Source organism: Dipteris shenzhenensis, chromosome 2 (genome assembly GCF_047967505.1).
Source record: "Dipteris shenzhenensis isolate YYH24624 ecotype China chromosome 2, Dip_SZ_1.0, whole genome shotgun sequence".
Lineage (NCBI taxonomy): Eukaryota > Viridiplantae > Streptophyta > Polypodiopsida > Gleicheniales > Dipteridaceae > Dipteris > Dipteris shenzhenensis.
Window position 1 is genome coordinate 29,086,387 of NC_141597.1, and position 144,179 is coordinate 29,230,565.

General features: G+C 42.9%; 2 protein-coding genes across 4 annotated transcripts; both read left to right on the forward strand.

Moving 5' to 3' along the window:
• The first annotated feature begins 17,409 nt into the window (after positions 1-17,409).
• On the forward strand, positions 17,410-21,897 carry LOC147904590 (uncharacterized). Of its 2 annotated transcripts, XM_087387478.1 has the most exons (3): positions 17,410-19,086; positions 19,180-19,580; positions 20,932-21,897. In XM_087387478.1, exons 1-3 carry the CDS (start codon positions 17,751-17,753, stop codon positions 21,703-21,705), a joined length of 2,511 nt encoding a protein of 836 aa, XP_087243604.1. In that variant the 5' UTR covers positions 17,410-17,750; the 3' UTR covers positions 21,706-21,897. The 2 variants fall into 2 exon arrangements, with proteins under 2 accessions (XP_087243604.1, XP_087243595.1); XM_087387469.1 differs by having other exon boundaries at positions 17,410-19,580.
• A 40,253-nt stretch (positions 21,898-62,150) lies between these two features.
• LOC147904591 (uncharacterized) lies at positions 62,151-115,051 on the forward strand. Of its 2 annotated transcripts, XR_015543240.1 has the most exons (6): positions 62,151-62,594; positions 62,748-63,029; positions 74,152-74,591; positions 96,419-96,578; positions 97,022-97,111; positions 97,301-97,387. XR_015543240.1 is itself a non-coding variant. In XM_087394893.1 (5 exons), the coding sequence occupies exons 1-5, from the start codon at positions 62,277-62,279 to the stop codon at positions 114,938-114,940; spliced, it is 1,311 nt and encodes a 436-aa protein (XP_087251019.1). In that variant the 5' UTR covers positions 62,151-62,276; the 3' UTR covers positions 114,941-115,051. The 2 variants fall into 2 exon arrangements, 1 of the variants encoding a protein (XP_087251019.1); XM_087394893.1 differs by lacking the exons at positions 97,022-97,111; positions 97,301-97,387 and adding an exon at positions 114,830-115,051.
• Positions 115,052-144,179: the final 29,128 nt, after the last annotated feature.

Genomic DNA, 144,179 nt, shown 5'->3' on the forward strand with positions numbered 1-144,179 from the left:
TCCACCTTTGGAACATCTATTACACCACTTCTGATTATTACCTGCCTTACCTTGAATGCCCAATCTTTTTAAGGCCTTCTTCAGCTCATTTTTCCACTTATCTTTCTTTGTTGGTGTTTCCTCAATATCACTGTCAACATCTTCTTCTTTACGCACATATTCTCCCTTGTTTTGCTTTAGTTCACTTAGCTTTGTCCTCACATCCTCCTCGTTAATCTCTTATTGAAAAAAGGTGCGGAACCTTCATAAGAAAGTTCGGACATGGCATACCAATCAGGAAAATAACCAATCAAAAACTAATTGAACAACCTTTGAGCATTTTTAATTAAGGGACATGGGAAATAGTCCATATATCCCCGTCATCCATTGTTGCACCATTGATGTGGTAGATGTGCAAAAAACTCTACAAGTGGTTGTAAGGATCTTCTTCATCCATGCCTTTGAAAATTTGAAACTTTACCTTGATGTTGGAGCTGGACTTAAATTTTTCGCTCCAAAACCTGAGTAGATAGTCTTCCACTCGAAAAAACCATTTTACTAGCTCCCCACCTATCATGAATGCTATCATGGTTGAGGTTGCTATGGATTCCTCCTGACTCAGTTGGTACTATCTTCAAGCCTTCAAGGTACATCTTGATGTATTCGTGTTGGTCGAGTAGTATCTCTGTGTGTTGTGAGAGGAACTCGTGCGAACTGCCTTAGTTGCTCCTCATTCACCTCAAATCTTTGGTGGTGCCTCTCCCCATCAAAAGCATGCCTGTCATCACAATTATGGATCCTTTGTCCATCATCCATGGCCGGTCTTCTCTCTTGAGTCTTCATACCTTTCTCGACACAATCCTTTTGGAATGATAGCTGAGTATCATCAAAGACGTTCTTTTCACTCTCTAAGTTGGTCTTCTCATTCATTCTAATGCTCTACTGAGAGGATGGCCAAACTCTTTGTAGATGAGTGCTCGGATTCCATTTGCCATGATGGACCTTCACGCACCAATCTTCTGGGACACCTCGGCCCTACACCATCTTTCCAACCTTTTGGCTCTGCATAATAGTCAACTTCCACCCTTGGAGTAGCGTAGTTGAGTCTCTCTTCTCATGCTCGTTGCTCTTGTTGGATAGTTGCTTCTACCAGCCTCCTTTGGGCATTGAACTTTGGTTCCGAGACTGCTCCACTTCGCATGGTCAGATGTAACCATTGCCTTTGGCTCAGTTACTCTTCATGTCTGGTTGCATATCTTCTTCATCTTTCTTAGCATGTGTTAGCCATTGCTTAAGTCAGAAAGTAGTCGAAGAGCAATCTGAGTACTTTTTGTGTTTCACACACTCATCTGGAGTTACTTGAATAAATGTTATGTAGTAGCCCATGAGTCCCAACAACTATTTCACCTCGTCACGGGCTAATATGAACACTTTTCTTGTTCTACTCTAACTCTAAGCTTACCAACTCGCTTCTTTAAATATCCTACCCCAATAGCTTGTCAACTCAAAATTCACGTGGCCCTTCCCAGCAGGATCACCAAAATGTTGACGATTCTTGTTCTCACCTGGTGAACTCAGAAGTGCTCGATTTATGTTCCAACCCTATGTTGTGCTTGGTGTAGATTCTTGCTCTTGCAGTCTTAAGGAGAGTGTGCTTGGAGGTGCCAACATATAAAGCAATCAGAGGTCAGGGTTAGCTATTAGAGGAGAACCGTGTGATGATGGGACAAAACTGAGTTATAAACACACTTAAGCAATGGAGTAAACACAATGGTATTGAATAGAATAGAGAATCACTGCTCATTCACTTCTATTGATCAAACTCTCTTGATACAACCAAGCCGCCTTGGCTTGTAGTGAACATTCCCTATCCTAGCAACTCAAGGCAAGGGAAGAGAACTTAGCACACTACTATCTCGTTCAAATTAGGGGAGAAATGGGGTCTCAAAAGGGCCTCCAATTAGTATTTCCTATTTCCTAATTTCAAGGGATTACAGAGGGATTTGAGGTGTACTAATGAGAGTTCTCCTTTGTGTGGAGCAATGGTATGTTGAGGTGGAGGGATGGCAGGCATGTAGAGATCCCCGATTGGCTATTCCTCTTACATTGGGGACCACCCACCATCCTCCCCTCGCTTAACCCATGCTTGACCACCCTCCCATGTGCACCCACCCGAGATCAACCCCAAATCTCATTTAAGTCTTTGTGGGCCCTTGTAGGCAAATTTCTCTTCTCCTTGGGTGTATCGTAGGTCTGCCCCCTCTTTCTCTGCTCCTCTACTCTGGTCCAACTGCCCTCTCCCTCCATTGTGGGACCTTTTGGATGAATTTATTTTGTCCTCTAGCCTATTGCAAGCTTGCCCCCTTTCTCTACTCCTCTGCTCTGGTCCAACTGCCCTCTCCCTCCATTGTGGAACCTTTTGGACGAATTTATTCTAGCCTACTACAAGCCTGCCCCCTCTCTCTCTTCTCCTCTGCTCTGGTCCAACTGCTCTCTCCCTCCATTTTTCAAAATTTGGGTTGTAGCACCTCCTATAACTGGTCTTCTCTCTCGTGCTCTTCTCATTGTTTCTGTGCCTCCTCTTGCTCTACCTCCGCCTTCTATTTCCTCTCTTGATCTACCCTCTCTTGCTCTATGGACTCTTGCTTGACCCTCTGCTGTAGGTGCTCTTTCCCTTCTACAGGCGCTTTTCCTTTTGGTACAAGTGCTCTTTGCCCTCCTACAAGTTCTTTTCCTTCTGCTACAGCAACTCTTTGCCCTCCTACATGTGCTTTTTCCCTCTCATATAGGATACAGTTGCTCTTTCCCCTCCTACAGCTATTTTTTTCCCAATGGGCTTGACCCTCTGCTGTAGGTGCTCTTTCCCTTCTGCAGGCGCTTTTCCTTTTGGTACAAGTGCTCTTTGCCCTCCTACAAGTTCTTTTCCTTCTGCTATAGCAACTCTTTGCCCTCCTACATGTGCTTTTTCCCTCTCATATAGGATACAGTTGCTCTTTCCCCTCCTACAGCTATTTTTTTCCCAATGGGCATTATCTGGAATACAGTGACACAAGATGGCAATGTTGTGAGCTCTAGTGTGTTCTGGAGGCATGGTCAGGAAGAAAGTGACACAAGCTGGAAATATTGTGAGCTCCAGTGTTTTGTAGAGGCAATGTTGGGAACAAAGTGACCAAAGCTGGCAATATTATGAGCTCTAGTGTGTTCTAGAGGCATGATCAAGAAGAAAGTGATAGAAGTTGACAATATTGTGAGCTCTAGTGTGTTCTAGAACACGAAAAATGTATTGTATGACTTGAACTTATAGTTTGACTAACGAGATAGTCATGGAAGGTTCTGCCAAGGGTCCACATAAGTTTCCCAAGAGGAAGGATGATTTCTATGTACCTTCCTTGCCTATCTTCTTTACAAGTGTGGGTGTCAAGAGCCTATTTTAACATAGGAGTGGGAAGTAGTGGAATCTTTGATAGAACTAACAATGGACTATCTCTAAGACCAAGGAGCCCTCATTTTGACGGAGTTATGATTTGCTGAGTGTGCCATGCTGAGGACTTGAAGAGGACTGACCGCCTATTTTCACCTAGGACTTCCACATGTGAGTAAAGAGGTAGGCCTTCCACATTTTATAATTTTATTGCTCTTTGTAGACACAACTAGACCTAGCACTTGGAACTGAGTTACTATTCACCTAAATGGCCTTAGTACTTATGAGTACATCAGAAGGTGAGTGCAGTGACATTTTGACCAATTGTGACCTAGACCTATCAAGACCATCATTTTGTAGACCACCAAAAGAATATGAATTGTATAGCTATTTGGGACCTCATGTAAGTCTGATAATTACTTCTAAGGAGAGTCATTAAAATATCACTTCTAAAGAGAGTTTGATAATCATAATAAAGTGATATATGTTATATGTATCAAATGTGAGTAGGATTGCTCTATCTCAAAGATCTTTTGCTTTTGATGAGCCCATGTTTTAGTAGAGAAAGTAGGGATGAAGATAGTTCGATGTTCACATTGGAAGGTTCTTGTGGGACTTCCGTTGTGATGGGCATTACTTGTGTGGCCGATTCTTACGTAGCTACCCTGATGATAGATGCCAAATTTCTCACTAAGGAAGGTTCTTGTGTGGCTCCCAACATGGATTCAGCTTTTGTCTTGGTAGGTTCTTGTATTACTATCTCTTTTTTCAAGATGGTTCTTGTGTTACTACCAGTTACCTTAAAGATGATGCAATCAATTGACATGCCTTTTGATAGACTTGTGGTCAAGCAGGTTCTTGTGTTACTGTCTCCCTTTTTGAGATAGGTTCTTGTGTAACTACTGGAGAGAAAGCAGCTGAATTCGTTTGTTCTGATCCTCTTGCATTGGTGCTTTTCACTTATCCTTGCAAATAGGTTCTCATTGTTTTTGGCATCTTTGCAAAGGAGGTTCTTGTGTGACTACTAATGGTGCATTTGCACATTGATGCTTTTGTATTGATAGAGTTGGGGATTCGCTCCTACTTTTGCGATAGTGTATAATTAGGATTAGGGAAAGCATGGATGGGTTGTTGATTGTTTTGGCTAGGCTTGGGTACCCATATATAAGACTTGCCAAGGTAATATCCCTGGGCCTCAAGCAGTCTTATGGGAACCCATTGGTAATGTACCTTCCTTGTTGGATGGCGTCATCTTCTTCTTTGATGTTGAGGTTTGTTGTTTATATGAGGGGGTGGTTGGCAATGGTGAGGCTCGATGTTTAGAGGAGGGGGTGGCTTTATATGTTGAGGTTTCTTTGGAATTCAAAAATATAATTCACCCTTAAAGTATCCTTGAGTAGATCCTTTCGGACCCATATTTTCTTGGTTGCCTTTTGTCTTTGTCTTCTTCCTTGGTGGCTTCCTTGTCAAGGTGGGGAGGTGGAAGTAGTTGCTGATGTTAATCCTTGGCTAGTGATTGGTGCATCTTGATGAGATGATTTATCACCAAAAAACCCTTTGTAAGTGTCATGCATCCAGCTTTTACCAAGAATGGCGACTTCTATTAAGGTACCTGTAGGAGCTACAAAAAACTTACAAGGCACAATGTAATTGTCCAAGGAAACATTTAACATTAAAGAACCAATAACCTTAATAGAGGTGCCCTCCATGGATTGAATTTCAGAATCACTTACTTCAAGGTGTACCTAGTCAAGATGCTTTAATGTCTCCCTAGAGATGATGTTTTTGCTTGCTTGCCATTCTACCATGGCTTGTATTCGGTATGTTGCCCTTGCTGATGTCAACTCTACCCAAAGTTGAGATGGAGTGGTATCTATCTCATTAGGACTGATAACATTATCAACTGCAGGTCCAACTTGATCAGGTAGTACTGCCTTTATGGTGTAAAAAGGTGTAATGGCAGTAGGTTTATCATTACCAAGGTGGATACATTGAGTTCCTTTCATACTTGGCAAATCGATTGTGGCCAGTGTATGCATTCAATTTAGTGACTTTTTGAACTTAGTATAGGACCACACCAAGATTCTTCAGATCAAAGTATTGGCTTAGTTTGTTGATTGGCACCCTTGGAAGGTCTTGAGCTTGATTGGGAGATTCAACGTTCTAAGGATTAGTGGATTGGGTTGTCATTATTTGCCCATTCGTCAAATCACAAAGGTCTCTCTCAGAGCAATGTCACAATAGGCATCTCCGCCTCTATGGATAAAAATGAGGCAAATCCTATGATGTCTTAAGGACCAGTGATAGGTGCCCTGCCTATGGATTTCGACTCTACTAAGCCATATAAGGACATGTTGTTGCAAGGAGGGGTCTTCTTCAATCATTCGCTGCATTAGGGTGGATCCTTCTATTGAAGGGCATGACACATCTTCTTCTTCTACCCTTTCAGGTATTTGCAAGGCTTTTAAGGCTAGAGTGGTTATCTCATATATTGGATGAATTGTATCAACACTCTTGCTTGCCTTGGGCCTGTGCTCACATTCCTCTTGGTACTTGCATGCCAATTTATGTGCCTCGGTGTGATATTGTTTCCCCACCCATGGGTTGGGATATTCACCATGACCCTTAGGTGTTGTGGCAGGCTGAAACCCTTATTTTTCCTTCATTTGGCTCATGCAGGTAGTTGTTGCTAGTACCGTTAGGGAAAGTATCACCAAAGGAAGATGATGTTACTAGGGAGGCTGTGTCTTTATCCGACCCATCTTGAATGATGACCTTATTGTGTCCCTTCCCAATCTTTATTGCACCCTTGGTGCTTACTCGTGCTAATTCAGTTGCCTCTCTAGGCTGTGACGTGCTAGCTTTATCCCTTTTGGCTTGTTTGTGGAGCTCTTTATTAAGGGCTTTAGCTTGCAACCTCATGATTACATTCAAGGATACTAATGACACTTGGCCTCTCTCAACGCTTAACAAGTTAAGGCTTGTGGACTTAGATGGCCTTCTTGTGGGGGTTAAAGGTCACTGTGCCTTTACCCCGGTTATGTACAATACTCAAATGCATATATAAATGAATGAAAAAGTAGATTAGGGTGTTTTGCACCCACCAAAATTTGTGTGGCTCTCTGTCTCTGTCTCTCTCTCTTCTGTTCCGCTTCCGTTGAGAGCACTCTCAACTGGTATCAGAGCCCAGGTGATCTAGCCGAGCATGTGTGAATGCCTGGAAGCTCAGCAGCTCTGTGGGAGGAAGGAGAAGCTCTGTGGGAAGCTTTGTGGGTGACTTTACTTGCATCCGAGTGTATAGAGACCTTGGAAGAACCTTTGGAAAAGTCACTTTGGTTTTGCGAAGTGGTTTTGAGAGCCTGTTAAGTGTTTTTTTTTAAAAAGTCGTTTTTTAAGCTTTTCCTTGTTCCATTCGACGACAGAGACTCCGTATTGACTTATAGAGGCAACTATTGCTTGCTTTTGGTGTCCACTTCACTTCAGGAGCTTGGAAACACCTTCATTCTTGAATTTGGGATCATTTCATTGGATTTCTAACTCACTGTGTTAGTTCCTACGTTTTTCTACCCGGGTGTTGGAACTCAAGTTTAGAGCAACCATTTGCAGATATGTAAGTTCTGGTGGACTCAAGAGGTCCTAAAACTTCTATGTTGCTCATCATTTGCACTCTGGTGGAGTTTATAAACATTCCAAAAACGTTTTTCAATCTGTATGTTGGACCCTGTGATTGAGACCATGGTTTCCAAAACCGTCTATCCCATTGCGTTCCAGATGCCCAAAAACCCCTATCATGCTTGAGGCATTTGGCACTTATTGGCATTTTGGATTGCCATTATAGTTGGCATTTTCTTTTGGGCCAGATTTGCTCATATGGATGCATAGTACATGCACATGAGTTAGTTGCATATTTTGATGCTTTGAGCTTTGAGTTTTGGTGATATTTCAGTCTATTGTGGCATACACATTTGGGTGCACCTGGTATTTGTTGTGATTCTCTCTTATAGGCACTAGCATTTGGGATTTTGCTTTATTTGCATCATGGCATCCTCTTCCATGTCTGAAAAGGAGTTTTTTAACATAAAAAAGTTTGATGGGACAAACTTTTCTTTGTGGAAAGGATAGATAAGGGATGTGCTTATTCAAAAGAAGCAGATTAAACCCTTGGCAAGGATTGAAGCTAAGCCTGCAAATATGTTTGAGGATGATTGGAATGAGTTGGATGCATTAGCAAAGTCTACTATTAGACTTCATCTTGCAGAGTTAATTTATTTCACAGTAGTAAATGAGCAGACTACAGAAGATTTGTTAAAGAAACTGTGTGCCACTTATGAGAAGGAAACTGCCTCTAATAAAGTTTACCTCATGAAGAGGTTGTTTGAGCTGCAGATGAAGGAAGGGGTCTCCCTTGCTTCTCACTTGAATGAATTCAATATTATTTTAAGCCAACTTCAGGCTCAGAAGATGAATTTTGATGCGGAGACTAAGGCAATATTTCTCTTATGGTCATTGCCATCCTCATGGGATACCTGTAAGAAAATAGTACGCAGCGGAAGATAACAACAAAACGCAAGTACACGATGGAAAGCTGGAGAGAATACAAAAATTCTGATATACCAAACTGCTGATACAACTGATGGTTGGCTGTCCACCCGTGCGCTCTACAGACAGAGCTTCGATGGTGATCTAGACAGATGCTGGACGGAGGACTATGAGCGTGAAGAACTGGTGATCTGATGATAGGGGGTGGCCACTTATATAGTGTAAGTGGTTGACGGTCGGCCCTGTAATAGGCAGTCGGCCTAATAGACAGTCGGCTTGGAAGACCAGCCGACCCTTCAGAAAACATGCCGGCGGGCAGATGAAGGATCACGCATAGGTCATACCGTCGATACCGACAGCCCCCGGACCCTACCGCTGGGGGCTTTGCCCCCAGACCCCCACCGGGGGCCTGCGCCCCCCGGACCCCCTGCTATCGGGGGGGCTATCGCCCCCCCGAACCCCCCCTTTTTGCAGACGGGTATCTACTCTTGGCTCCTAAGCCGTCTCATAACCATCTGGTCTACTCTAAGACCCCTTCCAGTGTCTAAACTGGGGATCCCTCCCAATATCCGATACCCATCATGGCTTCTCCTCATATGGGTGCCTTACAACATTGGGTACACAGAATATTGGTGGGTTACATGAGAGGTGGACATTTGAGCTAACTCTAACAATACCTTCCATATAGCTATCAGTAACTCTACACCTGGTGGAGTACTCAAAATTTGATGATGTTGTGGGTAGCTTGTTGGTCGAGGAGATTAGACGGAAGTCTATGGATGGCAACAAGTAGGATGCAGCCTTAAATGTGCAAAGAGGTAGATCACAGTTCACGGGGAAGTCCCAAGAAAGAGGGAAGTCTCGTAGCAAATCTAGGGCACAGAACATTGAGTGTTACCACTGTAGCAAGAAGGGCCATATGAAAAAGGACTACCACAAGCTGAAAAGAGAGCAAAAGGATAAGAAAAATAATGCCGATTGGGGTGCAAATCAGAAGGAAGGGAGTCCAAGGGAGGACAAAGGAAAAGTGAAGATCGAGGAGATTAATGCAATCACACATGATAGTGACAATGATGTTCTCTTCATGTCTAATTTATCTACAGAGTTGCTTACCACTTCACATGATGCATATTCCCAGGATTGGATTTTGGATTCTGGTGCTTCATTCCATGTTACTCCCCATAGGGAATGGTTCTCCACTTATGACGATGGAAAGACAAGTTGTGTGCATCTTGGAAATGACTATGCATGTGACATAGTGGGATTAGGTGACATAAAGTTTTCTTTTGCAAATGGGTCTGCATTTATTTTAAAACATGTGAGACATGTGCCTAAGTTGACCAAGAGTCTTATTTCAGTGGGTTAGCTAGATGATGCTGGTTTTCACACCACTTTTGGCTTTCAAAGTTGGAAAATTCAGAAGGGCTCTATGCTTTTGGCCAGGGGTGCCAAGTGTGGGACTTTGTATCCCTTACATGTATCAGGGGTATTTGATCATGTTGTTGCAATAACCGAGCAGCCAAGCACTTCTTTATGGCATTGTAGGCTGGGGCACATGAGCTGGAATGGAATGAAACTCTTATGCCGTTTGGGTTATGTACCGCATTTGAGAAGAAAGACTTTGAAAAGCTTGATTTGGTGCATCCAGAGATATGTGGTCCCATGCCTACACAGTCATTAGGCGGGGCTGAATACTATGTGACATTCATTGATGATGCAACTAGGAAAGTGTGGGCTTATGCTATAGCTCGGAAGAGTGATGTGTTCCAGGTATTTCAGAAATGGCTGGCCTTGGTTGAGAATCAGTCAAGTAGAACGCTTAAATGCCTACGGACTGACAATGGTGGAGAGTATCTCTCTCATGACTTTCAACATTTCTATGATACACGTGGGATAAAGAGGGAGCTCACATCCCCTCGTACTCTAGAGCAAAATCCAGTTGCAGAAAAGATGAACCGTACCATTCAAGAAAGGTTGCAATGCATGCTTTCCAATGCAAGTCTTTCTGGTGGTTTTTGGGCTGAGGCAATCAAGATTGTAGTGCAAGTGATCAATAGATTGTTAGATATCAATGCTCCATTCTTGTGTAACTACACGGGAACCAACTAACTCTACTTGTAAGCCCCCCATATGAGGAGAAGGCATTTGAGTAGCTCAGTTATCTGGTAGGTCCTTGTTTGGACACCAGATGGGGGCCATGTGTGGCTTGATGGCTGGACAGCTTCAGATAGAGTTGGCACACCACCAACTAGGCTACATGCAAGTGTGGGAAGGCATCCCATGATTGACCACACTGAGGGTAGATGGAGCATTTCCCGAGGCAGCCCACTCTTGGATTGCAGGGCCCGTTTGGAGCCTCAGATGATCTCGGATGGCTCTGGGCCCCGAACGGGGACCGTAGGTTAGTTGCTCTATTTTGTGCATCGGTTCTATCATTTGGTCGGTGGCCTATTTTAAGACCAACCCCCAGTTGACCGTTTTGGGCAGACTGGGTTGGTCACCCAATTGGCTCTAATCGACTACTTGTGGTGGCTATATAAGAGCAAGACCGTGAAGCCCATTTCATCATTGGCTATAGCAACCCTGATTCCTTAGCATCCAGCTTCCGTCTTCTACTGTTTCTAGCTTGCCATCGAAGCTTCTTTCACAGGAGTGCACGGCTAGGAGGCAGTGCCATCTATTGTATTAGTTTTATAGTAATCAAATTTTTGATTCTCCATACTATCTATTTTCTCTCTTGCGTATGAGATCCTGTTATCTGTTGAGCACAGACGTTGTATTGTTTTCTTACATGGTATCAGAGCCTGGACTCTAGCAAGAAGATTTGGTAGTGTGTTTCTATTTGTGAGCAGATTGTGAAAGATGGCCCAACACGCAAGACTACGAATCCCACCGTTCGGCGAAAGCAAAAGTTGGATGGCACTAACTATCCACTTTGAAAGTTCAAGATGATGTGAAGCTCTCAAATGAGGTTTCATCACCACTGGTGGACGAAGCGAAGTACAGAAGACTTGTGGGCAGTTTGGTTTACTTATGCAACACGTGGCCGGACATTAGCTTTGCGACTGGTGTACTAAGCAGGTTTTCCAATAAGCCCTGGGAGAACCATTGGAGGGCAGGGATGCGGGTGCTGATGAAATACATCAAAGGCACAGTTGATTATGGTATCACCTATACCAAGGGTAACATCTTGACCAGATTCTGTGACTCGGATTGGGTAGGAGACATGGACAACAGGAGATCAGTGACAGGTTACTGTTTCTCACTTGGATCTAAAGCTGTGTCATGGGTCAGCAAGAAGCAACCCATGGTTGCTCTTTCTTCTACTGAGGCTAAGTACAAATCAACATGCTTTTGCTTCTTGCAAAGCAGTGTGGTTGAGGAGGACTTTAGGGGATATGGGTGCAGTGCAGAACAAGCCTACGCAATTATCATGTGACAATCAGAGTTGCATGGCGATTGCAAAGAACCCTGTGTTCCACGCTCACACAAAACACATTGAGACTCAATATCACTTTGTACATGAGCTCATCATGGATGGAGAGGTCGACTTGGTGTACTATTCGACTACAGAGAATGCTGGAGACATCTTCACGAAGGCTCTTGGAAGAGACTTGCTAGAGAGGCATCTTCATCGACTTGGCATTGGGCCAAAAAAGTAAGTTCACTTGCGAGTGGACATTGAGGGGGGGTGTTAGATATCAATGCTCCACTCTCATGTAACTATGCGGGAACCAGCTAACTCTACTTGTAAGCCCCCCATATGAGGAGAAGGCATTGAGTAGCTCGGTTATCCGGTAGGTCCTAGTTTGGACACCAGATGGGGGCCATGTGTGGCCTAATGGCTGGACGGCTTCAGATAGAGTTGGCACACCACCAACTAGGCTACATGCAAGTGCGGGAAGGCATCCCATGGCTGACTGCATTGAGGGTAGATGGAGCATTTGTCGAGGCAGCCCACTCTTGGGTTACAGGGCCCATTTGCAGCCTCAGATGATCCCGGATGGCTCTGGGTGGTTCTATTATGTGGTCGATGGCCTATTTTGGGACCGACCCCTAGTCGGCCGTTTTGGGTGGATTGGGTTGGTCACCCAATTGTCTCTAACCGACTACTTGTGGTGGCTATATAAGAGCAAGCCCATGAAGCCCATTTCATCACTGGCTACAGCAACCCTGATTCCTTAGCATCCAACCTCCATCTTCTACTGTTTCTAGCTTGCCATCGAAGCTTCTTTCACAGGAGCACACGATTGGGAGGCAGCGCCATCTATTGTATCAGTTTTATACTAATCAAATTTTTTATTCTCCATACTATCTGTTTTCTCTCTTGCGTACGAGATCCTGTTATCTGTTGAGCACAGATGTTGTATTGTTTTCATACATAGATCACCTAGTAAGAGTTTGGATGGCGGTATTCCTGAAGAGGCATGGAGTGGCAAGAAGCCCTCTTACTCTCATTTGCATATATTTGGGTGTGAGGCATATGCACATGTGCCAAAAGAGCTTCGAAAGAAGCTAGATCCTAAGTCTAGGAAATGCATCTTTCTAGGTGATGGTGAAAGTGGAGAGATGAGCTATCGTCTCTGGGATCCAGAAGCAAAGAATATCATACACAGCCATGATATAGTCTTCAATGAGAAGAAGATGCATAAGGCACCCATGAGGGATGTTGAAATGAGGAGAATCACTTTCCAGGATGTGAATCCACCTGCATATGTTCATAGACAGCAAGCTGTCCATGCACCAAATGTGCAAGAAATGGTACCACCAAATACTCCCACAGGTATACAATCAAGGGTAGATGATGGATCATCTATTGGTGGAAATGATGAGCCAAATGTGGCTAATATGTAGGTGGGACAGGAAGCTAAAATGCCCTTGAGAAGATGATCTAGAGTGTCTAGACCGCCTGATAGGTTTGTTCCAGGGGTAGACTATGTGACGCTTACTGATTGTGGGGAGCCTTCTTGCTACAGAGAGGCTATGATGCGCAAGGATCAATGCAAGTGGGAGTAAGCTATGCAATCAGAGATGAGTTCACTTATGAAGAATAAGACTTGGGACTTGGTTTCTTTGCCACATGGAAAGAAAGCATTGCCATGTAAATGGGTCTATAAGATGAAGGTCATAGGTGATGATGTGCCTAGGTACAAGGCCCGTTTGGTCGCTAAAGGGTTCAAGCAAGAGAAGGGTGTGGACTTTGATGAGATATTCTCTCCGGTTGTGAAGATGACCACACTTAGATACATGCCTGGACTAGTGGCATCAGAGGATATGGAGCTTATGGAGATGGATGTCAAGACAGCTTTCTTGCATGGGGATTTGCATGAGGAAATTTACATGGTGCAGCCGAAATGCTTTGAAGAAAAGGGCAAAGAGCATTTAGTTTGGAAGCTAAAGAAGAGTCTCTATGGTCTTAAGCAAGCACCTAGAGAATGGTATCAAAAGTTTGATGCTTTCATTCGGTCCCAGGGTTTTAGAAGGAGTGAAATTGATCACTGCCTCTACACTAAAAGGGCTAAGGATAATAGCCTGATAATCTTGGTACTATATGTGGATGATATGCTATTGGCTAGCAAGAATACTTATGAGCTAGATGCATTAAAGGCCAAGTTGCATGAGGCCTTTGATATGAAGGATTTGGGACTTGCAGCTCATATTCTTGGTATGCGCATCACGCGTGATCAGAGTAGGAATCTCCTTTGGCTTTCACAGAAGGAGTATGTTACAAAAATATTGCAGCATTTCAATATGGAGGGGGGGAAGGCAGTGAGTACTCCATTGCCTCCATATGTGAAACTGAGTCATACAGATAGTCCCAAATCAGATGAGGAGAGGGCCATGATGGCTAAGGTTCCTTATGCATCAGCGGTTGGGAGTCTTATGTATGCTATGATAGCTACTAGACCAGACATTGCATTTGTAGGGAGTTGTTAGCCAGTATATGGCTAATCCAGGAAAGAGGCATTGGGAGGCAGTTAAGTGCATCACAAGGTACATGAAGGGTACCAAGGAGATGTGCATCTGCTTTGGTAAAGAAGACATGCGTGTACTTGGGTACATAGATTCAGACTATGCAGGGCATGTGGATAGTAGGAGATCCACTTCTGGTTATGTGTTCACCTTTGCAGGTGGTGCAGTGTCGTGGATGTCTCGCGCACAGAAGTGTGTTGCTTTGTCTACCACCTAGGGATTCATGCAGGTGTACCAACATTGCATAGTGATTCCATGAGTGCTATTCAGCTAGCATGGAATCCGGTCTTTCATGCAAAGACCAAACACATTGAGGTCAGGTACCATTTCATCAGGGAGGTACTTGAGGACAAGTGCATAGAGCTTGTCAAGGTTCATACAGATGATAACCCTGCAGATATGCTGATGAAGAGTCTACCTAGTCAACGGTTTGAGTATTGTCGTGTATTGATGGGCATTGGATAGTATGCTCACTGGTTGTTCTCCCTTAAAGGCACATTGTCCTTTAAGTGGGAGGTTGTGGGGGTTAAAGGTCAGTGTGCCTTTACCCCGGTTATGTATGATACTCAAATGCATATATAAATGAATGAAAAAGATTAGGGTGTTCTGCACCCACCAAAACTTGTGTGGCTCTCTGTCTCTCTCTCTCCCTCTTCTGTTCCACTTTTGTTGAGAGCACTCTCACTTTTCATCGAGCAATCCTTAAAAAGATGGTCTACACCACACCCAGTGCACAATGGCGGTGGTGTATTAGACGTTGGTGCACATGTGATTGGCTGATTAGATTGCCCCTTATCTGGACACTCATTGACTAGGTGTGGCCCTTGACATATATGGCATTCCACCTTTGTGGTGTCTTGTCCAGGTTGTTCATATATCCCATTTTTTGAGGAATCGATGCCGTCTAGTAGACCAGAATGTATTGGTCATCTTGTATAATGTAGTGACTTATAATGCTACACCAATTTGCATTGTCACCATTTTGGGGATAGTTGTTTCCCACTGAAGTTAGGTTTGGGGTCTCCCCAAGGGTCTCCCCAATCACTAGGTAGCTCTTCCACCAATACTTGATTCAAGGGAGTAATTTGTGGTGGTGGTGGTTGAGGTCCTAGTACTGGCGAGGGTAATGGAATATTTTGAGCCCTAAATTGCCCTTAATTGGTCGATGTGGCTCCTTGTATTGCCAATTGTGCCTGATTGGATGGATTGGACAGTGCAAGAAATGGTAGATGTGTCCTTTGTTGATACAGTCTCTTAAGGACTCAGTGTCCTGCTTCACCTCATAAAGCTTGTTGATTGGGCTCCACTTGGGACCATTAGGGGCAAACCCCACAATGAAAGATATATGCAATGTGTCCCAATTTATTTTCTCCTTAGGGTTTAAGGCTCTAAACCATTGTCCAAGCTTGCCATCAAGACTCAAGATAAAAGCATTGACCTTGTCTAGATCCCCAATATCACTAAAGGTCTCATAGATTTGTTCAAATCTCTCAACATGGGAGACTGGGTCTCCTTCTCCTACGAACTTGGTGATTAGATTGCAGATTGTGATAGGCTTGCTCCTTGAGGGGTTGGTATCCCTTTCTGGAATCATTAGTAGTGGAGCGGAGGTCCCCCTTCCTAGCGCTTGCACTAGGATTCTCATAGCTTCGTCCATAAGGATCGTTTGCGATACAGGAGGAGGTTTTGGAATGGTGGGCCATGTTGTCCTGTACATTGGTGGTCCTGATGAAGGGTTCCATGGATTTGATGGCACAAGGTTGGGATGGGAGGATCCAAGCCCACTAGGCATTTGCATTGTGACTTGGGTTGGGTTAGGCCTAACAAGTTGGACTGGAGGTCCTCTAGGGAGCGGTATCTTCCCTACAGGCATTACAGGCATAGGCCTATAAGGAGCACTTGTTGGGTAGGGAACATCTCCCATGTTTTATTGCTAGGGAGGCATCATAGGGGCTTCTAAGGTGGAGGGTCTTAATTGTGGGCCTTCATAGGGGCTTTAAGGTGGAGGTTCAAGATCGACGAGATAGAGCTCAGGCGATGGGTCGTGGGGACAGAGCTATGGCAATGACCCGTGGGGATACAACTAAGGTGATGACCAATGGGGATATTTCTTTCGTGTCGCATATACAAGTTTGTTGAGATGCTGTCTTGTTTCACTCAATGGATCTCCCACAGTCGTCCATAAAATATGTATCTTGTTGATACATGTTTTCAGTGCAGTGTAGGCTTCTTTGCCAATCAATAATGATCCCTACTCGCAACCTTATAGTGCATCCTGCTCACATGTTCCAATAGATTGAAGCTTGTAGCCATGGAAAAGCCAAAATCCACGTGAAAAGAGGCCATTAAATGAGATTGGCATGTGATAATCATCCATGTGAGGCCCCTCCTGCTATTGCTGTAGGTGGTCAACATGGTGGAGTCACACTAGTTTTGTGTGACTCACATCTTAGGCCACGTTCCGCCCTAGTTGGCCCAATAGGAAGGAAGACCTTTACATGTCGAATGTATATGAAGACTAAAAAATTATTGTGTTTAGCCCACTCCATGGCCAATTGAAAAAACTTCCTGTGAAGTGCGTTGAGTGGTGATTGAACCCACACATACTGACCCATAGCTGCTGTTGCGCCAACCAAACATTGGTCAATTGAATGGGAGCTTGCTATATAAAACATGACTGTTGGGTTGTGTGAACCACCACACCCAAAGGCCATCCTCCTATTTTATATCCTCCTTTATGGCCACCAGGTGGTGGGAACTTGGCCTTAAGCACCAAGGGGTAGGTAGGGGAGGGCCATGGGGAGGCCATTCCGTGGAGGAAGCCAACTGGATTCTGACGATCGGTCGGTAGGCCGGGAGCCAAAATCCGATGGTTTTCGATCGAGATGGTTGACACGTGGCCATTCTTGACCGTCAAGGCTAGCGAGGAGGGTGTCGTTTTTTGGGAGGGGTGCCAATTTTTGGGGGTTTTAGAAGGATGGGATCGGACGATAGAGATTTGTCTCCACCGACCCGCAACCTTAATGGTGCCGAGTTTGGGCACTAGTGCGAGTTGAGTGTGGCTTTTTGTCTTTGCTAGATCACTCGAAAGATAGTGTGGAAGGGGCGCCCCGCCGACCTGCGGGCGTAAGTGTTGCCTCAGCAGGTGTGAGACCCCATAGGAGGAAGAGACTTCCGAAGAAGCAAGAGCCAAAGGAGAGCAGTAGAGAAGGGTAAAAGGGGGGGGGGGGGGAGGTTTGAATTTGAAATGTATAATCTATTTAATTGCAAAAAAATGAAAAAGGCAAGGACCACTGATTATTAAAGAGTGACACATCATCATCATCATCATGAAGATGCATCACAAACAGGTGAACTTGTGCAAATGTTTAGTTTGACTGTGAGTCTTGAGAGAGCTTTTGGCTATGGCGATCACAGCCTCTTCTGTACACTCATGAGAGCTTCGGCTATGGAGTTTATAGACCCCTTTCATCCCTCTCTCTCTCTCGCATCTCCAACCTTCCCTTTCGCTTCCATCTGTTCCCACCCACCCTTCAGCACGCCCAGATTCGCCTTCCGTAATTTTCACCTCCTTCTCCTCTTCTGCAGCTTCCTTGCCTGCATTCCTAGCTCGTCGGTGTACTTCTAACGAGTTAACTCAGTAAGCGGCGACAGACGGAAAAAGGCGTGAGCGATTCTTCTTCTGCCGGCTGTTCGAAGGCTTAGGTTCCGCGCTCCGTTGCACCACAACACAGGGATAAGGACGTGGTCGATTCTCTTTCAATCCACTGTTCAAATCTTGACAGCCCTTTGTCATTGCCTTGGAGCCAAACAATACCCGCGGTTTGCGAATCCCAGAATGGCCCTCGACGGCGGACGCGCTGTTGTGAAGCAAGATATTACAGATTCGGACACGGATCCTGATTCTCGACGGACTGCAGTGGATGCACTGAAGGGTCACGTTGAGCAATTGGACATGAAGACTATGGCGCATTTCCTCGATCAGGTTTCGGATACGAAAGAGAGCGAGACTTCCCGTCAATTTGCAATCTCTCTGTATAGCGAGGTAGCCAGGGTGCACAAGCAAGAGGTGATACCTTTCATTCCTCGCATCATGTCCTCTATCTTACGCACTCTCCCTTCCACTGGGGGCTCACAGCAGCTCCAGCAGGCTTGCGCCAAGGTAGTGACATCTGTGGCCAGGTACACAATGGATCCCACAAAATCGCCCGCATCAAATGAGGAGATTCTTCGGAACCTGTTTTCCCCATTGCTACAGGCGTTGTCCAGCAAGCCAGAGCCTCTTGCCGTTGGTGCTGCAGTCTGTTTACAGGCCCTTGTGGAGTCTGAAAAGTGGAAGTGCGCCCCTTTGGACCTTCAGGAGCTTATTTGTGCTAAGGTAACGGCTGCTCTTAGTGAGAAAAGCACTCAGACTGTTGCTCACATGCACTTAATGCGATCTTTGACCAAGTTCAACAGCAGTGTTGTTCAAGGCTATGTAGGCCATGTACTTAGAGCAGGAGTAGAGATTCTCCATGCAGCTTCCCTCGTGCCTGAGTCATGGAAGGAGCGGTTAGCTGCTGCACAGCTCTTAGGTAGCGTTCTTAAGATAGCGGACACAGAGGCCCTTGACCTGGATCTGAGTCAAATCATCGGAGTTTTGGAGGGTTTCCGGCGTGACAAAGTACCTGGAGTGCGAACAGCAGCAGTGGACGCTTTGCAAACTGCAAAAACTATCGCTTTGGAGAAGGATTTGCTGCATGAAAGAAGCTCTGAGGATGCTGTTACACAGGAGGCTAGGATACCGCAGTCAAAAAAGCATTTCCGAAGGAAGAGCTCCAAGATGGAGGACTCGTGTGTGCAAGAACTTGAGGTTCTGTCAGATGGCCTTTCTCCTGATTCTAGCACAACATCCCACGGAAGCCTATCCAAGACAACTTCATCCACTGCAAACTCTGGCATGTGGCCAACACGTTCACCTCTCTTCCCTGTGAAGCAGTGCGCTGGCAAGCCTCCTTTGACTCGTCGAGAGAGTTCAAATTTGCTTAGGTCATCATCCACATTGAAAGAAAATGCACCTGCAACAAGACCAAGAAGATTTTTATCAGATCTGCCCACTTCATGCAGCCTCCTAAGTAATTTGAGGGATTTACCGCTTGTCCAGATGTCAAAGGAACTGTCTCCTACCCATCAAGGTGGTTGGGATTCTGGTGGCTTAAGTAATTCTAAACCATTGAGGGCTTCTTTTTCTGATGCTAAAATTGAGGATGATGATATTTTTGTCCAAGGTTTGGGTGGCAAAGTCTCTGGAAACAACAATGATGGAATTGAACATCAGTTCTGCCTTGCTACAACGAGAAGTGTGCTGGGTGTTAAGGGCTGCCAAAATTCCGTGGACAACAAAGGTAGCACATGTGATCGTGATCTTGGAAAAAGATTGGAGGGAGAAATGAAAAATGGCCCCTCCAACATGATGGATACTGAGGAGATTAGTGATAAAGGAGAGCATTCCAAAGATGCAAAACTTTCTGGAGAATTCCAAAGCTGCAAGGATAGAAGCAGATGCACTATCAGGTCAATCAGATTGGCAGAGGATGTGTTATGCAACGGGTGCAGGGAACTCCTCTTAACTCCAGATAAGGGGAACAGTGAAAGCTTGGTCATCTCGGAAAATGGGGCTCACATGCAGGTATGGCCAGCTTTTTGGTAGGAGGGGTTGCTGGTTTGGCTTTGATCATCTTCTTTTTGGCAATGCCTATAAAATACTGGAACAAAAAGCAACCCCCCCCCCCTAACACTCCCTCACGTTTTCTGCCTATGTCTTTATGCATACCGGACCATGAGAAAGGGATGGCTCCTATCGTACTGACATGCTGCTCACCTAGATAGCCTTCTCTTTTAGTGCTAGCCTTCGTCATGGCTGAGTCTGCCCTTCACCTCCGGAGTGACAGAAACTCAGTACGAAGACTTTGTATAAATGGATGCTCAAGTATGCGTGGGTGTGTGGATTTGTACGTGTGAGATCATATTTTGATACGATGGTCTACACCCACTGTTGGGTGCTGATGACGTCAGTGGGGATGTCATAGTAGCTAGTCCTCGCTATGCGTGATGGATTTTATGGTTTTCAATCTTATGAGTGACTATCGTGAGATTGAAACTGCACTATGTTGTGTTTTTAGAGGATGAGTTTGGGAATGTTCCTGGATTCATCTAGGTATATGCTGCTCACCTAGCATCTCTCTGAGTGCTGTTTGTTTCTTTTCTTACCTTGTGTTATTTGCCATGCACCAGTGCCAACTGTGTATTCAAGTGCCTCGGTGCATGAGCTCTACTGAGATCAGGGACTCTGCCATCTGCTAACCTTAGGCTTCTTTGGAGTGTCCCACTGCATAGAGATTGAGAGACTGGAGCTAGGTAGCGTTGACCTGTAAGCCACCTTCCCTATTCGCTCTATCATGCGGTAGGTGCCATTTTAGCGTCTTGCTAGCCGGTCCATAATCTCTGTTGGAAAGGAGAAGTGACCTGAATCGATCTGCATATAAGCATATCACCCTCAGCATTGCTTGGCTAATATGCATATTTCTTTATCTGATGCTGTGCCTTTGCTAGGCGTGCATGGGCTGCTGCTAAGTTATCCTTCCATTCCTTGAAGAATGCTTTACTGGTAAAATGTTGCTGTTTGGTTGGCGTTTGTAGCAGCCAACTCGCCTAGTGTGAGTGGCTTATAACTGCAGGAAAGCTCAAGGAGTGAGAAGCCTGTATCTGAATGCTTCTTGGAGTTCTAGACTGTGCAACATCCAAGATTCTATCCTTTTACTAAGTGATCTACTAAACTCTTTTTAGAGCTCTGGCAAGTAGAGCAGTTTGTGTGTGTTGTGGTATCTTCATCTGGTCTAATCTTTAAGATGCTACTCCTGTGTTTTGCATGATTTAAAATTTCTCAATGTGTCCTTTGATATTAGATACACTTTTAGGATCTTTTCTGATAGGATTAGGGGTGTGGTTTTTTTGCTTAAAAGGAGAAAAACCTTTTGCAGATGGTAAAGAATCAAATTATTACTACAGACCTAAATCAAATTGCAGTGCCGAGACAGCCAGCACAGGCTTTCCAATCTGATAGCATATCTCCAAAGTCAAAGGGGACATCCATAGAGAATGCAATGCATTGCCTGGATGTTAATGTTGAGACAATGAGTGAGACAAGCTGGAGTATGAGGGATAATCCAATTTCAGCTGAAAGTGAGGATGATATTGGTTTGCTCGTCTCTCGAAGACACACTGTCACTGCCAGCTCAAGTTGCTGTTCATTGGAAGAATTGGACTTGAATACTCGGAGGGATGCTCAAGCAGGCATGCAACGGGAAGAGCGAAGCATCTGCAGAAGTGAAAAGGATGGTAAATGCCCACCGGTGCTGTTTGATACTATGAATATGCAAGCTGTGAGGAAGTGTTGGTTGTCTTCTGGGGATAATGATTTATCATCCTGTGCTATGGATGAAAGAATAGGAGGGATGCAGGTTATCTGTAGGAATGATGGTCTTGCTGAGGGATGTGGATCACCCAGCGTATCTGGTGGTCAGTTTGAAGGGTGTACTAATTTATCTACGGAACTGGATGGAAAAAGTAGGACTCTGGACTGCCCTGGAGAGACTACACGGTCTGTTATTTTGAATTTGTTGCAGAAGGGTGGAAGCTTGGCTGGGTCATCTTCAGGCCGTGTAGTGTCTTCAATTGTGATCCTTTTGGTAGCAGTTACTGTCATTAGATACCTGAGTAAGCCTCAGGAATTGCATGTTCTGTTACCTACCTGAAACATCCTGGAATTTCAGGTGCATTTGTAGCTGTTGTGTTGCTTTGTAGAATTATGTAAGTTTACACCAGATTTGATCAGGCTACTGAAATATATTTTGCACAAGCATTAAAAAATGCAATCTGAATTTGTTCTGAACTGTATGTGCACAGAATTCCATTGTTTAATTGCCATTGTGTGGCAGCTTATAAAGGGGCAGGTTGAAGTGATACTTTTTCAATTGCTATTGCTCATGGCATTTTGGCCTGTTTACTGCTTGAACAGGTTTGTGAATATTAAAACAGACAGGCTTGGTCCATGTTAACTGAACAATCTTTTTTTAGGATTGCTTTGTCCTTTTTCTTTTTCAGTTCCATCTTTCAAAAGCTCCAATAACAAAGGAAGGCTATTAGACAAATCATAGCCTTAGATTGAGATACTAGCCTTAGATTGAAATCATTCGTGGTTTTAACTTCTGTGGAAATGGAGTCGAGGCCATGTGTGTCTCATCTGTGGTTTTAGCTTCTTGCCTTGCAGCTTGAGCTAAGCTATCAGCTGCTTTATACCAAGCTATTTTTCCTATTGGGCGTGTGGTTATCTTGTGTTTGTGTGTTTTTGGTGTGTGCATTATTCGACAGTGGTTGTATAGTGTTTTGATATGTTCAAAGGCATTGTTTGTTGTGAGTGCTTTCATCCTGTCCTATGCGGAAGAATCCTTGACATGAAAACAGCAAGAGGTGGGCATGTGTGATTGTCGTACGGTTCCTGAGAGTGCACAAATCATTCAAGTCACAGTCAGCTTGAACTCAGAAGTTGGGATTAGGCAGAAAGCATAAAATTCATAATTTATTCTTAGCGTGTAAACACGAAAGGTACATATAATGTGCAAAATATTTGCGGGTAAGACCTGCTGCCTACCAGAAGAAACTGACTTCAAGTTTTCAAAGAAAACCTTCAAATGGACCCAAACAGCTTATACTCCACAAAAGGACTCCATGTATTCCGGACTCTAGTCCTCCATATTTCTGGAATTCACACGTCCAACCTTAATAATGTCTACTAACTTTATTCAATTGACTAAGAGATTCTAAACCAAAAGAAACATTGTGCAGCTCCTAGTATTATAATATTGGAGAGAAACACTTTGAACCACATTGCTTTACATGCAACATATATTGGTCCTTAAGGAGAATGAAAATGATATACGTTATGGTATCTAAAAAAGGTGATGCTGAGTTACTATAAAGCTCATAGTAATTGACCATGCTTGAACTAGGTAGCTTGGTGATTGGATATAACAATTGTATAAAACGAAAGTGCACTATGTACCCTCCATCACTAAATTGGATCGTAATAACCAAAAGGGAAGCAATAGTTGCTAATGGTTTGAATTTCTATTTACTCCCCCTTTCAACACCCACTACTTTGTATTTGTGGCCACATCTTGATTGGTTTAAGCCAATTGTAGTGTCAGCTCTTCATCAATGATTACAGTCTCTCTTGGACAACATTCATCCCCTTGGCCATGTATCTCATGTGTTGATGAGCAATGCATACACCTTTTTGTTTTGTTTTGAGAGTTGGTTTTGCAATGTGAGGCACTTACACCCACTAGACATCTCATGGAGAACTCTTTTCCCTCACCTTACATTGTAGCTTATTTGTTCACAATGTAGCATAGGACCGCATGCTGTATTTCATTGAGAGGTACGCTAAAGCGTGGAAAGCGTTCTCGTATTTGCTCGTGTGTAGAAGAATTGATTGATCCAAATTGGTGAAGGCTTTTACCTCCATTGGGGTCGTAAAGGTTTAGAAAAGGTTTTAGGACCTAGAAAATGTTGTAGGGTTCAAAAAAAAGTAATATGGTTGAGAGACTCAAGAGTTGCATCCCTTTCCCATTGGGGAGGATAATAAATTGTTTAATCTAGGAGTTTGAGCGTTGCAAGAGTAGATCAGAAGTGGGAGAGAAGGAGTATGAAAATAAAATGGGGTTTGGAGAAAAGGGGGGGAATATATATGAGAAGCGAAGAGTATTGAGTTAGGGAGAGAGAGTGGGAGATTGCAAGGGATGGACAGGAGGAGAGTAGGATTTGGTTACAGCATGCTATCACACATGATATGTTAAGCAATCATGGACATAAATTGAGAGTGCACAAGAACACAAGAGTGGATTAAACACACTATCCAAAGAGTATGGCATAATGAAGTATTATAGGAGCTTTAACACTCTCTTTGGAACTATTTTCTCTCTCTAGGAAGGAATATGTCCCTAGTCTTTGTCTCTCTAATCTTAAAGTACATTTGACGTTACAAGATCTTGATGTACAATAGGTCCTTGATCAAGTGGGGGTGAAGATGGAGTTGGGTTAGAGAGCCCTATTCCTTTTGTCACTGAGCCCATAGTGAAAAACATTCTCTCACTAGATTAGAATTCTCTTTGTAGAACATGATTTTGTTGCATATTAGATCTTTCAAATATTCTTTCAAGCTTAATTTGTTACAAGTGTAGCTATATCACTATGCAATAGACACATGAAGTTTGATAATTTCACGTTCACTGCATTTGAGTTGTGAATTACTGCATCGTTGGACCTTCACTACATTTGACTTGTGAATCAATGCATCACTAAACCATATGAGTTGGTGCATTTGGGGTCGACAATTGCTTTGGCCCAATTTTGTTACTTGTCCTGGAGTCTCAAGGATGGTTAATGACACACTACTGTTCTCTTCACTTGGGAGATGTGGAATTCATGTCGTTTTAACTTGGTTTGTGCTATTGTACTTGGAGTACTGGGACCTTAAGGGCTTTGCTCCATAGCTTCTTTTCCATCACCAAGAATTCACGATTGACCATCCTTTTGAATTGACACACATAGTGACTTTCAAAAATACTGACTCTATGGAAGAGATGGCTAGTGGTTTCTATGTCTATCCTTATACTGGAATCTAAGCATGGTACATGCATGTGCTCATCTAGTGAGACTACATTGAGAATCAAAGCAAATATCTCACTAAATATGGCACTATTTGGATTTGACTGTAAGACATCAAAGCTTGTGCTCATCTAGTGAGACTACATTGAGAATCAAAGCAAATATCTCACTAAATATGGCACTATCTCGATTTGACTGTAAGACATCATTTTTATTTTTTCTTGAGCGCTTTAATCATAGTTACTTGAATTGTTCACTCAAATTTGGATATTGTTTACTGCTTGGCCAATTTATTTTTTCTTCAGGATCCTAGAGGTTGAGACTATATGAAACTTTGGGTGTATTTTGTGACATGGAACGGCTATTAAGTAGTTTGTAGGTATTCTCCTTTGGGCAACCTTTTTCTCCTCCATTTTGATTATGGTCCCATTTGTTGACTAGGACATCATGGCATCTCTCTCTCTCTCTCTCACACACACACACACACACACACACACACGCACGCATGCATGCACGAATGCACACACAATAATTTCGATTAGTAAATGTATCTCTCTCTCTCTCTCTCACACACACACACACACACATGTACACTTCCCTAGTGTACCCCCTGGCCCCTCATGAAATCTCCCCTTTATACTCTCATTTTAACCACCCCACTCACCAAGCACACTAATCCTCCCATACCTCCTCTAAGCCCTTCTCAACCCATGCACTCATTTGCTCCTTACTCCACTCGTGACTTAAACTTTGTTAAAATTATCTAAGAATCCATACGGTTGTCTATATTCCTAGGTAAAGCAATAACAAGCCGGGGGAAACATGCATTACCTGTCTACCCATACATAAATATGATGTTCTAACATGTAGTTTGTTTGGATGGTGGTAGGTAAGTGGACCTTGACCTCAGAACCTGGATTGCCTGAGGATTCGACATCTTTTTCCAATATTGTGTTTGTCAAACTCAATATTATTAAAAGTTCTTAATTTTGGTGGAAATTTTTGCAAACTCTAGTTGATGCATTTTTCAACTTAGATGTCTCCTTATATGTTCCCCTTTTTTTACTTTTTATCCAATTGATGGAATTAATTGTATGGCTTAATTATTGATGGGACCTTTCATTCTAAACACACACTTTGATTTCCCAACTAGCCTTTGGTTGGGCTAGTGCCATACAACTCATTCACATCCATTGGATAATTCTATAGCATGGATAATCTCTAGTCATTTTGTGATCCGCCTTATTTTTTACTACCTTTTATATCTATTTTGCAGAAGTGGTTTACGCATTTACTATTGGCATCATTTTTTCATTTTGACATTTATCGTACAGATCCACTTTTGTTCACTTATTATCAATAGGTGGGGAGTAAGCTCAGATGGTGGGCTTACTCCCCACCATGTAGTCTCACCCTCTGGGGCCACACACACACACACAATAATCTCGATTAGTAAATGTATCTCACACACAGACACTTATTTCTACACACACACACACACACACACCCGTGCGCACGTGTGCACACACACACACACACATGTATACTTCCCCAACTATGAATTATTCCCATGAAATCTCCCCTTTACACTCGCTTTTTAGCCACCTCACACACGAAGTACACCCCTATTTCTTATCTTTTGGTTTTGCTCCGCTCTTATTTAATAATGACCTATTTAGATCGTTTATTATTTTTGCTATAGGCCTTAATTCCTAAAATTTCCTTAACATTCAACCCTAATTTTTTCTTAAACTTCATATAGGGGTTTTACGCTCCCCTTTCTTTTATTTTAATTACACACTCATAGACAATTTTTCCTTCCCCCTCCCCCCCCCCCTTTTTTTTCTATTGGGAATTATCAACATCAATTTATGTCCAAAGGCATTATCATCATGGTTTTTCTTATGTGACAGGGCATTATTTTCATGTATTTTTTATCATTATAGACTTAAGATTCTCTTAGGTTTATGATCATTCTTATATTTATGGACATTTAACCTGTCCGTACTTTCACATAGAATGCACACACTCAACCTTAAATACCCCTCATTAAATGTTATACTTATTCACCCTCTTGGAATCTACTTTAAAAGTTCCTTCCTTTTTTTAATATAGACTAATGAATTAGAATTTGCTCTAATTTTTATCCCCTTGTAATGAACATTAAGACACCTCTTCCTAATTATTGGCACTATAGTTATATTTATATAAATAACTCCCCCTAATTATCTTACGGCACTTTATTTATACTTATTTCTAGGCATAATTACATATTGGAACACTTTTTATACCTTTTTGGCCATAGTCTTGGATTCGATTGCATTGGTAGACGTGGTTGCAAAGTACACTTGGGGCCACCTTGGCTAGCATGATATTCCTTGCCATCCGGGCCATGTCGACATCCAAACTTGGTGGGGTCCACCAAATACTTCGACCCCAAAGATTGTATTTGTTCCAATGTTGCCACTTACTCCTAGAGACAAGTGTTTTCTACTAGTAGCCTCTCAAATTCCATGATGGTAGAGGCATACGATATAGCTTGGGCTATAGATCAAAGTTGTGATATGTTTTTTGTTGCACTTTGATGCATTCTCATGCCTCAGTGAGTTTGGCTCTTGGGCCTCTTGAAGTTGAAGTGCCAAGGCCTGGTGTTTTTTTGCAACTTTTCATGTGTATCAAATAAGGGTTAAAAGTATCTAGCTCTACTTGTAGCTAATTGATCTTGGCATCCATGAAAGTAGTCTCAACTACGTAGTGGTCAGTGAGTTCTGTTCATAGGCTTGATATTGCCACTTGTTGAATCTCATATCTTGGGGAGGAACCCACTCCCTAACAATGTAATGAAGGGTGCAAAGACTTGTGCAACCCTCATCTCTTAGCATCCACTAAATTTCTCAAAGGCATTTGTATAGTACATTGTCTCAAAGGCATTTGTATAGTACATTGTCATCAAAGAAGAATAGCTCATCATCCTTTCATGGAATGGGATATTCGGCTTGGTAAGGGAACGAGATGATTACCCACAAAATGGGAGGGCTCTCCTTGTTCTTTTTGCTCGAATGTCCATGCTGGATGCTTGGTGTCTTCCTAATCTTCAAATTGCTCAAAAACAAGTTCCTCATCATAAGGTTGCTTGGAGGCAACCTTCTCATCATCTTTGTGCTACTCAAAGGCACCCTCTGCTTCATTGAGCTTGTTGTTGCCTTGTTCATCATCATGCCCTTCATGGAGCGATTCAATGAGTGTGTGTGACTACTCCATCTTGGTCGGTGATGCATTACCTATAGGCTTGAGAGTAGAAGCATGTGTTAGTAGATGAGGCTTGGTTATAGCCAAGAAACCGAGTCTATCAACCAAAGGGGGGGGGGGGGGGGGGCAAGCTACCTAGCCAATGGCTAGTCGTATCATAACATCCAAAGATGGGGCCCAAGCTTACAATGTGCTTGGCCATTATGCTCTTCTTAGAGTTGAGAATCAAAATTATTTTTAAAGATTCTAAGCTAGTTTAATACTTATTTGTCTTTAAACCTGGCTCAAAACTGCAACGAATGTTACTAGCACTTTTCTAGAGCCCTATGAATATGGACAAGAGTCAAAAGAAAGGCTAGATCTTTGCAGCAACCATAGTCTTGTTGATCAAATAGCCTTGCAAAGTTGAGTAGCTCCTGTCTTGGAAATAAGTGTTACAATGTGTATTGCTAGGCATAGGAGTCAACTTTGGCCCAAGGGGAAACAAAAACACATGCTACATCAGCGACTTACTGATCTTAATGTATTGGTTGTTGATGATGAGGTTGTGGTTGACTATTTCATAGGACTTGTGAGTAACTCTTTAAATAAAGTCTCTCTCTCTCTCTCTCTCTCTCTCTCTCTCTCTCTCTCTCTCTCATGTCCTCAAACTATTGAGGTAACATAGTCCTTGTAGCTTACCTTCACATAGTTCTATCACTACCCTTCAAATTTGAAGCTTGCAAAACCACTCACTTTCTATCATCCTTACATTGGTTTGGTGTCACATATCTCCCTGTAAAAGGTGAAAGCTCACCCACTTTCAAAATTCAAAAGGAAAATAATGGTTTCTCATATTTTGCTCTCTTTGCCTTCCGCCTCTCTATTCTCCACTCATGAAGAATATGTTCTTTCCCAACACAGAAACTCATCTTAGTAGCCTATGTATGAACTTAAAACCTTGAAATCCTCCCTCACAAATGTAGCATGGATACATAACACAAGACCATGCTCATAAGACCTATGAGGTAACTTGAGACTTCTTTCTTTGTCTTTTATTTGCTTTATTCTTTGTTTAATGCCACACTCTTGGTTTATGATAAGATCCAACTGTACTTTAGCTAGCTATAGAATGAATTGGAATCCTCCTCATTTTACCCAAAAGTATTATTTGGTTTGATCTTTGTGCTCCTTATGCTTGTGGCACAAGAGCCTCCAAGGATAGGGAGGGAGAAAGAGAGAGACAGGGGACAAAGACAGGTCTTAATTCATCTTTACCCAATAGAATCAAAGGCTAGGGAGGGAACTAAAATAAGGTTACAGCAAAAAGGAAACCCAAGTCTTGGTTTTCATGAAGAATATTTGATTGTACATGGTTTGAGAGCTATATTTTCTTACTGTACCCAAAGTTATCACATTGCAAATACATTTTTTTTCATTAAAAGATCACCACAATGATTCCTTTTAATATTTCAAGGTTAATTATTTTTGGGTAACATTCAAAACTTGTGTGTATGTATCATACAAGGCTCATGCACTAGAACCTACAACAACTGGTGCTCATGATTATGCTCCTCCTCTTGTTGTTAGATGTGTTGCCCCTCATGATTGTGTTGTCCCTCTTGTTCATAAATTTTGCTCCTATTTTTGTTCCTCCTCTAGCTTATACTCTTGCACAATGCCTTTGCTACTCTTGCTATACACCTCTACTACATTTGCGCTAAGCATTTGCTTCCCTTGCATTGCATCCTTGCTCCAATGCTCCTGCTCGAGTCTTGCCAATTGTATATAGTGCTACTAGGTACCTACATGCTTGCAAACCATGCAATGTTTCTATTTCTTATACACCTCACTTCTCTTATGAATTTGCAAACTGAGATGCAATACAAGAATAGCAGTAGGAGGTGTAATGTAGTATAAGCACCAAGAGCAAAAATGAGAAATACAAGAGGAATAGTTGTAGATGGCTACACATGTAATGCAAGAGTAGAAATAGGTATAGAAAGATGGATTGATCAGGAGCAAACAATCAAAGTTGAGGTGTCATGGAATAGGGTTAGTAATTGAATAAACATTAAGCAAGAGCAATAGGTTAGTAATTGAAACATTGAGAAAATAAATAAGTGCATAACACCCTATTGCTTGACTTCACCTAGCCCCCATCTCAAACTAGTGTTTTCCTCCCTTCCATCCTAGTACTCCTATATAATATCCTCACCCCCCCCCCCCCTCCTCCAATTTTCCCCCTTCACAAATATGGAGAGAGGAGAGGAGAAGAGTGGAGATGAGGAGAGAGGGCACAGCTAGAGAGCACACCACAACTGACTAATTATACACTAGATTTAGTTGAAAGTAATGAGTATACAAACCCCTTTAGTATTAGGGTTAGGGTTTCCAACCCTTGTGCTTTTTAGCACTCTATGTGTTTGTGCTATGCACGTATGATAACACATGATGTTGAGATGAATTCTCAACACCTTACCTCAAGATTAACATCATGAATTGGGCCTTCCCTCAAGATGATGATTATGGGGAATGGAAGAAGGACTGAGCATTACATTCTATCACAACTCTTTATTGGGAATGCTTTCCTTTGAGTCAAACCAAGATCTTGTCGCTGCTTCTCGAAAGCTCTTTCCCTAATGGTTCGGTAAAGATGTTTGTGACATTCTCTTTGCTATCACAATGTTGCAATGTTATGTCAACATGTAATACTCTTTCTCTGATGAAGTGCCCTTCTGACATTAATTCGCGTTGTCTTGGATTGATATATTGGATTCTTGGCTAATGCTTGAGTTGTTTAATGATCACAATATATTTGGAATGTGTACTAGCTAGATGTGGACATCTAGCTGATACACATTCCATCTATTGCGTGTTGCTAGTGATATCACGAATCTTGTGGAGTCCATATTTGCTACTGGAGCATAAGTCTCATCATAATCTTGATGATATTCTTGTGCAAAGGATTTTGCAACTAGTCTAGGTTTGTATCTTTCAATGCTTCCATCTAGATTGTACTTCGCTTTGTAAACCCATTTTTTTGCAATGGCCTTCTTTTCTGATGGAAGGTCGCATAAATTCCAAGTATTATTTTTGTAAAAAGCTTCTATCTCTTCATTCATAGTAGTTTGCAATTCTAGCTTATCAATTGCATCCTCAAATTACACTGGCTCTTTTGTTTGCATGATGTAGTCATAAGAGCATAATTGGTGGCTTCTAAACTACTTTTCTTTTTTGAGCATATGTCAACCTTGCTAGTGGTCTGCTTTCTGTGGTAGACTATCTAAATTGTTGCTCTTCCAGAGGATTCTTGGTAATTCTTGCTCTTCATCATTAACCTTTTCTATTGGTGACTAGGTAATCAGCGCAACCATCTCCTGTGCAGTTGATGTTTTTTATTATGATTCTTCATCATCAAAGATTACATCTCTAGAGATTATGATCTTTTAGTTGATGGGATTATACAACTTCTATGCTTTGCTTTCTTCATTGTAGCCAACCATGATGCATTTACATGACTTCACATCCAACTTTCTAGTATGATCGTCATGTATGTGGGTATATGATATGCAACCAAAAATTTGAAGATGCCCAATGCATGGCTTCTATCTAGTGAATGCCTCATAAGGTGTCATACCCTAAATAGGTTCAATCAGAAGACGATTAAGCAAGTAGTTTGCAGTGGCGATTGTTTCTACCCAATACTAACTCAGAAGATGCTTCTCACTGAGCATTGCTCTAGACCTGTCTACTAAATTCCCATTCTTTGTTTCAACTATTGCATTCTACTGAGGAGTATCTGCACATGTGAATTGTCTTTGAATGTCATGAATAATGAAGACATGTATTCACCTCCTCTATCTGATCTCATGACTCTGATCTTTTTGCCTGTCTCTACCATGGCTTTGAATTCTTGAAATTTGGAAAAGACTTCAGATTTCTTCTTCAAAAAGTAGACCCTAACAATATCTGATGTAGTTTGTCAATGAAAGTGTAAGGTGAACCATTAGTGCTACAGGTCTGTGCATAGCCCCATATGTCTATATGTATCAAATCAAGGCGCCTCTTGCTCGAGAGGTGATTCTACCAAAATTGGTTCTCTTTTATTTATCAAAGCAACATGCTTTGCAAAATTTTCCAAGAAATTAAAGTTTTAGAATTCCAATTGCCATATTTTGATTTCTTAACTACATGAAGCTTTTGAAATTGACATGTCCATATCTCTTTTGCCCTACAATGGAAAGTGGTGTTGGTTGCTACTGTGGCATGCAAGTCTGATCTACTGAAGCTAGCAAGCTAAAAAAGCATCCTTCCTTGACTGCTATTCCTACTAGTTGATATCCTTTGGTTTGATCTCTAATTGTGCATTCATCTCCATTGAAGATGACTCAATAGTTGTGTTCTATCAATTGACAAGAGGTTCTTGCTAATCTTTGGAACATAAATGCCTTTCCCTTAAACTAGATTTGGTGTGTTATCTATCGAGTAGATAACATTATTTGGTCCTTTTGATGGTTTCATCTTTGTGAACCATTCCTAATGCTTTATCATGTGTGATGATGCACTGCTATTGATATACCAAGTATCTTGATCTGCTTGATCAACTTAATGGCTGCATTCCCCTTTTGAATTACAATCAATGTTAATGTACACTATTTTAGTCTTCTACATATTCCTGCTTGCAAGATACATGGTGTTAGGCTCATTGGCATACTGACTGTGACTTGAATGTCCACCACAGTGATGGTGATTTCCTCTTCCATGAAAATTCCCTTGATTGCTCCTAGATTGACCTCCTTGGTCATACTGCTTCTTGCAACAATCTCTTTTATAGTGTCCAAACTTATGACAGTAGTTGCATACAATGTTTGACACATTGGTGGATGCATTCCCTCTTCCTTGAAATCTCCCTCAATTGGAATTATTTTCTCTAGGATGCTAATGCTGATGCTACTGTAGATGCTAATTTTGATGATGACCACTTCTATGAGATGCTCTACCTCTGCCCTTGCATTTACCCCTATTTGAGGCTATGAATGCTCATCATTGGAATGAACTTTGTGTGCTTGAATGGAATGAGTCCTAAGTTCTTCACCAAGTAACACTGTCTTTAACTCTTCCAATGTTGGAATCTGCCTTTGAATGGAAATACTATGGACTAGATTCTTGTATCCCTCTCCTAGTCCATTCAAGATTACTTGAATTATCTCTGTGGGGTTCATAGTCTCTCTTGTTGTTGCAAGTTGATTGTTGTAATCCTTGACTGAGTACATAAGCATGACCAGTTTCATTGCTATTGCAAAAACTTTGGTTGATCTCCTGGATTGTTTAACTTTGTGTCTTTGAATGATATTGTAAATCTTTACCCTCAAGGCCAATTAATGAAAGATATTTTGATGTTCTATTAATGTTTCCATGTTATTATACATGTTCTACGATGCTTTCCAACACTTAATGCAAAGTTAGTGTGAATTTGAGTGGTGAAATGAAGTTTTTTTATCGTGGTGTAGAAGGCAAAAGTGCTCAGCATCGGGTGGGAAGCCCAAAAACATAGAAACCCGCCATGGCACATATGGGGCCAGTTTGATTTGGAGGCCCCATATGTGCTATGGTGGGTTTCTATGTTTTTGGGCTTCCTGCATGATGCCGAGTACTTTTGCCTTCTATGCCATAGTGCAAAAAGTTATCTAATAGCATGGTTTTGAATAGAATACTGAATGAAAATATGAATACCAACAACAATTAATGTTATATAATACAATGACAACATGAAATAAATTTTGTAAAAGAAGGAAAATTGGGACACTGTATAAAAAGTATATGTGTATTGATATAAAATAAGAGTTCTGTTACAATTAGGATTCACAACCAATCTTTTTTTTTGCTGCATCTAAAACATTGAAAATATTGGGCTTTGAATTCCCAAATAGGCTCCTAGCTCTAAACCTAGTCGATAGAGCATCGAGGCTCTCGTTGTTGCTAGCCAGGGACATGGTTGCTGCTGCCATCAGTGCCATACCTGTAGCTCCAAATGCATTGAGGGCAGCCCAACGATTCACCAAAATGACATTGTTAGCATTTTAATTGATGTTTGTGTGACCAATCATCCATGACAAGGCCTTACGCTTTAGAAGGTCCTCAATGCCTTGTGGCAATTTTTTTGTGTGGATAACCACAAAGCACCCTAGTGATTGGTCGAGGTAATGTGCCAGTGAGTGATCTTGGCTGAAATAGGTCGACCTGAAATGCCTCCTTCAATAATCCAACATTATGTTAGAAGGATAATAAAAGCAAAATTATACCAAAAGACAAGAAATTCAAAGCTCGTAGTTTCTTACTGCGATGGTGTCGTCATGCTCAATCCCTTCCTCTTTGTCAATGAGGATGGATCCAAGAAGTTCCTACTGTTCGGAATGAGATGTGGAGGCTTCCTCTAGCACATCAGGTAGGTTAAAGTGATTGATTTGTTCGCATCTTTTATTATGGCCAGTTTCAAAGCAAGAACCTCTTCTGTTGAATCATTTGCTCCCAAAAAATCTGGTTCTTGCATAGTAATGTCAACCTTGTATCCACGTAGGACACCAAGGGATTCATCCTCCTAGAGACCAAACATAGCTTGGATGTATTGGAGAAAGAGTTATTGTTCTCCATCGACAAGAAGGGGAGAAAGAACCATATCTTTGTTGTCAGATCAATAGAGGCGGTGCTTGAGGTTGACAGAATTTTAGAATTGGAAGGGGATTCAGGAGGTCTCTAAAGCACTTCTAGGGCCAACGCATCTTCCCGCCCCTTAGCTTCTTTATCAATGGGCTCTTCATTATAGATGTTGGGCTCATCTACAGATACAAGAGGATTAGCAAGGTCAAGGGTAGGCTTGAGGTCGAGGCCTCCTCTTCCATTTGTCCATCCTAGAGAAGGAAAATCCATTTGTCCATTTCCCAAGATAGGAAGCTATTTCTTGTGTTTTCGATGACTCCACATGCTAAGAGATCATAGATGTCCACCTCCCTAAACCCATGGGGTGTAAGCTGGGTTTGAAAGTGATCTAAATGCTTCACAAACCTAGGTTCTTGATCAAATAGATAACCATGTTTTTGTAGACTCATCAAGTTGATATGCAAAACTTGTGATATGGTCTTGCATACACTTGAAGAGGTCTTCAAAATCATCTTGAGCTCCCAAGTAGGTGCCTAGGACATCTACGCTCTTATCAGAGACTAAACATAACTCCTCCTCCCTATCAACCAATGGAGTATAGGAGACGAAATCGTGGAGGGTAGACCTAGCAAAATCCATGGTAGTTTGGTAGCTAGGAGAACTATGGCTATGATAGTGAAACTTTGAAACTAAAGTAACTTTATAACCTATATATACCCAAATGTTCTAAACCTAATTAATAAAGTAATTCTATTTTTTTGGAAAAATTGGACATGAACCCAAACCATTTGAAACATCAAACAAAATTGCACCATTATGAATTGGAAATTGTCAAAATCCACAATTGTTCTACCCCACATGTTTACCATCTTTCATATTGCAAGATGGATAAAAGTGGCATTATGCATGCGCTTCTCTACACGCTTACCTAAATTTTCACCATTTAAAGTAAAATGGAAGGACTTAGATAGTGCTATGCACATATGATAACACATGATGTTGAGATGAATCCTCAAGACTCCCCCCCCTTCACTCAAGGAAAATGGACAACACTCTCACACATAATGGAAGTGAATGAAATAAACTCAAGATCACTCTCTCAATCACACAATCTCTCACACTCTCACAAAGATGTCAATGCCTCAACAAAAGTTAAGGAAGATCGGATACCATGAACAAATATTGAGAGAGAAGAGAAGAAGAGTAGAGATGAGGAGAGAGGTAATAGCTAGAGAGCATTCCACAAATGACTAACTGTACACTAGATTTAGTTGAAAATAATGAATATATACAAACCCTTTTAGGGCTAGGGTTAGGGTTTTCAACCTTTGTTCCTTTTCGCACGCTATGTGTTAGTGCTATGAACATATGATAACACATGATGTTGAGATGAATCCACAAGGATTGGAAACCCTAACCCCAATCCTAAAGGGGTTTGTATATATTCATTATTTTCAACTAAATCTAGTGTACAGTTAGTCATTTGTGGTGTGCTCTCTAGCTATGCCCTCTCTCCTCATCTCCACTCTTCTCCTCTCCTCTTTGCATATTTGTGCATGGTATTGGAGCTTCCTTACCTTTTGATGAAGTGGGGTGAGAGAGAGAGAGAGAGAGAGAGAGAGAGAGAGAGAGAGAGAGAGAGAGAGAGAGAGAGAGAGTGCACATGATATAGCTACCTGTACACTATGTTGTATTGAACATAATCATGAATATATACATGAGAATCCGTTAGGGTCAGGGTTAGGGCTTGTCCTATGAACCCTATCTAGATAGTGCAATTTACACTATCCTCAACATCCCCTCTTAAATTACACTAGGTAAGTAGAGGGTGCATGTACAAGATCTTTTTGTGGATTTTGTTTGGTACATATGAACTAAAAAATAAAATGGAAAGGAATCAGAGTAGCATGTGCATGTGTGAGCATAGTGACTACATAGGGGAAGCCTGTACAATGAGTACAACTTACTAGATCCTATACATAACATGTATTTCCCCCTCTTAAGTTGTAGGTCATCCTTTGCCTTTGGAATAAAACTCAAAAGATAGGCAAAATGGATGAGGAAGGAAATATGTAGAAAGCAGCATCCACCAAGACCAAATACTTGTCAATCAAAAGATGTTTGCATAAAGAACTGCATGTATGGCTCATGCTGAACATGTCAAGGCTAAATATGTCATGTGTCATCATGGATTGTGTAGCTACTCTGTAGAAGAGGCATCTGAATGTGAAACTAGTAAATGTAGCTATGAAGATGTGATCCGATAGGTTGTGACAAACAAGGGTGTCACCAACACAAATATGTCAAAGGTATGGTGCAACAGAGTAATCTCTGTCAAATGATGCTTAGTCAAAGAAGACCGCATAGTCGGTGTGGACAAAGTGATCCAAGGGCTAAAAATTTGGGGCTAAAGGTGCAAGTATGATACATTGCTCTACTGATGAAGAGGCCCTTAAAACTAACAAGGTATGGCAACCTGTCAAACTTATATGCTCAATTGTCATGAGTTGGTGATCGTCTGTTGTGTGCATGGCTAAACATCTGTCGACATGGGATGTCGCATGCATGGATGTGCATAGTTTTTGAGCAAAAACCTACGAGCAGAAAAGTCCGAGCGATAATTTTTGATACCAACCATGCTTGTATATTTCTCAAAGGAATATATAATTCTTTCTTAATTTCTCATTTATGGAACCATATACTTACTTATTTTTCATTATAACCCTCATTTTAGAGAACATCATCTATATATGAACAAATAGTGAACACTTTAGAAACTCCTATAAATACCTCCCTACCATACTCTCTTTTGAGGATTTTGGTAATTCAATCAATTTAAAAGAGTTTCCCTAATCTTTAACAATCCCATATTTGAAGCTCTCATGTTATAATGTATACCATATTCCTTGGATAAGTAGGAAAAAGATATTGGAAACCTCATACTTGAAGCCATTATAATCAATCATAAATTAATCTCTAATGCATTATCAAATATGGGAAGGCAAGGTAGGGATTTTAAAAATATTCCCAATTCTCTAAACCTAAGTACTTTTAAGGAAAGTGGTCTCTATTGAACTCCTTCCTACCATAATATGAATTAGGGAGAAGTTGTAACTCTCATATACATCTTGAAATTTTTAATTTTTCTCTTTTATAACTATAAAAAGTATAGTTTCAAGCCTACCATTGCATAGATCATGAAATTTTGAACATTTTTCCTTTTTATAGCTCCTCAATCTAAGCTAAGGAGCAAAAGTTATGACGCCTTCTGCGTAGGCTCTCCAAGGGTATTTCGCCGGTGGAATAGGGTTGGGACAAGCTCTTCAAACCATATTCCTCTAGAAAAATACACTTAGAGGGTCTATTAAAAAGGTACTATTTATTTTTCCTAGGTCATCCTCAGGAACTGTAAAGAGGATATTTGCTCAAAATTTTATGATCCAAGCAATGGTGAAAGCAAAAGAAAGGATTTTTGAAAGTCATAAAATAAGTCACCACTTGGACATTATATATGTATATTATATAAAGGTATATTTATATCTATATCTATTTATCAATGTTTCATATTTACTTACATATTCCTTGAAATAATTTGGAATTTTTGCTCCCCAAAAATGACTTGAGCCTATATATTTTGACCCCTCCCACCTTTTGTCTGCTTGTCGCTCGAGGGTTTTTGCTCAGAAAATGGAAACCCCCTCGCATCTATCATAGGCTCTTCAAGCACAAACCAAGGTGTGGGTAGGGGTACTATAGACTTCTTATACTTTCCCAAAATAGTAGACTTGAGAATTTTGAAAACAGATGTGTAAGCTTCACGACTTACACTGGCAGTATCACAAGCTGCAAGCATCTCCTTTGCATCTACAATATCCTTGAAGTCCTTCATCATCTCTTCAGCAACTTGCACACGTAGGCGCTTATTTCTTGGATCCCTTAGTATCCCAATGACATCGCTTGACTTCAATAAACTAGCTAGAGCATATGAAAAATCAATATCATCCCCGTCTGTTCTTCCCATCACATCTTCCATGAAGTTCCTAAAGAAGAACACAATAAAAACTTAGTCACAAATAGTGTAATTTCATTGGAACATTTGATAACCAACCTTCTAGCCCGGAGTCTCCTCTTTCTAGCACCACTAGTGGGACCATCTTTTCCTCTCCTTCAATCCCAAAGGTGTTTCTTGCCTTCTCTCATTCCTGATTGTATATAGATCTTTCCAAGCCTTTTTTGGACTCAACTAGCTTACAGAGTGACTCTTCTAATTTATGTCGCTCCAAGTCCAATGCTTTGGCTTTATCATGAAGATCATGGTTCTTCCTTTGAAGATCCTGCATAGAGTTATGCGTTACAACAATGGTGCTATTTCCTAAAAGTGCTAGCATCTCTGCTTGGGCTCTATGCATCTTGCTTGCTTGCATAGCCATTGACTGAGTATTATTTAACCGATTGCAATAACCAAGCAACCTTGCATGTCCATTTCCAACAAATCGAACTAGCTCATGCATTGTATGGAAAGAAGGGCTCTTTTGGTTAGCAGGATCTAAAGGATGCAAGGATCCTTCTACCCAAAGGTCAAGATGCTTCTTTCCTTGCGAACAAAGACTATGGATTTTGGAAGCTCCCCTCAATCCCAGACTACGTGTGCTTGCATATTCAGCCTCTAACTCTAAGTGAACTTGGTACTTGTTGCAGACATCCTCGAATGGTGCCATGAGCAAAGGAGTGTAGAGAAGGAGAAGGTGTGGAGATGCAGGCTTGAAGGAGCAACACGCAGGAAGAGGGAGGGCAAGGAGGAGGAGGGATGGGGAAGGGAGGACTAGTAGTTAAAGAGGAGGAAAGAGGGGCAGACCAGCAGGTGTGGAGGGTGAGGAGGAGTAGGTGAAGGATCGCTTGAGAGAGAGAGAGTGTAGGTAGCAAAGAGTCGATAGAGTCTGTCACGTCAAACTTAGATAATGAAAAATAGGAGTACAAGGTACTTGTACCTAGACCTAGGACTAAGTGTCCTAGGTGTCACATAGGACTAAGTGTCCTATGTGGCCTAAAAGGCACTAACACTACAAGTGCCTACATTTATGCCTACAAGGCACATACCATGGCCTATAGGGTATCACTAGAACCACTAGAAGATGGCCTACAAACCCCCCTCCATGGCATGGGCTGAAGTACTCTCGAAATGTCTCAGAATACCTAGTATTTTCTAGTCATGGTGGCACATGTTCATCCAAAAGGATATAGCCACCTATGAATGTACAAGGGATGTCAGATCATGTAACAAAGGGAACCAAGTGTAAAGCCTGTCAGAAGACTTCAAACTTGGGACAAGGAAGTGCCTTTGTAAACATATCTGCTAGAGTCCGTCACGTCAAACTTAGATAATGAAAAATAGGAGTACAAGGTACTTGTACCTAGACCTAGGACTAAGTGTCCTAGGTGTCACATAGGACTAAGTGTCCTATGTGGCCTAAAAGGCACTAACACTACAAGTGCCTACATTTATGCCTACAAGGCACATACCATGGCCTATAGGGCATCACTAGAACCACCAGAAGATGGCCTACAAAGGCTAGTGCTTGAGAGAGTGCTTGAGAGAGACAGAGAGAGTGCAGGTAGCAAAGAGTCGATAGAGTCTGTCACGTCAAACTTAGATAATGAAAAATAGAAGTACAAGGTACTTGTACCTAGACCTAGGACTAAGTGTCCTAGGTGTCACATAGGACTAAGTGTCCTGTGTGGCCTAAAAGGCACTAACACTACAAGTGCCTACATTTATGCCTAGAAGGCACATACCATGGCCTATAGGGCATCACTAGAACCACCAGAAGATGGCCTACAAACCCCCCTCCATGGCATGGGCTGAAGTACTCTGGAAATGTCTCAGAATACCTGGTATTTTCTAGTCATGGTGGCACATGTTCATCCAAAAGGATATAGCCACCTATGAATGTACAAGGGATGTCAGATCATGTAACAAAGGGAACCAAGTGTAAAGCCTGTCGGAAGACTTCGAACTTGGGACGAGGAAGTGCCTTTGTAAACATATCTGCTATGTTATCCTCTGTGGGAAGATAGGACAACTCTATGTCTCCTGCTGACAACCGCTCTCGAACATAATGATAGTGAACTTCAATATGCTTGGTACGCGCATGAAACACTAGGTTATGCGTAATGGCCAAAGCACTTTGGCTGTTAGTGTAGACAATAGTGGAGGCAAATACCAACATCTGTAAGTAACTGTCGAAGCCAAACACACTCTACTATAGCGATGAAAGCTACCCTATACTCAGGCTCACAGCTAGATGTGGCAACTGTTGGTTGCTTCTTGCTGAGCCAAGAGATACATGAATTGCCAAGCAAAAGACAATTGCCAGTATGTGACACTCTGGTGTCGGAACATCCTGCCCAATCACTATTCGTGTAAGCATGCATGGTAAGTGAACCTTGATCACCATAGAAGAGGGCTAAATCTTGAGTGCCTCTGAGATATCTGAAGACTCTCTTCACTGCCTACCAATGCTGTGAACTAGGCATGTGCATGAATCTGCTGAGCTGAGATACTGCATATTGCAAGTCAGGTCTAGTGTGAGATAAATAAATAAGGCATCCAACAGCCTGCTAATAAAGAGTGATATCACATGGTGGGCTCCCATCATGAGCTGAGAATTTCAAACTAGGGTCCACTGGAGTAGAGATTGGCTTGCAATCCTCAAACTGATAACGATCAAGGAGCTGACCAATATACTTGGACTGAGACATCATGATACCCCCCTTAACATGAGCAAACTGAATGCCCAAATAATAATGGAGCCGTCCCATGTCTGACATGTCAAAAATCTGCTGCAAATTAGCCTTGAAAGCTGCAATTTGTTGAGTATCTGGGCCTGTGATGAGCATATCATCCACATATAAAATTAGCACTAAAATCCCACGGACATAAAGAGTGGGTTCTGTGGGACTATTCCGAAAACCAAGGGATAGTAATTGTGCATGAATTTTGGCATACCATGCCCTGGGTGCCTATTTCAAACCATAAAGGGCTTTTCTAAGCCGGCATACCTTAATTTTAGAATTAACAACCTCAAAGCCAGGAGGTTATGTGACATAGACTTCTTCCTGCAGATCCCCATGAAGAAAAGCGGTCTTGATGTCAAGTTGGTGCACTTGCCAATGATGATAGGCTGCAATGGCAATGACACATCTAATGGTAGTAATCCTGGATGTGGGAGCAAATGTCTCCTCAAAGTCAATGCCTTGTTGTTGGGCATACCCTTTTGCAACAAGACGGCGAGCTTTATATCGATCTATGCTGCCATCAAATTTCCTTTTTAATTTGTAGACCCACCACGTTCCAATGGCATGCTTGCCGGGAGGGAGATCTACTAATTCCCATGTGTCATTTTTGGCAATAGATTGTAACTCAGCTCTCATTGCATCCATCCACTCTTTGCTATCAAAAGCATCTTTATGGCACAGAGGCTCTTCATTGCAAGCTGTAGCAAGGAGTGCAAACTCAAGAAAGTGACCATGCTGTCTATTTCCTGATCTTATTTGGGCAGCAAAAGGCTGATCTTGTTTGCTGTCCCTCAATGTATCAAGAAGCCATCTAGGAACTTACCTTTGCTGTCTATTGACAGCTCTTTCTTCAATGACTGCATCATGAGTAGTGGGATCATTTTGTGCCGGAAGAGAAACCTACAAATCAGCATGAGGTTGTGGCTGATTATTGCTTAGTGGAGGGCCTACAGGAGGCTTATGTTGCTGGTCAAAATCCTCTTCTGATGATGGTAGAGGTAACCAAGATTCAAAGGCATCAAACATGTCAACATCTGGCTTTGCTTTGCAGTCCACAAGAGGAGAAGATGAATGTTCAGCAAAGATTACATCTCTACTGACAATAATCTTCCCAGTATTTGGTTGATATAACCGATACCCTCTGCTCTCCTGGCTGTAACCAATAAATATGCATTTGATTGCCTTGTCATCAAGCTTATGTCTCAGCTGAGATGGTACAATCAAATAAGCAATGGACAACCCATGCCCAATCATCCTGAAGAGCATGTGCATGTGAAGCATCTTCTGGCTCATGGGATTCACTAGCATGGCCTGCAAATATGTCTGAGGATGATTGGAATGAGTTGGATGCATTAGCAAAGTCTACTATTAGACTTCATCTTGCAGAGTCAGTTTATTTCACAGTAGTAAATGAGCAGACTACGGAAGATTTGTTGAAGAAACTATGTGCTACTAATGAGAAGGAAACTACCTCTAATAAAGTTTACCTCATGAAGAGGTTGTTTGAGCTGCAGATGAAGGAAGTGGTCTCCATTGCTTCTCACTTGAATGAATTCAATATTATTTTCAGCCAGCTTCAGGCTCAGAAGATGAATTTTGATGCGGAGACTAAGGCAATATTTCTCTTATGTTCATTGCCATCCTCATGGGATACCTTCCGTACAGCTGTTAGTAACTCTGCACCTGGTGGAGTACTGAAATTTAATGATGTTGTGGGTAGCTTGTTGGCCGAGGAGATTAGACGGAAGTCTATGGATGGCAACAAGCAGGATGCAGCCTTAAATCTGCAAAGGGGTAGATCATAGTTCAGGGGGAAGTCCCAAGAGAGAGGGAAGTCTCGTAGCAAATCCAGGGCACAGAACATTGGGTGTTACCACTGTGGCAAGAACGGCCATATGAAAAAGGATTGCTACAAGCTGAAAAGAGAGCAAAAGGATAAGAAAAAGAATGCAAATTGGGGTGCAAATCAGAAGGAAGAGAGTCATGGGGAGGACAAAGAAAAAGTGAAGATTGAGGAGATCAATGCAGTCACACATGATAGTGACAATGACGTTCTCTTTATGTCTACTTTATCTGCAGAGTTGCTTACCACTTCAGATGATGCATATTCCCAAGATTGGATTTTGGATTCTGGTGCTTCATTCCATGTTACTCCCCATAGGAATGGTTCTCCACTTATGACAGTGGAAAGACAGGTTGTGTGCATCTTGGAAATGACTATGCATTTGATATAGTGGGAGGTGACATAAAGTTTTCTTTTGCAAATGGGTCTGCATTTATTTTGAAACATGTGAGACATGTGCCTAAGCTAACCAAGAGTCTTATTTCAGTGGGTCAGCTAGATGATGCTGGTTTTCACACCACTTTTGGCTTTAAGAGTTGGCAAATTCAAAAGGGCTCTATGCTTTTGGCCAGGGGTGCCAAGTGTGGGACTTTGTATCCCTTACATGTATCAAGGGTATTTGATCATGTTGTTGCAATAACCGAGCAGCCAAGCACTTCTTTGTAGCATTGCAGGTTGGGGCACATGAGCCAAAATGGAATGAAACTCTTATGTCGTTTGGGTTATGTACCACAATTGAGTTTCTCTGATTTTGAATTTTGTGAGCACTATCTCTATGGGAAGCAGATTAAATCAGCCCATAAAAGAAGGGAAAAGAAAGAGTTTGAAAAGCTTGATTTGGTGCATTCAGATGTATGTGGTCCCATGCCTACACGGTCATTAGACGGGGCTCAATACTATGTAACATTCATTGATGATGCAACTAGGAAAGTGTAGGCTTATGCTATAGCTCGGAAGAGTGATGTATTCCAGGTATTTCAGAAATGGCTAGCCTTGGTTGAGAATCAGTCAGGTAGAATGCTTAAATGCCTACGGACTGACAATGGTGGAGAGTATCTCTCTCATGACTTTTAGAAGATTAACCGTATCATTCAAGAAAGGTTGCAATGCATGCTTTCCAATGCAAGTCTTTCTGGTGGTTTTTGGGCTGAGGCAATGAAGATTGCAATGCATGTGATCAATAGATCACCTAGAAGGAGTTTGGATGGTGGTATTCCTGAAAAGGCATGGAGTGGCAAGAAGCCCTCTTACTCTCATTTGCGTATATTTGGGTCTGAGGCATATGCACATGTGCCAAAAGAGCTTCAAAAGAAGCTAGATCCTAAGTCTAGGACATGCATCTTTCTAGGTTATGGTGAAAGTGGAGAGATGGGCTATCGTATCTGGGATCCAGAAGCAAAGAAGATCATACGCAGCCATGATGTAGTCTTCAATGAGAAGAAGATGCATAAGGCACCCATGAGGGATGTTGAAATGAGGAGAATCACTTTCCAGGATGTGAATCCACTTGCATATGTTGATAGACAGCAAGCTGTCCATGCACCAAATGTGCAAGAAATGGTACCAGCAAGTACTCCCACAGGTATACAATCAAGGGTAGATGATGGATCATCTATTGATGGAAATGATGAGCCAAATGTGGCTGATATGCAGGTGGGACAGCAAGCTGAAATGCCCTTGAGAAGATCATCTAGAGTGTCTAGACCGCCAGATAGGTTTGTTCCAGGGGTAGACTATGTGGTGCTTACTGATTGCAGGGAGCCTTCTTGCTACAGAGAGGCTATGATGCACGAGGATCAACGCAAGTGGGAGTATGCTATGCAATCAGAGATGAGTTCACTTATGAAGAATAAGACTTGGGACTTGGTTTCTTTGCCACATGGAAAGAAAGCATTGCCATGTAAATGGGTCTACAAGATGAAGGTCACAGGTGATGATGTGCCTAGGTACAAGGCCCATTTGGTCACTAAAGGGTTCAAGCAAGAGAAGGGTGTGGACTTTGATGAGATATTCTCTTTGGTTGTGAAGATGACCACACTTAGATGCATGCTCGGACTAGTGGCAGTAGAGGATATGGAGCTTATGCAGATGGATGTCAAGACAGCTTTCTTGCATGGGGATTTGCATGAGGAAATTTACATGGTGTAGTCGGAAGGCTTTGAAGAAAAGGGCAAAGAGCATTTAGTTTGCAAGCTGAAGAAGAGTCTCTATGGTCTTAAGCAAGTGCCTAGAGAATGGTATCAGAAGTTTGATGCTTTCATTCGATCCCAGGGTTTTAGAAGGAGTGAAATTGATCACTGCCTCTACACTAAAAGGGCTAAGGATAATAGCCTGATAATCCTTGCACTATATGTGGATGATATGCTATTGGCTAGCAAGAATACTTATGAGCTAGATGCATTAAAGGCCAAGTTGTATGAGGCCTTTGATATGAAGGATTTGGGACTTGCAGGTCATATTCTTGGTATGCGCATCACGTGTGATCGGAGTAGGAAACTCCTTTGGCTTTCACAGAAGGAGTATGTTACAAAAGTATTGCAGCGTTTCAATATGGAGGGGGGGAAGACAGTGAGTACTCCATTGCCTCCATATGTGAAACTGAGTCATACAAATAGTCCCAAATCATATGAGGAGAGAGCCATGATGGCAAAGGTTCCTTATGCATCAGCGGTTGGGAGTCTTATGTATGCTATGATAGCTACTAGACCAGACATTGCATTTGCAATGGGAGTTGTTAGCCGGTATATGGCTAATCTAGGAAAGAGGCATTGGGAGGCAGTTAAGTGCATCATGAGGTACATGAAGGGTACCAAGGAGATGTGCATCTGCTTTGGTAAAGGAGACATGCGTGTACTTGGGTACACAGATTCAGACTATGCAGGGCATGTGGATAGTAGGAGATCCACTTCTGGTTATGTGTTCACCTTTGCAGTGGTGCAGTGTCATGGATGTCTCGCACACAAAAGTGCATTGCTTTGTCTACCACAGAGGATAAGTACGTTGTAGCCACAGAGGGTTGCAAGGAGGCTATATGGCTTGATTGGCTAGTGGGAGATTTGGGGAGTCATACAGGTGTACCGACATTGCATAGTGATTCCATGAGTGCTATTCAGCTAGCACGGAATTCGGTCTTTCATGCAAAGACCAAACACATTGAGGTTAGGTACCATTTCATCAGGGAGGTACTTGAGAACAAGTGCATAGAGCTTGTCAAGGTTCATACAGATGATAACCCTGTAGATATGCTGACGAAGAGTCTACCTAGTCGGTGGTTTGAGTATTGTTGTGTATTGATGGGCATTGGATAGTATGCTCACTCGTTGTTCTCCCTTAAAGGCACATTGTCATTTAAGTGGGAGGTTGTGGGGGTTAAAGGTCACTGTGCCTTTACCTCGGTTATGTAAAATACTCAAACACATATATAAATGAATGAAAAAGAAGATTAGGGTTCTGCACCTACCAAAACTTGTGTGGCTCTCTGTCTCTGTCTCTCCCTCTTCCGTTCTTGCTTCCGTTGAGAGCACTCTCAGGAGGGAGGGAAAGGAGGAGAAGGAGGGAGTGAGGAGGGGGAGTGAGGGAGGGGGAGTGAGGAGGGGGAGGGAGGAGAGAGAAGGAGGGAGGGAATTCAAAATTCAAATTTTGAATTTTGAATTTTTTGGTTCACACCTAGGAGTAAGAGTTGTGTAAGAGGTGTAAGAAGTGGGGTCACTTTTGGGCTTAACGCATATAGGTGGGGGGGGTTAGAACTTTTTGGGACCTACCTTGGCCTTTTCATTAGGACTAATCCATTTCTTAATCCATTCCTTATGAGGCCCTTTTGAGACCCCAATTCTCCCCTAAAGGGCTTTACATCATAAGAACTAGTCTATGCTAATATGGGACAACCTCGTGCTGAGGGCCGCGAATTGGGCCTCATGCTAAGGGCTTACGAGAAATATGCATGATTGAAAAGTGAAGGCTGATCCATGCTAACATGTGGAACATCTTCATCTAATCTCTCAAGACCAATGATTGAATCGACATCATAAACCTGTACGTACCCTGTGGTAATGGATGGTTGAAGTAGGTTCTCTTTCTACTCACGAATTTCATCCGGAGCCATGACTAGTGTATCATCAACTGTGTGATGTGGATATCTCCATGCTGGAGGTGATCTATTGCTCCATGCTAGAGGCTTACCCATGTACCTACAAGAGTGTCTACACATGAGAACACTGTAAGTGAGCTACCACTGTGGTCTTATGCTCGAGCTGCTACTTGCTAGGGGCTTACACTAAGCTTGTAGATCTGAACCAAGTCATGTGATGGAAGAACAACTGTGTGCCAAGGATCAAGTCTATAAGATGAACATGACAACAGGGTGTCGAGAGTAGCCAGGAGGTTGTACAAGGTTGATGGATATGTAAGGATGTAATCATGAATATATCCATGAGAACCCCTTAGGATTAGGGTTAGGGTTTGTCCTATGAGCCCTATCGAGATAGTGCAATTTAAACTATCCTCAACACCTTCCATTGAGGCATGGGCATCTTTGTGAGAGTGTGAGAGATTGAGAGTTCTTGAGTGATCTTGAGTTTATTCCATTCACTTCCATTATGTGAAGGATTTTTGTCCATTTTCCTCGAGAGAAGTTCCATCGGTCATTGAGAGTTCTTCTTATAGTTCTTCTTATAGAGCCTCTTCTTCTCTCAGCTTTGCTTTAGAAAGCTCATCATTTTGAGCTATGGAGAGAGAGATATGCTCACTTTAGTACTTTTTTTTCTTGAGTATTCTTTTGTGAAAGGTCCTGATGTGTAAGGAGGCTCAATGGGAGAGAGATTAAGAGAGATTGCTTCTACCAAGAGCTAAAATAACTTCTAAAGCCAACTGGATTCAAGACAGCAACACGAAAGCCAAGGCTACTCCTTCAACAGCCACTCCAAACGACGTCCAGGCCAAAGAGTCGAGACACATTGCGCAAGCACATTGCAACAATCTTAGCAAAAAAAAGCTGGCAACTACTAACGAGCCAGCTTCTACGTCACACGGACTATGCTACATAGCTCACTCATAAGCTCCTTCCAATGAGCCGCCACGCACAGGCAATGACCAAGGCTACGAGCAAATGACTCCAGCAAGCAATGAGCCAACAGAAGGCAAGGTGACACAACGACTCTGCAAGCATCAAAAAACCAAGCGCCGGCGACCAGCTAGCCTTCAACAACGGTGCAGGACATAGAAGACTCTCTACAGTAGCATAGAGAAATGATGCTTCAATGGCAGCTACCAATGCAACTAGTGACACACACACCCGCGCAACTATAGTGCCGTCATGAGCTCCAGCATCAACCTTCTGGCAAAGCACCAAAGATCCACAACGCCCAGCACATGACAGAGACGACTTCTGGCCTCACAAGCTCAACACAGCAAGCAATTGTTGTATGCAAGTGTTGTAAGCAATTGTTGTCCGGATTCATCAACCACCTATGACAGCCGCCTCCAATGACTCATGCCACACAGACTACGCCATATCCTAGCGCGACGCTGCAACCAAATGGATTCAAACCAAATCTTCTTGCTAGAATCTCTAGATTCTATCGAATCTTATCACTCCATAGTCAAACACATGGCATAATTCGAGCCAACGCTAAAGGGATAGGGTTAACCACACCTTAGTGTTGACACATGGCAACGCCAATCTTTTCTTATCTACCACACCACCAGGTGGCATATTTGCCACATCATCATAGCCAACCATATCTACCACGTCATTAGTGGCCACGCTTGTGCCACATCAGCAACCACCTCACATCACCATCCACATGTCACTACCACTTTTTTTTTTTGAGAAAAAAGTTTTATATTATAAGCATTTCGTAAGATATACATTTATGCTCACAAAATTACAATTATAAACAGCAGATCTGCACAGCTTGAAACATCCGAATGATACTCCATATCCAGATCACAGTCTCATAGTAGATGGGTAAAGTGTCCTCTCCAGGGGTTTTGTCGTCTTTCATGACCAGCATCGCTTCCTTGAGTTCTCCAAGAGTAAGAGGGGCCCAACTGTCAGATTGAGCCCAATTATTTGTGCTAACTTCAAGGAACAGAATTTCCTCTAAAGCTCTCTTCCTGCGAATGAGCTTGAACGTTTCTTTGGTGGGCTTGTCAAGTTTGCCTGCCCACCATCTTCTGGTGTATAATCTAGCTGAGGAATACCTTATGCTTTCGAGTTTAGCTAGTTCACTCTTGGCAAAACGAAGGTCGATCTGCACTTGAGTATCTCCGCTGCGCGCCGGGGCTTCAAAAGTATCAAGACTCTTCTAGACAGCATCTAGTCTCTGATGGCAGACTTTGCCCCTGAGCTTTCTGGCCTGCTTTAGAACTTCCTATGTTTTAAGGACATTCTGAATCCAAAAGTCAGCCAAGCTGATTCATCACTGTGTCTGGGAGCAGTCCACAACTCCTTCACTTTGGCTTGTACAGTACCTAGCTAAAAGAGGCTGGGATCAGCCTTAATCCAGGATGAGAGGCTCTAGTTCCTGAACCAAAGTCGCATTGAAGAAACAACAGTTTGTGATTAGAAATTGCAAATGTGGAGTAGACGGTACTTTTGTAACTAGAAGTAGCTTGGAGGAGAGTCTGAGAAAGATAAGCTTTGTCAAGTCGTGCTCTGTCAAGTCGTGCTTCTCTCCTTGTCAAGTTGTGCTTCTCTCCTTTTAAATATAAGCTCTATCAAGTCATGCTTCTCTCCTTGTCTCCCCAATCTGCCTGTTGGACCAAGTGAAGTCCCCTGCACAAATCGTGTTAACCAACTAAAGAGACTCTTTGAGGTCGCTCCATGAATGAAGTTCAGAACCTCTTAAAGGGTTACCTTTACCCAGCCATCTGTCCGAGCTTCTCTCAACCATATTAAAGTCTCCTATCAACAGCACAACCTCGTCCCCTGGATCGGATAAGGACTCCCATGTAGTACATCTCTCACGACAACTTGTAGGTGCATAGACTGACACTAACGAGAACTTGTTTCCTTTGAGAAGGCATTTCAACAGAATCCATCTGTTGTCAGTGTCAACAACAACATCTAGGACGCTTTGAGAATAGTGTGACAAAATACCAATTGCACACCCACCTCTACCTTCCTCATGGGAGGTAGCAAACCAAGTCCTCCTCTTATCAATACACTTGAGTCGTGCATCTAGAGCTTCTCCTGTCATTTTAACCTCTTGTAGAGACAAAAAAGTTGAAAGAGAATTATCTCTTGGCCAAGTGGCCAGTATACTTACCCTATTGGGGTTAGTGAGACCACGAACGTTCAACGATAGGAGAGAAACCGGTTTACTTACCATGCTTTTTCTGCCCCTTTTTGGCCATAGGGTTTGGACTACTTGCATGCGCAATCGAACCTTTGGCTATAGATAGTCTCCTCTTGTTGTGAGCAGTGGATGTTGGTTTACCTTTAACCATTATATCTTTATCTGGTTGAGGGGGAAGAGGAAGATCTTCCTCCGAGTCATCAAGATCCTTTGTCAGCATATCATCGCTATTAATGACTTCATCCCCAAAGTCTTTGGCCCATTCATCACCATGTTCTAGCTTGGGAATGAGTTGGAGGCTGGGTTCAAGGACCGCCTTTAATAGTGCATTGAAAGCGTTTTTCATCAGGATGTCGAGAGTAGTTCTAGATTCAAACAGCGGAGAGCCATCCTTCAGTTTAATCGGATTGGCGGGATGCACAAGAGCTTCCGACTATTTGGGAGCCTCAAGCAGAAGGGAGTCGTACTCAGTCTGAGAGGAAGGAGAGGGAGCCTAGATTGCGAAGGACACAGGTCACCATCGCCGTCCTCCATCCTTCTCCTCAGGACTAGTCTCTACTACCACATCATTAGGTCCATGTTAGCTACTGCATCATCATGACACATCAACACAACCACTTCATCATGCCCCATCATCACGCCATTTCTCCTTTTTTTCCCCATCCACATAGATCAAGCCATATCTCTTGATTCAAGAAAGATTTGAGGGTGCTCCAAAAGGAAAATTGCTTGATTTTTCATGCTCTACATGTCCGTCACATCACACACACATTTTGGCACTTTTACCACACACTTTTTAGCCTTTGCTTCAAATCCAGTTCTTGCACTCATATAAGCTTCTACATTGGCACATCTGATCCAACACCAAAAAGGAACAAAAGGAAAAGAAGCTATTGCTTCTTTTATCGCTCGATGGTTGTTCTAACTCTAGATTAGTACAAATTAGTTTATCCATAGAGGAGACAACTCAAAAGTAGCCAATCGAAGCCATGCCTAAAAATTCTTGATTAGTTCCTACTTGAAGTCAGTCCCTATGCTCAGATGCAGTTTCAAATCATAACATGTTCTGAAGCATGATCTCCTTTAGATTAGTGAGCAGATTTCAGAGTTTTTAGAGGCATTGACACATGGTTCAGTGGGCAGGTTGCATATCATTTCATTTTGCACTCATGTGCCACCATTGTAAAGCCTTATTGTCTACTTTTTGACATTTTTGCACATCATTTAAGCCTTATAAAGCCTCTCAGCTATTCTTGGCATAATTTGCAACATAACCTTGTAATAGGTTGATATGAATTACAGTTCTATCTTCACCACCAATAGTTCATATTGGACTTGGTATAGACAGTATTTTGTAGTTGATTCAGACTATGTTTTTCATCGGCACTTTGAGTACATTTCTTGCATCACTGGAGGCATATGCTAAGTTAGACGACTCCAACTATCGCACATGGAAATACCAAATGGAGACCATTCTTGTACTTCAAGACAAATGGGACTATGTAGATGGGTCTACACCTAGACCGTTGAGTGTACCAGTAGCAACTTTCACCATTACCGTATCACAACCGGAAGGGTCTACACCTACACAAATAGTGTCCACACCTACAAAAGATCCTACCATTGCCCAAGCATTAAGGAAAAACATCTATGGCCCAAGGGAGGGATCGGCGGAGCACATGCGCTTGGCAAGTGTAAGGTACTTGTCCATCACTTTTACTCTTTTGGCATGGATCGTGCATAAATTCACATCTTTAAAAAGACCTACTACTATATGCTCCATCACCTCTTGAATCACTCCCATAGCGCTTGAAGTGAAATTCACATCAAACTTGTATTTATGTGCTATTTCACATACAACATTCTGGAAGGTTGCACGGGGAATGAGATTGTTAATAGCAGTCTAGAACTTGGGGATCTATTGAAGTGCCTTCACTCCTAACTTCTTGTGCCTCTTAATCTTTGGGGGACCCTGCATCAGTGGCCTCTAGACATGGCTTCACGGCCGATTGTCTACTTTGAACTTCTTTCGCCTCTCCATCCTCGCAACCTCCTCTTTAGTCTCCTCTTCCTGTGTCTGGTGGGTCTATGCAGCTATGGACTTTGGTGTCTCAAGGTCTTCTTTGTCCTTGTATTCCTTCCCTTTAGATGAGGCTCTGAGTCAGGCTCAGGCTCTTGCTCAGCTCGTACTACTAGAGACTCCTCATATGTGATAATTTTGAGGCATAGAGGGTTGATGACACTCTTTCATACGCTCTACTTGGTTGCAAGATTGGGGCCAAGGGTCATAATATCTCCGAGCCCATTAAAATATCCTCTTGATGTGGCTCCTGTTGTTTCTCCATCTAGTCACTTCACCCTTCTTGCTCCACTTGGGTCCATGCCAGGACCCCACGGAGGAGGGAGGGGCCTAGGAGGGGTTTGCAATGGATCACGCGACTGTTGGCACTATTTTGAACCTCTTGGGAGACCTCTCTGGAATTAGGTGTGGAAGGTCTGAGAGGACCCCTAATCATGCTGAGATTCCCTATGAGAGTTGAAGTATGGGGACTCGCGTTGTTGGGATTCCTGCTGATGAGAATCACCTTGGGGACTTTGAGTGTGTTCGGAGGCCATGGAGTTGTAAGGAGAAGAATAGGTAGTGTCTAAACGACGTCCAGTGGGGGTTTAGCAGTCTATTTAACTTGTGCCATAGAAAAGTGGGATTTAAGTGTTTTGAAAAGCTTTATATAGTCTTTTTAAAGCACTTTATGATTTTTATTCATAGGCCCTTTCAAGTTAGGGTTTGTTGAGTGCCCCCCCGCATCGCCCGTTCGCTAATGCTAGCTCTTCGCCCCTCCCGCCCTTCCATGTTACACATGCAGGTGAAACTCCCCAATTTTCAAACAAATTTACAAATTTTGGAATATGCGATTGTTAGCTTTATTCATCAAAAAATTTATATTTGGGATTCTCTTAGGACCCAATGCCTTCCTTATCTGACTCTATGTTGCAACTAAAGCGCAACCGCTTGACCTTCTATGGAGAAATTCCAAGCAGCACATCTCCTTGTCTTCTAGACATGTTGAACCGCTTTTGCAAGGCTTGAGACCTCTACTTTGTTGCACTTGAGAGTCCTAGCCTCTAAACATCTATAAAACTAATTGAATTTTTCATGTAGTGCATTGCTTGGTGCAATTATCCATGCCTTGAGTATCATAAATGGACAGATGCCCCCATTTCTCCACAAACCACTATGCATGTGCATAAAGAATATGCTATAAAGAACAACATCATATTAGCGACATAAACTGACTCAAGGTTAATTCACAAATTTGCAACCCAAGGAGGATTACCATGTGATGTGTAATATGTGACTCCCCCCATGCTTTTACCATCAATGATATGAATTGTCCCAATGTTGTCCTGAATCTATCATAATGAAGCTCATCCATTTGACTTTGTCTTATCAACTTTATAAATGCATCAATCTTTGCATTGTGTACAGACTTGCTACGACCTCAAATTCCAAGCATAAACTAGATGGAGATAGAGTAACTTGTCAAGGATGTGCAATTCATCATGCAAAGTACAGATGTATACCCTCTCTAATGGAATTGGCAAAATGCGATCCCACTTAGGATCCTTTTTGTGACGATCAGGGGCTGCACTTTGGTTGCAAGAAAGGATGTTGTTTCTTTACTGTAGGCTTCCCTTTTGCATCTTTTGAGAGTGGGTGCAATACAAGTATGTCCATTTTGCATATGCACCTGTATCACAACCATACAAGCACTTGAGGGTCTTCAAATCATCAACTAGATGCCATTCAACTTGAAACGTCCCATGCCCATTCAATATCAATGTTTGCCCTGCCTCTTGTCTTTGAATAATCGATGGGATACCAGTTCTCTCCAACACCCACTTAAATGTCTTGTGGCACTCCTTTGGGGTCTCAAATGCTACACGCCACCATATGTCCTTCTCAGCTTGGACTGAGAAACCCTGCTCAGCTTCCTCATCCCCTAGAGTAAAATGAAAGGCATAGTTCATAATACAAATGCTCACCCTCTTTAGCTTGTGCTCTTTCATCAACTAAGCTTCATCCATTTTGATAACAAATACCAGCTTTCCATCTGTACAATGAAAGAGAAATATAGTAAGGATATAGAAAATGAGAAGAAGTAAAGCTGAATGCAAAGAGGGAATTTCTCCTACCTTCTTCTCTCATCCCATAGAATTTGACCGTGGCTCTCTACGGATTCTCTACATCCACGTAAACATTATTGAAAGCATTCATCTCAAACATTTGCTATATTTCTTTTTACTCTTCCCAAGTCATTGTGCCACTTACACAATGGTATCCTCCCAGCTTTTCTCTAGCACATTGGTTTGTTTCTTGACGTGCAAGCCTTACAAACCAAGGTGTTGACAATGGCACTGTAGATATCTTATAATTTTCCTCTATAGCAGACTTGAAAATTTTAAAAATAGAGTTGTAAGGTTAATCTAGCAACATGATAAGCTCCAAGCACCTCCTTTGCTTGCACAAGGCCCTTGAAGTTCTTCATCACCTCTCTAGCAACTAGCCCTTTTTGTCTAGGGTCCTTCAACACTTCAATGACATCACTTGGCTTTATAAGTTTTTCAGAACATATGAAGAGTCAACATCATCCATTTCCATCATTCCCATCACATCTTCCATGACATTCCTAAAGTAGAGTACAAGTGAGTCTTAGCGGAAACAATGCAACATGATGAATATTGCAGAATAAGAAATTTCATCGAAACATTGGGGAACTAACCTTGCACCCCGTACCTCCTTCTTCAAGCACCACTATTGTCTACCAATGTATCCATAGTTGGCAAGTTCTTTTCCTCTCCTTCAATCTCTAATATGTTCCCTTGAACTTTTGTACTCATTTAGTCGCCTTCTCCCATTCCTTCTCCACAACATGTTGAACTTGGCCATAGATAGACCTTTCCAAAGCTTGTTTGCTTTCAGTGAGCTTATGGATTGATTCTTCCAATTCTTATCATTCCAAGTCCACTGCATGGGCTTTGTCACTAAGTTCCTTATTTTCTATTTGAAGATCCTACATACTACTATGCATTTCCACAACACTAATATTTCCCAAATGTGCTAGTTCTTTTGTTTCAGCCCTCTACACCCCGCTTGCTTGAATAGTTGTTGTCTAAGCGTGGTTCAATTGATTGCAATAACCAAGAAATCCAGCATTCATGTTGCCAACAAACCAAACAAGATCATGGACTATATGAACAGGAGGACTCTTTTGGGTGGTAGGGTCTAAAGGATCCATCCACCCAAAGGTCAAGATCCTTTCTCTCTTGCAAGTGAAGAATATGGAGCACATTTTGAGGAGTTCCCCTAAATCCCAAAAGGCATCTGCTTGCATATTCAGACTCGGTTGTAAGTTCACATGGTACTTGTTGGATCTGTCCTAGAATGGTGCCACAATAGAGGTATTAGTGCTGCATGCTGAAATGTAGGAGAGAGCAGGCAAAGGAGAAGTTAGCAAAGAGGGAGCATTGAGAGGGAGGGAGTAGCAAGGAAGAGGGAGGAAGAGAATTAGGTCAAGGCAAGAGGAAGAGGAGGAGGAGAGTAGGGCGGCTGGTGCAGAAGGGATGGAAGGAGCTACTGCAGAAGGGAGGAGGAGGGGAGAGGAAGGAGGGAGGGGGAGCAAGGCAGCTGGAGAAGGAGGGAAGAGGGAGGAGGAGCAGCAAGAAGGAGCAAGGCAGTTGGAGGAGGAGGGGAGAGGAAGGAGGAGGAGGAGGAGGAGCAAGAAGGAGCGGGGCGGTTGGAGGAGGGGGAGGGGGAGGGGGAGGGGGAGGGAGGTAGCAAGGAAGAGGGAGCATTGAGAGGGAGGGAGTAGCAAGGAAGAGGGAGGAAGAGAATCAGGTCAAGGCAAGAGGAAGAGGAGGAGAGTAGGGCGGCTGGTGCAGAAGGGATGGAAGGAGCTACTGCAGAAGGGAGGAGGAGGGGAGAGGAAGGAGGAAGGGGGAGTAGGGCAGAGAGGGAGCAGGGTGGCTTGAGAAGGAGGGAAGAGGGAGGAGGAGTAGCAAGAAGGAGCAAGGCAGTTGAAGGAGGACGGGAGAGGAAGGAGGAGGAGGGGGAGCAAGAAGGAGCAGGGCGACTGGAGGAGCGGGGCGGCTGGAGGAGGGGAGAGGAGGGGGAGGGAGAGGGAGGGGGAGGGGGAGGGAGGTAAGGAGAGAGAGAGAGGAGGGAGGGGGAGGGGGAGGGGGAGGGAGAGGGAAAGGGAGGGAGGCATAGAGATTCAAAATTTGAAATTTCCAAAAGTGGCCCACTCTCCCCATTGATGGGGGGCTCAACTATGGGCATAACCCACCTAGGTTGGGCTGGTTAGGCCTAGGACCCTCAAGCCCATTGCATTAACCCAATAAGCATTCCCTAATCCATTCCTTATGAGGCCCTTTTGAGACCCAAATTCTCCCCTAATGGCAAGAAGCTGAGGCTGCGACTAGATGCCTATCCACACCATCATTTGCAATCAAAAAATCATATTTGAGGAACACATAGTCTTCATAATTGCATAGGTTATACCTTTGCCAAGCTACACTCATAGTCCTACCTACAACATAATCTCAATATGGATTAGACCATGGCAGGGTGCACATAATCTCAATATGGAGCAGACCATGGTAGGGTGCACATGTGAAATAAAGGACATAATGAAATAAACACTTTCAACTATGCAACGCAGTTGCCAATATGGTTGCAATGTAGAAGTGGAGTATTAAGCTCCAAGTGCCAGAGCACAATGTCAATCCCAAGAGAACCCATGATTGGTTCTAACAAAACGCAATGTCTATATTAAGCAAACAAAAATTGGCTTCTAACAAAATGCAATGTCTATACTAAGCAAACGTGGTCCAACAATATGCACCTATCTCTGAAGGAGACAACCATATTTGTGTTCGAATGGAGCCCTAGCATTTTCCTGACCATGTTCTATGTGCCAATCAAGCTAGACCTTCATTGTGTGCACCCACCCACATCATCCATGTACACCTTTTGTCCATTAGTAGACGACTACAATGAATGTTTGGAATGCAACACAAGATTGCACATGGGTGCCGTCGAGAGTCGAGACCCAAAAACTATTATTAAAAAAATTGCATGAGTAGCCAAGGTATGAATGGCAAAGCACCCTAGGCTGTTGCCCAGGTGAGCAACGTTTTTTTGTTTTTGAAAGAGTCTCTCATAAGGAAACTACCAACCGCACTCCACTACTCCATTAGATGCGATAATGCTCTTCAAACTTTTTCATTGTACAGCTCTAAAGTCGATACTCTTCGAATAGCAAGCATGGGAGGGCAAGTAGTAGGAGAAAGGGAAGAAATGACCAAGAGAGAGGAAACTCTGAGGCATGAACTACATTGAGAATTGCTTGCGGGACTCAAAACCTATAGGAAAAATAGTTGCACGACGCTAACCCTATGGTTCCTGGAAAAGTGTGCTCTTTGATGAATTAATATTTTGAGACATTTGGAGTGAAAACTCGTGTGCCAAAATCTTTCACGAGCATGCATAGCATAAACACATACCTTGCTTTGGCTTGAGTACCTTCACTAGTGCAAGACCTTTTCCACACGATGGCTATATCCTCACCCCCAAATAATGTCAGTCCTTAGAAAACCATTACCTTTATCTAAAAAATTTCTCACAAGTCACACAAAAAATACCAGCAACAACAACCATAGATTATGCATCATAACTTTATGAACGTTCTTTATTTTGAGCAATTATCATCATCTCTGTAGACATAGGAACACGTATAAGCTATAAACAAATCAAATTTTGAAATAGAGAAGATGAAATATGAAAATAAAAGAGAAGGTGGCCTCTATAGAAGTTGTTGCTTCTAGTATCCATGGAGTTCCCAAATGCTCCACACTCTTTGCCATACTCTTTAGAAATAAACTGAGGAAATGAGCTAGAAATGATGGTGGCTAGGTCTGAAATAGAGGTAGTAGCTCCTACAAACGTGGGCGATTGCTCACCATCAAGAATATGCATAAAAAAAGAGAGGGATGGTTAGGTAAGTTTATAATTTCATAGGGTTTACATCTAAATGTGTTGTAAAAATCACACTCTACATATTCAATTCACAAATAGAAAAGTTTTTGCCCTTCCAAAAAAACCCACAAATAATAAATGTTAAAAATTAAGAAAGTTAAGAATGTAAGAAACTTGTAGAATAAGAAAGTTGTGATTTATGGGAAGAGGTGGCACACTTCCTCTTCGGTGAGCGCATGCCCCTTTTGGTTTCAGTTCTACTTTTAACCTTACTTTTAGCTCTATTTTATGCTCAGATTTGTTTAGATGCAAAAATATTACCTTTGATGGGTTGCTTGCGTGCTCCTTCTGAAAAAATGATTGTATTTAATTAGACACCTGCATGGTAATGAGGACACATGAAGTAACTTTAAAATAGGGAATCAATATATAATGTCAATACTTTTCTTTAAAACTCATAACACTTAGAGCGTAAATACAATATTAGTCTTATGTCCATTTGCATAGTGTTTGTTGAGCATGGCATGAATAAATATGAGCATGGCATGAATACAATATTGTTGAGCGTACATACAATATTAGTATTATGTCCATCTGCATAATTTTTGTTGAGCGTGGCATGAATAAACTTGAATTTGGTGGTTTCTTGTCATCTAATCCATGAAAGGCTACACCCGTATGGATAACGGTGTTTAGCAAAATTTTACCATATATTTCAACATATTGTAAGTTTCATAATAGAAATTCCTTAAGGTACTATTAGCTATTTGGCCAGCTGTTTGTCTTCTCATCTTCTAGCTTCATGGAACTTAAATTCAAGGAACCATCTAAGTCAGATATTGAGTTTGTGTTGGAGATGAAGTCAAGGACGGTTCCCACATTCTCTATGTTCCTAAGCTAGGGAAGTACGTTGTCATCCGGAATGATATCTCCTTTGAAGCATTGTTTTGTGTTGTCTACAAAATCCATGCTGTTAGCTATTTTGTTGGTTGTTCGTCTTCTTATGTTCTAGTTTCTTGGAGAAGAGGGGTGGAGAGGAGTTTCTAAAGAACCAAAGCTAAAGGAGGGGAGGGAGATCTAATGGAAGTAAGCCATGACATCGTCCTAGAGAATGAAAATGGGAGCGTAGCGATGGGACAGAGCGGAGGTACGTAGATGGGAGGTACGCAATACGGGGGGTAGTGTAGTAGAGGGAGGGAGGGAGGGATGCACTTCACTATGAGCTAGAGCAAAAATTTGCATCAAAGTCGTTGAGGCTGAATTGCGGATGTGAAGAGCGACTTGGATTGGGCATTTGATCAGAAAGAGGCGAGCAGAGGCAAAGGATGGGAATGATGGGTTAAGCTTGAGAAGGCTCTTCTTATACAGAGGGATCATGAAGTTGCCCATTATTAATCGGAAGGCTAACCACCATCAATCCCACATCGAATTCATAATCGATATTCCAATTTGCATCGATAACCCTCATATTGTAGAAAATCTCTCTATAAGAAATCTCTAAGGCAACATAGATTGGATTAACTTCGGAAGCCAGCCTTTTGGCTAAGGGTCTACTGGTAGATGAGGGCAAACTTTTACGAAGAGGAGACCTTTATGTGAACAATAATGTCCTAAAAAGTCCGTTGTATGACTTCCAGATTCTTGTTTTCTTCTTCTTACTACTACTTAGGATTTTCTCCTCTTCTTCGCCAAGGTTTGTGGGTAAGTGCTAAGGAGTTGATCCCATCAATTGAGCCTACCTTTTGGCTACCCTACTTACTTAGCTACTTGAAGAAGAAGAAAATGGCAAGAAAAAAACCCACTCTGGTGCTAGATAGGAAGGAAACTTAGATTTGCACACTAGTTGCCATCTCTCCAATCGAAGAGATCCAAGGCCAAGTGTGATATGATGCATTGGGTTGATGAAGGTTGGCTATTTCATGTGGAAGAGGCCAGGTTGGATAACTTCCTCTACACCATGGCCCCAATATAATGTGGTGGTGTACACAGGAGATGCCCCAATCCATGTCAAGTTTATGATGGAAAGAATTGATCCGAACAAAGAATTCATCATTCATATCATGGACAAGCAATTCACCCAACCCAAACCCTCCAGCACTACTCAGACTACCCTAGTGAAGGATTTGGCAAAAGGTCCATCGGAAACCTAAAAAGGATTAGACTGGAACAAGGATCAATCATGAGCTCTTGTGAGCATCATCTTATTCATATATTTGTTGGGCTTCAGTTCCCAAAATGCACAAATCATTGGACATCACCAATTTAGTAATAAATCAACACCCCTGACATTTGCAGGGAGGATCGGGTCCTAGGGACCCTATGTCGTGTCTCATGTCCATATGTTTACTCATTCTTTTTTTTTCCTTTAAAAAATTTGATAAAAGATAGGATTCAAGTTCCATTTCAAGTTAAAAGTTACATGTTTCACGACGGAAAGGCTGCCTACGGCAACTCTAGTTAAGGATGATCTCCATAAATGGTAATTTGAACCACACAACTTAATTAAAGTTTTTAAACAAGGTGAATTTCATTTAGGTGGCCTACCCAAGATGGTGCGTAGAAAAGGGAGCAACTTGGAAGAGAGAGAGAGAGAGAGATCGCATTGCAAATAGCAAGAGGTAGGACTTTAAGGGATACAAATAGAAAGTGGAACTTTAGCCCAATCACAAAAGTTCCAGCCAATCGCAAGTAGAGCTGCAAAAATTCCTCAATAATTAGTTTTCTCTTTGTAGACCCGCCATCGCCTGTACTATAGCCTACCCATCGAGGGAAGGCCAAAAAATGAGGCGAAAGGATTTAAATAAATAACGTATTTTCGCTTTGGGAGGCCATTGCCTCAACTTCGGCCTCCTCAGAGGCAGGCCAAAAATTACATGTGCAAAGGAGTTTCAATCCTTCAGTATAGCAATCCTATTAATCATTCATAAGGCCTGCCCGAGATCCAAATAGTGAAAGAGGGTGGAGATGATGAATTGATAGCGATGAGGGAGACAAAGAGAGAGAGAGAGAGAGAGAGAGAGAGAGAGAGAGAGAGAGAGAGAGAGAGAGAGGGGGGGGGGGGGGGGGGGGGACTAAAATAGCACAAGAACTGAACGCGTGGTTTGCACGGGCAAAGATGCATGACCATCCTCAACCACTCCCCATTTGAAGGTGGATCTAAGACCTTCCATCTCCTCCTTTCATTCCATTAACCTTCCATCCCCTGCTTCCTCCTGGAGGTGACCTTCCATCTCCTCCTCTGAGACCTTCCATCTCCTTCCTCCCGAAGAGGTGACCTTCCATCTCCTTCATTCCACTGACTTTCAATCTCCTCCTTGTCCCTAAAGCTGCCTCTTATCTTTCCACCTCCTCCCTAAAGCCTGCCTCTTGTCTTTCCACCTCCTCCCCCCTCCAAGCCTCCATCTAAGAGCTCCTTCTTTGTGACACGTGGTAGGCTCTTCTCCTCCAAGCTGCCCCGTGTCCTCTCTTTTTTTTTGGGTTGTACGTGGTTAATAGGTTAAAGAAGATGTGGATCAATAAAAAATGCAGAATTTTTGAAAATAAAAATTGGCTATTTTCGCTTTTTGTTGAATCGCTTGACTTAAGACCTTACCTATGTCAAGGCCAAAAAGTTATATGTAGGCCATATGGAATAATGTTTTGTTGAGATTTGCTGATTCCAAAAATCAAAACGTCAAACAGAAAACTTTTTGTTAGAGCTGTCGAACTTCTTCTCAAACATCAACGTCTATTCTGAGCATCAAGCTTACGTACAAAAAACGAGAAATCGATCCAACATATCCACAGAAGAGAGAGAGAATGCTGCACCGCCAAGCCAAGTTTAGGATCCGTAGATGCTTGTTCCGAGAATTTGGGCAGAGAGCCCTTCACATCGAATCTCCGTCTTTTCGTCCGTCTCTTGATTCTCCTGCTCTCTCTTCTCGGATGCCAAAGGAGAGAGTGGATTGCGTCGTAATTGGAGCGGGTGTTGTAGGCCTGGCAATCGCAAGACAATTGGCTATGAAAGGCAGGGATGTCTTTGTGGTTGAAGCTACATCCACTATAGGCACTGGCACGAGCTCGAGGAACAGTGAGGTCATCCACGCAGGGCTTTACTATCCGCGAGGTTCACTAAAGGTATCAGTCGATCCAATTCGAAGAAGGATTTTCCCTCCAGGAATGCCGGCTGTCAAGAGAGAGAAGCTGTAGTAGCTACAATGGGACTGAAGAAAGCTTTCCATCTGCAGTTGAATTTGCTCTTGATTACCTGACTGGATTACGTATGGCCAGGCACGTCTGTGCGTTCAAGGAAGGAAGGCCATATATTCTTATTGCCATGAGCATGGAGTGCCTCATAAGCAACTCGGTAAGCTCATTGTTGCCACTGATACCCGCCAAATCTCAACTCTGGAGTCAATTGAAACACTGGGGAGAGACAATGGTGTGAAAGATCTTCGAGTGCTGAGAAGTGAGGACGTGATTCAAATGGAGCCGCACCTAAAGTGTGTCAAAGCACTGTGGTCACCGTCTACAGGGATTTTAGACAGTCATTCTTTCATGATGTCGCTTCAGGTAGATGAATTCCTACTCGTATGTTTTTTGAATCCCAATCAGAGCTGATCCAGAGAACAATGAATTCACCTTAAATGCATGCTGCAATGTAGGAGTTGTTATATGGGATCTTTATTGCTTAAAGTGAAGAAGAATGCTTGGTCGTTTCGCTAAAGAAATGAAGCTTGATCTGCAGATTCTTGTCGGTCAGGTTATGGGTCTTTAATAGCCCAAGTGCTTGAGCTCATATAGCGTGCCCTAATAACACTTATATTTCAATAGTGGAAAAACAATGAAAGTACAGGGACATTTTGTATCATGCTTTGTTCGATCAACAATTCATGTCTGAACATGGGATGAGAGAGAGAGAGAGAGAGAGAGAGAGAGGTCCGCTGGAGGCCTCACGGGCCTATGGGACAAAGTACACCAAAATAGACTGGAAACTGCTGAAGCAAAGGGCATGCTAGGGCCCTTGTTGAGTGCTATGCTAAACTAAGCTATAGCTATAGATCTCAAAACCTCACAACCTCAAACAAAATTAGAGCTGAGGGTCTATTGCGCTGTGGTGAAAGGGGAGGTCTCCTCGATCTCTGTATCCAATGGGCTATGTCGAGTGACTCCTCGTCTCATTCGATCGCCTCTGAGGAGGGCGTGCCTTGTGTGGATTCTTTGTCCCTTGCTTGGTAGTATCATGTCGTCTCTCTCCATTGATCCATAGCCTCACAGGTCAGCTAACTCCTCTACTCCACTGTGTCTTGGAGCCGACTCAAAAGCATAGAAGTCTGTGACATGTCTCTATGCTCGGTCTGCCTCCAAAGCCTGTGATGCTGTATTTGTCTGCTGCTGTCTGATCTGCTGTACTCTATGGCGTTGCATCTCAATCAGATAGAGCCCAATGCAGACTTGGTCCTGGAAATGGATCAGTCGTGAGAATGGACCAAAGCCATGTCCCCAATGTGCATGACTTGCAAATCCCCTGCTCTCTAGGTTTACCTACAACTCTACCTGCCTCAATCCCTAGCTGATGTGATGAGACCCGCATCTGTCCGACGGCAATCCTCAATGCATGCGAGACTCCTTTGTCCTCAAGGTACTGGGGTCTGTCTATGAGTCCATTCTATACTCTCAAGAAGGAATCGTGATAGAACTGGACCTTGGTAGGGCGCTCTTGGTCCCCCGTGATGTATGTAAGTGGAGGAGGTCTAACCGTATGATACGTTTAATCTCATCTTGAGGGATCGACTCGGGAGGTGCATCCATGTTGTACTAGAAGGGGGGAAGCCGCTCCATTTGGATACTGTGGACTGGCAAACCATGTGGATACACGTGCGTACCAAACTGCATCGGCCCCACTCTGCTAAGCGTATGGATGACTCTAGTGCTGGTCTCGGTAATCTCCAGCTAGGTAGGGCCCATACTCTATGGAGGAAGGTCATTGTCTGGAAAAGGGCATCAACCTGGAGTGGTGTCATGGCGAACTCTGCCTGCACTATCTGATGGGGGATTGAGGTCTTACTCTGAATCATCCTAGAGCCTATAATCACCTCTAGCCGTTCAAATCTCCTCCACTCTGTCGCTAAAAGGTCACTCCCCCAGAAAGGTGCTGCCTACATGGCAATCGGTCTCACTAGCATGTCAAAAAGCCAGCCCTTTGTTGGCAGGTCCTGAAAATGTGCCTGAAAGCATTGCCTCTCAAGTCGGGCCAGAGCTCCCTATCCATGTGTGGGCCGTGCTTTGGCTATATGAGTCATCTTGAAAACTGGCCCTTAGAAGACTGCTCGCAAGTATGTGTAGGACTAGTGTGTCAAGTCTCTCTCTTTGCAAAACACCTCCAAGGCCTCTAGATGCCTTTGCAGTCCCTCTGTTGAGGATGATATAAGGACTATGTCATCTGCATATAGCAAAATCTGTATCATCAAATCTGCCTGTAGTGATCCCTCGCCTCCCAGGCAGCCAATAATAGATGTGATCTCATCAATGTAAGGCCCAAAGAGAGTCAGTGATAGAGGGCATCCCTGCTTCACACCGATGGTGCTCTTAACCCAATCCAATAGACCTCCCGGGGCACAAACTCTCCCTTTGATGGATTCGTATAAGCTCATCAACCCCCAAATCAAAACCTCTGGGATCTGCATCTTTTGAAGCATCCTGATCAGCTGAGAGCGTGGAACAGTGTCAGAGGCATTCCGGAAGTCTACAAAGCAAGCGTAGACTTTCTGGCGCCTTGATCTCGCCTCCTCAATGATGGCTTTCAAGTGAAGACGTGATCAAGGGTGGAGTGCTGTCCTCGGAGGCCTGCCTGCCCTGGAGCTCGTTGCCCATGTGCCTCCGTGTGACTCTGTTGATCTCCCTCTATAGTACTGACCCATAGGTATTGGCCAGAGTGTGGCCAATCATAAGAGTACGGTAGTTCCCATGGCCATGGGGTCCCTTGCTTTGTGTATGGGCACAATGGTGTTAGTGCTCCAAGAGTGGGAAGCCATGACAAACCACGTGATTCAACATCTGCGCTAAGATCGGAGCTAGGACCTCTTGTTCATGTGTGAAATGCTCAGTTTGTAGTCCCTCACGGTCTTGAGCTCTCCGGTTATGGAGCCGGCGGAGTGCACCCCTTACATTCTATGCAGTGAACAAATTGCATGTGGTGGGTACAACATGGACGCACCCTCTGAGTCGATCCCTCAAGATGAGATCAACCCTATCATACAGTTAGATCTCCTTCAGTTCCATACGTCTCGGACTTGGGGGGGGACCAAGAGCTCCCCACCAAGTCCCAGTTCTATCGGAGGAGGGATTCATCATCAGACCCCGGTATCTCGAGGACAGAGGAGTCTCACACACACTGAGGATTGTCATTGGGTAGATGCGCGTTTCATCTCATTAGTTGAGGATCGAGACGGGGAGAGCAACAAGCATACCCAAGGAGCAACCGATATGTATGCTTTGCACACTAGGAGCGACTGAGACAGAGGAGCATTTCCTATGTGCCTGCCAAGCCTATTATGAGATCGAGGGACGATACTATTGCCTCTACCAAGAGGGGAGCGGTTTATGTCCATCATTCCGAAGGGAGAGATGATAGCATGGAGTAGGATGATCTTTTTACCACAGCATCGACTCCATTGTAGGCAGCTTCCCCGTAGATATAAGCCCCCATCCAATGGTTGGGTCCCCCACTCGGAATGATCGGATCACCTCCTCCATCCTGTGTGTGAGGAAAGCCCGCCTCTTATGACTTGTCAGTCGCGTCATGAAATCCTCTATGCCTCATGTTTGGTCAGATGGCCCAAGCCTCGCTCACGTGTGAGGTGCGATCTCATCTCTCTGCACTCATCATTGTACCAAGGATTATGAACATCCAAAGTGAACACCCAAAAGTTATCATCTACCTTCTACTCGCATCTTTGGATCTTTGTCAGCCTGCGTGCTCTCCTAGAGCTTCAATGGGCTGCTTAGTGATGCCTTGTAAATAGAAATCCTTGCTGCTCCAGTGGACAGCCAATGGTGAGGCACTGTTTGCTCTTGATCCTTGATTTTCCTGACACCTGTAGATGATCTGCAGGCTGGACTGCCTGTTGCGTGGCCTCCTCTGTTGCTCCAGATTGTTGCGCAATGTGCACCTCGCTAACAGCTGTTGCTGGCCTCCCTATTGCTCTCCAAGGCAGCCTGCTATGAGGCACAGTGAGTGATAAATATGCATGAGTGAGTAAATATGCCCAGGGCTTGGCCTCTTATAGGGCTGGAGGCCCCAGAACAGGCCCACCCAGTCTGTAGACCGCGGCCTGACTAGGCTGCAAACTAGCCCACCTGTCTGCAGACATACATAGGCCCCACAAGCTGCGCCTGGTGCCACGCTGCAGCCATACAGGCCTGTGACTGTTTCTGGCTCTGCTCTGACATTTTTATCAGCTCGACTTGCTGCTATTCTCTTCACAGAAATCTGCTGTCTGCAGATCTGCTCAAAGGTGCTGTTATGCACCGATACAGCCTCCGTGCAACCTTGTTGCACTCTGCAGGACCTGCATATGCACTAGCCACCTGTCCTTATCCGTGCGCAAACATGTGCTGCTGCTGCAGTCTTTTTTGCAGGGCCTATAAGGCCTACTTTCATGTAGCTTGTGCTGCTACCATGGACCTGGTAGCTGCCCCATCTGTGGGCCCTTCTAGCCACCATCTAGGGCTTAGCAACAGCTTGTTCTTGCTGCCCATGTGGCAGCCCTGCACATCTCGTCAGAGAACCCCCTTGTGGCAATCTTTTTCTCTCTCTCTCTTCCTATGTGGCCTCTCTCATACCCTTTACATCTGCTGGTACACCTCCCTTATGTCCTCATTTGGGGGCTCATAGGAGGGGAGACAACCATGATAATCCCAAGAATTTCATCCTTGTGATGCAATTTGGGGAATGGCTATATACATTCACTGAATGAAAAGGATCTTGCAAGGTACAACACCTTGAAACTTTGGCAGAGCTTTTAGAGTCATATGGGAAGTTTGGTTGAATAGTATGCATCCCTTGCCCATGTCACTTAGAGTTCCACTTTGAAAGCATTTAAATTATGCTGGCAAATTGTCTGTGAATCATTTGGGAGACGGAATACTGTCAACTTGTGGCCAGTTCTCAAACCCGAAAGAGGAGCTCGATACGTAGGTCTGTTATTGCAAATTCTTAGCAATGGTTGCATGGATTACCTTGATCTATAATTGATAATTACCTGTGAAAGTTAAATTATCTAGAATACAAACATTGATTAGTATATACCTCTACAGTCAAGTCTTTTGGAATTTGGTGTCCATTCCCTAGCATTATGCAACATGGGCTTGCTTTGGCATCTCTTTTGTAACAATGGACACTAATGTTGAAATGACTTCCTGATGATGGTCATTTTGGGTGTAGGAGCTAAAGTCTATTATAGTCATGTTGTAGCCCCTAAATGCAAAGGGACTAGAGTGATATATGAAACCCTAAAAAGTTGTATATCAATAGTCACCCTTTATCGGAGACTTGAGCTTAAATACTCTCAGATTGCCGACCCTGTAAGGGCTTACCCTAATCTGACTGGTCTACATGACCATCCCATGGACTAGCTAAGATCCTATGTAATAAATCAGAGGACCTAATGTATACTTAAAAGTACCATTGCACATTTTCATACTAAATGAGGATATAGTAATTGGACAACTTTGAGTCAGTGAACTTGTTCTTTTATGGAATTCAAAGGCACTTTTACTTGGAGTCATGAGGCCATGCTCGTAGTTCCTTCCTCACTTAGGATGCTTCTAAAAGAGGATCCCCAACTATGCAAAAGCTTTGAAGAAAGAATTAGAAAAGAGGGAATTCTTAGAAAACACAAATGGCTCCTACCACAACCTCAACCGAGCCGCATTTAAGGACCGGTTCATGCTATCTCATGGATCACGTTCATGGAGGATGTAGCTTTGTGAGATTAAACTACAATGCACGTCAGGTTTCTTGTCCATGGGCGCCGTTTTGTAGAGCATTCTCTAGAGTATCAATTTTGTGGGCTCCCTTAATCATATTTTCTTTCAGATTAAAGTACATATGGTAGTCATCCGTTAGAATTAATGAGAAATAGGGTGCTCATTTTATGGATGAAACGATTCTATAGCTTAGACACTTCATATCCATATTTACGGATGCGTGCTCCAAGTCCACACAAGGTACTTGTTTAGCAACGCCATGACATCATGAACACACAAGACTTAGCAAGTCAAACTACATAGATTTTAGATGCTCGTTTGGGAGAGACTAAAATGAAGTTGTTTAGGCTTCACAAGCAGTTGTAGCTTGAATGAAGAGATTTTGGACTACTTTTTGATTAGCCTTCTCCTTTAGTGCTAGCCTTCATCATGGCTGAGTCTGCCCTTCACCTCCGGAGTGCCGACAGAAACTTAGTACGAAGACCTTTGTATAAATGGATGCTCAAGTATGTGTGGGTGTGTGGATTTGTATGTGTGAGAGCATATGTTTATACTATGGTCTACACCCACTGTTGGGTACTAATGACGTCAGTGGGGATGTCATAGTAGCTAGTCCCTGCTATGCGTGATGGAGTTTATGGTTTTCAACCTTATGAATGACTATCATGAGATTGAAACTGCACTATGTTGTGGTTTTAAGGATGAGTTTTGGAATGTTCCTGGATTCATCTAGGTATATACATAGTACAAAATTGGGGTTTCCACAACCCTAGATGAAATGGAAGTGGCATGTGGCAGCCCAAAAGTTTGCTCGCTCAAAACATTCACAGCATAATTGGTTAAATTTTACTTTCACTCTTCCTTGACCTTTCTTATCATCTGGATTCCTCTTTCTGTGGCATGGTTTATTGCAGTAGAATTGGGGTGAAGTTGCAGCGGGTCCGGATTGTATTTCCTCCTTTGTCTTTTTGGGCAAAGGCTTTTATAATGCCCACTGTTCTTCGACTGATGTGGTGGAACGACTTGTCAATCGTGCTGGTGTTCCTGGGGCTGGTTTCTTTGCATATGTGATGCCCTGGGATCCATTTTTTGATCCGTCTGCCTCTCTTCTGACTCACTGCCGGGTCTGGATTACCCTCAAAGCGCCGCCTGTGCCTCTTTTTTAACATCTTCCTACTCTTGCAGCGCTTTTGGGGAGGGCTCTCCATATTCCGAGACAAGAGTTTTTGTAGGTTACTTGGGATGTTCGCCTTTGCGTTCTGTGGGATATGATGCAGCCTGTGCCCTCTACTCTAGATCTTGATTTGGGATTTGCCCATCTGATGCGCATCAGGCTGCATTTTTCGTAGTACCTCCTCCTCTTTGCTATCGCCATTACTTGAGGACTTGTCACTTTTGGAGTCTGTTATTTTTGGAATTGCCCGTTGGAGAATAACCTTCATAAGAGAACCCTAAATTTATGCTTAGCTTATGCAATACAACGTGGCAAATGATGGTACACGATTGGTTGTATTTGGTGGATGAACCTTTGCAGCAATGACCCTTGATTGTGGCAAAATTACTGGAAGCTTCAAGCACTATTGGTGGAGATTTATAGCCTTTATATCTATGTTGGAGGTGGACGATTTTGATACATACTTACACAGTCGTTTAGCAGCTTCTGCAGAGCTTCTACAGTTTTAACAGCTTTTTAGTCTTCCTGGTTTTCATCTATGAGGTGACGCTTTCTTCATGAGACTTTGTTGGAGTAGATCGTTGATTGTATTTCTCTTTCTCTAGGTGCTTCAGATGAGAGTCTTTCTGTGTATGGATTTTATCTTGAGCAACAAGCTCAGTAGGGTGCGCTTTTCTTCAGTTCATTAACAGCTTTTTGGTATCCTTTGATAAATCATTTCACTTCCTCAGATCTCTCTTTCTTTCTGGAAGCAATCGTGTGAGACAAAAACGTTTGCAACCCTTGCACCAATTGCCAACAATTGGTATTAGAGCATGGTTTCCACAGATTGGGGGCACCTATAGCTACATCACAGATAGGAAGTTCATGGCTTTGATTTTCAGCGGCAAAGGAGATTATGAAACGGCATTTGAACATTAGTGTTAGCTAATGCTGCAGTGGGTCCATTTGATGAGGCAGCATTCTCCTACTAGAAGGCACTCGTTCGAATCAGTGAATAGATATGTCCATGCTTCTGTGGCTTCAGTATACATAAGCCTCGCAAAGCTGTATGTCATACTGGAAAGCAGAAAGAATCCAAGAGTTATTGTGGGAGCGCTTTGAGAATCTATGGCAAACAAAACATAGAGAATTTCCTAGATAAGCTTGCAACTGAATTGACAAAAAATGCATCAGGTTTTGAAAGCATGTCTGCAAATGAAGACTCTTCTTTCTGAAAACAGTCCTTTCAAATTGCAGCTTTTTGGATCGATCTTGCTCTCTGTGGGTGATCGGTTTGATTTTGTGGCCTTGCCCGATGTGGGTGGTCTATTTGTTGACGATTTTTGCAGCCTTGCTCTGTGTGGGTGGTGAATTTGGTGTCGGGCTTGGTCCTCTGTGGATAGCTTGAACATTTTTGTTCTTGGTTCCATGTGAGCAACATTCTCTGCCATTTGATATTATATTTTGTTCTCTTATTCAGCTTAAGGGTGTGTTGGAGAGTAACCTTCATAAGGGACCTCTAAATTTATGCTTGGCTTATGCAATTACAACGTTGCAAATGATGCCAACAAATTCATACACGATTGGTGGTATATGATGGTGGACGAATCTTTGCGGGTGGTGGCCCTTGATTGTGGTGAAATCATTGGAAGCACTATCGGTGGAGATTTACTCTATGTTGGAGGTTGATGATTTCGGTACATAGCTTACACAGTCATTTAGCAGCTTCTACAGTTTTTATAGTTTTAACTCTTCCTGGTTTTCATCTGTGAGGAGATGCTTTCTTCGTGGGGATGCGTCAATTTTACGAGCAAAAAACTATGAGCAGGTTTATCCAAGCGTGTTTTTCAAGAGATTTAAAAAATTGTATTTCTTTAGGAAACATGGTTTTTACACTTTCATTTTCTCTAGAACTAGATTCCTCTATCATAAAAATATACAGAATAGTCACTCATTCATTTTTATAAATTTTCTTATTCATAGACATCCTTTGTACCCCTGTCATTATCTTAAAAAAGTGTTGAAAGTTAATTCCTTTAAGAAATATCCCTCATAATCACTGTCAATGTAATAATATTATACATATATAATTACTTATTAAACACATTTATATCGATACGACAAGAGCTTTTTAGTGTTTTAATAGCATAAATAACAGGATGTTTATGGATATGTTTCTAAAGAAGTTTAAATTACTATAAATAACTATTCCTTATATATCACTCTCATAAAATACATCTAATATTTAATACTGTATATTCAAGATTTTCCCAAATATAACCCCATAGATGTGCTCCAATGGGTTTTTCCGATTAATTTGAGTGGTTGAATGACTATATTTGGACATTGGATTTGAAAGTTATGCCACTTTTGAAAGTGCCGTCCATGGTAGTTTCGCCAGTGAAACTACCTTGGAAGACCTACTTCAAAGGGGTTTCATTGGCGAAACTACCTTGATAGCTTGCTTCAATGAGGTTTCTTTGGAGAAACCCTTTCATGAAGCTACGTTGAGAGAGGGTTTTCAATGTCACTCCGTATTAAGTAAAAGTTGTACGAAGGATCATAAGGGAATTTTCATAAAGAAGTCTACTCTACATGTGGGTTTCTTCAAAAGCCATCCCATTATGTTACTCACCATTTCCAAAGATTCATGTAAAGATTTGTGTATAAAATAGGCATTGCTATAATACTTTGCATATTTCTAAGTGAGACTATGTTTTGTTTCGATTTATTTCTCAGTGCTGGTATTGCGATAATTCTTTCTATCTTAAATGATGCGTTGCCCTATCAGCTAGATTTAGATTTAGATGCTCGTTTGGGAGAGACTAGAATAAAATCGTTTAGACTTCATAAGCAGTTGTAGCTTGAATGAAGAGATTTGGACTACTTTTTGATTAGCCTTCTCCTTTAGTGCTAGCATTCGTCATGGCTGAGTTTGCCCTTCATCTCCGGAGTGCCGACAGAAACTCAGTACGAAGACTTTGTATAAATGGATGCTCAAGTATGTGTGGGTGTGTGGATTTGTATGTGTGAGAGCATACTTTTATACTATGGTCTACACCCACTGTTGGGTGCTGATGACGTCAGTGGGGATGTCATAGTAGCTAGTCCCTGCTATGCGTGATGGAGTTTATGGTTTTCAATCTTATGAGTGACTATCATGAGATTGAAACTGCACTATGTTGTGTTTTTAGAGGATGAGTTTGGGAATGTTCCTGGATTCATCTAGGTATATTATTTTTGCCATATTTTTACATAGTTGGAAGCTTTTTTTTCCTTCGCTCGGACGCTCGGAAGATTTTGCTCGGAAAATGCTCGTCCCCCCTAGTAGGGATAAGCTTTTTGGTATCCTTTTCTCTTGCTCACAACTCTCCTCCTTTTTGGAAGTAATTGTGTGAGACAACAATGTTTGCCAACATTGCCCGTGCTCTGTGCACACGTAATCTATGAGAGTGTTAGGGCTTTTACCAACATTCTGCTGTGCTGGCTAGGCTATAATGAGCTTGCTACAACTGTTTTCTAACAGGATGAGTGCGAACACGTTCATGAATTCATCTAGAGTCACATAAATCAGTATGAGTGTTTCAGATTAGCCTTACTTTGATTAAATCACGAAATAGGAAGCTGTGCCCTGTCCGTTTCTGGATGCTTAACTAAACTGCTTGGAAGTGGTTTTTCACTAGTTGGACACCTCTGCTGCTCGTCTTGGCCTGTTAGTATTATGCCTAATGGTGCTGAATTCCTCTTTGGCAATTCAAGAGGCCATCTCAAGAATGACATCGTTTGGGTGCAATTGAAGGGCACCATTGCTTGGTGATGTGTGTAGATGTTGTGGTTACAAAATATTACTATCCTCACAACCTAATGTAGTGAAGCATGTTGCGTTCACCCTTGGAAAATGGCATATGCCTGGGTTGCCTAAAGGCTCGCGATTGAATAGCATGTTTGTTCACCTGCGATGGTGGTTTTGAGTCTATGTTCTCTCAACTAATGGGCTTATTTGAGGATCATTTAGCTTTTGGAGTTCACTGGCATGTCGTCTCTCACCTCGTAGCTGTCACAAAGGAGGCTAATTTAGCAGGAATAACGCTGGTCCTGCCTCAATCACACCTGAAAATCTCAGCCATCTATAAGCCTGATAGGAAAATTTGAGGCTATCAAGTCCATGATCAAGTAAAGTTAGAAACCCATGCAGTGTCAAGGATGGTGAGTCCATGTGATGCTAATTGTTTGACGTCTACCAAGATAAGCTCCTGAGGGGAACAAGGTTTGAGATGGGGGTTGTAAAGAAGTCATTGATAAGGTTGTGAAGTTCATGCACCGGTCATGGATTCATTTTTTGGTGCAGTGTTGTGACACTTGTTTTGTTCAACTTGAAGTCTGAACTTGACAACTTTTTCAGCATTTTTAAATAATCTAGAGTCTATTACTGCTTTTAACAATTGCTTGATTTCAAAATGATGATCAAGGTTGAGCCTTGTATGGAAATTCAAATATTTCTGGATGTCAATTTCAGTACTTCAGATGTTTTGCATTTATTTTCTGCAGGCAGATGCTGAAGAGAATGGCACAACATTTGCCTTCAATTCTGCTATCATTAAAGGCATTGTTGTCTCCAACGGGATCGAACTTTATGTCTGCAGCAGACCTTTTGTGAGTTCAGAAAATGTTCCTGATGAACTTGATGCAGAGTGTATGATACTCCTTGCTAACACTGTCATAAATGCAGCTGGTTTGAGTGCAACATCAGTGGCAAGAAGAATATGTGGCTTCCCAACTGAGGATCTGCCAGAAACTTTTTATGCACGTGGATGCTATTTCAGTCTCTCAGGACAGGGGCAAGCTCCCTTTTCTCATCTTGTGTATCCTGTACCAGAAGAAGGTGGTCTTGGAGTACATGTAACATTAGATTTAGGTGGTCAAGCCAGATTTGGTCCAGATGTGGAGTGGCTGGATAAGATTGATGATAACAGAGCTTTTAAGCTTCAGTAAGCTTTCTCAGGTCTTTTTGTGAACATTTATGTTGCAATTTAAAGATTCCTTACAGCAAGGCAAGTCCACAGAGAGAGAGAGAGAGAGAGAGAGAGAGAGAGAGTCTATTACTGTCCATGGGAGACCCACAGGTCTATGAGAGAGAAAGAAAGAATGAAAGATATATTAATGTCCACGGAAGGCCTTGTGGGCCTATGGGACAAAGTGCGGAAAACATCAAAAGGAAAAAAAAAACTCATACGAGCCACCAAGGCCTGGAGCAAAGGGTGTACTAAGGCCCTTGCCGAGTACTATGCTGAAATAAAGAGCTCGATAGCTCAGGCAAAATCAAATACACAACATGTCGTATTATATCATATCATGTACTATCTGAAGTAGGAAGAGACTTGGAACTGGGACTAAAACTCAGAATCCGAAACCCGGCACTAATGTCTTGCCTATGAGCAGCGAAAATGTCTCGGATCTGTGTCTGTTTGGCCGTCTCACGCTGTGGTGGCAGGGGGGACGTGGTTTCCTTGATCTCTAAACCTGCTGAGCTATGTTCGGAGTGACCCCTTGTCTCAGGCAGTCTCCTCTGAGGAAAGTTGTGATAGGTAGGACCTCAATCGAGTGTGCTTTGGTCGCTCTCCGTGTCACGTGTAGCCTTTGTAGTCCTCTCTCGGCAATCCATACTGCTTGCATATCAGCTAGCTCCTCCTCCTCCACCCCACTGTGTCCTAGAGCTGACTCAAATGCATAGAAATCTATGACATGCCGCTGTGTCTGGTCAGCCTCTGTATCCTATGGTCTGGTCCCCTCTTGCTGCTCCTTGATTTGTCGTAGTAGGGTCTCCCTATGTCAGCGCATCTCAAGCAGATAAAGCCCAATGTAGACCTGTTCATGGGAAGTGGATCAGTCGTGACAGTGGGCCAAACCCACTTCCATCCACACACACACACTCTTTTTAAGTAAAATCCACACACACACACACACACACACATGTATTAATGTCCGCGGGAGGCCTCGCGGGCCTTTGGGACAAAGTGCAAAAAAAAGAAGACTCATACAAGCCTCAATGGGCTGAAGGAAAGGGCGCTCTAGGGTCCTTGTTGAGTACTAATCTATGCTAGCAAAATCATAATCAATCAAGTACAAACTGAATCAAATCAATCTTGGAGCTGGGACTCAGGAACCGAAGCCCAGCACAGTGATGGCTCTGAACTCTCTGGGCAATGTCCAGAGCGACCCCTTGTCTTTGTTGGTCCCCCCCTAAGGAAAGCTGTGATAGGTTGGATCTCAATAGAATGTGTTCTGGGCACTCTCTGTCTCGCGTGTGGTCTCTGTGTTCCTCTCTTGGCGGCACCGTGTTGGCTCTCTCTTCTGATCCAGGCTGCCCTCATATCAGCTAGCTCCTCCTCCTCTGCTCCGCTGTGTCCTGGAGCTCACTCAAAATGTATAAAAGTCTGTGACACGTCGCTGTGCCCGGTCAGCCTCTATATCTTGTGGTCTAGCCACCTCCTGCTACTCTGTGATATGTCATAGTAGTGTCTCCTTGTGCCGACATATCTCCATCAGATAGAGCCCAATGGAGACCTAGTCATGGAAATGGATTAGTCGTGATAGTGGACCGAAGCCACTCCCTCCCGGATCTCATAGTAGGCTGGGCAAGCACAAAGAAAATGCTCCTCTATCTAAACCGCCCCCAACGTACATAGCATGCAGATCCGCTGCTCTTTGGGTATACGTGTGGCTCTCCCCGCTCCCCCCCAAGTCCGAGATGTATGGAGCTGGAGGAGATCTAACCGTATGATACGATTGATCTCATCTTGTGGGATCGTTGACTTAGGAAGCGTGTCCATGTTGTACTGAAAAGGGGAAAGTCTGTCCATCTACCATGCAGATATACGTGCATACCATGTGTCAGTTCTGCTCTCTACTAGTCGTTTGGATGACTCTAGGGCCAGCCTTGGAAGTATCCAATGAGGTAAGTCCCAAACTCTGTGGATGAATGTCAGTGTCTGAAAGATGGCATCAACCTGGAGAGTTGCCATGGCAAACTCTGCCTGTACTATCTCATGGGCTTACTCCGAATCGTCCTAGACCCCATAATCACGTGTAGCCGCTCCTATCTCCACCACTCTGTCCTCGGGAGATCGCATCCCCAGAAGGGTGCTGCATACATGGTAGTCGGCCGCACTAAAGTCTCTAGTGAGATAAGTCCCAAACTCTGTGGATGAATGTCACTGTCTGAAAGATGGCATCAACTTGGAGAGGTGTCATGGCGAACTTTGCCCGTACTATCTCATGTGGGACTGAGGGCTTACTTCGAATCATCGTGGACCCCATAATCACCTATAGCTGCTCAAATCTCCTCCACTTTGTCCGCGGTAGATTGCATCCCCAGAAGGGTGCTGCATACATGGCAGTCGGCCGCACTAAAGTGTTGAAAAGCTAGCCCTTCGTTGATGGAGTGCCTAAAAACATTGTCTCTCTTCGCAGGCCAACACACTCTGTCCCTATATGAGTCATGCCATGGTTGCTTGAGACATTGCGAAGATGTGTCCTATGAAAACTGCTCCCGAGTATGTGTAGGAATGCACTATCTCCACTGGCTCACCATAGTAAGTGAAGCTGTGTCGACGAAGCACTGCACGTGAGGTGTTGAAGATCATTACCTTGGTTTTCCCAAGGTTGACTGTCAGGTCTCTCTCTCTGCAGAAAAGCTCTAAGGCCTCTAGGTATCTCTGCAACCCCTCTGCTAAGGATGATATGAGGACTATGTCATTGGCGTATATAGAAATATCTGTATCATGAGGTTAGCCAGAAGTGATCCTTCGCCCCCTAGGCGGTCTATGAAAGACTCATCAATGTAGAGTCTGAAAAGGGTCGGTGAGAGGGGGCAGCCCTGCTTCACCCCTGTGCTCTCAACCCAATCTGACAAACCACATGGAGCCCAAACTCTCCCTTTGACATACTCATATAGACTCATCACACCCCAAATCAAAGTCTCTGGGATCTACATGTCCTGTAGTCTCCTGATCATGCGGGCTCGCAGGACGGTGTCAAAAGCCTTCTGAAGTGTACAAAGCAAGCGTAGACTTTCTGGTGTCTAGACTTCACCTCCTCAATGATAGCCCTCAAAGTGAAGATGTGATTTAGAGTGGAATGTTGCCTCTTGAATCCTGCGGCTGCCCTAGTGCCTGCTGCCCCCTTGCCTCTGTATGACTGCTCATTTCCCTCTTGCCTCCTTGCCTCTGTATGATTGCTCATTTCCCTCTTTAGTACTGATCCATAAATCTTGGCCAGTGTGTGGCCAATCATGAGGGTGCGGTAGTTCCTAGTATCCATGGGGTCTCCTGCTTTGCGAATGGTACAATAGTGGTGGTGCTCCAAGTCAGTGGGAAGTCATGGCATACATCATGGTTGAACATTTGTGCTAGAACCGGGGTTAAGACCTCTTGCCCATGTGCGAAATGTTCAGTCTGTAGGCTCTGATCCTGTGCTTTCTGGTTGTGTAGCCGACGGAGTGCAGCCTGTACATTTTGTGTAGTGAACAAGTGACGGGTAGTGGGCCTATGCATAGAGGACACGTCCAGTGGTGCCTGCATCAGAACATCATATAAGGAGCATGCATAAGTGTGCCACACTCCCGGATCAGTGATGGGAATGGGTGGCTTCCCCTCCCAAAGAAGCCCCCATCCAGTGGTCAGGTCTCCTCCTTGAAATGATCTGATGATCTCATCCATCTTGTGTGTGAGGAAGGCTTGTCACTGCGGCGTGTCAACCATCGAAAGATCCGCTGTGCCTCAGATGACGTCAATTGACCTAGGGCTCGCTGTCGTGTGAGGAGCGCTCGTGCCTCTTTGTACTCGTGGTCAAACCAAGCGTTTTGAGACATCTTCCCATCTCAGGCCTATGCGAATCGGGTTGTAGGGAAGGATCTGGTGGCAACGTCTTGTACTACCGAGGCAAGGGTGTCCGAGGTGCGGGCAAGGTCTATAGCATCTTCCAGTAGGGCCGGAAGCTCTCTGGCTAAGTGACTCACATATACTTGGTTAAGGGCAGGGTCAAAGTGGATCTAGGTACGAGCAGGTGTGGCAGGAGCGGATCGGGTTGTAGGGAAGGATCTGGTGGCTACGCCCTGTACTATTGAGGCAAGGGTGTCCGAGGCGTGGGCAAGGTCTATAGCATCTTCCAATAGGGCCGGAAGCTCTTTGGCTAAGTGACTCACATATATTGGGTCAAGGGCAGGGTCAAAGTGGATCTGGGTACGAGCAGGTGTGGCAGGGGCTCTCCCTGTGACTGGCATAGTAGCAGAGATACAGAAGGCCAAATATGAGAGAAAGGCCTCATGGGCCTATGGGAGAAAACACAAACCAACTAAACAACAAACATCAGTTATAGACTGAGAATCTCTTGGGAGTGTGTATAGCACTCACAAAGTTATTATAGGTTAACTATAGTCTACTACAAAAGATGATCGACCTGCATTACATCAGTTGAGAGAGAGACAGAGAGAGAGAGAGAGAGAGAGAGAGAGAGAGAGAGAGAGAGAGAGAGAGAGAGAGAGAGAGAGTCTTCGGAAGACCAAAGGGTTTGTGAGACTTAAAGAAACTGATACAATGAGCTGAGGGGTGGAGCCACTAAGTGGTCATCAACACCCATAACGAACTTATCATGATCATAATGGCATTAATACATAGGGAGAAAACTCTCCGAGCTCATGGAGTGGGAGCTGGCGGGGGCATCAATCCTAAGAGGGGTCATTGATGTGCGAGGTTGCTGTGGTGGCATAAAACCTGTGATGGAGCGTTGGCAGTTGTTGACATGTGTGGTCTGTTGTGATCTCTTGGCTATAGCCCTATGGCGAACAAGTGCCACTGTTACTCCTGTAGGTTGTGTCTCTGGTCTGATGAGCATGGTGGGAAGGTCCCCTAATGTGATCTGTGCCTCAGTCCACCAGGGCGAGTGAGGTATCTTTGGCTCGGGTCTTTGCAGCCGCCATCTCTGTGAGTCCTGTTGATTGGTGTTGTTTGGTTCAGAAAACTCAGTGATCATGTGCTGAGCGGAGTTTGGTTGTGTACCCTGATCTCGCCTATGTGCCTTGAGCAATCGCTTCCTATGTCGGACAGCCTCATGGATGAAGGCTGCCAAGCATCTTTGGCCTGGGTAGGATAGGAGACTTGGGTAGGGGACCCTAGGGGTCTGAAACCATCCCTGAAGAGGTAGTGATAACGACCTTGATCTCATAGTACACAGAGCATCTTTGACGCAATCTCCTGGTGATCACATGAGCGCAATGTGACCCTCTCTGCGTATGCCCTCAGCGTGACCACCCTCAATACAAAGTCGGTGTGGTAAGATGGGGAACTGCCTGATCGATATCGAGCGGGGGAGATGGATTCATGTGTATCTTGGCGGATCGATGAAGCCCTCTGTTGAAATGACGAGAGAGAGAGAGAGAGAGAGAGAGAGAGAGAGAGAGAGAGAGAGAGAGAGAGAGAGAGAGAGAGATGATATGATATGATTGTATTAAAGTCCGTATGAGAACCTTTAGGATCCATGGGACTGGTAATCATTATTAACAAATAGTAGATCCGTTTACATCTAGTGAAAGAAAATACTTCAAACTTGCTATGTAGTGAGTACTTCTTGACCTAGCTATGTAGTGAGTACTTGTTGACCTAGCTTGTGTGCTAGTCCGAGTTTGTGGTGTTGAAGACTTCTTTTAAGTAGCTTCCTAGCTTTTTGGCTGGCTGCTCCAACAGCTTTTTCAGGTTGTGTGCACTGCCCATAGCTTTCTCTGATGCATGCCTAGGCTTGACACCTTAGGAGTACATGCTGCTCATTTTCTATCTCTCTGGTGGGGCAGATTTTGCAGATTCATTCCTTTCTTGGCACCTTGGCTCTTGCCCACCTTATACTTCTCCACCTCTAGATCATGTGAGTTGGTTCTCATTTTGCAGATTAAATGCCTTTTAAACATTGATATGTCTTCCACGAGGTATTTTTGCATTCCATAGCTGTCCATTGGATTCATTTCCTGTTTGTAAAACTGCATTTTGGTCCTTGGGTCTAATGCAAGGCCCCCCACATGGGATGGTACCTATGATTTAGGAGTTACCTCCTTTGATGTAGGAGAGGTGCCATTGATCACCCTCTCTCCCATTCTATAAAAGAGGGACTTCCCTCTCAAATCAATAGAACACCCATTTCAATATCTTATGTGTTCTCACTCTTCTTGCCACAATGCATCTATTCTTCCCCACGTTCCAACATGTGGTATCAGAGCTATGATCCTCCTTGAGCTTTTAGACTCCTAGGCTGCCACCTCATCACCTTCTTCTCCACCCTCCACCTTCTTCTTCATTTCTGCCCATTTTTCCATCAGAGTTTGATTAGCTCTGTTCTCCGCCATCACGCAACCATTCCCAGAGCCCTCTGAGCTGAAGTATCCTCCATCTGGGGCGCACCTCTGGCTCAAAGCATTTCCCGACATTTTACTTCTATCGCCTGTGCCGACACGTTCTGCTTGCCGACCTTTCGCGTAATTCCGCACATAGCCGCGACCATTCGTCAATTCCTCTGAGTCATAGGTGGGCGACACTATGAGCTACCTTGTGTCCAAATTTGAGGACCAAAGCTTGCTGGAGCGAGGAGTATTTGCATTTTTCAGAGTTGAAGAAGGTGCAACTGTCTCGGACGTTTGAGCGCCTAATTGCACCATTCCTCTCTGGTGGATCTCCGTTGGTAATCAAGCTTTCAATCTGCTGCAAATGCCCCTTGAATGCACTCTTCAACAAGTTGAATTGAGCCCTCCATTCCTTGCTTGTTGCTGGACTCTATTTTTGACAGTTTTGTGATCAAAATGTTGATTGGTCAAACTTATGTTTTGGGGCTTTTGTGAAAATCAGAAAATTCAGTATATGTTTGCTTTAGTTGACAACTGATATGGTCTCTGTCTGATTACTTTGACCACATTTGTAACTAATGCAAAACTTTTATATGAGTGGTCAAATAGTCTTTAGTCAACAATTCTTCATATGATGGATTTGATTTGTTAGCAATTCTGAATTCTGAAACTTCTGTGAAGAAATCCAAGTCAGCAAGAAGGAAAAAGATCAAGGTAAAGAAAACTCCTTTTAAGAGACTTTTGGAAAAGCCTACTGGATATTTCTATGCTAAGAGTTTGGGGTATCTAACTATCTCTCCAACCAATTATACTTGTGGAGAAGGAGACTTCGTTGTAAGGGACTAGACACTGCCACATTAGTGGTAAGACCTTCCCAATATGCCTTCATCATGTTGTTCCTCTAACATTGATTATGTATCTTAGAGGAAAGCATTCCAAAAGAAGCCTAGAATGAGAGTAAAGCCCTGTAAAGGTGAATATTTCATCAAGGTGAACACCAAGAAAAAGATATGTGACCCAATCATACTATGGAATATTGCCACCTAAAAAGGTTTTCTCTACAGTTGCTCTCCAAGAGACAAGCCTAAGAAGAGGAGAGGAATGTCTCCCACTATAACTCCAAAGAGAATGAAGCATATCACGTGAAGAAGAGCTACATTAACAACAAAGCAAATCTAATTGAAGAAAGAACTCCATCAGCAAATGAAGAATCAAACTTTGTGATAGAAGATAAAGACTTTGTCTTTTGAGCTTTTTTTATCATCACTAGGTCAATTTTAAGGCTCTCTGCCTGGAGTAGTACTCCAAAAAGAATGTTATGTGTTTTGTGTTTTGTCTTTTGTAAACTCTGGTCACCATATGATGTAGGCCATGTGATATATGTTTGTCCCCATGGTACCTCTTGCAGACATGAGAAACTAGGTCCACACAAAGGCCTAAGATTAATCCTTGTACATGCAAGGGAGATAACCATTTGGGGGTCTATCCCATTTTTGTAAACCTTGACCCTTGGGCACCCTTGCTAGCATGAGATTTATCCTTGACCACCATGAGATGGCATGTGTGACCACCATGAGATGGCATGTGAAACTATGTGACTAAATGAGGCAAACCCTTGAGGGGGGGTATGTTGGGATATGTGTGATCAAGGGCTTGCTAGGTGCATGTGTGCATCCACTAGCAATCATATGGTTGTGTGTGTATGTGTAGAAGAGGCACAATTAGTGCCATAGGCCATGACATAGGTGATGATGTAATGCAAGGCTCCCCACATGGGGTGATACCTATGATTGTGGAGTTTCTATGATTTAGGAGTTACCTCCTTTGATGTAGGAGAGGTGCCATTGATTTAGGCCACCCTCTCTCCCATTCTATAAAAGAGGGACTTCCCTCTCAAATCAATAGAACATCCATTTCAATATCTTAGTAAGAGGAGCTTCCAAGCTCTGATGATCAAGACTTGTGACAACCCTTTGTCTTGCAGCCTGGCATCTAAGTCTTGCACGAGCTACTCTATCATCTGACTGCATCGTTCTTGACAAAAGGTTCTTAAAGTGATCACAAATGTACTCTCTGTTTTCAGTGTCCGATTGTGCCCAACTGTTTGTGCTGACTTCAAGGAGTGGAATTTCCTCTAACGTTCTCTTCTAGCGTATAATCTTGAAAGTTTCTTTGGTGGGCCTATCAAGCTTACCTGCCCACCATCTTCTGGTATATAGTTTGGTTGAGGAATATCTTATGCTTTTCAGTCTGGCTAGTTCGCTCTCAGCAAGGCGAAGCTCGACCTGCGCTTGAGTATCGCCGTTACGCGCGTGGGCTTCAAGAGTATCGAACCTCTTCTGGACAGTGTATATTCTCTGTCGACGCGGACTTTAGCTTTGAGCTTTCTGGCCTGCTTGAGAACTTCCTGCGTTTTAAGGACATTCCTAATCCAAAAGTCAGCCGTTGACTCGTCAATGAGTCTAGGAGAAGTTCAAAGCTTCTTCAATTTATCTTGTATAGTACCTAGCTGGAACAGGATGAGGCTCTTGTACCGGACCCAAAGTCACATTGAAGGAACAATGGTTTGTGATCAGAGAATGCAAAAGTGGAATAGACTGTACTTTTTAAACTAGAAGTATCTTGGAGGAGAGTTTTAGAAAGATAGGCTCTGTCTAAATGTGCTTCTCTCCTTGAGTCCCCAATCTGCCTGTTGGACCAAGTGAAGTCTCCTGCACCGATCGTGTCTGCCAAATGCAGAGTCTTTGAGGTCGCTCCAAGCGCGCAGTTCAAATCCTCTTAAGGGGTTACCTTTGCCCAGCCATCTGTTAGCACTTCTTTCAACCATGTTAAAGTCTGCTATCAGCACAACATCGTCCCCGAGATTGGATAAGGACTGCCAAGTAGTATACCTCTCACGATAGCTAGTAGGTGCATAAACTGACACTAACGAGAAAGTAATGCCCTTGAGTAGGCATTTCAATAGAATCCATCGATTGTCAATGTCAACAACAACATCTAGGACGCTTTGAGAATATGAGACAAAATTCCAATTGCACCGCCCCCCCCCCCCCTCTACCTTCTTCATAGGCGGTGGAAAACCAAGTCCTCCTCTTATCAAGACTCTTGAGTCGAGCGTCTAGAGCTTCACTTGTTTTAACTTCTTGAAGTGACAAAAAGGTTGAAGAGAGAGAATTATCTCTCAGCCAAGTGGCCAGCATACCTGCCTTGCTGGGGTCGGTGAGACCACGGACATTCAGGGAGAGGAAAGAAATGGGTTTACTTACCATTCTTTTTCTGCCCCTTTTTGGCCCTGGGGTTTGGGCTACTTGCATGTGCAGAAGGGCCTTTGGCTGTAGACAGTCTCCTCTTGCTGTGAGCAGTTGCTGTAGGTTTACCTTTAACCACTATGTCTTTATCTGGTTGAGGGGGGAGAGGAAGATCTTCCAAATCATCAAGATCCTTTGTAAGCATATTATCTCTCTTAATGACTTCATCCTCAAAGCCCTTGTCCCATTCACCCCCCTGTTCCAATTTGGGAATGAGCTGGAGGCTGGGTTCAGGAACCGTTTCTGCTAACGCCTCGAATGCGTTTTTCATTGGAATGTTAGGAGTAATTCTGGCATCCGGAAGCAGAGAGACAACCTGCTTTGGTTTAGTCGGACTGACTGGGCGCAACAGAGTTTCCACCTGCTTGGGAACATTAAGGTGTTTGGGAAAGCGGCCGGGGGACGAGGACCATGCAGATATCCGATTCCATGCAGATATCCGATAAGTGCATGCGATTTGAGCCATTCGACCGATTCGTCAAGATCTTCATCAACTTGAGCAAAAATGGTTTTACTTGGTTCATAAGGCGCCCTCTCTCCTGGAACGCTTGAGCTTGGCTTTTGAATGCCTCGTGGAGCATCAGATGATCGGTTTCTTGACTGTGTTCCGCCGTCGACGGGGACGTCAACTTTGCGGGAGTTCTTGTTCGACGGTTGGCCTTTCTCTTGGGTCAACTTCGCAGTTGTGGTCTGGGACCCATTCCTCTCTTCTTGTACTCTCGCTTGTCCAGGAGCTGCCAAAACGTTTTTTCTTTCTCTGAAAGGGGTAGAGAAGAATCCCCCTCTGTTCTGTCGGAGAGCCCTCGCGTACGTGGAGCGGGGTGCTGAAGCTTGTCCAAGGCAGCTAGGAGCCGTTGCTCCGGTGTTGAGAGAACTATGACATGCGGACCTTCCAAGCCTGCTACCTCCACGGTGTGCGAGGGCAAAGGCGTTTCCTCGATCACCGGTTCCTCTTTGGGTTCCTTCTTGGGAACCAACAGGTGAAGTCGAGGTTGCTCTGCTTCCATCTCCGACATCCGTCTAAGTTTGCGTAGGCGAGTTGTCGACTAGCAGAGGGAAGGCGGTGAGGTCTGTGAAGTTAGGGTCGAAGTATTCTCTTCCAAAAGAGGGTAGAAGGGGTGTCGCCACTGTCACATCTTGTATGCATAACAGAGGATTCTCAATGAGTGTCGTATTTGGTGAAGTGAGAGTTGAGTGGGACAAGAATGATGTAGGGAGGGAGCCGTACGCAGGTCTGAGAGGGAGGGGAGGGAGCCTAGATTGCGAGGGGCACAGGTTACCATCGCCGTCTCCTCCATCGCCTTCTGACCCGATGTATTGTCTCCCTGCTGAGGAGCATTGTTGAAATCACCACTAAGAAAAGCATGCTGCTTCCAGGGATATCGCTGCATATCATTCCAAATCATACCTCTGTTGCGAGAGGATTGAGGTGCATACATTGAGGCAAATGCAAAGACATTGTACAACCATCCATCTGCCTTGTGCATCATTGAAGGCCATATCGGGCTGAAGACATGCCTCACTAAAAAGACCACTCCTGAAAAAGAGTGCTGTCCAGCATAAAAGATATCATAACCAGCAAAATGACCATGCTGTCCAGCATACACGTGCTGGTCATGTTCTTGTAAGGCCACTATTTCAGGCTGCAAATGATTCAAATACACCCATATTGTCTTCCATTTTCTAGCATCACACAAACCCTGTACTTTGAGTGTCAAAAACATTTTATTTGTGATAACATATTTACAGTTTATGTACATTGAGAGCAAAGCCGACTCAAGTTTGCATATCTACCTCAAGGTTAGAACCTCTACCTTGAGGTGACAAAGGTGCCCAATGAGAGGACAGCAAACCCACCACATCTTCATCAGGAAAAAGAGTGCGACTGGCTGTCACAGCAGCCCAAGTAATGCCAACACCTGAATTTTCTTTAGGAGAATGGCCATTAGATGCAGTACCATTACATGTGCGTGGAGGTAATGGCCTTCTGGCTGTGACAGTCTTGTGCAGAGTCTGCCAGACTTCTTGTAAAGTCTTTTCTTTGCCCTTAGATTGAGAGGTGGAAGGCAAAGAAGTAGAAACATTCCCATTAGAAACAGGCGGCGCTTTGTCTTCGCACTTTTTCCAAGCTTTATGAGTATCCTCGAAGACTTCATGCATAACATCATAAACCAACTTGGCTTCAAAAGAATCATGAAGAGGGTCATCCTGACCCTCTGCCTGCTTCTGCTGCTTATGCAAATAAATTTTCATATCAGCCATTAGCAGGAAACCTTGACAGCAAAGCTGTACAAAACCCCCCTGACAGCAGCGCTGCAAATCTGTGTGAAGGCCCTGACAGCGGCCCTGCAAGAAATTGTACGGAAAGTACCAATGGTACAGAAGGGTAACAGTGCGCAGCAAAACTGTACGGAAGCAGCAAACTGTACGGAAGTTCTGTACAGCTTGTACGGCATGTGGCAGAAACCTGTACGGAAAAAGCAAAAAGCACAGGGAACTGTATGCTAAGAGGGCGCAACGAACTGTATGGAGATTCTGTACAGTCTGCACGGCAGTTGGCAGGAACCTGTACGGATGAAAGAGAGTGGCACGGGGACTGTACGGAGGGTCCGTACCGTATGGCTGGAAGCAGGAAAGTACAGAGAATGACGTGGAGCTGTACGGCGTTATTTCTGACTTTACGACCCACGAGGTGTTGGGATAAGTATGATCAAGGGCTTGCTCTATGATGCATATGTGCATCTAGGGGAGTCACACGTGTGTTTCTGTGTGTTGTAAAGGCACATCAAGTGCTATGATGTGTCTAGTGTATGACCTAAGTGATGATGTAAGCCAAAGGCCCCCACATGGGAGGTTCCTTTGATTCAGGCCAGTTCCACTGATGTAGGGACTGATTCCCACTGATGTAGGGGCTGATTGCCACTTATGTGGGGAAGGTATTACCTTCTCCCCCTTTCTATAAGAGAGAGTCCTCTCTCTTACAATCCATAATAGAGAACTACCATTTTGTTTCATTGTACTCTCACACCTCTTGCAAGATGCATCTATTCTATCCTACGGGATTCTACACTTGGTATCAGAGCTTTAGGTTCTAGATCTAGCCTAGCCTAGCATTAGATGCTTTCTCTAACATAAACTACTTGTTTTCTCAAAGCTTCTTCATCTTCTCCATTTTCCTCTTTCTTCCCCAAATCTGTGAGAGCTCAGTTCTCCCATTATATGCGACCATTGCTCAAACCCTTTCAGCTGTAGATTCCTCGTGTACGGGCGACCTTCCAGCTGCAAGCAATTAGAAAGTTCTCCTCTGTACGCGCAACGCCAACACGAAGACTGCTCGCCGATAAATCGCACAATGCCGCCTCCGTGCTTACCTATCTGCAAATCCCTCTGAGCCCGAGCTGCACGACACTACAGGCAAGCTGCTGTTGAAATCTGAGCTCGTTTGGTCAAGATTTGGAGGAGAAAACGCCAAAAAACCAGTCGATTTTCTCAAGCATCTACATGGCGACCTGGCGCAACATTGTGCCTCTTCTTGCTGGTAGCCCTGGTCTGGTATACTAGTGTTCTTTCTGCATAAAAATCCCCTTGAATAGAGCTATGAGCTATGAGAATTGCACCCTCCAATCTACTCTGATCTCTGTTGACAGAATTCTGCATATTTTGGTCAAAAGGTGTTGAGCAATCACTATAAGTTTGGGGCTTTCATTATTTACTGCAGACTTTCATTACTTTGATTGTACTTGAGTAGTAGAACTCAGTCATGGAGCTCATAAGTGTCCTTATACTTTGCATTTAGAATGATGACTATGTGATTCTCTCTTGATGAGTACTTGAATATTGTAAAGATGACTAAGCCCAAGCAAATAGAGAAGTTGGATGGAACTAGTTTCCATACTTGGCAAACAAAAGCTGAGTTTATGTTTATGAAAAAGAAGATATGGAATGTTGTGAATGGAAAGAAGTCTACAAAAGAAAAAGCTAATTGGTTGATCAAAGACAAGAAGGCTCTTGCTATCATTGCTATGGGATTAAGTGGCTCATACATTCACCACATTGATGGCTTTGAAACCTCACATGAAGCTTGGGATCATCTTCTCTCAGTATTTGGTGCATAAGGAGAATGCTTCTTGCTTATTAAGTTCCTTTACCTACAATTGGAAAAGGGAATGTGTTATTCCATGAAGAACAACAAAGGGAATCAAGCATTTCTTGTGAAGAAGGACTACTTCAACAACAAAGCAAATCTAGCTGAAGAAAGAACTCCATCAGCAAATGAAGACTATGATTTTTAAGCACTTTGTCATTTTTGTTTATCATCACTTGGTCAAATTTTGAGGTTCTCTGCCTGGAGTACTACTCCAAAAAGAATATCATATGTTTTTGTCTTTTGTAAATCACCTCTGGTCACCATATGATGTAGACCATGTGATATGTGTTTTGACTATCCCATTTCTGTGAACCTCACACCCTTGGGAACCCTTGCTAGCATGAGATCCTAGCCTTTATCCTTGACCACCATGAGATGGCATGAGAAACTATGAGACTAGATGTATCCTTGACACTGCAAGAGGCAAACCCTTGAGGGAGGGTATGTTGGGATAAGTATGATCAAGGGCTTGCTCTATGATGCATCATCCCCGGTCAAGAAGGCATTGTGGAAGAGGGTGTCACGCTATGTGTACATTGAGCATGGTACATGTTTTTTGGAGTGTACCCAGACTGAGTTGTACACTCAGTTTGTAGAGGCGCACCTGGAGTTCAGGATTGGGCAGAGGTCATTTGAGCGATGTAGGCCATGGTTTGTGCGATGCTCTCAGGAGCGTGATACATGTTGTTGTCGCTACCATGTGGATTTTGGATTGATGTATGACGTATTCCGTTCCCTTGATGGTCATAGGGGAGTGGTTTCTACTAGCCCTCACGACTTCATTCATTCCATATTGTGTACATGAGATGGCGATGCTTTATTCCACTCCCTTGATTGTGTGGAAGGTAGGTGTACTTTGTGTGGTGACTTTACTAGAGTGCCACGAGTTGCACTAGATACTTGTGACATGCAGATGGTTCGTTGGCAGCAGTACGAGTATAGTACCCTGACTTTAGATAGTGGTACACAGTCGAGGAGGTTGCAACTTGTGGGGAAGGAGACACCACGTGTTGTATTCATTGAGTTTTCGAGGGAAGCTGTATGGTTACATACGCCACTCGCACACTGCGAAGTGGGAGGATCGTCAATTCCGTGCATGTTTGAGGACATTTCCTATAGGGGTGGTTGTCTCAGTGGTGGACTTTGTGGAGAATTATACCTTTGCACCATAGCATGAGATCCAATCGGAGTATTATTTCTCGGAACAGGTGACGTGTGATTGAGTTATTGGTTTTTTTATGGCCTCATTATATTGAATTATTTCAATAGTCATATTTTTTTTCAATGCCATATTACAGGTTGCTATATTTGTGCACATTAGCTATCGTCATGCAAGGCTCATGTGGATGGCATTGATAGCACCATGGACTCACGCGTCATTGTGCGAGAGTATCACTTCTACATTAGTGATGATCGATCGCATGATGCCCATTTTGTGCAGCATTGCTTCACTTTGCATGATAGTTTCTTGAGGGATCATGGGGTCACATGGCAGCGGCGCTGGATCTGGTCAGACGGTTGTGGTGGTCAGTTCAAATCTGCTAGACAGTTTTATTGGTTCTGCAGATGGCATCGTGAGATAGGCATTCCGATCACATGGAGCTACTTCGAGACAGGGCACGGTAAGGGAGAGCACGATGGTGCAGGTGCTTGCATGAAGCATGCTTTGCGTCGATACCAGTTGCATCACAATGCGGATCGCTTCAAGGATGCACATGATGTGGTGCGGTGGTGCAGCCAGCACTTATCCACTAGTGCTATGTCCTCCTTTCAGTCGCGTGACGATAGGGTGGTGAGCCGGTATTTTTGGTGCGTGGACATTGGGAGTCTTGATCGGTCTAGGCCTTTTGATTGTCGTTCAGTGTCTCGCACTCTTGATTTCAATTCCATCAGGAGCATAGGTGAGTCTCACCCCACAATCTTTTGTCGACGGTTTGCATGTTTTTGCTCCGCATGCATTGATGATGATTGGGGAGGGTGCTCCATGATACCATGGGCCGATCCATGGGCACGGCGAGTGCTTTCTCCCTTCTAGCCTTGGGAGGAGGTACATGATGATCAGGATGCGGGATTCAGTTCCTCTAGAGAGATTATGACCAGCTTATAGATATTTTGTGTATTGGTGATATCTTCGCGGTCATTGCTTCGGAGGGCAATGAGGAGGGTGTGGATTATTACTTGTTGCGATGCTCTATGGTGAAGAGTGTGCTGAATGAGGATCCAGTGGATGGGCATGGGATGCACTTCAATGCTCATAGCATGATCGTTTGTGGCCACTATTTTCAGCAGATACAGAGGCGTGGTCGCTATATTGAGTTCCAGGAGTACATGGCGGATCAGGAGGCATACATGTATTCTCATCTTGTTGTTGCGATCAAGATTACTTTGAGTCGTGTTCGCACTCGCAAGGCGACGTCCACTCCACGATGGCTCCTTGCAGTGGAGGATCACGAGAGCATACTTGCAACTATTGGCATGAGAGCATCCTGAGGAGTAGCACATTACATATCATAGTTTTGGGATCATCAGTTGATCAGATAGATTTTTTTGGGGTATCACTAGTTGATTATATATTTTTGTATTCGATATGTATAGGCTCACTGTGTGACCGTACCATTGTAATTTTCATGGACTCATATTTTGTATTTCACTGTGTGACCGTACAGTGCCATATCACTATGACGGGCTGAAGGGGAAGAAGAATGTAGAGTCCAATCCTCAAGCCTATCTTGAAGTTCCAAACGAGGTACCGGCAAGAAAGGTTGAAGCATTTTGAAAATTTTATGCCATAAAGGACGATAATGAGCTCCCAAACCATATTTGCTAGCAGGCGTAGAAAAAGATAAAAGAGTGTGATCATCCTGAAGTACATCCGCCACAGAAGAAATGCCTTTGAAAGATATAAAATAAGAACGCCTGGGTTCTTGATAGCCAAAGGAGGGTCGAATACTTTGGACCAATAAATATTCTCAGCCCTCAAGGAGTTTCCTGACAAAGGATCCCTGCCATGCCATTCCAAGTGGGATAAAATATGCTTCCAATCAAGAAGCAAATGAGAGACAAAAGGGCAACCTCTAATCTTGCCTTGAATAGAGCCAAATAGAAAATCCCACTGTGTAGGCTACCGATGCCCAAAAGCAGAAGTATCAATATGCAACAAAAGAAAGCGGATCATGAAAGCCCAAGGTTGATCCCCTTGCATAAACTGCAACATCATTTTCCCCCTATGAGGGAGTATATGCATCTCACACACACATACACTTTTTTTTTGTGGGAAGAAATCTTTTATTGCTGTAAACTAATTACATTCATAGTTACTTCAAAAGTGGAGTAACTACTACTCAACTGAAAATCTCAGTATAAGCTGTATATACATCCTGATCAATCAAACGAGTCTGAACGCAATCATAGAATGATTGCCTGCAGAGATCGTTTGAAAAAAACAAAAGATGAAAACAGGGGATCACCAAAGACTCTATGATTTCTGTCCATCCGTAGAGTCCATAGTGCCGAGTAGTGTACCCATACAAAAAATAGATCAAAATCCTGTCTAGCTGGATGAAAATCAAACAACCAGAAGAACCTGCCAAAAGTAACAGTAGGAAATCTCGCTCGAAGCCTCTGTTGGATGAGAGCGATGAAATCACAAGTGTGTGGACAGTGCCAGAAGATGTGAAGCACAGATTCAACAGAGTGTAGACATCTGTGGCAAATAGCCGGAGCAATATGTCTATGTGCGAGTAACTGGCCAGATGGAAAAATGCCAAGTATTACTCGCCAAAGGAAAAGCTATTGCCGAAGAGGGACTTTATAATGCCAAAGGAGATGCAATCGCTTTCTCCACCACTTTAGTGGGCGATCCATATGCCAAACAGAATTTGCTCTGTCAGAAATCCAAGGCGGAAATAATAACACTTTATACAGAGATGACATTGTGATATGTGAGAGCTTCAAAGGACGGGCTGAAGAGGAAGAAGAATGTAAAGTCCAATCCTCAAGCCTATTCAGAAGTTCCAAACGAGATACCGGCAAGAATGGTCGAAGCATTGCTGAAATCTGATGCCATAAAGGACGATAATGAGCTCCCAAACCGTATTTGCTAGCAGCCATAGAAAAGGATAAAAGAGTGCCATCATCTTGAAGTACATCCGCCACAGAAGAAATGCCTTTGAAAGAGAGAAAATAAGAACGTCTGGGTTCTTGTATGGCCAAAGAAGGGTGGAATACTTTAGACCAATAAATATTCTCAGCCCTCAAAGAATTGCCCGACAAAGAATCCTTGCCATTCCGTTCCAAGTGGGATAAAATATGTTTCCAATCAAGAAGTAGACGAGAGACAAAAGGGTAGCCTCTGATCTTGCCTTGGATAGAGCCAAATAGGAAATCCCACTGGGTAGGCTGCCAATGCCCAAAAGCAGAAGTATCAATATGTAATAAAAGAGAGCGGATCATGAAAGCCCAAGGCTGATCTCCTTTCATAAACTGCAACATCATTTTCCCTCTGTGAGCAAGTAGATGCATTTGAATATTGAGAATGTTCAAACCCCCGTGCATCTTTGGAGAGCAGAGACGATGCATAGAGAGTAATCCGAGACTTTTCTCGCCATTTTTGAAACACCAGAAAATTTCCATGATAGCAGACATAAAGGAAACCAGATCTGCCTTAGTGAACATGATGAGAGGCAGATAAAATTATATGTATGCTATCAAAATGGATTGTGTTATTCGCAAACGAACATGTAATGGCCAAGTTGCAAGCTTCCAATATTGAAGTTTTGCTCTCAACTTTGTGAGCACCCAATCAGTTTGTTGAGAACGGGTGAGTCCCCAACCTAGAGGATAGCCAAGATGCCGAATCAATTGAGAAGTGGGAACAATTTCCCCAGGCCACAAAAGACTATGCCATTCATGAGCATGCAACGGCAACAATTTTGATTTCTGAAAATTGACCTGAAGACCAGCAGCCAATTCATATGTAGAAAGAGCCTGCATAATCATGGACAGATCACTCCGAGTATTTTTTGGGGTAAAGAAAGAATCATCAGCATATGATTGAGCGATCATGCTACGGCTACCAGGAATCTCCAAGCCGTGCAACTGGCCAGTGTCCAAAAGGTGGTCCAGATATTGAAGCATTGGATGAGTGGCTATGGCAAAAAGTAAAGCACTTAGGGAACATCCTTGCTGAACAAAACAACCAAGAGTCCAGGTTGTAGAAATATCCCTTGAAAGTATGCAGGCACCAGTCAGCCAAAGATTCACAAATTTGCTTTTTTGGAAGGAGTTTAACAAGACCTCTCTTCCATGTGTCTGGCATTTTCTGATTTTGCCAAGCAGCGTTCACCATATGCAGCAATGTATGCTTCAAAAGAGGCCAATATTCTAGAAAAAACTCAACTGTAAGACCATCCCATCTTGGAGATTTTCATCTACCACAGGATTTGATTGCATCTGAGAATTCCCTCTCCCAATTCCAAAGCTTGAGTAGTGGAAATAATAGGAGAAACATGCTGTAACAGTAAATTTCTTGCAGACAGAACCTGTTGCGAGGGAGGAACTGCAGAACCAAACTGCTGAGAGAAATGATGCACACAAACAGAAGCAAGCTGTGACCGTGAGGTAGTCCATGAACCATCAGGCAGAAGCACCCTGCAAATTTCTGTTTTTAATCTCTTCTGATGTAAGCTTTTGAAAAATTGTTTGGAAGAGCAGCCTTTATCTGTAAAGGCTCTTTGTCTTGCTCTACTAGTCTCCCATTTAACCAATTTCCTGTGATCATTGAGTTGAAGACAATGTCTAGCTTGGCATAGTGTTGTTTGCTCATGCAGGGACAACGAACGAAGATGACTGAGTTCGGTGAGGTCCTGACAAGTGAATTTGGCCTGAGCAATAGTTTCCCTCAGAGTCTTTATGTAAGACTTGCCATAACCTCTAATCACAACTTGCATTTTGGAAACAAAAGAATCCCATGCATTATCAATATCAATATGTCTGTGAGAAGACAGAGAATGAGATGCTTCAGTAACCATGGCCTTGAAAGCAACATGCTGCAAATAGCTATTGTTCACTATCAGATGTCGCCTTTGTGCCAATCTATCATCTGGCATATCATAAAAGGATAACCTCAACCATAGAGGTGCATGATTTGAATGCACAAAGGCATAGTCAATCCACATATTGCATGTAACATCACCATTTTGTTGCGGAGCTACACTATACCATCGATCCAGACGTGCCTGATAAGAAGAAAGGGCATTATGTTGGAAGGTGTATCCGGGTGACAAAGGCTGCAATTCCTTCCAAAGATCTCACACACACACACACACACACACACACACACACACACACTCATATATATGTGTGTACATATACATATATGTATGTATATACACACTTTTTTTTTTTTTTGTAAAACCGAGATACTTATATTATGAAACATTCATTTACATCCAGGCAGTGCTCAAAATAGAGCTACAGCCCTATCCACACACACACACATATATATATATGTATATATATGTGTGTGTATGTATACACACACACACACACACACACACACACACACATATATATATATGTATATATATGTGTGTGTATGTACACATACACACACATATGTATATATATATATATATATATATATATATATGTATGTATGTATGTATATGTATATACATACATGTATGTATGTATATATATATATATGTATGTATGTATATGTATATATGCATATGAATATGTATATGTATATGTATATGTATGGTACACACACACACACACACACACACACACATATATATATATGTATATGTGTATGTATGTATGTGTATGTATGTATGTATGTATGTGTACATACATACATACATACATACATACATACATATGTGTGTATATATCATACACACACACACTCACACATACACACATACATATATATATATATGTGTATGTATGTGTGTGTGTGTGTGTGTGTGTGTGTGTGTGTATAATACATATACATATGTATTATACATACACACACAAACACACACACACACACACACACACACATACATACATATATATATATATATATATATATGTATATGTGTATATGTATTATACACACACACTTTTTTTTTTTTTTTTGTAAAACCAAGATACTTATATTATAAAACATTCATTTACATCCAGGCCGTGCTCAAAATAGAGCTACAGCCCTATCCATCAGAAACAGTAAAAGAAAAGTTGAATACAAGAAACATCCAAATCTTCCTCATGTAAGGCATCATATAAAGACTGCCTTAATGAGGCTCTGAAAAACTCATAAGGATTATACACACACACACACACACACACACACACACACACACACACACACACATACATACACATATATATATATGTATATGTGTGTGTGTGTGTGTGTATTATACATATATATATATATGTGTGTGTGTGTGTGTGTGTGTGTGTACACATATATATATGTATACATATATAAGAAAGCATGCAGTCCATGCTTTGCGAAGGGCAGTCTGTGAGTGAATGGGTAAAGTAGAGCTGTATGCTTTTGTTCCATGTGCATACTTTACTTTTTGATGGCATCAAATAAGTCTACACAGTGTACATAGACTATATACAAAAAGGACAATATCTTCGAAAGAGAATCTAAAATTGACCTCTTGTCCTAATAACAAGTATCCTTTCTCATTTTCAAGATGGACATGAGGTAGCCAATCTCTACTTTCCATTTCTTCCAATGATTGGGATTATAACTTTTCCACAGATCACTGTCTATACATTAACTGCAGTCAATCTACTTCAATACATAACCTACCTTTTTCTACAGAGAGTATGGTGTGCTGGTGCCCTAGGGCTTCCTGTGTTTATCAAATGTGCACAACTTCTTCAATGTCTCTGTATTAGTGCCGATGTATTAGAGGGAGAAAGTTACTGATAACAACAGTAAAAGATGTCAACATGATATGCATTTAGGTTTGATTACACGGTTGATCCAAAGAGAGCTGAAAGATTTTATCCTGAAATTCGGAAGTATTATCCTTCGTTGCTGGACGGGGTTCTGAAACCTGACTATGCTGGTATACGGCCAAAAGTCTCTGGACCTGGAAAAGCAGCTGCCGACTTTGTCATACAGGTTTGTTCGTTTTGTTTTAAAATCTTATCCTTTTAAGGAAAGACGTCTGGCCCAGATCTTTGGTTGTGGTGCCTTACTTCAAGTTGTGCATGATTTGTTTTTGAAGTTTTCTGCTAATTCAAGTTACGAAGCTTTGGAGGAGGGGGTTATTTTTATGACCTGTTGGACAGGATTTATGTCTTACCATTGTCTGTAGAGGGGGGCAATGTGTTTCACCAGGGTGTTAAGAATGCATGTGCAAACTCTTGGATAGGGACATTCAGCTTGCACAGATGTTCTGTCAATAATTTACTTCAAAGAATAGAAAATTTGGATAGAGGATTTGATTTTATCTTTGGTCTTACCCTAATTGTGTGTAACGCTTAGTCCTAAAAGCAAGTTGGATAGAGGACTTTATACATTCCCGATTTCTCTGGTCTCCTTCCATTGATGTTGACACGTAGTCCTAAAAGCAAGTGACAAAGTGGACTAGGGGCCATTCAAGGAGTTGATGCGACCAATTTTGACATCCGCAAGGCCAATATTGAGGTGCAGTAAGTAATCCTATCTCAAAAAACAGGTCTTTCTCCTCAAAATAAAAGAAATTTCCACGGAGGATCAGGAGATCTGCTGTCTGATCTGCTAGCTGGCTATTACCTATTACGACTTTTCTGTATCCAAAATAGATGCTGGAGCAGACATATTCTAGTGGTTTAAGCCTAAAACTGTGCTGCTGTTTCCAGGTTATGTTCACTGGAGGCTCAACTCGGTTGTTTGACAACTTGTCACTCACCCTGGAAAGTCCCATTGTTTTTCACCACATATCTCACATGTGAGCAAAGTTTGGAACACAAATGTCAGCTTTCAAGCTATGAATGCCCTTAGAAATTAGGCAGACAGCTCCTTCCCTTGCTTTGAATGTCATTGCTCATGGTTTATAGTTTGTGATTTGTGAACTTGCGTTTTTTAAATCTAGGGGATTTACAAAAGTTCCTTTAGTGAGTTCCATGTTTTGAAGATTTTAGGACTTGACACTAGTTCTAGAAAAACTCATCCTGGGAGAACTTTTTAATCTCAGGGATAAGGGCAAGGTAAGGATGGGAGAGCCCAGACTTTTGCATATTTCAACATTTCCGGCAGGAAATACCAAATTGTGACATGTAACAGTTATACTCAATCAAATGGATCTGGCATGGTTGTAACGCTTCATCACGCTGAGAACCCGTAGGTACAAAAAAGGATAGCCACTCTTTGAGAGCCTCGAAGACCTCCATCATCTCAGGTTGGAGTTCCAAAAGCAAGAAAGAATAAAAGAAAGTTTAGTAACCGAAGGGTCTATGAGGCTGAAACAAACCAGAGACAATGAAATCTAAGGGGTGGGGCCACTAAAAACAGGCACACCCATGCCCAAGGCTGGTGTCTGAGATGGAGAAAATAAATACACCGTGCTATCACCTGCAGCAGAGTTCGCACATGCAGAGTGCTGACTCAATGTGGATCACGGGCAGCCCTTTGTCAGGACTTTGGTGTTGAAGAACCTAAAAATTATTTTCAGAAGAACAGCAGTAGAGAAAATGGTAAAATTTGAAAACACTGCTTGCCTTTTTTATTGCCTCAGGTCTCACAGGATATATAGTAGATTTGTGGACTGTATGATTCGATGGTGATCACACTTGATAAAATGTGCCTTACTAGTCTTTACTTGCCATATCTTAAGGAGACACCCGACCTGGGGGGTAGGTGTTGGTTCGCTTTAGGATTCCCACAAGCCTTCATGTCTTTTGCTCAGGTGGTGGCTTCTTCCCCCTTGCCTCGTACCAGAATGAACACATGGGTTCAAAGCCTGCAAACAGCAGGTTGGAGACCTGAAATAAGAGATCACACATGGTGGAGCTCAATAAGTGCCTGTCTACATTGAAGAATCAAATCAACACTCTGATTCAATCCAGGAAGTGGTACATCAATGCATGAGTGCCTCCCCCCTCCCCATCCGCCTCAAAACAATCCCCTCCTCCCCTAATCTTTCCTCCCAACAACACACCTGGTTGTTACCTCTAAGCTTGACGTTCTAATCTCTCATGAGGTTGGGGAACAAGTTGATTTTTAACAATCAAAGAAGCAATCGAAGAAGACTAGGAGAGAGAAGCTAACGCATTGAAAATCAGGGTAGGGGGATTACCTAAGGATTGCTATCAAGTGGAAATGACATTCAATGAAAGCTATGAAGAGATAAAGATTGAAACACCAAGCATTGAATGGATAGAGGACGACTTGATTGGAATCCATTCAAATGGTACTCTGGAATACTCACTCTTGCAACAAGAGCTATCAGAGTTCGCATTGAATGGTACGAAAGTATGGATAGCAGAAGAACTCACTAGATCCGAAACGTAAGCAAAAGGAGTTAGCAAAGGTGAAGATAGCTAGAAGGGAGGGCAAATGGGCTGTCCACCGTGAAGGCAAGGACCTCGTCAAGGAGATCAAATTGAAACCTAAAGACTCTTAGTCTATAACTAATGTAAGTAAGTAGGTTTGGGAGTGGATGCCTGCTTTAGTGGCTCCACTCTTTAGGTTTTTCTACTATATGCAGGCCTTTTCCAGTCTCGATACACCTTTCGGTCTGCAGTCTATAATAGACTTTCTTTCTTTCTTTCTCTCTCTCTCTTGTACATGCATGCACGCTGCCACGAATGCATGGGCATACATATGGAGCTGCATCCAAACATTCTCGATGACTATATTAGGGGCTCAGCTGTGCTGGCATACAATTCAGATTCAGCATGTCTAAATTGCTGAACCAATCCTATCATTCCTGGACAATTGGCAAATCAGGAAAGCCTGCACACTTTTTATTCAGGATGGTTATGTATACCAGATTTGCTTGCCTTTTGAGTTGTCACCTTTCAGAAGCACTCCTGTGAGCAGCTCCAATCTTATGACAGGATCCCCAACCATGTTGGAGGGTAAACAAGTTTATAAAGTCACCTTGTATATAAAGGCTTCATCCTGACATGGGAGGTTTTATTTTGTCTCACTATTTTATGCATCATCAAAAGAGCCATATCATTACAATGCTCTAGGATTTTTTCTTTAGCTCACTAACATATTTCAAGGTGAAATCTTTTCTGTGATTTGTGGGACCCCCCTACAACGACCTCCCTCCCATGTCAAAAAGCACAAGGTTCCAGCCCTCTCAACTGTTGGAATGCTGTTCTGAAGAACGCCTGAACGTGGAATCTCCCTACATAACTTCTCCCCGCACAGCTAATAAGCAATAGCATTCCAGCTGTCTTAAACACTGAAATGCCATTGTGAAGGGGGCTGGTACCAGGAGACGACCAAAAATATAAACATCCCTGAACAGCTAAGAGTTTTCCCTGTGGGTATTCCAGGATGGTTGCCTTCCATCCACCTTCCTCCCTGTACATACAACAATCTAGCTCTTGCTGGAATGTTGTTGGTATGGATTTGGAGTTTCGCTACATCTATTTCATCTCAAATTGCCTTTTGGTATTTCAAGATGTTTCGAGAAACATGTTTCTCAGGTTTTGAACAGAAGCATTTCATAATTTGATAGGAGTTTCACTTAGAAATGCGCTCTATTTATACATGTAAAATACAATATTATATAAAGTATGTAAGATATGGTATATACAATTATTATTATAAAAACTTTGTCAACTATATAGAGGCTCTCTCACTGTCTCTGTCTCTCTCCTACCTCATCCTATTGGCTTAAAGAGGTATGATACCTCTAGAAAGGGAAGTATTGTGTCAATTTATGGCTTACTGCAACGAAGTTGCGATGATGGACGCCAGTAGGATACCACACAAGGCGATGGAAGCTGCACAAATCATGGGTTGGCATAGAGAGGAATGAAGTGGATGCAATAATGGCGTATAACAGCTGCTGATATACCAGAAATACTAGATAGAGAACCTTTAAGATTTCCACAAATTTTAAGCTCATAATGCTCATGTATTTGAGAGGTGTTGCACCCAATTGATGCTAGGGATCGCTATTACTTGATAGTGATCGCCAGTCCCATAGATCCAGTCAGGCACAAGCTACGTAGGTCAGTCCCTCAACCTTAGGTCAAGTCAGAAGATCAGTCCTTATTCACTGGTATCCACTAGAGAATAGTAGGATAGTGTTTCCATCTTAGGATTCTAGGTAGGTCTAGGTCTTAGCCTAGGATAGGAGCCCTTCTGGGCCTCCTCAGGGTTGAGACAATGATTGACATCAGTGCTCTATCATGGGTTCCATGCGGTTGTAGCATCAACCATCATGGAGCCTCTCTCTGTCGAGACCCTCTTCTCCCTCCCCAGGTGCCAGGTGGACTAAGTCCCTCAGACAACATATAGATGACAGCCACAGTGATGCTACCACAGTTTCCATCCTCCCCATATGGGCTCAGATAGTTTGTACTACCACAGTGATAGCTAGCCTTTGTCATGGTTGAGTTTTCCCTTCACCTTCGGAGTGCTGACAGAAACTCAGTACGAAGACTTTGTATAAATGGATGCTCAAGTATGTGTGGGTGTGTGGATTTGTATGTGTGAGAGCATACTTTTATACTATGGTCTACACTCAATGTTGGGCGTTGATGACGTCAGTGGGGATGTCATAGTAGCTAGTCCCTGCTATGCGTGATGGAGTTTATGGTTTTCAATCTTATGAGTGACTATCATGAGATTGAAACTGCACTATGTTGTGTTTTTAAAGGATGAGTTTGGGAATGTTCTTGGATTCATCTAGGTATATATACTAGTGTTTTTACGTTTGTATGTGTCTTGGGTATAGATGCTCGCTTAGGAGTAAGTCGAAACATCGAGCGACTGTGTTCGAGCGAGCCCAGAGTTTGAACGATGCTTGTGATGAACTTTTTCTAAACCTATAGTAGCAATGGGCTTTTACTAGAAATGGTTGAATCTACATGACACTATTAGAGATTGTTCTTACGTATTTTTCATATGATTCTTGGAAACATACAAAGATAAAACTTCCTATTGGGGATAACTCATAAATCCATGCAAGTCAGCAATGATTCAATGAATACCAAATGAAAAATTATTGGCAAGTTACAACGAGAGAACCTATTATTCGATAAATAATAAATCCATGAAAGTTAGAAATCATTTAATAGATACAAAAGGGAAAATATTGCAATGTCTATTCCTCGAGGTAGTCACTTAAAATTATGCAAGGTAGCACGTGAGTTGAACGGGTTTCTTTATTATGTGGACTTACATACAAACAATAATAGTCCCACCCATGATATAGAAGCTCCTTCTAGAAAAATCCTTCATAAAAAAAGTATTTGTAGCTCATCGATTTTTATGTCACCCATATGATTTGATCCATTTTGTACACGAAATGATCACATGAATTAAATGTTGAAACTATGGAGCTAATAAATTATTGATCACCTTATGACCATGATGCTAACAAAATATGGATCACCTTCATATGTCCATGACCATGTATATACCCGTGGGATAGAGGGAGGGAACCAAGGACCCGAACTCTAGAAAGTTTGTACTTATCTTTGTTTCATCATAGCCATTCATAAAATTGACATTCTAGTGTGATGATTGATGTTCAAAAAGCAATGTGCATTGCTTACTTTTACAGTTATTGTCCTACCCATGGTCTTGTGAGGAATTGATTGTCTTACATACAAACAACAATTTCTGAAAATGTTTGGCAAGGGTCAAGGAAGGAGGAGGGGTGGAAGAAAGGGGTCAGAGTATGGGTTTTTCTTGTGAAGTTTTCATTTTCATAAAGGCAAAAAACAATGGGAGGAGGAGCCTCTCAAGAGGAGCCTCCCAGGAGGCTCCTCCTGCCAATTTTATTTGGGCCATAACTTGTTTAATCAAACTCTAAATATGGTCATGTTTGTAGTCAAAATGATCAAAAGGATATGAATGAATCCATTTATCATGTTAGAGTGTGGAAAGCTCGAACTGTCATCTCGCTCGAACGCAGTCGCTCGAATTCTGGTAATTCTCCTCGCTTAGAGGTTCCACCCTTTCTACTGAAGAGAAAGTGAAGCAAAGGACGAACCTTCTCCCTCTTAGAATCTTTTCCTCTTTCTTTTCCCAAGGCTGCAGGAACCTTCTCCCTTGTCACGGGCATTGACAAGTCCGTGGCCACGCTAGTTGATGCTTGCGTAGGCTATCTAGGTCAACTGCCACGCAGGCATTTGTACAGCCATACAAGCAACCTTGTGCAGTCAGCAATCAACACACAGTCAATGCCACATCATCGCAGGTAAAAAAACACAGAGTTGACTTTTTGATCAAAAGGCAATGCGTTGACTTTTTGGTCAGTGTCATTTTTACCGACCTAGTCGATGGTTGGCGTTGACCAGCCTACCTTGTCAACAGTCGGCGTCGACCAAGTCGGCCAGGCTGACCTAACAGCCTATAAAAGGGCAACCTTGGCCCTCATTCTTCATCCACTCCTCAGGCCTTCAAGCCTTCAAAGCAGCAGAGCCCAAGCCTCCTCGTAGTAGACCAGTAGGGTAGCCTTAGCCTCTTCAGGGATCTAGTGAGGATTCACCTCCTCTAGGTAGTCTAGTCTTCCAGTTTTGCATTGAGGGTTTCAGCCCCTTCACACAACTGTATTCAGCCCTTTGGGCATTCATTATTTAGTTGTATCTATTTCCTCTTTGGAGGTCCACTACATTCTCTCCCTCACTCACATCCACAGCATCACTTTGTGTATTGAGTGCATCATCTTGCAGTTGCAGTTAGTATTGAGTAGGAGAGAGAGTGCTACATCCTTTGCCTTTTGCTTCGTATTCTCCCTCGTAGGAACCTTTTGCTTCTAGAGGATTTAGCTCATTGTATTTGTTTTTTAAAGTCTCATCGACCCTTTGGTCTTTCAAAGGCTCTAATAAACTCTCTCTCTCTCTCTCTCTCTCTCTCTCTCTCTCTTCACACACACAAACCTGTGCTCATGTGTGGCCTCGCCTCCCTGATCGTGGATCCAATGAGCCATATCAAGAGTGATACCTCAACTCTAATGGTCCTATTTGAGTAGAGCTGTGATAGATTGAACTTCCATTGTGCATTCTTGTTACGATCAAGTCTTCTCTCTCATTCAAGAATTCACAGGTGTTCGAGCTACAAGTGTCCTCCTAGCCAACCCACATTCATCAACGATTCAGTTTTAATTGATTGCTATAGACATGTATTCGTAACACGCATAATTCTTTTAGCATGTGTCCCAACACCTTAGGAAGTTTCTTATCAAAATCGCCCCTTGGGAGCAGGGCTAATGAATTAACCCAATTAACAGGCATGGGAGCCTCGGAGCTTTGCAGTTGTCTCGGATATTGATCATTGTTGCTAAAGGAAAAAGATGTACATTCAGGGGAAGAAGTCATATTTGAGCACGTTGCCACTTGCTTGGAACTTGTTTCTCCGAAGTCTGTATTTGAAGAACGGCAAGCACTCAAAAAGCTGCTTGAAAAAGCACAAAGTGGGAGAGAAAAAAAAAAGCATCAATTCTTCTGTATTTCCTACATCTATTAAAGAATTACAGCAAAAATATTAAAAGTAATAGCTCAAATGCCTTATATGCCATCAATTCAAGTCACAAAGAGATTGCCAGAAGTCACACCGTTCCAAAGTGTATTGGTGTGGACAACTTGTTCAGAGAAGCTGAGACGTTGAGATATGAGACTTCCACATCTGCACCAAAGGTCCCTGAACAATTTAGGTGCCCGCTCTTTCTGCAATTGATGTCTGATCCAGTTATTATTGCATCAGGACAGACCTATGAGCGGGTTTTCATTGAGAAATGGTTTGAGGAAGGCCATAATACCTGTCCCAAAACGCGCCAGCTGTTGCCGAACCTTTCAGTAACTCAGAATACCTGTGTTCAAAACTTAATTGCTCAGTGGTGCCAAAACAATAGTATTCCATCTCTCTTGAGTCCTTCCTCACCAGAGATTTCAGTGGTATCTTGGAATTCAGAGTCGAGTACACATGGCAGTCAGCCAGTGGCCCAGGTTCTTTTGCCCTGTCCTAGGGCCCTTTTCAGGCCTATTCCCTGGCCTATTCTTTGCTCAAGCTAGTCGCCATGCTTCTCATGGTACCCCGCCATCTCCCTGGACTTGTTCGAGCCCTAGACCATCTACTCTAGCCCTGCAGCCACCCGTACTATACAGATGCGCCACATGTCCTGCCTACTTGCTGGTCTTCCCCGCACTGTGCCATCACATTCCACATGCTCCACACATCCATGCAGGCTGACAGAAATGTCTGGGGCTGTTCCAAGCCTTGTGCCAGGCCGTACACCTGCTGAACATGCTCTAGACTATGCCACGTGTCAGCGCAGCTGATCTTGGCATGGGTCCAAGTGTTGCTTCTGCTCCGACTGTGTACCAAACACCTCCAAGCAGCCAGGTACATCTCTTGAATGTGCTGCCCACATGGTGGCAGCCTATGTGCTGCCCATGTGGCTGCCCCATCGTCTTGTTTTCTGTGAGTGATTGCTGCCCACATGAGACCCCCATCTCCCTTGTTTTCTGTGAGTGATTGCTGCCCACATGATAGCCAATGTCCTGTCCAGGTGACCATCTAATTTCCAACACCTCTTATTGTGGGCCAATCCCAATCCTTCGATGTAGATACACCATCAGCTCTAAGCTGTGGCTCTTGCTCCTCCAGGTCTAGCTCTCCACAAAAGAGCCACCCTAGTGCACAGGTCCAGTCCAAATAGAACTCCAGAATATGTGGACCATGAGCTCCAAATGAACTCTCAAACGAGTACTTCTCTGGCTTCAGCCCAGGAACTCACACAGTGGTATACTTGGAATCCAAAACTTCTTTCCTTAGTGTGTACTTAGCATAGATGCGCATCACGTAAATGGACAATGCATAGGAGAGATGTGAAACCAACAAAACTTATATTTCCGTCCAAGATTGATACAATACAAAAGAAATGACTACTGCCTCACCCTTCAGTAGTAGGGTGCTATCTAGATGTGAAGGCCTGTACATAACCAAGAGTTGTTCTCCTACCTCCGTGGCACTCCCAAAACACTTGGCCTATATGCTCCCTATGAGCTTGTGTGGGCCTCTGTCATGCCCCACAAACACACCTTCAAGCTGCACCTCCCGGACAGCCACAAGCAATGCAGTGCTTGACCTGGAATCTTGACCTCATTGCTGCTCCGAAACACAGCCAATGGTGAGGCACAAGCTCCCCCTTTGATCTGTCTTCCTTTTTGCCTTGATAGACAGCCAGGGTGAAGACTCCTGTGAGCTCTTTGTCTGCAGCTCTCAGCCCCTTTCTTTGCTGCTCCAAATCCTCCTGATGGAGGCTCAAACCTGGCTGGAGTGCTGCTACAATCTGCTCAATGAACTTATGAAGGGATAGTGAAAGAGCCCAAGGGGTTCTAGAGCCTTTTATAGGGCTAGATGCCCTCCAAATCAACCGACCCAGACATGCCGACTCACCCAATCTCTCAGCCGACTTGCTGGTCTGTGGGTTCAGCCCCACATGCAGCCCTTTTGCTGCTCAAACGGTCCCTCTTGGCCACGTGGCAGTCTGCTAGTGGCCCAGGCTCTTTTACGCTGTTCCGGGGCCCTTTTCAGGCCTATTCCCTGGCCTATTTTCTTCTCCATCCAGTCACCATGCTTCTTCTGGTATGCTCCCTAGACTTGTTCCAGCCCTGGATCATCTGCTCCAGGCCTGTACAGACACGTGCAGCCACCAATACTGTTACATACAGATGCGCCACATGTCTTGCCTGCTTGCTGGTCTTTCCCACACTATTCCATCATGTTCCTTTTGCTCCAAACATCCACGTACACTGACAGAAATGTCTCGGGACTGTTCCAAGCCTTGTGTCCGGCCGTACAACTGCCGAACATGCTCCAGACTATGGCACATGTCATCACAGATGATCCTGGCGTTGCTACTTCTTCGAAACACCTCCAAGAAGCCAGGTACATCAGTTGGATGTGCTGCCCACATGGCAGCCTATGTGCTGCCCATGTGGCAGCCCCATGTTCCTTGTTCCTTGTGAGTGATTTCTGCCCACATGACAACCATTGTGATGTCCATGTGGCAGCCTAGTTAGTTCAGCCCATGTGGCCCCTAACCTAGACCAGCTCCCCAAGCTCTCCTCATTTGGGGGTTCACGATTGGGGAGGTGACCATCTAATCTTCAACACGGAGGTCATGCCACATTCTGACTAGAATGTAACATTCCTTCCCTCTTCAAGCATCAGCGTCCTTGAGGATGAAATCTGGAATGCTCTCTGCATTTGGTAAACGGGTTCCTAGATAGCTTCTAATATTTTGCATTGATGTTCTCCTCTATTGCATGCAGCCTTTGAGACATCTCCTTTATGGTGTCTTTTAAGACCATTATCTCATTTGCTAGCTCCTGATTTTGTGCTTTTAAATCCATATTTTCCTATTGGATCCCAAGCATTGATTCTCATAGGCTCTAGGATAGGAAGTTGTAGAGAAAGAGGCATGGCAGATTGGAGAAGGGGATAGAATTGGCAGAGGGGAGAGAGGGAAAGATTGAGAAGGAATGAGAAAAAATTTCACAGCATGGCTGTACAAAAAGTGCAGCAAACAGCAACTACTAATCAGCCCGGTAGGGGATAAGGGTGGTCCTGGACAATGCTTTCTGGCTGGTATGAATTTTCATCCTTAGGGAGTCCCCGCCACTTGATAAGATACTCCATGTAGACCTTGTTTCAGAGTACATGGTCTCATGGGTTTTACATGGTCTCAGAAACCCATGATGCGCTCCGGGACATAGAGGATGTGACCCTCCTCATCCATAGGTGGTAACTCAGGCAGAACATGGACATGCTGTCCCACATGTGGTTTCAGCAAAGACACATGGAAAACATCAAGGATCTTGGAGATACTGGGTAGCTCCTATTGCTATGCTACCTCTCCAACCTTGTAAAGACCGTAATACCAATGAGCAAGCTTTGTGTTGGTATTACCTTTCAGCGAGGCATAACGGTTCTTATGGAGATGCAAATGCACATAATCTCCCTCTTTGAAAGACAAACATCTCCAGCATTCGTCTGCATATTTCTCCAGCTTGGCTTTCGCATCCTGCATATTCTTTTAGCGAACTGCAGAAGGACATCCATCCTCTCCAAGTCGTTCCGTGCTTGATGATTTTTCACAGCCATATCAGCAATCGAAGAAGGCATCCCGACCTTGCATCCATACATTGCTCAAACGGGTTCATGCCAATGGAGAGATGCTTGGTATTGTTGTAGAAAAATTCAGCCATTTATCCCAAGACTTTTGAGAAAGTGTCCCGTACAGATAGTGGTGCCATTTCTTGAAAGCATGTAAGATAGCCAACATCTCATGATCAGAAACATGGTAATTGAATTCTTGGGCATCAAACTTCCTGCTTTCAAAGGCTATTACCCCGTGTTCCTTCCTCAGAACAGCCCCCAATCCTTTGCCACTTGCATCTCCCTCCACAATGAAAGGACGTGAAAAATCAGGGCATACCAAGATAGGTGCATGATTGAGAGCAAATTTCAGGTCTTCAAAGCTGTGTTGTGCTTCCTTTGACCACAGAAAAGCATCCTTCATCAAGAGGTCAGTAAGAGGAGCTGCCCTCTTGGCAAATTTGTGAATAAAGCGCCTGTAGAAGGAAGCAAGACCTAAAAATACTCTCAACTGGGTGGGGTTTTGTGGCTACGGCCAATCTTTGATGCATTTCACCTTTGCGGGATCCACCTAAATGCCATGTCTACTCACAATATGCCCCAGGTACTCAACCTCCTCCTACCATAAAAGTGCATTTGCTGGATTTTTCATAAAGCTGATACATCCTCAAAATTTCCAACACTTGCTTCACATGCTTAATGTGCTCTTGCCTATCCTTGCTATAAATGAGGATATCATCAAAGAAAACAAGCACGCATCTAAAAACAAGTGGCTGCAATATCTTGTTCATCAGCGCTTGGAAGGTGGCCGGTGCATTAGTCAATCCAAAAGGCATCACCTTGAATTCATACAAACCCCGTTTTGTGCGGAAGGCCATCTTGTGCTCATCTCCGTCTTTCACCTTGATTTGATGGTAACAAGACCTCAGATCTACCTTCGTGAAAAACTGAGCACCCTTGAGTTCATCCAACAGGTCATCTATCGTGTGGATTGGAAACCTGTTCTTGGTAGTGGCCTTGTTTAGATCCTCATAATCAATGCACATGCGGTACGATCCATCTTTCTTCTTCACCAAAAGCACCGGGGAGACAAAAGGAGAAGTGCTATGAGAGATAAAGTCCTTCTCAAGCAATTCCCACACATGTATTGCCACTTCCTCCTGCTCACCTTAGAAAGATGGTACGAGGCTTTGTTTATGGGCTTACTGCCAGGCTGTAGAACAATGACATGATCCACAACCCTCTTGGGAGGCAATTGGGATGGCATATCGGCAAATAGATCAGCAAAATCCAAGAGCAACTTCTCCATATCAAAATCCTCAACATGGGGAATGCTACCCCCTTGAGATACTGACACATTCAATGCATAGAGGGCATTCTCCTTCTTGAGTTCTCTGGCCAACTACCTTGCTGAAATGAGCTGCAATTTAGGAGTGGAAATGCCATGCAATGCTACAGTTCTACCCCTGTGGATAAAGCTGAGTGATAGGCATTTAAATCGATGCTACTTTTACCCAAAGATTTTAACCAATTGCAGCCCAGGACAGCATCTATCGGGCCCATGTCCAGTGCCAAGAGATCCCCAGCAAATTCATAATCCTCAGAGCTTGATGCTTGCATCTTGGCAACAAAATTTACTGATCAAATGCTGTCCATTTTCCACCTCTACTCTCAGCCCATGATCAATCTCAGTAGCAATCAGTTCTACCTTCTGTAAGGTCTTAGAATTGATGAAACTATGAGTGCTACCGCTGTCCACAAGCATGTGAACAGTCCTGCCATTAATTTGCCCTTTCAATTTGATAGTTTCAGGACTTTTGGCACCCATCAAGGCATGAAAAGAGATAGCATAAATTGTTGGCTGCCCATCCCAATAGATCTCTTCCTCGTCCATAGGGGCATTTCCATTTGCATCCTCTCGCGCAACTTGGTGCTCCACATGAAAGACTGTAGGCCAATGGCCTCGCATGCCATAGGTGGGCTGAGTGTCATTTGATTGTATACCATGCATATCATGTTCAATAGCACCACCGGGATCAAAGGGGAAATCAACCCCCTTCGTGGCTCCAGTATCTGGAGCTTCTTCCACGTCATGTGCATCCTCTGAATAATCATGAGGGGCACCTAAGGTAGCAGAAGCATCCATTAAATTCTCATCATCCGATATCTCAATAATTATGCCGAGTTTTGCAATGCCACTGTTACGCATTTTGCAAACTTCTCGATGCTCAAGAGTCCACTTCTGATCACATTTAAAGCATAAGTTTACCTGCTTTTTGCTGTCCATAATAGCCTTGGCATGTTGTTTAAATTCTGATATTTGATTACCAACACTTGGCTTAGCTCTTGGCTTAGCATCAGATGACTTGTCTGGCTTAGCATATGGCATCTTGCTGCTGGTAACAGTGGGAAACTCGGAAATGGTGTTGTTGCTGATTTCCTATCATGCCAATCAGTCACCTTAGGCTTCTTCTCAACCTCATTTGCAGTCCCGTATGCGCTGCTCGCTGCCATTTTATACTTGCTGGCATATTTGGGCTAAAACACGTTTGCCAATTGGGCTGCACGCTCAATTGTTTGAGGGTTATGTGCCTTCACATCTGCAGCCAGGGAAGGACTCAATCCATGGATGAAACACAACAACTTTCCTTTCTCAGATACGTCCTGTACAAACAAGGAAAGCCTCCAAAAGAGACAATGCATAGAATACGAAGGTAGTAACCATCATTTCTTTAAAACCCCTCCATGTGGTTGGCCTTTGAGGCATAGTCGTGCATGTGCATACTCGCAAAGATTATGCGGTCCTCATCTTGCTTTGGGTAGAAGTAGAAATAATCTTCCAGCTTCGTAAGCCAATCCTCTAGCTCATTAGGTGTGCGAGTGTCCCCTTTGAACTCATGCATTGTGAGTTTGTCCTTGACATCCTTGGCTGCATAATTCCTGTGTGCATAAACTCCAGAAGTGTGGGCATCATCATGCTTGAGGTTCACATAATCGGAGAAAGACATCTCAAGTTTGATGGCCTCAGGTAGGGCCTTATATGAATGCAAGGAATCTAACAAAAGTGGCATGTTGCCCACCACTAACCCCTTGCTGTGTAGTAGCTACTGCCATCTAATACACTACCTGCGTCTGGCTGTATGTGCTCACTGGCAGAGCGATAGGTGCATGAACCCCTGGTTTGGGTCTCTCTGCCAAATGCATCTCTCCGAAATAATGGCATGTCAAAGGGTTGAGAAGAGGATTGATCTCTCTCCCAGGGGTGTGGCCTGCCATATAAACCAAAACCAGCTTCAGGCATACTCGTTGTTGCAGTAAAAGGAGCACTAATTGGATGCATACCAATGGGTCATCCCAAAAGAGATGGCTCGGCCTGCATAGATGCAAAAAACTGTGAGCCAAGGCCCAAAAGATGGCTTGACATCCTGCAAGAAGGTGCTCTGCGGCACAGAGAATACATCATCCAAGTCCAAATAATCCCCATGCTGGGGTACATGCAACAATCCAGAAGATTGATGCTCATAGACACGGCGGGCATCTGCCATAAAACCCCTGCGTGGAGTAGAAAAAACGTCTTGACTGTCTGAGCGGTTCCCTTGCTGGGGTCCGGGCTGCTTGCCCTTGTCCTACATAGCCTGGCCGATTTGCTATCCCCTCCGCAAGAAGGCATTCTGAAGCATAGACAAGAGAGCATCCAAAATTTCCCTTGCTCCATAGGTATAGGAGATGCGGGGTGAGTAGTGGTAGCTATCCCACCTGTAGGAGCACTCTCAATAAATGCCATCTGCTCCTGTCGAGCAGCCTTAAATGGTAGACGTTTCGGTGGCATTGTGATTGTCTCGCGGGGGAGTACAAATGCAGGTAAGAAATGAAGCTGACTCAGAGAAATAGACAGCAAAACTTGTTGTAATGAGCACCTGAGATAGTGTGCAGAACGACAAAAAGGGCCGATGGAGACGATTAGGAGGAAGATCGATGAAGAGGCTTTGGAAGGGAGTCGAAATGACTCCAAACGGGGCTATGAAAGGCTCCTAAAAAGAGGCTGTAATTTTGACTTTTACCTTTTTTTTGGGGGGGGGGGGGGGGGTCCTAAATGACCTAGGACAGTTAGGACCTAATTGAGGACAGCTGAGACACTTGGGACTCCCTAGTTAGTGAGACCTAACCAAGACTACATTTAACCCTGGTTAGTTCGACTAACCAACCAAGGCTACCCAACCCATTGAACTAACCCTAACTACTAACCTAACCAACCACTAACTAAACCTAACCCTAGTTAAAGACTAACCTAGAATTTACTTGTTTGTTTCCTAAGGTTTTGCATGGCAGGCGGCGATTGGGCGAGACTGGTGGCGAAAGGGCGGCACATGGGCGTAGACGGTTCAGTGTGTCATGACGTTGCGGCTGTAGGTGGCGTGGCGTGGATGAGTTGCAGTGACGGGCGGCACAAGCAATAGGGATAGGCGACGCATGGCACTTGGCGTCGGCGTCAAATCCACGGCGGAGCGTGGGAGTGGCAACAGGTCTGGGTCGTTGATGGGCTTCCGAGAGGTACCGAGGACTGTCAGGTCGAGGGAAAGGGGGGTGTTTGTGAACGTGCTTCAGGTTATGGGACTGTTGAATAGCAGTTTTTTTGGGGGGGGGGGTGTGTTTGTGAACCAGGCAGGTCGGGTACCGTCCACCTCCACCTTTAGTCTCCAACCTGCTCTACTCTGGTCTGCTCAAACTGCGTTCATGAGACCAGTTCTAGCCTCCGCCAGCTCCGACTGAAGATTGTTGAGATTGTCCGTATCTGTATCCCTGCTCTTTCGAATAGCAGGCCCAAGAAAGGGCTCTGATACCAAACATAGAGAAAGAGGCATAGCAGATTGGAGAAGGGGATAGAATTGGCAGAGGGGAGAGAGGGAAAGAGGGAGAAGGAATGACAAGTGAGGAAAGGGGAAGAGAGAGAGAGAGAGAGAGAGAGAGAGAGAGAGAGTAGGCAGCACGTAGGAGGAAGGAGTAGATAAGATTAGATGTCACATCAAAAGTGTACAATAAGAGATGGATGGGGGGGACTTATATGGTCCCTCCACATTTCCCACCTAAGAGGCCTCTAAAGGTCCTCTAAATTGGCTCTTTTATCCCCTTCATCACAAAAGTTAAGATATCTCGTTTTGCCTTTGGATTGATTAACTTTGTAAGGCACCTGTTGATTTCTAAAGGGAGTTTGTTTGTGATGCATCTGTTAATTTCTACAGGGAATGTTAGGAGTGTTGTTGTCATGTCTGATGATGTGTTTGCCATACTGAAGGGCCTATCATCTATTAGCAATCTGTTAACCTATGCTTCAACCCCCGACATACCAAAATCAAATGAGGCTACCTATCTTATTTAAGGAGGGGCAAGGGCCTAGGCGTCGCTCAACAGCTTGAACGTCAATCAACACGAATAGCAAGGGAGAGGGCCTTCAAAGTCAAGATCCACCTCCTTGCTTATAGATCTACATTATAGAGAGAGTAACTGTGAAGCAACAGGTATGGATATGGCCTGAAGGGGTGCTGAGTGATAAGGGTGGGAACATGGGGGTAGGAGACTGAGAGTGGTGAGGTGACATTTGGAATGTGGATGTGGTGAGTTTGACTGAGAAGGGGAATGTGGGTGGCTGAGGGTTAAGGGTGACAGAAATGAGGCATGATATGGTGAGGCATAGAGAGTTGGGCTAAGCGGGCATGTCGGGGATGCCCTTCATCTCAACAGTGATGATGATGCTGCTAACTCTGGTGCTGGTGCTGTCACATCCATGGATAGTGGTGGTGCTGTCACCTCTAAGGAAAGTTGTCTTGGGTAGAGGTTGTGTGGCAGTGCCATCAACCTGCAAGCCACTGCGGTTGCTGCGTTTGTTCACATCATTGATCCTGAGCTTTTTTTGTTACTTCTCTTCCTCCTTGAGTTTCTCTTTCTCTTTCTCCTCTTTATCCCTTTTGCCATTTATCTCGCTCCTATTTCTTCTCTCTTTTTCTTTGCAGAAAACACTCTTGCTGAAATTTATGGAGGGGGGGGAGGGCACACAGCCCCTCACACCTTCCATTGTCTGAAGGAGGTGGTGGACTGAAGGGGGTCCTTCCTGCCCACAATAACTCAGACAAGTCAAGCACTTACTGTAGCAGATAATTTGGGCCTGATTTGGAGAAGAGGTTACTGATTTCTGAGCAGTGAATGATGCGGTTTCTGAGCTCTGTTTTGTGCAGCCTGTTTGAGCAGTCAGAACTGGGGCTGGAGTCCAGCAAATGCAAATGATGGCATGGGCTTTCTTGGAGGTTCTTCCTGGAGCTGATTGGAAGGTTCTTTGTCTTGATTGGGGCTGCAGCAGAGGCACGTTGACCCTGGTTCCAGCAACAGCAGATAACAGTCCCTGGCGCATCAAATGGTGCGATTTTCAAGGCTCAAGCAGGAGCAGATGTTGGCTCAAACTCCCAAAGTCCCGGGCCCTTCTTTTCACTGTTTTCTTGGATGGGCTGAGGAATTGCTGGAGCTCCAAGATTCGATTTGTAGGAGCTTCCGAGGTGCAGGAAAGAGTCGTGATTGCTGGAGCTTCCTAGGTGCTGGGGCAGTTGCATGCTGACCCAGGAGCAGTCGCGGGATGAAGCAGAGGCAAATGTGGGGCTCTGTTCAACCACGATGGTTCAGGACAATCTCATAACTAGTGATTGAGCTGAAGCAGCCACCACGGTTGCATGATGTTTCAACCACCGATCTGGTTTAGTAAAATAACAATATATTGCTATTTTGTTGTGAAATATATTGCTGTTAATTTTGGCTCAACCACGCCAAGGTTGGGCTGAGTGGGCGGGTAGGGTGGGCTGACGAGATAGAGAGAGAGAGAGAGAGAGAGAGAGAGAGAGAGAGAGAGGTCTACCCATTTGACAACATATGAAATTAGTATCTACCGAGTAATGCTAGAACAATTTGCTTCTCAAACGTTTGTGCCTATCTGCAAAAAGTGTGAGGATAAAATGAATCTCTATGAACTAGGACTATTTTCACTATAACATTAACAATGCATTTCCATGCACTTCCTTTTTGCTTCTTCATTGATGTTTTTTGTGTTACAGGGTCAAGAAGTACATGGCATCCGTGGACTTGTGAACCTGTTTGGAATAGAGTCTCCAGGGCTCACAGCATCCTTAGCTATTTCTGACATGGTATGTGCAATGTTAGGTTAGGGAAGTAGACTAGATTTAATTGAAATATGTCCTATCAAAAGGTTACACTGATCAATCCTAGAACGGTTCAAACTCATTATGTAAACCTCAATAACCAAAGGTTATGACGATTGTGCTTTTCTCTCTCTACATTTTCCTTTTTTGGTTGAAGCTTGTCTATAATAGATTTTGAGCACTAATGCCATGCCATGTGGTATCATCTTTCGCACATGGTTGAAGATGGTGTCATGCATTTGTAACATATGAATCTAGAGGCTTTGTGATGTCAGATGATTTCATTGTGTAGTCTTAATTCCTCTCACGTTTGACTTCAAATTTTTTTGGGTGGACAGATTGGCGTTTTAATGCATTTCAGAAGTATAAGCAAAAGTATGTTATGTACAACAAATGAATGAGAAATGTAACTTTATTTCTGTTGAGAAGATACATTTGACACAAATTTATCATCCATGAATCTTTAGGTTGAAGCTATACTTCTTGCATAGACCTCATTCCCAAGTTCCCTCTTTTATTTCATTGCTCTGCCTCTGCTCTATATGCCCTGCAAGGAAGCTTTCCTTTTTTTTTGCATAGAGATTGTTTGTGTGCTATTGCTATTTTTTTTTCAAAGCTAAAATAACAAGCTTTATAAAGTAAATATGGTTATGTTAATGAGCAAAGGCATTGTTAATATAGCCTCTCACCACAAGTCTTGTTGGTAAGGTATAAATAGGTGGCATTTCTAAAACATAACTTAAGTGATATTCGATTACTTGTTGATTTGCTTTCAAGACTTTCGAAGCGAATTGTTGTTTTGGGACTTGTAGGGATCTTGCTATAACTAGGGGAAGACAACTAACACTGTACTAGGAATACATGGTTCCACCTCCACCTCCCCCTCCTTTAGCAAAAGTATAAGCAAGAAGTATGCTGATTTATGCCAAATGAATGGGATGTTTCATTGTTCATAGTTGGTCGAACATGGAGTAGCACCATGTTTTAACCATGCATAATATGTCCAAGAAAAATCACATTGTTGGTGTTTGTAGCACAATATCTTGTGCATTGTATGAATGAATGGAATTTTTTTGAGAAGCTAAGTTTAACAAAATTGTATCATCTATGAATCTTAAGCAAAAGCATTGTTAATATAGGCTTTCACCATATGTCTTGTAGGTAAGGCATAAATAGGTAGCATTTCTTTAAGTAATTACTTTGTTAATTTGTGTTCCAAGACTTTCTATGCCAATCCTTGTTTCTAGACTTGTAGGGATCTTGCCACAACAAGGGGAAAATTGTTAAATCCCACCTCTCCCCCCCCTTTTTTTGGGTTGGCCTTTTCCCTTCGCTTGTCCTCCATTGCCTTCCATTTCTAAATAAAGAGTATTTGTGCATTATCACAGGAGCGAGTGTTTTTGAATGAAGAATAAATGGAAAGGCTGCCTAATATCCCAAGTGATGAAGACATTGCACTTGAGGTCTAAAGCACGGTTAATATTCCCACATGGTTGCTTCACCCTCTTAGAAGGTTTGCTTTGGAAGGGTTGATTTGGGACATTCAATATGAATTCCCCTTTTATACGCCTTTTAGTAGGTAGTTGACCTAGACTATTTTGTGCCCTAGACTACTCTAGTGTGATATACAACCCTTGTTTGTTGGAGTGTTAGTGGCTAAAGATTCTCAGGAAATAAAGTATTACTAGTGTCTTTTTCTAGTAAAGCAAGGAAGGCTACGGTCTTGGTTGGGAGGATGAAGGGCAAAGGGTTTCACCTTCATCCCCCAAGCCCTTATCTCCCATTCCAAGATGAAGGATTGAGGGATGAACTGATCTTGCTTGAGGTGATGAAGGGAAAAGGGTTTCACCTTCATCCCCAATTTTGAAACCGATCTTGGGTTTAAAGGGCAAAGCAAATTTTAAAGTTTGGGTTTTAATTTCTCCAAGATCAGTTTTGAAATTGATCTTGGAGAAATTATTTGCCCTTTATCCCCCAACCCAAGATTGGTTTCAAAACCGATCTTGGAGAAATTAAAAAACCGAACTTGAAATTTATATCCAAACTTAAAATTTCCATTTATTTTTTTCAAAATTTTTTGTTTTGTAAAAACATAGTCTATTTATGTAACTACCTCCACCAAGATCGGTTTTATGATCGATCTTGATATCAAACTTAAAATTAGAGTTAAAGGCAAAATTTGAAATTTTGCTTAAATTCTTCAAAATTCAAAATTGGCTTAGATTTTTCTTGTTACTATATTTGGCATAGTTTGAGAGAGAGAGAGAGAGAGAGAAAGAGAGTCTATTAACGTCCATGGAAGACCAAGAAGTCTACATGAAAACCACTTAGTATATTAGCTTAGGGAGGGTATCTCCCAGGGAGTGCATAACTTAGAGTCTTTTGGCTTGGATTTAGACTCTTTAATGAGTGCTAGGTACACTGCCCATTTCCCATCATTCCTTGCAGCCTCGACCTTAGCTAATTCCGTTGCCTTATTTTTCAATTGATCTTGTGTAAGTTCTTCAGCTATCCATATCTTAGTTCGTTTCAGCTTGTAGGATTGTCGGAGAAGCTTGACTCGTAGATCCAATGAGTTAAGCATAATGATAGCATGACCTTTAGACTATAAGATACGAGTTTCTTTAGGTTCATCGTCATCATACATACATACATACATTCATACATACATATACATATACATATACATATACATATACATATATATATATATATATATATATATATATATATATATATAAAATAAATGTTTATATTTGTACATTTGTAAATGTAGAATATATTTAAAATATGTTTTAGCATTCTATAAATATTTTGTGTAGTAAAACATAATTAGTGCATTTTTAATTATTAAATTATATGATGATAGAGATACATTTTAAATATATTTTAGTACAATAAAATATTTTATCACATTCTTAATATATATTTCAAAATAGAATATTAAATATATCGTATAAATCTTCTAATATCTATTACTAAAATATCTTTAAATACAATATATTTTAATATATTTAACTATTATACTAAAATATTAATAATAAATATTTATGTATGTAAGTATATTTATATTTAAAATATGTTTTAGTATTCTTTAAATATTTAAATATATTTAAATTTCTTCTTTGGTTATATTTTAATTAATAACAAATATAATTAAAATATTTATATACGTAAAAATATAAAAATAAATTATATTTAAAATATATTTTAGTATTCTTTGAACGTTTTATTTCTTAAAACGTATTTAGGACATTTTAATCATTAAAATTTTTTTTCACATGGATATTTTTTAAAATTATATCTTAGTGAAAGCCTTTGCCCTTCATCACCTAAACCAAGATCGGTTTCAAAACTGTTCTTGAATTTTTATTCTCCACCATGCCTACGAGTCCAAGATGGGTTTTAAAACCGATCTTAAACTTTCCCATGATGAGAGACAAAACCTATGTTGGTTTCATTCTCCATAGGCCATGATTGAGCCATGATTGATTTTAAAAACCAATCTCAAACTTTCATGCTACATCAGGCATGAGACATCAAGATCTTGAACTTCTATTCTCCACCACGCATGAGAGTTCAAGATTTAAAAAAAAACTGATTTTAAACATTCCCATCATGAGAGACCAAGATTGGTTTTATAACCGACCTTGGCTTAATCTTCTCACTGGAAATGATGGAGGCCAATATCGATTTTAAAACCTATCTCAAGCTTCATCCTCCCTCGAGCATGAGAGATCAAGATCAGTTTTAAAACCAATATTGAAGTTCTCTTCCACCCCACCTAAGAGTCCAAGATCGGTTTTAAAACCGATCTTAAACTTTTCTATGGTGAGAGACCATGATCGGTTTTAAAACCAATGTTGACTTTATCCTCCATATGACACGATGGAGAGATAAACATCTATTTTAAAACCAATCTTGATTTCATTCTCTACAAGACTTGATGGAGGCCATGATCGGTTTTAAAATCGACTTCAAACTTTCATCCTACATTAGGCATGAGACATCAAGATCGGTTTTAAAAAGCAATCTTGAACTTTTATCCTCCACCATGCATGAGAGCTCAAGATTGGTTTTAAAACTGATATCAACCTTTCGCTTCATGAGAGACTAAGATCGGTTTTAAAATGGACCCTAGCTTTATCTCCTTACTAGACTTGATGGAGGCCATTATCGATTCTAAAACCTATCTCAAGCTTTCATCCTCCCTCAGGCATGAGAGATCAAGATCGGCTTCAAAACCGATCTTGAAGTTCTATTTCACCTCACCTAGGAGTCCAAGATCGGTTTTAAAACTGATGTTAAATTTTTCCATGATGAGAGACCATGATCGTTTTAAAACTAACCTTGTATTCATCCTTTATATGAATGATGGAGAGACAAGGATCGGTTTTGAAAGCGATCTTGGTTTCATTCTCCATAAGACTTGATGGAGGCCATAATCGGTTCCCAAACTTTCATCCTGCATCATCAGGCATGAGACATCAAGATCGGTTTCAAAACCGATCTTGAACTTTTATCCTTCACCGCGCATGAGAGATCGATGATCTATTTTAAAATTGATCTTGAAGTCATCCTCCATATGACATAACGGAGGCCAAGATCCGTTTTAAAACCGATCTCAAACTTGCATCCTCCATCGGACATGAGAGATCAATATCAAGCACGTATGAGAATCTTAGATCCTCCATGACGCATGAGAGTCCTAGATCAGTTTTAGAACTGATCTTGGCTTCTCATCCTCCATAGGACAAGAGTTTGGTTTTAAAACCGATCTTGGTCTTTCATCCTCTATCCGTTATGAGAAACTAAGATCAGGACTGTTCTTGAAGTCTTATCCTTCATTAGATATGAGGGACTAAATCGGTTTTAAGATTGGTTTTATCTTCCATCAGGCATGAGAGATGAAGATCGGATTTAAAACCAATCTTGACCTCTTATCATCCACTGCACAACTGATCTTAAACTTTCATCCTCCATTAGGCATGAGAGACAAAGATTGGTTTTAAAACCACTCTTAAACTTTCATCCCCCATCTTGCATGAGAGATCAAGTTCGGTTTCAAACCGATCTTGTACTTTTATCATCCGCCGCCGCGCAAGGATGACTTTTTTCACTTACTTCTGTTAAGAGGTGAACCTTTTATATTGGTGTCAAAAGTTTGTATGGCATAACAAAAATAAAGATTTGAAACTTTTATGGGAAAATACTTAAAGTTTGGCCAGGATTTACAAAATTTCCTTCGAAAATTGAAAGAACATATAAAATATTATAATACGTTATATCAAAATTATGAAACAAAAAAAAACTAGCTCGATAAACTTTCGCCAGGATTTTATATTAATATATACATATAGCTTCGATAAAAACATCCCTGGGGCCCGTCGCGCATGAGAGATCAATTTCACTTTAAAAACTGGTCTTAAACTTTCATCCTCCATCGAGTATGAGAGACAAAGATCGGTTCTAAAACCGCTCTTGTACATGTCGTCTGTGCATGTCGTCTGTGCATTAGGTGCTAGGATCGGTTTTTAAACCAATTTTGGCCTTTCATTCTCCACCAAGCTTGCCTAAGCCATTGTTGTTTATGTTGATGAAAGATGAGAAGTATTACTAAAACCAATCCATATCAACAAAAATGAGAGGAGAGACATTCTATAGGCAATACGCTCAACAATGGTGATATGGTGGAATTTAGTATTAGTGGCACTTGTGTTACATGCGGCAGAGTATTCAATGGTGATGCAGGTGGCTTGTGTCAGGGTGTGCAAATTGGGTCTTCGTGTGTATCTATGACAGTAAATGTTTGTTTTAATGCCGACATTGAACTTTCGTTTCCTAAGAATGGATACATGCAAACTTGGAGATGCAGTGGGGAGCACTATTAGGTGGGAAATGAAATACTTAAAGCTCTATGATAAAGATAGCATTGTAGAGGAGGACGAGGTGCATATGAAAAGTATTAGTATGCAACTTAGTAGATCAGATGGATATGATGTACGAGAGACATGAAGAGAGCAAAAAGTGCTTCTATGGGCAAAGGATAAGACACAAACTCCTAAAATAGGGGTAGTGTTTCTAGTACAACCTTATGAGGTTGTAAACTTCCAAGAGTTGGGTGAAAATGCTATAGGAGTGATAGTTGAAGAAAATATACTACACTCAGAGAATTTGAGTAGTGACAAGATTAAAATATCTGTTCCAATTCTAGAGACATGGCCTATAGATCAGATTACATTTGAGGATGGTTCACTGTGACAACCCTTGGTCTATGAGTCCTTTATTGGTGATTTGTTGGAAAATTCCAAAGCACAAGACGGGAGTGGTAGTACTTGCCTGAATGTCGACAACTTCGCACAAAAAGAAAATATCATATGGTCAATGACAAGCCTAGAGAGGAAATTGAATGCAATTTGAAGAAGAAATGCACGTATGAAGATGTTCAACAAGTGGCAATTATAGATTGTTGCAACTTGAAGTAATGTCAGATTGTAGATCGTGGTTTGGTTTTGCAAATGAGAGTGGAGTTTTGGAGCATGAACTTGGAGAATCGATTGACCTATATCTTCAATAGCTTCACTGATGCTGTACAAATTGATTCAAATGGTATTGTGTCACACCTGCTTATCTTTGATGGGAGGGAAATATTTTTGCAGGTCGGTATGAATTGCACAAAATTTCTAAAATTTCGTACTATAGGTACAAGGAACAACATAATGCTGGATCCACAAACACCGTGCATGGAAACAAAGGCATCATTAGAAAAGGATGGGATCACGTGGAGATGGCAAGAGCTGTATTACGTGACTTTGTGAATAACAATGCTGAAAGGATGCCCCATAAAGCTCAAACAAAAATTGATGGAGAGAAACACAACTCGTCATTCCAGATATGTACAAACAAGTGGACATAATGCATGAGATCAATCTGACCATGAAAATGCTAGGATACAAGGAGGTTCCAAAATCAACCTTCAATAGAATTTGGAACACGGACTTCAAGCATATCTCAGTTTCCCATACAAGCACATTCTCAAAGTGTACTCTTTGTAGTGTAATCAAGTTGAAATTGGGTGCTACTAAGATACCAACAGATTGTGAAAAGCTATTTGTAGAGCGGAGGGATCACATGAAACAACAAGTGAGTTGTCGGCATGTATATTATTCATGGCGTTACAAATTAGAGAAGGACCCTCAGCAAGTCTTATGCATCATACATGATAAGATCGATCAACAGAAGACAGCCATACCGAGGCTCAAAGTTAGCGAAAAAGATATCGATAAGTCATATCAGTTGCCAATATCACTAACTAGAATGCTAACACATGGACATGGACACGAAGCATATGGGCATTTTTTGCTTGGTATTTGGACAACAGACCCAAACTTTACCATGGGATCATTAGCACTATGTTTTCGAAACTTGGAAAGAGAAGATAAGCATGAGTATGGTGATCTTGTACACAATACTTTAAATACTTCAAGCCAGCTCCTTAATTGTGTAACCTCGAGGACAATCAATGTATGGAAAGTCAAATCCTTATGCTCATAGATTCTTGCAAGTTCATATATAACACATCCACTTCACCTTTCAAAAATCTTCCACCTTGCCTCTCGTTGCAATGAGACAATTGTGGATCGAAGAACAAAAATATATATGTTTCTACATACTTTACTAGTGGATAGGTGGGTTTTCTTAATAATAGAGATGGGTTTCTTAATGGTTGGTCATACCCATGAAGATATTGATGCATTGCTTAGTCATTTTTTCGAGCAGTGAGGACAAGTCATTCTCTCAGTCTAGCGCATCTTATGAAAACCTTCAATGAGTGCACAAGCTCAAGGCCCCCGCCCCTTTTATGATGATGACAAAGGTTCCAGACTTTAAAGGGTTTATTGATGGTTACTTATGTGAAGTGTATTGGACATTCAAAGCCACTGCATTTTCATTTTTTCATGCAAGATGACATTCGAATAATGCAATACAAAATGAATCACACACAAGATCATTGGATACCAAAGGGTGGTGGCATAGAGTTGTGGAAAAGAGATACTCTTGGGAAACCTTTGTTGCTAGTTGGGGAACCAACAGTGCTTCCAATGTGTGAGTACTGAAAAGATAGTGCTCAAGTTGTGAGTGGCATAAAGGAATATATAAAATATTGGGACAAGCATCGCATTGAAAAAGGCTCACTAGATCCTTATTCTATATACATAACGCTAGTGATACATTATTGGGAGAACATGATCAATGCATTGTCAGAATTTGCATCAACTATGCAAAGTCAAAATATATGTACATGCTTTTGGCCACATACATCACATGCAGTAAAATAGAACACCAACACTGAAAAATAAGGTTTCATGGGTTTAAAGGCACTATAAGACCAATATTGTGGCCCACAATGTAACAAGCCCAAAGATACATTCCAACCTCTTATAGATGTAAAAAAGGATGACTTTGTTCTTGTGAGGCCAAGCGACAATATATATCCAATTTGGTTGGGTGAAGTCAAGTTGGACATTCAAACAGAGGGATGATTGCTAAAGTGTGTGTGGTGTCACATCTCACAAACAATAAAAATTGAGTTTGGAATAGATTGAGTTGACAGAAGAGTGAGTTCTCAGCCACCCCCTTCAAAAATCTCCCATTTGATGCTTTTAAGTTGTTGTTTTTTGTGCTTTTTTTATTTTTCGACACACAAAAGTGGAACAACAGAAGAGAGATAGAAAGGATAGCAAAGATGCCTTGGCACCCTACGGGCCCAAGAGCCTTTTAAATGTAAAGAAAGAGAGAGTGCTAAAAGGAAAAGGGTTGGCCCTCCCTTCAAAAGATGACTTGTAAGGGGGAGAAATGTTTGTTAAATTTTTAAAGAAATTACTCTACATTTGCTGCATGCATGCATTGACAGAATCATTTGTTGCATGCATGCATTGAAAGAATCCTTTATTGCATTGAAAGGTATTAATCTTTAAACTTTTACATTAATGCATGATAACCCATTTGCATTTCATGTAATTAAAAAATTTAAGAATGCATAGGGTGGGAGTTATTTTGAGATGCTTGCGTGATCACTATTGTGTGGCAAATGCAGCTCTTTGCTAGTGTCAAGTGAGAAAGATTTCTGCACACACACACAACAAGATCTAGTCTCGCAAGCATGGCCTCAACCGCTGAAAGACCAAATGGTTGATTATGGTCTTCATTGTTGTATGCACAAGTTTGGAATACAGGCTCCTTCTCTTCCAAGAGTGTCTTTGGGTGTTCTCTTGTCTCCTTTGTAGTGCCTTTGTGTTTGCCACTCCATCCCCCTTTAGTCTCCTCTTCCCTTCTCCTTCTCCCTCCCTTCTCCGCTCTCTTCTCCCTTCTCCCCGTTCCCTCTTTCTCTCATGGAAACACACTGCAATAATTCGGGAGCCACTTGAGTGACACATGCAGATGGCTCGTGCCTTGTATTGCTCTCACAAGGAGTACTTGGAGTGGAGGCTCCATCAACATTCCTTCAAGATCCCCATGACACATGAGTCACCGTCGAGACAACACACTGTCCCATGAGATTAGAAAATGATTCCCTCAAATGTGAGGATGTAATGGAAGGAATGGGAGGATTGGGGTCTTATGGAGCTGGAGTTAGGAGCCACGGAGGCCCCAAGATTGTGGTTCAAGTTTTTCCCCATTTGAGCTTCGAAGCTCATAGCATGCTTTAAGCTCAAGGACTTCGTGTGTGACGGATCATATACCGAGTATGAATCGCCTCACTACCAATTCACAATCAGTCTCTATGCCTTTCGGTCCCATCCTTGTCTTTTTGAAAGAACTCCTTAAGCATTGTGCCTTGCAAAACTGCCTCCATTTCTTTGGTAAAAACATGGCAGTTACTTGTGTGAAAAACTTAATGCAGTGTTTTAGGCAATGCTTTAATTCATCATCCGACATCCCTATGGGAAATTTCAGTTTGCTTTGATAGGTGTGCTTTTGTACCTTTTCCTTTTTGCATTTCATGGTGGGTCTTCACTTCATTCGAGGTTTCCCACATAGCAATATACGCTTGTCTTAGCCTCGTGCCTCCGAGGCCAAAGCTATTTGGGTCTCAAACTCCCTGAGGCTTGTAGCCACTTGAGATATTTGTGCCAATTTATGCCTTAAGCCTATAACCGCTTGGGATATTTGGGGCTCGAACCCCCTGAGACCTAAAATAGCTTGAGTTATTTGTGGTTCAAACCCCATGAATCTTGCAGTATACTTCTTCCATGGCTGTAACTGTTAAAGTAAAACATGAAGCCTAATCACCTCTAATCATTGCTTACCCTCTGCATTTTGCGACGACTATACCTTGTGGATGCTAACATGCCCCCCTTCCTATTGTTGAGCTACCCTCGGATCAGCTGCACTAGAGGAGATGGGTGGAGAGGACCGGGACCGTTTGGAGGACTGTGTAGCGGTCCTATTGGCATGGAGTGAGCCGAGTTAGGTATGAGCAAAACTTCCAAAAATGGGTGGCATGCATGTCCTCATATGTGTGGATGTGATGGTCATGGAGATTGTAGACACAGAGGTAGAGGTGGAGGTCTTGAAACTCAGTGGGGCCGATGTCAGGGTTGAAGACAATCTGATTATTTTGTGGAGCCTATCTCATCAATCGGTTGACTGTGGGCAGGGAGATCATGGAGGAGTAAGAGGAGTAGGCAGTTAAAATGGACATTTGCAATGATGGTTAGATCACGCACAGAGCTGTATGTGTCGTTGAAGGACTAGAGGCGAAAGCAAAATCCCTCTTGTGTCATCTCTTTCGGGAAGTTGTAATTAGAAAAATTGTACAACATGTTGGGGTCCCGTTGCTGGAGCTCACGGAATTCAGCCCAAGTCTATCAAAGTTCCATGGGCATGTACAAGGGGTGGATCCAACGGTTGACGTGGGCACTGTGGTAGTAATGCCAAAACTACTCCTTTTTTAGGAAGGGGATGCGCGAGCAAGGTTGTAGACCGGTGTTAGCATGAGTAAGGGGAATCGGAGCATTGGGGGCGAGGTGGTAACCTCCTTGTCTGCACTTTGGATGTGCGCACCCTCGGGGGAGTCACTCATCATATGTAACCCTATCACGTGAGTTCAATAGACGGGTCTTTATTAATTTCATTACTTATAGATTTATATATACATAAGGAAGTAAATTGAGGCCTAAATGTTAAAATATAGAAGGGTAGTGTAAATTACAAAAGTTTTAGAAGCTTGAGTGGTTTATGTCCTGTGACATAAAATGAGCCCAAAACTTTTAAAAAGGGTTGAAATCCCTACCTTGGATTGTTGTGGTGATATGTAGTCCTTATGTTGTGTCAAATCAATGGAATTTTCCTCTTAGATTTTCTCTATAGGAAGGCAACATGATGATGTGGATTAAATCTTTCACATTTTTTATATGATGGGAGCATATGTCTAGGTTTGCTAGCTACGGATTATTGGTTTTTAAATTTATGCCCTGTTTAAATTCATGCGGTGATCAAAGAATTGATGCTCATATTTTTCCTAATTTGGAAGAAATTTTAAGTCGGTAATTTGTGATTTTCTTGTGAAAGTGTTATTGTTTCATACATGATGACTAGAGTGACTAGATAGATACTTATGATGACTAATAAGTAGGTGGTTTAGCAAAGTTGCTTCCATAGAAGGGTCCCAATGTTTATATGCTCCTATACGTTATTGCGTTTAATGTCTTATATATAGCTCTAATACTGTTGGCATGTATTACCAATTAATAATAAATATTTGAGTTACAAAAATAAAGTGTTTCAGGTTCCCTCTAGGTTCCTTTTCTCAATTATAAATGTCATGACATTTAATTAATTAAGTAAAAGTAAGTGACATTTAACCTTTCTAATTGTTTGCATATATTTACTTATAGATTTGTATTTTAATATAGTTCATACTTTAATCTAAAAGTAGTATCTTTCGCTTTGAGTTCACTTCATCATAGTTATAGATAATTATATATTAATTTTCACACACACACACACACACACATACACACACAGAGTTTGATATCAATTGGTAGAGTAAGATCCATGATTCCCTTCTTGTCAGAGTCTAATACCTTCTCAATTTCTTATCCTTTGTGGTCCTTGATCTTGCATTTAGTTGGTCTACATGAGGTCTACACTAAGGGTTATCTTCCTAGCTGGCTTTAGATATAAATTATATATTTATATAAACTAATTTCATTTATATATTTATCTAAGTGCATATAGACACACGGACTTCATTTCATTTCATTTAGTTAATCTTGTAGCTAATTTTAAAGTCTTGGTTCATTAGAGTTAGAGCGGGTTATGCTTTAGCAATATCTCGGGTCTTGTGATCTTAGTTTTGATTTCTTATTGGGTGGCCTTTCTAGTTGTTTTAATCTTTCTTTGTTAAGGGCTAGCTATAGATGTCTTTTTATAGATTTTCAATTACACACACACACACACACACACACACACACACATACATATATTTCTATTTGTGTTTATCTAAGTGCATAGGTTTGATTTCTTTTAGTTAAGTTTGTAATGAATATTTATCATTATTATTTGTTGTTAAGGATTAGTGAAATAAGCTCGTCTTGGGCGTTTTTATGTTCTTATACATATTTTAAATTCTTTTACCATCTATTTATATAAAGTTATATAATTTTATTAGAGGTCATTTTAAAAAAAAATTTACATTAAAACAATCCTAGTCTCTTGAAATAGTTCATGTAAAAGACCATATGACCTTCTTGTGGTAGGTGTGCTTACTTGAGTGGCTCAATCATTAATATCACCCAGCAACCTTATCATCGACTCTACCAGTATAGCCAATTCCTGTGATTACAAAGAAGTCCATGAAAGCTTTTATACACTCCCAATACTTCTTGACTCCCTTAATTGCTCAATATACCAATGGAAAATACTATTGAGATCATCTTGGAGCCAATAAAGAACAAGGATAATAAACAACGATCCATCATGCCAACTAATACAAGGTCATTTTCTAAGAAGCATCGAGTGGTTTCAGGATTTAAGGATTTTAACAAAACCATAAAGACTTTGGAGTACAACATTGAAGAGGATTAAGTAAGACTCCTAACTACTAGGAATAATAATCTGCATTCTTTGAATTAAAAGAAAAAAGGAAAAAAGGAAAAAAAATTATTATAAATTGTTTGACTTTATTTCTCTCGAAAAAGTTTTTAATTTTTTTTGAAAATTTTAGTATTAATAAATCATTTGTGGCAATTTTGTTGGAAATGCCCTAAGAATCTATTATTGTTTCTTTATCAACCCTAAGAACTTTTTGTAAATTTTCATCCTCTAATGACTCTTTGTACCACTTCTAAACGATTTCGTTCCTTTACTAAAGACTTTGAGAGCTTGGGTAGGCATGGTTTGACTATTGACCCCCATTTGTAGGCATGAATTGCTATAAGACTTTATGAAAAAGGGACTACATCATATTCCTTTAGTTTTGATTAATGTTGGAATAAAAGTATCAATTTATCCCCTAAAATGATTTCAACTATAAAAAACATTGCTCTTAGAGAATTTAAGTCTCTCTTAACAAATGTTCAACCTCACACGAAAAATTGGAGCGCCATCCTTATGGGCCGCCTTCTTTGATTAATGGAGGATTAATGATAAGGCTACTAGTGAAGCTCTGGGACCCCACACCTCCTCTGTAGACAGCCATCTTCGTCCAGCTCCAGTTATCAAGATTTTGTAGTGCGAATCAGGGGATGATTGGTGAGGGCGGCTTGCCGTTGCTTTGGAGCTGGTGCCTGGTAGCATGGTCCTTCAAACATGTCGTGTGCAAGGCTGATGAGATTAGAGCACCTCCCTGGAAGCGAAACAAGTTTTGCGCAGTTTTGATCGTTGTGGAGCGGTTGTAATTTGGTGCAACTCTCCCGAGCTCCATCTCCCCGAATCTCTTCCATGGAGAAAGCTCAAGGTCGTTGCAATCTCTGCTTCTTGCCTTCCTCGATTTCTAAGGACGTTGCATTTTGCCCCCCCCCCCCCCCCCCGTGCCTTTGCATCCCGGTACCTCACCCCTCCTAGCTTTTCTTAACCCTCGACCGGCGTCAAACTTTCCTCCATCCTTTTCGCTCCTCAATCTCCAGGCCAACTCCTCGCAAAAAAAGGCCTTCCCGGAGCTCTTGCTAGGAGTACTTACTCCAGAAAACGGCGCTCTTCCTTGGGACGAGGTGGACAACAGCTTGGGCTTGCACTAGAAGTAGCGCCGAGACATTCTAGCTCCGCTGAGCTGCTTTTCATAGCTCCGCCTAGCTCCACCACTCCTCCGCCTTTCCGCCACCCCTTCTCTGCTGCTGCTACTGCACCACCTCCACCAAACTACCTCTGCCCTCCCTTGTCGCCTCGTATCACCCCATCACACACGGTACGTGCTTGCTGGGAAGCTAAAATCATCTAGTTCTTCAAGGGTTTGTGAGGGTTAGTTGAGCTACTGATTGAAGTCTTGAGGATCAACAAGCTTCTCAAAAGGTTCTTTCAATTTGAACGTAGACAGAGATCTCGATTTTATCTGGAGTTCCTTGGAAATTTGATATCTATGGCATGTTCGTTTGATTGAAGCAGATTTTCATAGGATGAGAACTTTAAGGTTTATGCTATTGTGATCATGGAAGGAGCTTTGAGCGTGGAAGTTTTTAGATTCTATTAGACTTTCTAGTTTGGGTTGTGCCCTGTCTGGGTGGCTCATTTTCTCAGTCTCCCCTCCGCCACCATCTCTGCACGTTGCTTTGGCTTGCTGACTAATGCTTTGGCTTCTACAGAGTTTGGCTATTGGCGTTGCTTCACGTTTTGTAGTGAACTTCATGCATGTATCACTCAGATTGACAGCGGTACATGAGCCCAGCTCCATTATTGGAAGATACGGCGCTCGTGGGTGGAGGTCTATCTTTGTCTGATACCTGATACATCTTTGTGGCTGAAATGATACATCTTTGGGTTTCAGCCACAGCTCCTGGGAAGTGGGCGTTAGGCAACATCTACGGTAGAAAAGCTTCTATCTCAAGCCTGCACCTCCAATCCTTGCATACTAGACGGCAGTGCACGAGAGCCGGAATGCAGAACCGCTTGAAGATGTTATCAAGCACATCCCCACTCAGGCTGAGCCAATCGGGTGATGCACTGGCCTCCTCGCTTGTTTGAGTAGACTCCACCTTCTCACGACTATAGCTACCGGCTTATCAGAGTGTCGTGATGCGCCAAGCTTCAATATGGGCTGTTAGAATCGGTTGCCCTCATCGACGATCATAAGCCTTGTTTTCCGCATCAAGGCAACGTTGGCCACCTCCAGAACAATACTGACGATCCTTTGTTTGGTGTCCATGCTCCGGTGAGCTCCCAACACGTACCGCCGCACATCCAGAAGCTCAGCGAGCTGTAGCCTTTAGGCCTCTAGTGAGCTCCAGGTTCCAGCAGAGTCCAGCCCTCATTGAGCTGAGAGCTCGGACCTCTAGCCCTCAGTCAGCCCCGCATGGAAATGCAAATCCTCCACGAAGTTCAGTCGATTGTGCTGCCCAATTGCAAGAAACATAATGTGGAATCCTCTAAGTTCTTCACAGTGAAGAAGGTCACACGGCGCTCAGTTCGCGGAGATGGGCATTCCTACAAACAATGCCTAACTTTGGAAAATGAACTTCCAGGATGTATTGAGTTGGCCCTGGACCTTACACTGTATTGTTTCAGGCTGCTTCGTTGATTGTCATCAACCCCCTTCAGTGATCATCTTGCGTGTTGATGGCCTAGTAAGGTGAGTTTTCCATTTCATTTCTATCTTACGGTGCTGCGCCAGAAAATCTCTAGTAGTTTCTTTGATCATTGAGTATTGTTAAGGCCTAGTATCGACTGAGTAGTCTCTTCCTCATATTTATCAATTGATTGAGATGAGTAAAAATGTCATGCAAGTTTGCACTCTCGTGGTAGTCGACTCCTCGCATTCGTATTGATTTTAGATGGAGAAGGGGAGAAGGTAGTGGTTCTTTTAAATCTAGTATGACAATAAGAGCTGTGGCTGTTCTAATTGAACCTAGTACGGGACTGCCAAGAAAAGTTCAAGCATAGACTCAAGGCAAGCTGAGGATCCGATACCATCCACCCACCCCACCTAACTAACCACCGAGGGGCAAAGGCACTTAGGGTGCCACAAAGGGTAGGAGAAGAGGAATGTTTCAGCTTCGGTAAGTTAGAGGCACCAGATTTGATGCAATAGATGTTCCAAGAGGACCCAGTATTGCCAAAACTATAGGAGGAAGGAGACCTTTATGGTTTCGAGGATCTTCTATTAGTAGGAAGGGAGACCTCACAAGAACCTTGCGATAGCACCGGGTTGGCTGCCTTCCTCTCGACCGAGGTAAAAATGTCAATTGCCTCCTTGTTGAGAGGGAATCCTACCCTTTGGCGAGACCTATCCTACTGGATGAATGGGCAATCCTTGCCTCCAGGACCTGCTAGCCCGAAGGCCGATCAATTGCCAGAGGAGGGGCAGAACTTACCCAAGGTTCCTATCAATAAGTTAGGCCAATAATTCAAAGGTGATGACCCGAATGCGGCTATTCCCATAACCTATCAGCACCAAAAGGTTGATGCCATCTTGGAGCAGGAGTGAGTGTTTGTACCAAGGCATGCTAGGTGAAGTGGGGAAAACTTGCACTCGAGCAAACGCATCTAGTGGTGAAGTTAGTCGATGGTAGAACCGCAGAACCCTTGGGAGTCCTCACCGGGATTAACATCAAAGTATTTGGGTTCACGTACCCTGTCAAGTCCGTAGTCATGGATTTTACCCAACAGTCGGGATATGAAGCCATCCTAGGCAAGCTCTTCTTATGAATGTTGGGGCTTGTACACGACTGGTGTACTGATAACATCTATCTGCAGCATGAGGAACAAACCATGCAAGTGGACTTGCGTACCTACAAGGCCCACCCATTGTCAAGACACCTTTTCATCCGCGGAATTTGACACAACCATCTGGACAGCATTCTGAAGCTGTTCCAACACTATGAGAGGGAAGAGGATGAAAAAGAGTCCGATGATTTTTTGTATGCACCTCTCCCCGAGCTGAAATTTTCTCAGAACTAGATGCACATCCTAGCCAACATTGATGTTCCAGAGAGAATAGGGTTCCAAATTACAACCCCCAAACTTGAGAAAATGACCCCGGAGGTTCCCCTTAGGATGCTTAACATGCTCAAACCTCGTGAGGTAAGCAAGGGGACAGTAAGGGTCAAATCAGACCTCCACTAGCTAGCATACGTTGGTGCCACTACCTCCCATCATGAGTTCGCTTCCAATTGGGGAACCAGGGTGAGCAAGGTAATCTCCCCAGTTGGCTCTATAAGTGCCATGACAGAGCCCCCTTCAGGTCCAGAATTCCCGTTATCTCGATAAGCTGCAAGAGGACCACTCCTCCAGAAGAAATAGAAGAGAAAGGTGGAGAGAAGTATGATCTATGACAGGTACCAGCCCACAGTACAAGGCCTACACGATCGAGGATCTCAAGATCTTATACCAACAGGCCAATAGATATTGAGAAGATGGGTGCTCCCAATGATATGATGGCCTAGCCCCAGTCAAGGAGGTAAACCTAGCTCTGGAAGGTTAGGACCCCCAACCTGTATTGATCACTGATGATCTCTTCCCCAATGAGGAGAATGCTCTAATATCTCTCCTATGAGAACACAAGGACTGTATGGCCTAGAAATACATAGATATGAAAGGGGTTCCTGCTGAAGTTGTGCAGCACACAATTCCCATGCTTTGCGATGCCAGGCCAGTACGTCAATGTCCCTACCCTATGAGCCCCAAATACGTGCTCATAGTAAGGGAGAAAATCCAAAAACTCATGGATGTGGGATTCATCTATGAGATTGAACATACCGGCTGGGTATCACCCATCGTGATAGTCCTAAAAAAGAATGGAAAGATTCAAGTATGTGTGGACTTGAAAAAAGTTTACGCCACCACCAAGCATGACCACTACCCCTTTCCATTCATGGAACATGTCCTGGAAAGTGTAGCCAAAAAGGAAGCCTATAGTTTCCTAGACGGATTCTCTAGATACAACCAAGTGTCCATCACTCCACAAGATCAACACAAAACAACCTTCGCAACCAAGTGCGGTGTGTATGCGGCTAGAGTAATGATATTTGGGTTGACCAATGCGCCTCCCACCTTCCATGATCACTGTCTTCAAGAAGTACTTGAGGGACTTTGTGGAAGTCTTCTTGGATGACATATGCGTGAGCTCGGCGTGGGATGATCACCTGAAATATCTGAGACTAGTCCTGGAAAAGTGCCAGTTGTACCGTATGTCCTTGAACCCCCTAAAGTGCCAATTCTAGGTTAAACATGGCATAATTCTTGGCCACATAGTGTCTCGGAACTGTATCTGCACGGACCACAACAAAATCAAACTCATCTTGGGATTACTTCCCCCACAATACCAAGGGAGTATAGAGATTTACTAGCCACACATGCTACTATAAAAGGTTCATTCTGTTCTACACAAACATAGCCCGCCCATTATACAAACTGTAAGTATTCTTTGAGTGTACTGAGGAATGCCATAAATCCTTCGAAACCCTCAAACTAGCCCTGGCCACCACACCGGTATTGAGAGGCTTGGATTTTGGAATCTAATATTCCATGTTCACATAGATGCCTCCAATTTTGCTATTGGGTGTGTCTTAGCCCAACCAGGGGAGCATAACCACCACCCAAGCCACAAGGCAAATGGCCCTCAATAGAGCAGAGGAGTACCACATTAAAGTAGAGGAGATTGAGCCATCCATCACTAAGCTCAAGGATGAGCTTGCTTGCAAGTGAATCCTTGGTCCAAATGCTCATGGACTAGGTCGACAAAGTAGAGTCCTGCCTCCAAATGGTAAATGAGCAATATGCGCAAGCAGAGGCACAACAAGCATGGACTCCAGGAGGGCTACGACTACCAGATACAGACATTGCAGGATCTCTTGGCACAAGAATGGGCATTGACTGTGTCAATGCAGGAACAAAATGAGTGACTGCATACCCCCGGCCACATAGAGGACTTTGGGTTGGAAGACCATGAGTAGCACGAATTTCATATGTATAGGGAGGTCTCTGCACAGTTAGCCACCTACATACTTGTCCCACACACTATCCCCCAGACACTCCAAATTCACTTCGATGCACTCCCCACAGAAAATCTCATCTTCCACCTCAACCTCACTGCTCCACTCCCTCTTAACACCCTCCAAACCATCCTCTGTCATAATCTCGACCATTGCCATCCCATTCTCACCATGTCTTATTTCACCTTAGACCTTCAGCCATCTAGCCTCTCTCTCCTTTGCCCCTCTGACCTCCATGTCTTATTTCACTTTCAGCCATCTAGCCTCTCTCTCCTTTGCCCCTCTGACCTCCAAACCCTCGTCGCTCATCCAATTTTTCTAAACTTCCACGTAAGGTGCCGCATCATCATGGAGTCCACAAACTATCCAACAGACGATGATGTGATGTAACTAAGCCTGAGGATCTCAGACCATGGGTCAGTACTCCAGATAGTCTGCAAGCTGACATCAATTGGATGCAAACCTACGGCCATGCCTCCGCAATACAAATGCAAGTGCATCTTGCACAGCTTACCAATCCACCACCTACCATCCCCTCGGCATTATAACACTCTTCAACTGGGTGCTACAAGCTCTCCAAGACTCAATTGAGTCCTTAATTAGCAATTTTGAAACAATTCACGTAGCATACCCCAAAGAGGTTGCTGAGGAGGAGGGCTAAGAAGCTATAACAATATTCAGTTCTTCTGCCCCACCTGTTGAGATTCCACAACCGCCTCCCATTGATCCCATCCTACCCAACAAGCCACCCAACCCCTCCCACCCCCCTCCCTCGCAACACTCTTCGTGAGTACTCGTCTAATGCCTCTAACACCAGCACCACATAGCACGGGACCTCCCCGTCCATTTCATCTACTGCTTTGGTCGACCTCTCAGAAGAGGCCCTCAATACGCTACTTAAGTCAGTCAATTTTGTACATATGCCTACCGACACGGCACCCACAGAGACAGCAAAGGAGGAACCAATGCCGATCAAAGATGATGAAGTTCCTCAAACTCCTCACCCCTCCCCATTGGAAGATGTACAGTGGAGACCTAACCTGTAGTCGTTCCAAGAACTGTCAGACTGTGCCCTTATGCACCACTAGAAGAAGCAGCTCTTGAAGGCTCCCACCTCTACCTCTATGAAATCCTGGAGGTGCACCCCCTTACATAGTTTATCATCCAGGCCTTCAACAACTGGCAGTGTGCACTCGGGGGGGGGAGTCACTTAGTGTAATATGTCTATATCACATGCGTTCAAGGCTTCTTTTCTAAATCCCTATGTAACTTGTTTTTATCATTTCCTTATGCCCAAAGAAAAGTTCAATTCTTTCCAAAACTCTCACAAAGGCAAGGGAATTGTGGATCAGGTGTAGCAAGACACTAGAGGGGTACAAAGTGAGAGGCTAATGCTCTAGGGAGAAGGGAAAAGATAGGCAAAGCTAGATACACGTGATGGCATAACTACGAAGGGAAGAACCATATGATGGAGAGGGAGGAGAGAGGTCTCTTTTATAGAGCAATTCTCACCCTCCTTCACCTTGTTACAATTTTAGCCCCAGTAGATTCCTTCACCCCCTAGTGACATAAAGGACATGGGTCACCTTCAAATGTCCTTTTGGGCACATTTTGACAAGTGTTCGATCACAAGATCCTCATGACTCTTTAACAATTCAGAAAGTCAAGAGTCTTTCCCCATGGAGCCCATAGGGACCCTCTCTTTTCCATATGTCAACATCCTCCATATACCACCTTCGAATTCTAAAAGGATTCCTCTTGACTTTACACTCTTCCACACTCCTCCACATGCCCTCCATGTGCTTGGCACTACTACACATGGATCCTATTGCGACATTTAGGTACTGATGTTTAGCGCGTGCGGGGCGCTAATCGTCGGTATGAAAAGCGCGTCCCATAAAGCATCACTTTATAGCGACTTTAGGCAAACATCGCTATATAGCGACAATTACAAAGGTCGCTATATAGCGACTTTTAAGTGTTGCTATATAGCGACACTGAGATACTATTTTATAGCGATGTTTTCCATAGAGGTTTTTTACTCATATAGGCCTTAAAAGTTAGTTTTTTCTAATGACAAATTTTTATTAATTTTCATACATGTTTGATCTTTTGAGAGAATAAAAATATGAGAGCATGTACGAGCTACTAAGCTTGAGGGATTTTTGGAAAAATAGATGGGGTAGGACTGGAGGGGACTTTTGTGCCATCCTCGTATCAACAAGCATTGGAGCAACAAGCATTCTGTTGATGCAATGCCAAACAGCCGCACCACATGGCTCCCCTTCGTAGAGTACCTAGTAGTACCCAAATTAGTATGCTAATCAATGCGATTAGTCAAGAGAAGGACATTCGTTCAGACAGCTTTGAAATCAAAGACACACTGAGTGAGATAGGAAGGAAAAAGGGTTATGTTGAGTTATAGGTCAATGCCTAACGGCAAGGATTAGAATAATTAAAGTGTAGGAAGAGCGGTCAAGGAACCTTAGAAACCCTAGTACCTAAGGTCTAAAGGTTAACCTAGGTCTTAGGGAGAATCGAAGGGGCACATTTTAAGAGATGTGACCACTCGTATGGTCACATCCCATCTTCCACCCCTTCTATTGGAAGGATGCTCCTGTCTCATAAAAGGAGTAGTACTAGCACATAGGATAGGTCCTACGCAAGTAGGTAGGTCAGCCTAGAGTAGGAAATGAATAGGATAGGGAAAGAAATACCCACCATAGAGGTCACGGGGGCGCTTACTAGAGCTTCAAAGCTGTAGGAGGGCCTATAAATCAGCCATCAGCCATAGATTCGTAGTATGGAGGGAAATTAGAGATTTAGAGATGAACCCGGAAAATCGATTCATTACATTTGGTATCAGAGCCACTTTCCAGGCAAAGCAAAGAGGAGATCACGTGTGGATCACCCAAGGATTTATCTGCAAAGGGAAAGACGAGGCCTTCACTGATTAAATGCGATGAGGGAGTGGGCATTGAGTTTCAAAGGCTAGGAGAGTTGGATGTTGGACGATGTTCGTTCAAGCACAAAGGTTCGAACACGAAGAAGCCGTGCCCCCTCAAGCTTGTCTAAAGTGGGACGATACAACAGATTTTTCCAAGAGGGTACTTTGAAAAGTACCAAGAGTTAATTAAGAGGATACTTTGAAAGTATCAAGACTAACTATATAGCTTATTCAATAGTCTAAGACTTATGGGCTCCCAAATGAGGAAATGTAATGCATTGATTTGATAGACCAATAAAGGGCAAATGACCTACAATTGAATTTGTAGCAAAGGAAAAATTCTTCTATCGAAGCTTGAAGAGCATAGTAAATGATGTGCAGCCCTAGGATCTTAAGATTACCATTACCATTTCAAAGATTATACTTGCATTGTGATTTGTGAGGAATTAAAATTGAATGTATCATGAATGTTTGTACAGCAGATAGTTAATGAAGATATCCTACGCACATGGCTGCTTGATTTGGACTCAGCAGAAGAGGTGAATATCTCTAGCTTTCTTTTTCGCTTTTTTTAATCACGTAGTTCTTATGCTAACAAGCTAAATTTTCGTATAGGATATGGTGACAGCTAGAAGTTGAATTGAACAAAACGGTGATTATGAGGAAAGCCAGGAGTGAAAAGAGGAGTTGTTGAATGCTTACAAGTCGGTGGAAGATTTGAAACAGGTTGTGAGGAGAGTCTGTGAGGAGATTTGCGGTGGTAGCCCTGGTTACTCATGGCCTGCGGCTTTAAAGTCCCCTTGTTTTCATGAAGCCAATCCATAGTAGGCACTTTCGAGGACATATGCTCTCTCTAATGATGTAATAGTCAAGTGATGGAAATTTAATTCCACAAAGACTTATGTGTTTAAAAAAAGTTGTAATAGACAAGAAATGGAACTACAGTTCCACAAAGACTTTGGGAGGTAGTGGAAGATTGGATTATTGAGAAGATAAGAGCTTAGACCAATGATGAGATCTTCTAGACTTTGGGTAGTGGAAGATTGGGTTATTGAGAAGATAAGAGAGAGCAAAAATGATCTTCTAAACTCTGGGTTATTGAGAAGATAAGAGAGACCAAGATAAGATCTTCTAGACTTTGCTCTGCATTGCTAATATAGTTTGTAAATGCGATTATCTAATACAATTTGTAAATGAGATTATCTTGTATTCTCTACAAGAAGCCATGTAGGGATGAGCTAATTTAAGGTGTTTTTTTGACACCATATGGCTTTGAGTTATATGATCTACTTTTTAAAAAGTGTGATGTGCTCATTTTTAAATGTACTCTAGTTTTAATAACATGTCATGTCATTTTTTCTAATTTGATTTTTTTAAATCTTACTTTTTGTATCTTTTAAACAATGTGATGTCCTCTTTTTTTAATGTACTCTAGTTTAAATAACATGTCACGTCATTTTTTCTAATTTGATTTTTTTAAATCTCCTTTTTTGACTCAATGTTTTGTTTTATAAGAGCCTCTTTTTTTTTAAATTTTTATACGGGGTAGGGGAGGTCTTCCAGTGGGGAGACAACCAAGAAGGAGATCAACGAGCCCAAGGGCTTGGATATGAGTGAGCTGGCCTCAAATTTGTTGAATTAGCTGGGCCAATAGTGGAGGTCAGGGACCTCTAAGGAGGCACCAAGCAACCCCCACTTGTTTCCACGTACAGAGAAAGTTTGGTGCAGGATATGTTATGGCAACCATCCCTCCCCCCATGTGGGCCTCATTTCGCACAAATTCAGTTATATTTTCACATTGTGACCTCCAATTAACGATCCATCTGCATCGGCACATTTCCCTACATATGTAGGACAATATTAGGCACATTATTAACATGATGGTACCTACACAAAGTAACACCACTCTAATGCTCCTAACAAAGCTACATCCACATCCGCACTTGTGGCAAAGACACCCTTGGCAAATCTCGCTCAATCTGCATGCAGCTATGTTTCAACCAATGCCTTCAACTCCAACGCTCGCCACATCTGCATATAACTCTGCTGCAACAACTGCCCCCTCCAATCCTCTCTGCTCCTGCTCTTTGTCGTAAGCTAGTACGAGTTGGTTGCTTTCTGGGCCTCTTTTTCTTCTTTGGGCAATCTCTGGCGAAGTGCCCTGAGGATCTGTAAATCTTGCACTCGTCCTGCCAACCTGCAACCTCAAATCTCTGGTGGAAGAAAGACCCATCGGGTCGCTGTAGCATGATGTGGTCATCTGAAATATTAGGGTCCTAGACATCCATCCTGACCACCTCAGCAGTCGAAGAGGACTCGCCAGGAAGAGGGGGGATCTCTGCTACCACACCAAACCTCTCACCAATAACTGAAAGCAGCCGGTGATATACTGAGGGGAGACTAGGGAACCTGATGAAAACAGAAACTCCCTGCTTGTCCTCTTCAACTGGGTCAAAGCACTATTGAAAGGGAAACAAAAAAATCCTCTTGTAGCCTAGAAATAGAAACCCAGCCTGTAGCAAGTCTCTCGTGACGTCCGAGGAATCTAGGCACACCTAAAAGAAACCTCGTCCCAACAAACGAACATCCTTAAGGTGGGGGCGAGCAGGTGCATACTAATGATTTAATTAATTGAAGCTTTCATTTTTAAAGATCCATTGATACATGTACTTGAGCATAATTTCATATATATAATTGATGACATCTGGCACCCATCTTCAATATAGGTGGTTTTTCGTTCGAATCGTTCTGATCCAAGATCGTGGTACGTGATCCAAGTTGCACCACGAAGTAAGCAAAATTTTGAAGATAGAGATGTGGATATGGAGATGCCACTACCAATGCCGGATCCAATTGATCTCGATGAATCTAGCGAAGAAGATGAAGATCACAATATGAGCCAAGAGGAAGATGCGCATAATGACATCACATGGGAGGAAGATGGAGATCATGATATTGAGGAAGAAGACAACGATCATCACAAATCACCACACTTTATTGAAGAAGATGATCAAGTACTTTGTATATGGTGGGAAATTCAACCTTTCTAAGTCAAGAAAGTAATTAGAGTTGTCTTGAAATAGAAATATAAAGGGATGACCCGTGAAAACTTTCACACATATGTCCTAGGGCTGCAGCTCATTTACTACACTCTTCAAGCTTCGGTAGAAGCATTTTTCCTTTGCTTCAAATTCAGTTGTAGATCGCTTGCCCTTTATTGGTAGTGTCTTGCTACACCTGATCCACAACTCCCTTGCCTTTGTGAGAGTTTTGGAAAGAAATTGAGCTTTTCTTCATTGTATATGGTGGGAAATTCAACCTTTCTAAGTCAAGAAAGTAATTAGAGTTGTCTTGAAATAGACATATAAAGGGATGACCCGTGAAAACTTTCACACATATTCATCAAATGGAAACTTTCCTTTTTCATTTCATCAAGGGCAATCTATTTGAAGTTAACATCAAAAAATAATTATATTACATTGAATAATAAATACATTGAAATTTCACTTTTATTATTGTGGCAAGGAGCGCGGTGGAGGAGGGTGGTTATGAGGGGATCCAAAAGGAGGGGAAGGGGAGGATGAGGCGGAGAGGAGGAGAGGCAATTAGGGGCACAGTGAGAAGTGGAGGCAAAAAGGAGGGGATGGTGCACACCAAAAGGGCATTTAAATTATTTTTTAAAAGCTATAATATACATTTTTAAAATAATTAAATGTATTTCAATTTTAGAATTTTTAAATAAATTAATCTTTAAATCTAACTATTGGTAGTTCTGATGCAAGAAGATGTGGACAAATGGTATCATCTAGTCTATTACGCAAGCCGACGACTCTCAACTATCGAAAAGAATCTCTGTCACGGAAAGAGAAGGACTGGGCATGATTTATTCCATCAAAAGATTTTGGCATTATTTGTTAGGCCGACCGTTTGTATTCCATGTTGATCATTCCGCATTGTTGTATTTGGTAAAACAACAAAGTCTTATGGGTTGATTGGCACGATGGGTGTTGCTACTGTAGGAATATGACTTTGATGTTATTTGACATCAGCTGGGCTCGCATCATGGGCTTGCAACATGTGGTAGTAGATTACTTATCTCGACAACTGAAGTTGTTATTGCATAACCATGTGGGTTAGCAGTAGTGACCTAGAGGGTAGGTTAGCCACAAGGGTTGACGGTTCGGATCTCCAAGCGGTTGGGGTCTTCAACGGTTGCCTCTATAACCCGTCAGACGGTTCTGTATGCATGCTATTACTAGCATTCTGATGTCATTCTATACACAGATGTTGTGCGAGCTATTGCTTCGAAATACAGTGTTCTTTAGTGTTCTGTCATTCTCTTGCATATATGCATTCCGTTCTCTAGATGTTATGCATATCGTTTGTCTGTTGTTTCCCATAGTGTCTATGTGTATTTATGATGCTACACATTCGCAATCATGATCCGCATTCTTACCATCATGCAAGGAATTCACGATTGGGCAATTGAGTGCTCATGTCATCCGCTCCTTGCCATCATTGCGAAGGCATTTCATATGGATGTTTACATGCAGTTGCACTCACTCCAAAGGAGATTCGGGGGGAGATTGCTACTATGGTGAGGAGGCACATCCATGGATTTCAAGATGAACTCTATTGGATGCGATTTGACCCCTAGCACCCTGCTTACGATCAAGCAAGTGTGGGAATTTCTATGAAGAACCTCATCCGATGGTCGTGGCAGTGAATTTTGCAGTTGTTATCTTCCCAGTAAGCATGCATGCACACATGCTCACAAGGACCTCTTGATCCCTTGACACCGACGATGCAGCTGCAGTGGCACAACAATGATCTTGAGCATGGAGATGGCACTTCACAAGAAGCTTCTGGAGGGGTCGACTGGCATAAGAGTCCACCTATGCAGTCAGTTTCACTACCAAGGCTATGGGTACAAGTCTCGATTGATGCCACATCAGGTGCTGAGTGCATCTTTGTCTCCAACTCTAGTTTCGATGGCTTCTCACAATCTCTTTGATCAAGGAAGGCCATCTGGAGGGGAACCAAATGCTGTGATGGTGGTGGTAGCTTCTGCAGTTGTTGTGGCGGGTAATGTTAAGTATGCCAAGTTTTCGGGGAAAAAGTCAAATGACCCCGATGCACATCCAGATGTTTGAAAAGGTGTATGGGATCAACAATCCAGGAGCTATGGTACCGCTCCAACAAGAGGCGGCTTTTGAGTCAACTTTATTGGGTAAGGTGGCACGCTGGTTGGCAGAGTACACAGTGAACCATTTTGCCACATATGATGTGGTCCACGATGCATTCTTGAGGCAGTTTCATCAAGAAAAAATGATTCCACAAACTCTGGAGAGATTGTGTAGCTTGGAGCAAGGCAATCAAGATGTGGAAGGTTATGCATCCAAATTCAATTTACTCTTGCAACGTGTGCCTACGGCTCAAAGCCCTCCTAAGGAGGTACTCAATGACTACTTCTTTTGAGTGCAAGTAGGGGAATCGTTGCATGGGAGGACATCCAAGAACCGCAAATCTGTGAAGAGCAAAACCAAGAAGAAAATGATGAAATCAAATAAGTCGGATGACAATGAGGAAGATTCGGATGTGACGAGTTCGGACGGAAGGTTTGAAGGTACTAGTTCGGAGGATTCTGACTCAAAAGCAGAGACGAAGACCCGAGCCTCTAAAGGGGGTAAGGACATGCCAGTGGCTTTTGGAGAAGGTATATGGTGCACTCACTATCACAATCCTGGTCAATCCTGCAATCGAGTGTGCTCTTAACGTGAATTGGTGCGCGATTTGCTTGACTAATACACACAACATGGTGGGATGCCACTACAATGGGTGCAATCAGAGAGCGATTGGTTAGCAAGATGCGGCTGTGTCTTTTGTGCAAGAAGAGCCGTAGCAGCAAGCATTCCAGTCCTAGCAACAGACGTTCCAACGAGACGCAGGCAGCAATGGCCATGGATGCGGATGTGGAGGAGGGGGTCATTGGTCAGAATTGATTGAAAACCTATCTGTTTTGCTTGGGCAAAGGCCATTGGTAGAACGAATGCCTGGAGGCTCAGGAATGGGATCGGCAACACGCGGAGTGGCAAAAGATGTCCGGGAAAATGCCCAGCACTTTGATGGTACACATTATTGATGATGATCCACTGGTGTGCAGATTAGCATAATCACCCATGCTGGTACCAAGCTACGAGGACTGACTCCCAAGAACGGTGACAAGTTGCTAGATTGGTTAGCTCAAGAACACGTTCGACGCAAAGTCTGTGAGTTGGTGATAAAGGAGCCACCATTGATGTCTCTGCCAGAGTCCGTAATGATGCACAATGAGGCACGTAAGGTGTAGTTTGCGAAACTAGTTGTTCAATCAGAGGCAGAGACTCAAGCCAAGTTCAAGTTACACTTACCAGGAAATGGTCCAAAGGCGATTGAAGCAACTCCGTTGTTGGTCGTTAACCAAGCCAGGAGGTGGGCAAATTCTTCGCAAAGGGGAGCCGAGATTGGAGTGCATTTTGCAGGCTCCTATCCAAATTTCATTGGGCAGATTGCTTAATCTGGTTCTGGGATTCCACTGGCAATTGTTACATTCCTTGCACAAGGAGTATGAACCAGAAGAAGTGGGGCTATGTCAAGCTGATTCATGCCTAGTTCCGGTGGTTCCTTTGATTGACATGAGAATTCCAATGATTTCCATAAAGGCACAAGGTCAGACTTTTGCTCAGGTGCTGGTAGATGGTGGTTCGGGGGTCAATATTATCACTTTGAAGACCTGCCAAGAAATGGGATGGATGTCCTAGGAGCCGACGCCATTCTTGGTCTGCATGGCTGATCAATGCCGATTTCAACCACTCGACATCTTGCGGGCCATTGTTCTGGAGGTGGTGGGCATATCCTTTGTGATGTCCTTTGTGGTGCTCAACATGGAAGCTGCAACACTAGAGTATAGCATCCTTTTGGGTAGGCCTTGGTTACGGCAAGCAAAAGTAAAGCAAAATTGGGAGCAGAATGTCATTTCAGTGCGGAGAGGAAAGAAGAAAGTGTGGGTCACAATGGGAGTGGTGGCACCATTGGTGGATGCGGTCCAACTTGTGTTGGCCGAGACAGTGAACATGGTGAACAAATTGGAAGATGATGAGGAGGAAGCCTT

Coding starts and splice junctions, on each gene's coding strand:
- LOC147904590 (XM_087387469.1), top strand. CDS start 17,751: ATGGCCCTCGACGGCGGACGCGCTGTTGTGAAGCAAGATATTACAGAT. Junction 19,581..20,931: donor AAAATGGGGCTCACATGCAG/GTATGGCCAGCT, acceptor AACCTTTTGCAG/ATGGTAAAGAATCAAATTAT.
- LOC147904591 (XM_087394893.1), top strand. CDS start 62,277: ATGCTGCACCGCCAAGCCAAGTTTAGGATCCGTAGATGCTTGTTCCGA. Junction 74,592..96,418: donor AACAGAGCTTTTAAGCTTCA/GTAAGCTTTCTC, acceptor ATATGCATTTAG/GTTTGATTACACGGTTGATC. Junction 96,579..114,829: donor CTGCCGACTTTGTCATACAG/GTTTGTTCGTTT, acceptor TTTGTGTTACAG/GGTCAAGAAGTACATGGCAT.